Source organism: Oryctolagus cuniculus, chromosome 19, assembly GCF_964237555.1.
Source record: "Oryctolagus cuniculus chromosome 19, mOryCun1.1, whole genome shotgun sequence".
Lineage (NCBI taxonomy): Eukaryota > Metazoa > Chordata > Mammalia > Lagomorpha > Leporidae > Oryctolagus > Oryctolagus cuniculus.
Genome location: NC_091450.1, coordinates 44,650,094 through 44,770,530, shown reverse-complemented (window position 1 = coordinate 44,770,530; position 120,437 = coordinate 44,650,094). Strand labels below are relative to the sequence as shown.

At 61.0% G+C, this 120,437-nt stretch overlaps 1 protein-coding gene across 3 annotated transcripts; it reads right to left on the bottom strand.

Annotated features, from left to right (window-relative positions):
* Positions 1-50,154: 50,154 nt before the first annotated feature.
* Positions 50,155-120,226, bottom strand: LOC138846857 (serine/threonine-protein kinase MARK2-like). Of its 3 annotated transcripts, XR_011384369.1 has the most exons (3): positions 118,277-120,226; positions 117,351-117,417; positions 50,155-50,344 (listed from the first exon to the last, which is right to left on the bottom strand). XR_011384369.1 is itself a non-coding variant. In XM_070063778.1 (2 exons), exons 1-2 carry the CDS (start codon positions 119,514-119,516, stop codon positions 117,407-117,409), a joined length of 1,251 nt encoding a protein of 416 aa, XP_069919879.1. In that variant the 5' UTR covers positions 119,517-120,226; the 3' UTR covers positions 116,564-117,406. The 3 variants fall into 3 exon arrangements, 1 of the variants encoding a protein (XP_069919879.1); XR_011384368.1 differs by having other exon boundaries at positions 50,156-50,344; positions 117,351-120,226; XM_070063778.1 differs by lacking the exon at positions 50,155-50,344 and having other exon boundaries at positions 116,564-117,417.
* Between the last annotated feature and the right edge of the window lie 211 nt (positions 120,227-120,437).

Genomic DNA, 120,437 nt, shown 5'->3' with positions numbered 1-120,437 from the left:
CAGGACACAGGACACAGGAAAAGGCTGCATGGCATAGTCCACAGGCTACAGGAGCCGGGCTACAGGACACAGGATACACAACATAGGACAGAGGGCACAGATTACAGGACACTGGTTGAAGGATATAGACTACAGGCTAAAGGACACAGGCTACAGGACACAGCACACTCGACACAGGACACAAGCTACATGACACAGGCTGAAGGAAAGAGGGAACAAGACACAGGACACCAGCTATAGGACAGAGGCCACAGGAAACAGGACAAAGGCTGCAGGGTAAAGGCCACAGGCTACAGGATATAGACCACAGGACAGTGGCCATAGATTACAGGACACAGGCTACAGGACATAGGACAAATGTCACAGGATACAGGCTACAGGACCTAGGCCCCAGAGCTCAGAGAACAGGTTACAGGACACAGGACACAGACTACGGGACATTGTCCACAGGCTACAAGAAACGGGCTTCAGGACACAGGACACAGAGTACAGCAAAGAGGACACCACACTAGGACAAAAACTACAGGCCACAGGCTCAGGACACAGGCTAGGGGACATAGGACACCAGCTAGAGGACAGAGGCCACAAGATTCAGGATGTGTACATAGGCCAAAGGGTACAAGACACAGGACACAGGCTACACAACACAGGACACAGGACACAGGACAGAGGCTCCAGGACAGAGGCTGTGGGACACAGGACATAACTACAGAACAAAGGATACAGGCCACAAGCTACAGGACACTGACACAGGCTACACGACACAGGCTGATGGAAAGAGCGAACAAGACAGCGGACACTGGGTATAGGATAGAGTGTCCTGTAGCCTGTGTCCTGTAGCCACTGTCCTGTGGCCTGTGGCCTGTGTCCTAGATTGTGTAGCCTGTGCTCTGTCTCCTGTAGCCTCTGTCCTGTGTCCTGTAGCTTGTTGGCTTTGTCCTGTGTCCTGCAACCTCTGTCCTGTAGCCTGTGTCCTCTAGGCTGTGTCCTGGGTTCCATATTCTGTGTCCTATATCCTGTGTCCTGTGTCGTCTGGGCTATGTCCTGTGTCCTGTAGCCTGTGTCCTCTGTCCTGTAGCCTGTGGCCTCTGTCCTGTGACTTATGTCACAGACTACCGGACACAATACACAGGCTACAGGTTCCAGAAACAAGACCTAAGACAGAGTTAATAGGACTTAAGACACAGGATATAGGCCACAGGACACAGGCTACAGCACAAGTGCCACACGCTACAGGACACAGGACATAGCCCAGACGACACAGGACACAGGATATAGGACACAGAATACAGAACCAAAAACACAGGGTAGTACACAGGCTACGGGACGTAGGTTACACGCTACAGGCCACAGGATATAGAACACAGGATTCAAGACATAGGACACAGGACACAGGATGCAGGACAGGGGCTACAGGACACAGGACACAGAATACTCAATGCATACATAGGCTGCAGACTACAACACAGAGGATGCAGACTACATGACACAGGTTGCAGGACACAGGAAAGATGACACAGGACACAGGCTATAGGACAGAGGCCACAGGACACAGGATGCAGGACAGAGGCTACAGGACACAAGACGTAGTACATAGGCGAAAGGACATAGTCTATAGGACAAAGGACAAAGGCCAGTGCGTGCTCTCCTCCTCACCCACCACTGGTTGAATTGACACTTTCTTGTTGAGAAAAATAAAGCAGAGGAAAAGAGATAATATTGCGGGGAACCGAACCTTTTATTCTGTAACAGGGTTAGTTTTAGAAAGGTCTCTGGACCGTGGACCTACAGCACACAAGACATAGGACATACGCGAAAGGACACAGTCTATAGGACAAAGGACAAAGGCCACTTCATGCTACATCCTCACTCTTGAGACCTCACCAAGCCATGAGAAATGTTTCCAAATCAAAGCAGAGATTATCCAAGGTCCAGAGACCTTTCTGGACCTAACCCTGTTACAGAATAAAAGGTTCGGTTCCCTGCAATATTGTCTGTTTTCCTCTGCTTTATTTTTCTCAACAAGAAAGTGCCAGGTCAACCCTGGAGGGTGAGGAGGAGAGAAGGCACTGGGCTTGGAGGGCAAGGAGGGGAATGGGGCCACGGCCCTGGAGGGTGAGGAGGGGTGTGGGGTCCGGCCCTGGAGGGCGTTGAGGGGAGTGGGGCTGGACCATGGATGGCAGTGTGGGGAGTGGAATCCAATCCCTGGAGGTCTAGGAGTGGAGCAGGATCCAGCCCTGGAGGGCCTTGAGGGCAGTGGGGTCCAGCCCCGGAAGGCCAGGAGGGGAAGCAGTGTCTAGTCCTGGAGGGCAGCAAGCAGAGCATGCCCAGGCCCTGGAGGGCAAGGAGGGAGGCAGTGTCTGGCCCTGGGGGGCCTTGAGGATAGTGGGGCCCAGCCCTGGAGAGCCATGTTGGGGGCAGGGCCCAGGCCCTGAATGGTCATGAGGGGAGCGGGGTCTGAACTTGGATTGCGTTTCAGGAGCAGGACCGAGCCCTGGATAGAGAGAATTGGAGTGGGGCCCAGCCCTGGAGGGAGAGGATTGGAGTGGGGCCCATGTCCTGGAGGGTGAGGAGGGAGTGGGGCCTAGGCCCTGAAGAGTGAGTATTGGAGTGGGGCCCAGGCCCTGTAGGTCTAGGAGGGGAGCAGGGTCTGGCCCAATAGGGTGTTGAGGGCAGTAGGGCCCGAAAATGGGGGTTGCAATGGGAGGGGCCCCAGGACATGAAGGGTGAGGAGAGAGTGGGGCCCAGGCCCTGGAGGGTGAGGAGGGGAGCAGGGTTCATCCCTGGAGGGCTTTGGGAGTATTGGGCCCAGCCCTGGAGGGCAGTGTGGGGTGTGAGGTATGGCCCTGGTGTGCAGCGTGGGGAGTTGAGCCCAGGCCCTGGAGGATGAGGATTGGAGTCGGGTACAGGCCCTGGAGAGTGAGGATTGGAGTGGGGACCAGGCCCTGGAGGGGTGCAGGTTGAGCAGAGCCCAGTCCCTGGAGGTCTAGGAGGGGAGCAGGGTCTGGCCCTATAGGGTGTTGAGGGCAGTGGGGCCTGGCCCTGGAGGGCAGTGTGGGGTGTGAGGTATGGCCCTGGAGGGCAAGGAGGGAGTTGGGCCCAGGCCCTGGAGGGCTAGGAGGGAGTTGGGCCCAGGCCCTGGAGGACGAGGAGGGGTGTGGGATACAGGCCCTGGAGAGTGAGGATTGGAGCAGAGCCCAGGCCCTGGAGGTCTAGGAGGGGAGCAGGGTCTGGCCCTATAGGTGTTGAGGGCAGTGGGATCCGGGCCTGGAGGGATATGATGGGAGGGGGCCCGGCCCTGGAGGGATGTGATGGGAGGGGGCCCAGGCCCTGGAGGGCGAGGAGGCCGTGGGGCTCAGACCCTGGAGGGTGAGGAGGAGATTGGCGTCCAGCTCTGGAGGGCTTTGAGAAGAGCAGGGCCTGGCCCTGGAGGGATAAAATGGGGAGCAGGGCTAGGCCCAGGAGGATGAGGAGTGGTACAGGGTCCGGCCCTATACAGATGGCACTGAGGGTAGTGGGGCCCAGCCCTGGAGGGCTGGGATGGGAGGGGAGCCCATGCCCTGGAAGGGGAGGAGGGGAGTGTGGCCCAGGTCCCAGATGAGGGCCAGGATGCCCGGGTCCTGGTGAGCCCGCTGTGTCACAACCCCATCCTGGTGAGAAGTGGCAGAGGCAGACGTGGTGGTGGGTGAGCCCAGGAACGGGGACTGCAGACGCCACCCTGGGAAGAGTCGGGAGCAGGTGCAGGGCTGCACCCCTGGTTCCCTGGGGAGGGGGGGGCGGCTGGTTTCCTGAGAGCGAGCCCAGCAGGTGCCACATGGAACCCTGATGCCACACGGAGTGTCCTGTGTGTGTGTGATCGCAGGGGGTTGGTTTCATTTTTTTAGCTTTCTTTTTATTTATTGGAAAGAGTGAAAGAGATAGCTCCGTTCACTGGCTCACTCCCGAACACCCACAACAGCTGGGAGCCGGGAGCTGCACCTGGTCTGGGGTGGGAGGCAGGGACATGAGGACTTGAGCCCCCACCTCGGGCCCTGCTGTGACTCAGCAAACATTGCCTTCCACCCCGCTCTGAGCTGGCTGCCTGGGAGGTGCGTGTGGATCTGCCTTCGGTTGGTTGTCTGCCCAGGCCTTAAGGAAGGCCCCGTGGTCCCTGTCTGGGCTTCTCTTAGGGCTAGTCGGGTTCCCAGAGGTGTTCTACCCCCTGCCTGGGGGGCTGGCCCCCGGGAGCTCAGTGCAGAGCTGGCAGTGATCTCAGCGGCCGTGGTGAGCTGTCCCCTGCACTGCGCTCTGAGGACACCACAGCCCCGAGCTCACCACTGCCCCCGCACTGTGCTCCACCACGGCCCCCAGCTCACCACTGCCCCCGCACTGTGCTCCACCACGGCCCCCAGCTCACCACTGCCCCCACACTGTGCTCTACACAGCCCCCAGCTCACCACTGCCCACACACTGTGCTCCATTACAGCCTCCAGCTCATCACGGTCCTGCACTGTGCTCCACCACGGCCCCCTGCACTGTGCTCCACCACAGCCCCTAGCTCACCACGGCCCCCAGCACTGTACTACACCATGTCCCCCAGCTCACCATGGCCCCAGCACTGTGCTCCACCATGGCCCCCAGCTCACCACGGTCCCCAGCGCTGTGCTCCACCATGGCCCCCAGCTCACCACGGCTCCAGCTCACCACGGCCCTCAGCACTGTGCTCTCACGACACCACGGCCCCTGAGCCCCAAGCTCACCACTGCCCCCTGCACTCGTCTGTTACGCCCTTTCTGCTGCCTGCAGGAAGTCTTCTGGCACTGGAGAGACGCCTGGTCTGTTTCCTTTTTCTTTTAAGATTTATCGTGGGCTGGCGCCGCGGCTCACTAGGCTAATCCTCCAGTTAAAGAGAGAGAGAGAAGTCTTCATCCGCTGGTTCACTCCCTGGTTGGCCACAATAGCTGGAGCTGGGCTGATCTGAGGCCAGGGGCCGGGGGCTTCCTCCAGGTCTCCCGTGTGGGTGCAGGGGCCCAAGGACTTGGGCCATCTTCCGCTGCTTTCCCGGGCTGTAGCCAGGAGCCGGATCATAGGTGGGGTGGCCGGGACTCAAGCTCGTGCCCAGAGGGGATGCTGGGACTGTAGGCGGCGGATTGGCCCACTATGCCACCTGGTGCTGGCCCCAGGAGCGGTTACTTAGACTTGAGACCTGTTGGGGCAACTCCCCTGCCTGGAGCTTCCACAGTGACCTCCATTGCCTTCCTGCCCCTCACAGCCTGACCTTGACCTGCCGTGGGTGGACACTGGGATGCTGTGTCCCCCAGCTCAGGTGTGGGTGGTGCCATGGGCTGGACACTGGGATGCTGTGTCCCTCAGCTCAGGTGTGGGTGGTGCCGTGGGTGGACACTGGGATGCTGTGTCCCCCAGCTCAGGTGTGGGTGGTGCTGTGTGTGGACACTGGGACGCTCTGTTCTCCAGCTCAGGTGTGGGCGGTGGTTTGGGTGGATGTTGGGATGTCCTCTGTCCAGCTCAGGTGTGGGTGGTGGTGTGGGTGGACACTGGGATGCTGTGTCCCCCAGCCTAGGTGTGGGTGATATTGTGGGTGGACGCTGGGATGCTGTGTCCCCCAGCTCAGGTGTGGGTGTTGGCATGGGCTGGACACTGGGATGCTCTGTTCTCCAGCTCAGGTGTGGGTGGTGCCGTGGGGTGGACGCTGGCATGTTCTCTGTGTGTTGGAGACTCGTGCTGGGTGCTCTGTGAGGAAGTCACAGTTTGCACCAGAGGTCCAGGAGTTTGCAGAGGGGCCCGGTGCTGTGGTGCAGTGGGTGAAGCCGCCCGTGGCCCCGGCATCCCGCGTGGGTGCTGGATCGAGGACGGCTGCCCCACTTCTGATCCCGCTCCCTGCTGGTGGCCTGGGGGAAGCCCTGGAAGACGGCCCAGTGTGTTCTGTCCCTGCACCCATGTGGGGGGCCCGGAGGGAGCTCCTGGCTCCTGCTCCTGCCCAGCCCTTTGCAGCCATTTTGGGACTGAAGCAGCGGACACGAGCCGTCTCTCCGCCTCCCTCTAATCTGGCTTTCAAGTAAAGGAAATAAACATAAATCTTTTTGATAAAGAAGCAGTTCACATACCTGCTTATTTTTGCCAGGGGAAACTCAGGATGGTGGGAACTCATGGGATTGCTCACGTGGTGGTGTGGACAGGCAGGAGTGAAGTCATGGCGGGGAACCACGGCTCTGCCAAGCCTTCCTGTGCTTCGCTTACCTGAGCCAGACTGGGGGCGCGTACAGGCTTGGCTGGCTCTGGCGTGAGCACCGGAACCGCATCCAGGGGCAGAGGGGATGGGCGGGAGGTTTTTCTAGAGTGAGCCACCCGCTGTGTGGGGTTCACAGTCGCCACAGGGAGGACTCAGCTGCTGGGTGCCTTCCGGCTCCTGGACCTCCACTCCCACCAGGAGGAGCATGAGCCCACTGGGACCCCAGCCCCTCAGTCCTGGCCGCACCGCTCTGCCTCCTGCCGCGGACGTTTCGCGGGAGAGGAGCCTGCTGCCTTCTGTGCCAGGCTTCCTTCACTGATCCTGTCGTGTCTGTCCATGTGGCCACGCGTGTCTGTCCACGGTGGGGTCGTGTAGCACTGTGTGGAGGCAGAGCCTGGGGGCCGTCGCTGCCTTTCAGTTCCTGTGGGTGGGGCTGGCAGAGGCAGGGAGATGCAGGGCCGGGGGCTGGGGGAGGCTGGGTGCGGGGCTGGGAGAGGCAGGGACGGGGACTGCCACCCCACAAAGGAGGTCCCAGCTAGGACCCAAGGTCTTGAAGCGCAGAGCCTGGGTGGTGCAGCAGGGTCAGGGGTGCAGTGGATGAGTGACCCCAGCAGGCAGAGGCCGCAGTGACGTCCATGGGAGGATACCATTCCCGGGATGGGAGTGGGAGGGCCACCCGCAGGGCATGGCTCATCTGGAGTAACCGACACAGGAGCTGTCACACAGAGGCCAACACCGGAGAAAGTCCCGGGCCCTGGGGAGCTTGCCACTGAGCTGGCCTTGGGCTGCGCCCATCCACTGCGATGGAGGTTGGGGCTCTTGGGGACGGATCCTGCGTGCCTCAGCGAGCCCAGAAACAACACCCCAATCGCAGTAGGTGTGCACGCGGGAGCAGGTGGCCCCCAGGCTGACTGTGGCTGGCTTGTTGGCAGGGCCTTGCCACGTGTGCCTGGCACTGGTCAACCATGGCCATCCCCCAGGAGGAAGGGCCCAGGCCACATCAGGCCACACAGACAGCAGCAGGTCCTCTGCCCTCTGGTTTCCTGCAGCCGGACCACCCAGCCACCCAATCCGGCCCCCTACTCTGTAGAAGCCTTCATACACCAGGACTGGGTCGGGGCCCTGCACCATACCTGCACCACCGACCCTTTAGCTGCTAGTGTGACAGAGGGTTCGGAGGTCAGCACACGTGTGGGGAGGCCATGGCAGGTGGGCAGCAGTCCCAGCCCCCCCGGTCTCCGTGCTGCCATGGGAGGCCCTGCTCCTGTGTCTGGCCTAAGCCCGGCACCCTCCTTGCTCCCTCAGAGGCTCTGGGGTGTAGTTGTGAGTGCCAGTGCCGGCACGTGTCGAGTGGGAGCCCTGAGTCCTGGAGTAGGACAACTGGGCTGTCCCTGCACGAGAGAACTGGAGCCGGGTGCTCCCTGGGAGGCCAGCAGTTCCCCTTGTCCTGCCCAGGGCCTGTGCTCACTCCTGCCCGCACCACGCTGGAAGGGACAGTGTCTCCGAGGACATCCCAGTGACCCCGTGTTGACCTCACACTAGTCAGGCCTGCTACGAGACTGACAGGGTGTGAGGTCTCCCCACCCCTGCCAGGAGTCAGCTACAGGAGGGAGGGTTCCAGGCATCCCATGGCCTGGGCCAAGCCACGCCCCCTGCTGCGGAGTGTGACATGCAATGGCAGGAGGCTCAGTGAGCGGTGGCTGGAGGCGCCGTGGTGGCCCATGAAGCTGCCACATGGGGCAGGTGTGAGCCACGGCTCTGCCACGAGGCGGGCATGCTGTCCTCTGCTATCCCCTGTCCTGCAGGGGTGCAGTGTGTGAGCCACAGCTCTGCCACGTGGTGGGCGTGCTGTCCTCTGCTATCCTCTGGCCTGCAGGGGCGCAGCGTGTGAGTGGCGGCTCTGTCCCAGGAGCTCCAAATCTAGAACAGGTTTCCCTTCTCAGCTGCACCAGCAGGTCCTGTGAGGGGCTTGGATGTGAGTTCGGAGACTGCGGTGGCCTGGTCTAGTCCCCGGGGGGGTGGTCTACAGGTCTAGACCTTGGGAGGCCTGGTCTACACCCAGGAGGGCTAGTCTATAAGTCAACACCCGGGACACCTGGCCTACACCCGGGAGGCCTGGTTTACATCCGGGAGGGCTTCATCTACACCCTGGGAGGCCTGGTCTACAGGTCTACACCCTTGGAGGCATGGTCTACACCCCGGGAGGCCTGATCTACTTCCCAGAGGGCTTGGTCTACACCTGGGAAGCCTGGTCTATATCTGGGAGGGCTGGTCTACACTCGGGAGGGCTGGTCTACACCCCGGAGACCTGGTCCACATCCCAGAGGCCTGGTCTACATCCCAGAGGGCTTGGTCTATACCCGGGAGGCCTGGTCTGCAGGCTGTGTTTGATCCTACAGGGCAGCCTTGAGGAAGGGCTCTACTACCCCTGAACCCTGTGTGGTGCTGGGCCCTCCACTGCTCTGGGGGGCTCCCTGCACCCTGCCAGCCCCCCTCGGGTTCCCTATACCCTGCACTGCTCTGGGGGGCTCCCTGTTGCCCCCCTCGGGCCTCCAGCTCTGTTGGCCCCGTAGCACCTCCCTGCTCACCTGCCTGCTGATGCCACGGCACAGAAGCAGAGCAATGGAGCTTCCGTGCGATGGTGCCCTCCCCGGATGTGTGCGGGGCTGGGCCAGGCTGGAGCCAGGGGCTTGTCTGAGACTCCTGCGTGACCATGCCAGGGAGCACCCCAGGTGCATTAGCAGGAAGCTGCCTCGGAGCCGAGCAGCCGGGACTCAGGCCGGGCACGTGGGTGAAGGCATCCTAGAGGCAGCCTCACCTCCTCTGCCGCGGTGCCTGCCCAGTTCCTTTCCTGCCAACCGCTGTATGGGACTGACCCGTTTGCATGGTTTTCTCAGTTGGTAACCATGGGACAGTGGAAGGACCTGGAGAGAAGTCAGGCCGTGGTGGAGTGGGCGGAGCCTCTGCCTGGAGTCCTGGCTGCTCCTCCCCCATCTGGCCTGGGAAAGCAGTGAGGAAGCGCCTGGCTCCTGGCTCTGGATCCACCCAGTTCTGGCCACCGTGGCCGTCTGGGGAGTGAACCAGTGGATGGAAGATCTCTGTGTGTGTGTCTCTAACTCTGCCTCTCAATTGTAAATAAGTAAAATCTTGGAGCTGGCATACGGGGGTGGGTCTCCGCCTGTGGAGCTGGCATCCCATGAGGACGCGAGTTCGACTTCTGGCTGCTCCACTTCCGATCCGGCTCTCTGCTGTGGCCCGGGAGGGCAGTGGAAGCAACCACGTGGGGCACCGGGAGGGAGCTCCTGGCTCCTGATCAGCGTGGCTCTGGCCATTGCAGCCATCTGGGGGGTGAACCAGTGGATGGAAGGCCTCTCTGTCTGTCTTTCCCTCTCACTTCTGTAACGCTACCTCTCAAATAAATAAAATATTTAAAAATAAATAAATAAATATTAACAAAAGCTAAAAAATGTAATTAATCTATTTGAAAGACATACTTTCAGCAGGGAGAAATGGAGGGAAGGGGAGAGAAGGGGATGGAGAGAGCAAGAGTGAGAACAACACCACTTTCATTGTGAAGATCTCATAAACACGTTTCACAGTCTGCATTGCAAGAACTCAGGAGCCTGGAGGAGCGACAATAGGTCCCTTACCTTCCCCAGGAATCCTCCCTCAGGAGGAAGACAGGGGCTGAGTGAGGCTGAGGCTGTAACCTGCTGTTCTATGGGGAAGGAAGCCTGGCTTGTTTGTGCAGCGTTTCCAGTAACATTGTTTCTATTCTCTCCGTGTGCTCTGAGTGTTTCACCTTCAGAAGACAAACAGAGCAGCAGGCTGATGGTGGGCAGCACCACCAGAACTCAGTTTGCAAATGCTCAATTCCTCTAAAGGGACACCTTCATGCCTCTGTTTTTGTTTTTGAACATACAAGTACATATGTGTGTGATGAACGTAGACATGAGTGAGGGAGCCACCATCTGTTCAAGCCATGGCAGAGCTTGGAAATCTTTTGGGACAATGAGCTGAGCCTGCCTGGGCCAAGACGAGCAGTTGACTCCTCTTACTGGACGTCTTTAATGGACAGGAACCAAGAGGAAATGAAAAAGGGGGTGGGAATGGGGGTGGAAATAGAGACTGGGAGGATCAGTGCATCTATACGTGTATGGAAACAATAGAAAAAGCCTGAAGAGGACTGTGCTAATTTATCAAATCCTAAATACCGATCTCCACCACCAACTTAAGCCAAAAGCTTTTGGGGTCCTTTCTCTTTAACCAAGTAGAAAGTTTCTTGAGAAAACCAGCCTGGTGTGTCCCCAGCTGTGATTGGTCTAGAGCCTCCTCTGCCCTCAGGGGGGCCATTGTGATGTCATTCCAACTGCCTTAGCAGTTCCCTGCTTGGGCTCGGTTCTGGTCAGTTGGCCCAGGAAGCTCTGTGGAGACTGCCTGAAGGATTGGACGACATCACTGGTTTTCCCTTGTCCTGTCATTTGTGGTGTTGTTTTGTCTCGTCTATTAGTTCTCCTTACCGTAGTGGTCCTTTTAGTTTTTCTTCTTCTTTTTTTTTTTTTGCTGTTTTTTCAATTTCTCTCCCCTTGCCATTTTTACATTGTGTGATTGTGTGTTTATTTTCTTTAAATATTTATTTATTTATTTATTGTTTTTTCTTTCACAGGCTAAATGTACTTGATGCTGTGTTCATTGTGATTCCTCGTTTTCTGACTGTTTTCTCATTTTTTGATCCTTTGATTTAGATAAGACTGTTATAAGACTTATTGATTAGCATTGTTACCATAGTTACCATAGTTGGTGTCGCTTTACATCACCATTTTTAGTATTCTGTGTGTTTTATAACTTTTAATTCTTAATTTTCATATAGTGTTAGTGATTAGTATACCATAGTTCATAGAGTTAGCATTATCTATTAGAAATATTAACATATTGAGTTGTTAATTTTGGTTTCCACTTTGCTTGTTTGATTTCTATTTGTTTCCCAGTTTTTGTTGTTACTTTAGGTGACTAGTAAGTGTTCCCAGTGTCAGAGTGCAGGGTGGGGGGTGGGGTGGGGATCCCACCATGGAAGGCCTCACCGCCTTCAGCAGTGAGGAGGAGGTCCTGGATGGGTACCAGGTCCTCAGGGTCCTCGGCCAGGGCGGTTTTGGGCTGGTGGTCCTGGCCTATCATTGGGAAAGCAGGACCCAGGTGGCTGTGAAGGTTGTGGAGAATGGTGGCCAGCACTCCTGCAGCTTCCAGCAGTTGTGCACAGAAGCAGAAATAATGAAGGGGCTGCATCACCCTCACATCATTCAACTACTGCAGGTCAGGCACACCACAGAGAGGGGCTACATTTTCATGGAATACGCAGTCAGGGGGGACCTTAGATGTTACATGGTAGAACGAGGGTACCTGCTGGATGGAGAGATTCATCAGCTATTGAAACAAATTCTATCCGCTGTGCATTACTGCCATTCGCAGCACGTGGTGCACAGGGATTTAAAGTTAGAAAACCTGCTTCTCGACGCCCACCTAAACATTAAGTTGAGCGATTTCGGTCTCAGCTGCAAACTGGCTGGTGGAGAGCGCCTGAAGAGTCTGTGCGGGACCTTTGCCTACTGTGCGCCCGAGGAATTCTTAGGTGAGGAGTTCTGCGGGTACAAGGCTGATGCCTGGAGTGTGGGCGTGATCCTGTACGCCATGGTGGCAGGCTCACTGCCTTTTGTTGGAGAGGATTGTGTGGAGCTGCGGGCAGCCATCCTGTCTGGATACTACAGAATCCCCCACTATGGAAACCCAGAGCTGTGTAACCTGGTGGACAGCTTACTGACCCGGGACCCTGAGGCCAGGCCCACAGTGGCAGACATCATGGGCCACCCATGGCTCCATGCAGGACATGGAGCACCTGGAACCAGTGACGAGTTTCTGTTTCTTCCCCAGGAACAGGAAGTCTGGGAATTCCCATGGGGCCTCTGCCCTCCACTGTGGCTTCATGAATGGGATGACCCCTTGCCCCCTGTGCCACGCTGGGGGATCTCCCAACAGCAGGGCTTCAGCATCCCAGAAATACATGGGCGGAGCCAAGTGGAGCCTGCAGTACCTCCTCAGGGTCCTGAAGCTCTAAGCTCCCTTGAGGACCTGGGATTCCAGCTGGGCCATCAAGCAGGCTCCCTGCCACCCAGGCTCCCAGCCAGTGCCTTGTGCCCAGGACTTCAGCAGGATCACAGCAAAGGGAAGCCCACGCCTCAGGCCATCCCTGGTGCTCAGAGCTGTCCCGCTCTCCAGTGCCTCCAGGGACACTCAGGCTGCAACAGCAGAGCCCGTGAGTGTGCCGCTCTCAGCTCCCAACCACTGGTGCTTGCAGGAGACCAGTCGGGGCAGACTCCTTGCCGCCATGGGACTCCCAGTGTGAGCAGCAGTGAGTCCTGCAGGACAGACAGTCCCCAACGGGCCGTGTGGACAAGGAGCCCCGCTGCCTGTGCAGTCCTCAGCCAGGATGCTCTGACCTCTCTCTCCACCACACTGAGCACCAACAGCAGTGAGGCTGATGGAGAAGTCAGGAGCTGCTCCCCGGGTGCCTCAGAGGAGCAGAGCATCCCAGGAATGCAGCAGCAGGAGGAGGAGCAGGAGGCAGGGACCTCAGACAGGCAGGCCAGAAAGGGCAAGGGGCACCTGGGGATTGGCAGGAGGATCATCCAATGCTTCAGCTGGATGTGTTGTGTCCTGCCAGCCCCAGAGGAAAGCCCTTGAGTGCAGAGAGGAAAGTGGCCTCTCAGTAGCCTCTTGGGAAATGCCCCCGAGGAGGGGCCCTTCCCTGAGGAGTGTAGCAATGAAGGGTAGTCAGGGACTCCTGTCTGGGAGGAGGGCAGGTGAGGAGGCAGTAAGAGAAATTGCAGGCAGAGAGAGAATATAGTGTTGCATATTTCAGATGGCCAGTAAGGAAACATGTTTTCATGGTTAGGGGTCATGACCTTTTTCTAACACAGAACATGGTGCTGGATTTTGTTTAGAATATTAATCCATGAACATCACTCCCTAGTTAAACTTCCTATACCCAGGCCTTATTGGGCCCCTCCCTTAGTCTCCCTTCTGGCTTGCAAGAGTATGATTTTCTCACGAAAACCTATTTTGCTTTTTCTCCCTCACCCTCATGATCCGTGTTGGGATTATGTGAGAGAAAGAATGGACTTGAACTTCCTGCAGCATCGTTGGTGCCGTGACGTGGATGGACTCAGCTCCATGGGAAAGGTGAGTAAGGCAGACTGCTCCTCTGGTGTTTGGAGAACCCCTGATCTTCTACATGGTCATTTATCTTTTAGATTCCCCAGGTCTCCGAGCCAGTTCAAAGCGATTGGTGTGGGATGCTGGTTGTAAGATACAGGGCCCACGTTGGATGACACTCTTTGTCCTCCTCCCACTTTATTCTGTCTTTGATTATTGCCTGCACTCTGTGCTCAGGCGGCTCTCTGCCCTGGGAAGTCTTCTCACCCTGAGTTTCCTTCTCCAAGCCTGTGGGGAGCAATCCGGACTAGACTAAGTTACTCGAATTAGGACTTATTCTATGCATCTGCTCTCCCACAATATGGCGCTGGGAGAGGAGAAAACAGCTTCTACCCAGCTGCCTCCAGTTCAACCAATAAACAGCAGGACCTGCTCCTGATTGGAGGAGAGCAGCGTACTCGGCGTGTGGGCAGCCGAGTTGGGATTGGCAGAGGAGGACTATAAAGGAGGAGAGAGACGGCATGCACCGGGAACATCTATGGGGAACATCTAAGGGAACCCGTGCAGCCCCCGAGAGAACCGGCCGGCGGAGTGCCGCTCCCCTGCGGAAGTGGGGAATGCGGCCAGGGGGAACTGCCCTTCCACGGAGGTGGAAGGGATAGTAGCCAACCCGGGAAGAACCAGCAGCAAACCCGGGGAAGGCCGAGCAGACGAAAGAACAGCGCAGGGTCCTGTGTTGTTCCTCCACGAAGAGGGGGAGCGACATAATGGTGCCGTGACTCGGATAGGAAACCTAGGACGGACAGGAAACTTAGGAGGGAAGAAACGGGAAGAAGCAGGAAAATACCGGAGAGAGAGACTAGCGAAGAGCCTAGGGGAAAGCCGGACGAGAAAGGTGCCGGAAGAAGCTATTGAAAGCCTAGGCATAGACTTGGATATGGACTGTGGGAAAGAAGTTAGGATTGAAAGCGAAAGTGAAAGCTTTCATGGACTCGGATACGGACTGTGGGGAGAAGCCAGGAGAAATGAGAGGAATATTGTTGGAAGAAAACTTAAGGAGACATACCGGGTAGAGAAAAATGTTAGGGAAATTGAAGCCGCGGGGGGCAGGCCAAGGCGGACACGAAAGCCACTTTGGGATTCTCAAGTTAGCCCGGGAATAGGGGGCGAAAAGTTGAAACTAGAAGCTGAGACGCAAGCCAGGTTGGGATCCGTCTGATTAGCCCGGGGAGCAAAGGACGGGAAGCCAAATCGTGGGGCGGAGACGTACGCTGGGTTGAATTCGCCAGGCTAGCCCGGGGAACTTAGATTGAATCCTAGTGGCGGAGACGCAAGCTACGCTGTGTTACTCGCGGAAGCCGCCGCGTGCAGAGAGAGCACGGGGCGTGAATAGATAGGGAACGCTGGCGTAGGCCGTGGTTTAGACGCGAAAGGGTTAAGCGTGGAGACCGCGGAGCGCGCGAAGCCGAGCCGCGCAAAGCCGGGAAGCTGCGCAGATGAGAGAGGCGCGCGGGCTGAAGCGGCGCAGAGCCGGGAACCCGCCGGCGGGGCGAGGTGCCGGAAAGCTGCGGGGATAAGAGAAACAGAAGTTTGGAAGTGAAGTAAAAGAGAAATGGGAATGCTGGAAGATAGAAGTGAAATGGGAGAGGTAGGAATGCCCGGAGATAGAGAAATAGAGAAAAATAAGGCCTCCCCTCAACATGCCAATTAGAAGGCTTGGATTCGGTCTGCCCGATTAGTGAGGCGATGAGCACCTGGGCGGCTAGCCGCAGGTCACCGAAGACAGGCACGAATTAACATCAGTAAAGCTTCCCCACAATGCAACAATTAGGAGGCTTGGATTCGGTCTGCCTGATTTAAGGCGGTAAGCGCCAGCAAAGCTCGACCAGAGTATGAGCTGCAGGTCACCGAAGATAGGCACGAACCAACACTAATAAGTCTCCCCCACAATAAGGCAATGAGAAGGCTTGGATTCGGTTTGCCTGATAGGTTTTGTAAGCCCCTGCAGGCAGAGCAGAGCATGCGCTGCAGGGCACCGAACACAGGCACGCTTCAGCGCCTAAAAACCTCCTCACAACATGGCGAAGAGAGGACCCGGATTCGGTTTGCCTGATAGGACTTGTAAGAGCCTGTGAGCAACTCTAGCAAGTAGAACAGAGTGTGTGCCGCGGGACACCGAAGACAGGCGCGTATCAACGCTAAAAAATAAAAAGAAAGGGGGATCTGTGGGGAGCAATCCGGACTAGACTAAGTTACTCGAATTAGGACTTATTCTATGCATCTGCTCTCCCACAATATGGCGCTGGGAGAGGAGAAAACAGCTTCTACCCAGCTGCCTCCAGTTCAACCAATAAACAGCAGGACCTGCTCCTGATTGGAGGAGAGCAGCGTACTCGGCGTGTGGGCAGCCGAGTTGGGATTGGCAGAGGAGGACTATAAAGGAGGAGAGAGACGGCATGCACCGGGAACATCTATGGGGAACATCTAAGGGAACCCGTGCAGCCCCCGAGAGAACCGGCCGGCGGAGTGCCGCTCCCCTGCGGAAGTGGGGAATGCGGCCAGGGGGAACTGCCCTTCCACGGAGGTGGAAGGGATAGTAGCCAACCCGGGAAGAACCAGCAGCAAACCCGGGGAAGGCCGAGCAGACGAAAGAACAGCGCAGGGTCCTGTGTTGTTCCTCCACGAAGAGGGGGAGCGACAAAGCCCAAGTTCCCAGGTCCCTGGATGAGACACTCCTGCGACACTTAGACCTCCTAGATCTGCACTGAGGAGCCTGCATTGCAGACCGAGGTGGCCTCTCCCATTGAGCTGCCTTCTTGTGTGCCCCAAAGAACTCAGGACCCACATGTCTGGGAAGAAGTCACCTGGCACCTTAACTCGTGCCCATGCTTTCCGTTTTCCTGCCCAGGTTTTTCTTTGGCAAACAACATGTTGGAAGTCATTCCTTCCCAGAGCCATGCTCCTGAAGGTGACTCCCAGGGAAAATTTCTATCCTCAGGCCACACCCACGTTCCCCCTCTGCACATTCAACAGTCCTGCAGCAAGGACCACTTGCCCACCCTCCTCACTTGGGCAACAAGAGAGTTAGTTGAGACCCCCTTTGTAGAGCCTCATTTCCAAGTTCAGACATGATGCAGGGACAGCAGGAGTGCCAGAGGACAGAGGCAACGACTGCTAGGGGCAGCGCGAACCTCAAAGACTCAGCGACTTCTGGGAGAATGGGGGGGTCCTAAAACTCAGCTGCTGTGGGAGGGTGAGGAAGGAGGAGGCAGCTTCTGGGGTCCACGTGGTGACCTAGTGATTCAGTGGCAGTGGGAGTGCCCAGGGAAGGAGCTGGTGGGGCCTGGGGGCCGTGTGGTGGGGCCTGGGAGTTACAAGAGGGCCCAGATAACCACAGGGGAGCCCAAGAAGAAGTAGGAAGAATCCTCGGGCAATCACAGGGAGGCTGCTGGGGCCCGTGCTGGGGGCCCCATGACGGGTGGCTCCTGGTGGCTGCACTGGGGCATAAAGATGTGGCCTCACTCGGTGTGCCTGAGGAAGCAGAAGGAGGCAGCCAAGGCAGGCCATGAAGTGGCAGGTGCTGGGGAACCGTGCGGGATGCCCAATGCTGCAGTGACAGCAGGGGCGCACAAAGATGGAGGCAGTGGCTGCTAGGGACCACCGAGTGACACCAGTGACTTAGTGGCAGCAATGGGAGCCGGGCCCAGCCGCTTAAGGTAAGAGGTGAGCAGGGTAAGGCCCTGGAGGGTGAGGAGGGCAGCTGGGCCAGGTCGTGGAGGACAAGGAGGGGAGCAGGATTTGGCCCTGATGGTGTTGAGGTTAGTGGGGCCTGGCCCAAGAGAGCAGCGTGCTGAGAGGGGCCCAGCCCTGGAGGGGGAAGAGGAGAGAGGTGCCCAGCTCTGGAGGGCGAGGAGGAGAGTAGGGTCTGGCCCTGGAGGGTGAGGAGGGGAACAGGGTCCAGCCTTGGAGGGCAGTGAGTGGAGCTGGGCCCAGGCTCTGTTTTCAAGGTGGGGAGCAGGGTCCAGTCCTGGAAGGTGGCGAGCAGAGTGGGCCCAACCTTGGAGGGCGAGGAGGCAAGCAGGGCCCGGCCATGGAGGGTGTTGAGGGTAGTGTGGCCTGTCCCTGTAGGGAAGCCCTGAAGTGGGGCCCAGGCTCTGGAGTGTGAAGGTTGGAGTGGGTGCCAGGTTCTGCAGGGCAAGGAGAGGTGCGGGACCCAGGCGCTGGAAGGCCAGGAGCGGAGCAGGGGCTGGCCCTGAAGGTGTGGAGGGAAGCGGGGTCTGGCTCTGGAGGGAGGACAGGGATGAGCCTGTGGGGAGAAGGGCCTGGCTGTGGATGGGGAGGAGGGGAGCAGAGCCAGACCAAGAGTGCGAGGAGGAGATTGGTGCCTGTGGGGAGCAACTCGGACTATACTGTTACTGGAATTAATACTTATTCTATACATCTGCTCTCCACAATATGGCGCTGGGAGAGGAGCAAACAGCTTCTACCCAGCTGCCTCTCACCAACTTGATTGACTGAGCTGCAGGAGCTGATCTTGCTCCTGATTGGAGGAGAGCAGTGTACTCGGCATGTGGGTAGCAGAGTTGGGATTGTTGGAAGAGGACTATAAAGGAGGAGAGAGACAACATGCACCAGGAACATCTAAGGGGAACATCTATCTGAAGGAACACCTGTGCAGCCCCCGAGAGAGCCGGCCGGCGGTGTGCCGCTCCCCCGCGGAAGTGGGGAACGTGGCAGGGGGAACCGCCCTTCCACGGAGGTGGAAGGGTCGGTAGCCAACCCGGGAAGAACCAGCAGCAAACCCAGGGAGGGCCGAGCAGACAAAAGAACAGCGCAGGGTCCTGTGTCGTTCCTCCATGAAGACGGGGAGCGACAGTGCCAGCCCTGGAGCATGAGGAGGGGAACACTGGCCCTGGAGGTGAGGAGGGGAGCAGAGTTTGGCCCTGGAGGGAGGCCAGGGCCGGGCCTGAGGGGAGAAGGGCCCGACCCTGCAGGCTGAGGAGGGGATTGGGGCCCAGCTCTGGAATGTGGTGAGGGGAGCAGGGCCTGGCCCTGAAGGACAGCAATGGGAGCTGGGCCCAGGCCCTGGTGGGCAACTAGGGGAGTGGGGCCCAGGCCCTGGAAGACAAGGAAAGTGGGGCAGCCCTGCTGGGTGTCTAGTGCCACGCCTGAAGGGAGCAGGGCCTGGCTCTGTAGGGCATGGAGAGGAGAAGGAGCCCAGCCCTAGAGGGTGGCCAGGGCCCTGCCTGAGGGGATCATGGCCCTGGAGGGCAAGGAGGAGAGAGGGGCATGTCACTGGAGCGTGGCCAGGGCCCTGCCTGTGCTCTGGAGCCTATGTCCTGTGGCCTGTGACCTGTGTCCTGAAATCTGTCCTGTGTCCTGTAGCCTGAGTCCTTTCGCCTGTGTTCTGTGTTGTGTAGCCTGTATCTTGTAGCCTGTGTGTTGTGTTGTAGGCGTGTGTCCTGTGGCCTGTATCCTGTGTCCTATGTTCTACAGCCTGTGTCCTGTAGCCTGTGTCCTGTGTCCTGTTTTGTGGCTAGTGTGTGTGTCCTGTGGCTTCTGTCTTCTTTCCTATAACTTGTGACCTATAGCTTGTCCTATAGAGTGTAGCTTGTGTGCTGTAGCCTGTGTCCTCTATCCTGTGTCCTATGTCCATTAGCCTTTTCATGTGGCCTGTGTCCTTGTCCTGTAGCCAGTGTCCCATTGCCTGTGTCCTATAGCATGTGTCCTATAGCCTGTGTCCTTTGTCCTGTGTCCTGTGTCCACTGGCCTGTTTCTTTCTGCATGTGTCCTGTGGCCTATGTCCTGTGTCCAGTGTAGTGTTGCCTCTGTCCTATAGCTGGTGTCCTGTGTCTTGTTCCCTCTGTCCTTTAGCCTGTGTCATGTTGCCTGTGTCTTGTGTCCTGTAGCTTATATCCTGTGGCCCATATCCTGTGTCTTGTGTCCTGTAGCCTGTGTCTTATGTCCTGTGTTCAGTGTCCTGTAGCCTTTGTATTATGTCTGATAGTCTGTTCCTTTGTCCTTTGTCCTATAGGCTATATCCTATCCCCTGTGTCCCATGTCTTGTATCCTGTGATCTGTGTCCTGTAGCTGTGTCATGTGTTCCATATTCTGTGTCCTGTAGCCTCAGTCCTGTGTCCCATGTCCTATGTTGTGTAGCCTGTGTCCAGTGTCTTGTAGCCTGTGGCCTATGTATGCAACCTGTGTCCTGTGGTCTCTGTCCTCTAGCTGGTGTCCTATGTCCCCTAGCCTGTGTCCCGTGTATTGAGCCTGTGTCGAGTGTCCTGAGCCTGTGTCCTGAGCCTGTGTCCTGTGTCCTATAGCCTGTGGCCTGTAGTCTTTGTCCGAAAGCTGGTGTCTCTTTGTAGTAGCCTGTGTCCTGTGTCCTGAGCCTGTGTCGAGTGTCCTGTAGTCTGTGTCCTGTGTCCTGAGCCTGTGTCCTGTGTCCTATAGCCTGTGTCCTGTAGTCTTTGTCCTAAAGCTGGTGTCTCTTTATAGTAGCTTATATCCTGTGTACTGAAGCTGGTTTCTTGTAGCCTGTGGACAATGTCCTGTAGTCTGTGTCCTGTGTCCTGTAGCCTGTGCCCTGTGCTCTGGATCCTATGTCCTGTGGCCTGTGGCCTGTGACCTGTGGCCTCTGTCTTGTGTTGTGTAGCCTGTGTCCTGTATTCCGTGGCCTGTGTCCTGTAGCTGTGGCCTTTGTCCTGTGGCCGGTGTGCTGTATGCTGTGGTGCAGGATATTGGATATGGCTACAGAACACAGGTTACAGGACACAGGACAGAGGCCACAGGTCACAGGCCACAGGCTACAGGATTCAGGGCATAGGCCAGAGGAAACAGGACACAGGATAGAGGACACAGAATACAGAACCAAGGACAAGGGTAGAAATCAGGCTATGGGACACAGGACACAGGCTACATGACACAGAACACAGGACATAAGATAGAGTCTATGGGACACAAGACACAGGACATAGGCCACAGGACACAGGCTACAGCACAGAGGCCACAGGCTACAGGACACAGGACATAGCCCAGATAACACAGGACAAGGGATATAAGACACAGAATACCGAACACAGGACACACGATACAGGACACAGGTTACAGGCTCAGGACATGGGCCAAAGGCTACAGGACACAGGTTACAGGCTACAGGAGACAGGACAAAGGCTAAAAAACATAGGACACAGGACACAGGCTACAGGACATAGGGACAGGCTACAGGACTCAGGACACAGGCTATATACATAGGACACAGGTCACAGGACAGAGGCTCAGGACAGAGGCTATGGGACACAGGACAGAGCTACAGATCAAAGGATACAGGCCACAGGCTACATGACACAGGAATCAGGCTACACGACACAGGCTGAAGGAAAGAGGGAACAAGACACCGGACACTGGTTATAGGATAGAGTGTCCTGTAGCCTGTGTCCCATAGCCATTGTCCTGTGGCCTGTGGCCTGTGTCCTAGATTGTGTAGCCTGTGTCCTGTGTCCTGTAGCCTCTGTCCTGTGTCCTGTAGCTTGTCGCCTATGTCTTGTGTCCTGCATCCTGTGTCCCGTAGCCTGTGTCCTCTAGGCTGTGTCCTAGTTCCATATTCTGTGTCCTATATCCTGTGTCTTGTGTCATCTGGGCTATGTCCTTTGTCCTGTAGCCTGTGTCCTCTGTCCTGTAGCCTTGGTCCTGTGTCCTGTAGCCTGTGGCCTCTGTCCTGTGACATCACAGACTACTGGACACAATACACAGGTTACAGGACCCAGAACACAGGACATAAGACACAGGCTATAGGACTCAAGACACAGGACATAGGCCAAAGGACACAGGCTACAGCACAGAGACCACAGGCTACAGGACACAGGATAGCCCAGATGACACAGGACACAGGATATAGGACACAGAATACCGAACACAGGACACAGGCTATGGGACACAGGTTACATGATACAGGATATAGTCCACAATACACAGGAATTAGGCCACAGGCTACAGACCACAGGACATAGCCCAGATGACACAGGACACAGGATATAGGACACAGAATTTTGAACACAGGACACAGGCTATGGGATTCAGGTTACAGGCTCCAGGATATAGTCCACAGGCTACAGGACACAGGTTACAGGCTACAGGAGACAGGACAAAGGCTAAACAATATAGGACACAGGACACAGGCTATAGGACACAGGGACAGGATACAGGGCTCAGGATACAGGACACAGGACACAGGCTACAGGACACAGGACAAAGGCTAAAGGACGAGGACACTGGCTACAGGTCACAGGACTGAGCCTCAGTGTACAGCACACTGGCCACAGGACAAAGGCCACAGCTATAGAATATAGGACACAGACTACAGAACACAGGACACAGGGTAGAGGACATGGACACAGGCTGCAGCACACAGGCTACAGGATACAGGCTACACAAGATAGAACACAAGCTACAGCTTTCAGGGCCTAGGCCAGAGGGATACAGGACACAGGATACAGGACACAGAACACAGAACCCTGGACACAGGCTAGAACACAGGCTAAGGGACATAGGTTACACACTATAGGCCATAGGGTTTAGAACACAGGATACAAGACATAGGACACAGGACACAGGACAGAGGCTACAGGACAGGACACAGGATACTCAATGGATACATAGGCCATAGGCTACAACACAGAGGATGCAGGCTGCATGACACAGGCTGCAGGACACAGGAAACAAGACACAGGACCAGACTATAGGACAGAGGTCACAGGACACAGGAAAAGGCTGCATGGCATAGTCCACAGGCTACAGGAGATGGGCTACAGGAAAGAGGATACACAACATAGGACACAGGGCACAGATTACAGGACACTGGTTAAAGGATACAGACTACAGGAAACAGGGCACATGACACAGGCTGCAGGACACATTACACAGGACACAGGTACGGGACACAGGCTATGGGACACAGGACACACGACATAGAATACACGACACAGGACACAGGCTACACGACACAGAATGAAGGAAAGAGGGAACAAGACACAGCCCACTGGCTATAGGATAGAGGCCACAGGACACAGGCCAAAGGCTGCAGGGCAAAGGCCACTGCCTACAGGACATAGGACAAAGAATTGAGGACAAAGAACACATGCTACAGGGTATAGGCCACAGGACATAGGCCACAGACTACAGGACACAGGCTGCACGACATAGGACAAAGGCCAAGGTCACAGGCCACCGGCCACAGGACCTAGGCCCCAGAGCTCAGAGAACAGGCTACAGGACACAGGATACACACTACAGGACATTGTCCACAGGCTACAAGAAACGGGCTTCAGGACACAGGACACAGACTACAGCAAAGAGGACACCAGAACTAGGACAAAAACTACAGGCCACAGGCTCAGGACACAGGACACAGGCTAGGGGACACAGGACACCAGCTAGAGGACAGAAGCCACAGGACTCAGGATGCGTACATAGGCCAAAGGGTACAAGACACAGGATACAGGCTACACAAATAGGACACAGGACACAGGATAGGGGGTCTAGGACAGTGGCTATGAAACACAGGACAGAGCTACAGAACAAAGGATACAGTCCGCAGGCTACACGACACTGGACACAGGCTACACGACACAGGCTGAAGGAGAGAGGGAACAAGACACCGGACACTGGCTATAGGATAGAGTGTCCTGTAGCCTGTGTCCTGTAGCCACTGTCCTGTGGCCTGTGTCCTGTCTCCTGTAGGCTCTGTCCTGTATCCTGTAGCTTGTTGCCTATGTCCTATGTCCTGCAACCTGTGTCCCGTAGCCTGTGTCCTCTAGGCTGTGTCCTGGGTTCCATATTCTGTGTCCTATATCCTGTGTCCTGTGTCATCTGGGCTATGTCCTGTGTCCTGTGTCCTGTGGCCTCTGTCCTGTAGCCTGTGTCCCTTGTCCTATAGACTGTGTCCTGTGTCCTGTAGCCTGTGGCCTCTGTGCTGTAGCCTGTGTCCTGCGACATCACCGACTACTGGACACAATACACAGGCTACAGGACCCAGAACAAGGGCATAAGATACAGGCTACAGGACTCAAGACACAGGACAGAGGCCACAGGACACAGGCTACAGCACATAGGCCACAGGCTACAGGACACAGGGCATAGCCCAGATGACACAGGACACAGGACATAGGACACAGAATACCGAACACAGGACACAGGCTACTGAACACAGGTTACAGGCTACAGGACACGAGCCAAAGGCTACAGGACACAGGTTACAGGCTACAGGAGCCAGGACAAAGGCTAAACAATATAGGACACAGGACACAGGCTACAGCACATAGGCCACAGGCTACAGGACACAGGACATAGCCCAGACAACACAGGACACAGGACATAGGACACAGAATACCGAACACAGGACACAGGCTACTGGAGACAGGTTACAGGCTACAGGACATGAGCCAAAAGCTACAGGACAGAGGTTACAGGCTACAGGAGCCAGGACTCATGTTAAACAACATAGGACACAGGACACAGGCTACAAGACACAGGGACAGGCTAAGGGCTCAGGATACAGGATAATGGATCAGGGTACATGAGCAGGCTAAAGGACAAGGACACTGGCTACAGGACAAAGCACAGAGGCCAAAGTGTAAAGTACACTGGCCACAGGACAAAGGCCACAGCTACAGGATATAGCACAGACTACAGAACACAGGACACAGGGTTGAGGACATGAACACAGGCTACAGCACACAGGCTACAGGACACAGGCTACACAAGATAGAACACAAGCTACAGCATTCAGGGCATAGGCCAGAAGATACAGGACACAGGATACAGGACACAGAACACAGAACCCAGGACACAGGCTAGAACACAGGCTATGGGACATAGGTTACATCTAGAGGCCACAGGATTTAGAACACAGGATACAAGACATAGGACACAGGACACAGGACGCACGACAGAGGCTACAGGACACAGGACACAGGATCCTCAATGCATACATAGGCCATAGGCTACAAGACAGAGGACGCAGGCTACATGACACAGGATGAAGGACACAGGAAATAAGACACAGGACACAGGTTATATGACAAAGGCCACAGGCCACAGGACAAAGGCTGCATGGCATAGTCCACAGGCTATAGGAGCCAGGCTACAGGACACAGGATACACAACAAAGGACACAGGACACAGAATACAGGACACTGGTTAAGGAATACAGACTACAAGCTACAGGACACAGGTTACAGGACACAGCATACTCGATACAGGACACAAGCTACACGACACAGGCTGAAGGAACGAGGAAACAAGACACAGGACACCAGCTATAGGACAGAGGCCACAGGACACAGGACAAAGCCTGCATGGAAAAGGCCAAAGGCTACAGGCTATAGGCCACAGGACATAGGCCATAGATTACAGGACACAGGCTACACAACATATGACAAACATCACAGGATACAGGCTACAGGACCTAGGCCCCAGAGCTCAGAGAACAGGCTACAGGACACAGGACACACACTACAGGACATTGTCCACAGGCTACAAGAAATGGGCTTCAGGACACAGGACACAGACTACAGCAAAGAGGACACCACACTAGGACAAAAACTACAGGCCACAGGCTCAGGACACAGGACACAGGCTAGGGGACAGAGGTCACAGGCTACAGGACAGAGGCCACAAGATTCAGGATGCGTACATAGGCCACAGGGTACAAGATTCAGGACACAGGCTACACAACATAGGACACAGGACACATGACAGAGGATCCAGGACAGAGGCTATGGGACACAGGACAGACCACAGAACAAAGGATACAGGCTGCAGGCTACACGACACAGGATACAGGCTACACGACACAGGCTGAAAGAGAGAGGGAACAAGACACCGGACACTGGCTATAGGATAGTGTCCTGTGTCTTGTGGCCTGTGTCCTAGATTGTGTAGCCTGTGTCCTGTAGCCTCTGTCCTGTGTCCTGTAGCTTGTCGCCCATGTCCTGTGTCCTGCAACCTGTGTCCCGTAGCCTGTGTCCTATAGGCCGTGTCCTGGGTTCCATATTCTGTGTCCTATATCCTGTGTCCTGTGTCGTCTGGGCTATGCCCTGTGTCCTGTAACCTGTGTCCTGTGTCCTCTGTCCTATCTCCTGTAGCCTGTGTCCTGTGTACTGTAGCCTTTGGCCTATGTCCTGTAGCCTGTGGCCTCCATCCTGTAGCATGTGTCCTGTGACTTATGTCACAAAGGACAAAGTCCAGTGCCTGCTCTCCTCCTCACCCACCACTGGTTGAATTGACACTTTCTTGTTGAGAAAAATAAAGTAGAGGAAAAGAGATAATATTGCGGGGAACCGAACCTTTTATTCTGTAACAGGGTTAGATCCAGAAAGGTCTCTGGACCTTGGACCTACAGGACACAAGACATAGGACATACGCGAAAGGACACAGTCTATAGGACAAAGGACAAAGGCCACTTCATGCTCACAGCCTCACTGTTGAGACCTCACCAAGCCATGAGAAATGTTTCCAAATCAAAACAGAGATTGTCCAAGGTCCAGAGACCTTTCTGGACCTAACCCTGTTACAGAATAAAAGGTTCGGTTCCCTGCAATATTGTCTGTTTTCCTCTGCTTTATTTTTCTCAACAAGAAAGTGTCAGGTCAACCCTGGAGGGTGAGGAGGAGAGCTGGCACTGGCGTTGGAGGGCAAGGAGGGGAATGGGGCCAAGGCCCTGGAGGGTGAGGAGGGGTGTGGGGTCCAGCCATGGAGGGCATTGAGGGGAGTGGGGCTGGGCCATGGATGGCAGCGTAGGGAGTAGAGCCCAATCCCTGGAGGTTTAGGAGTGGAGCAGGATCCAGCCCTGGAGGGCCTTGAGGGCAGTGGTGTCAGGCCCTGGAAGGCAAGGAGGGGAAGCAGGGTCCAGCCCTGGAGGGCAGCGAGCAGAGCGTGCCCAGGCCCTGGAGGGCGAGGAGGGGGGCAGTGTCTGGTCCTGGGGTGCCTTGAGGGGAGTGGGGCCCAGCCCTGGAGAGCAGTGTGGGGGGCAGGGCCCAGGTCCTGAAGTGTGAGGAGGAGAGTGGGGTCTGACCTTGGATTGCAAGGTTGGGAGCAGGGCTGAGCCCTGGAGGGAGAGAATTGGAGTGGGGCCCATGTCCTGGAGGGTGAGGGGAATGGGGCGCAGGCCATGGAGGGTGAGGAGGGGTGTGTGACCCAGGCCCTGGAGGGTGAGAATTGGAGTGGAGCCCAGGCCCTGGAGGTCTAGGAGGGGAGCATGGTCTGGCCCTATAGGGTGTTGAGGATATTGTGGCCCTTCCCTGTTGGGATGCACTGGGAAGGGTCCCGGCCTTGGCGAGGTGCAATTGGTGGGGGCCCAGGCCCTGGAGGGCGAGGAGGGAGTGAGGCCCAGGTCCTGAAGGGTGAGGAGAAGATTGGCGTCCAGCTCTGGAGGGCTTTGAGAAGAGCAGGGCCCGGCCCTGGAGGGCAAAAAGGGGAGCAGGGTTAGGCCCAGTAGGACGAGTAGTGGCACAGGGTCTGGCCCTATTGGGCACTGAGGGTAGTGGGGCCCGGCCTGGAGGGCTGGGAAGGGAGGGGTACCCATGCCCTGGAATGGGAGGAGGGGAGTGTGGCCCAGGCTCCCAGATGAGGGCCAGGATGCCCGGGTCCTGGTGAGCCCGCTGTGTCACAACCCCATCCTGGTGAGAAGGGGCAGAGGCAGATGTGGTGGTGGGTGAGCCCATGAGTGGGGACTGCAGACGCCACCCTGGGAAGAGTCGGGAGCAGGTGCAGGGCTGCACCCCTGGTTTCCTGGGGAGGGGGGGATGGCCGGTTTCCTGAGAGCGAGCCCAGCAGGTGCCACATGGAACCCTGATGCCACATGGAGTGTCCTGTGTGTGTGTGTGATGGCAGGGTTTGGTTTCGTTTTTTTAGCTTTCTTTTTATTTATTGGAAAGAGTGAAAGGATAGCTCCGTTCACTGGCTCACTCCCAAACACCCACAACAACTGGGAGCCGGGAGCTCCACCTGGTCTGGGGTGGGAGCAGGGACATGAGGACTTGAGCCCCCGCCTCGGGCCCTGCTGTGACTCAGCAAACATCGCCTTCCACCCCGCTCTGAGCTGGCTGCCCGGGAGGTGCGTGTGGATCTGCCTTTGGTGGGTCATCTGCCCAGGCCTTAATGAGGCCCCGCGGCCCCTGTTTAGGCTTCTCTTAGGGCTAGTCGTGTTCTCCAGAGGTGTTCTACCCCCTACCTGGGGGTCTGGCCCCTGGGAGCTCAGTGCAGAGGTGGCAGTGATCTCAGCGGCCGCGGTGAGCTGTCCCCTGCACTGCGCTCTCAGGACACCACGGCCCCGAGCTCACCACTTCCCCCGCACTGTGCTCCACCACAGCCCCCAGCTCACCATGGCCTCCAGGTCACCACCGCCTTCTGCTCTGTGCTCCACCATGTCCCCCAGCTCACCACTGCCCCCGCACTGTGCTCCCCCATGGCCCCCAGCTCACCACTTCCCCCGCACTGTGCTCCACCACAGCCCCCAGCTCACCACGGCCCCCAGCACTGTGCTCTCAGGACTCCATGGCCCCCAGCTCACCATTGTCCCCGCACTCTGCTCCACCACAGCCCCCAGCTCACCACGGCCCCGAGCTCACCACTGCCCCCAGCATTGTGCTCCACTACAGCCCCCAGCTCACCACGGCCATCAGCACTGTGCTCTCAGAACTCCATGGCCCCCAGCTCACCATGGCCCCCAGTACTGTGCTCTCAGGACTCCATGGCCCCCAGCTCACCACGGTCCCCAGCACTGTGCTCCACCATGGCCCCCAGCTCACCACGGCCCCCAGAACTGTGCTCTCAGGACACCATGGCCCCCAGCTCACCATTGTCCCCGCACTCTGCTCCACCACAGCCCCCAGCTCACCATGGCCCCCAGCACTGTACTCCTTCACGGCCCCCAGCACTGTGCTCCATCATGGCCCCAGCACTGTGCTCCACCATGGCCCCAGCACTGTGCTCCACCATAGCCCCTAGCTCACCACAGCCCCCAGCACTGTGCTCCACCACGGCCCCCAGCTCACCACTGCCCCCAGCACTGTACTCCACCACGGCCCCTAGCACTGTGCTCCAACACGGCCCCCAGCTCACCACGGCCCCCAGCACTGTGCTCTCACGACACCACCGCCTCCGTGCCCCAAGCTCACCACTGCCCCCTGCACTCGTCTGTTACGCCCTCTCCTGATGCCTGCAGGAAGTCTTATGGCACTGGAGAGACTCGTGGTCTGTTTCCTTTTTTCTTTTAAGATTTATCGTGGGCCGGCGCCGTGGCTCACTAGGCTAAACCTCCACCTGTGGCGCCGGCACCCTGGGTTCTAGTCCCAGTTAGGGCGCCGGATTCTGTCCCGGTTGTCCCTCTTCCAGGCCAGCTCTCTGCTGTGTCCCAGGAGTGCAGTGGAGGATGGCCCAGGTGCTTGGGCCCTGCACCCACATGGGAGACCAGGAGAGGCACCTGACTCCTGGCTTCGGATCGGCACAGGGAGCCTTTGGTAGCAGCCATTTGGGGGGTGAACCAATAGAAAAGGAAGACCTTTCTCTCTGTCTCTCTCTCTGTCTCTGCCTAACTCTGTCTGAAAAAAAAGATTTATTGTGTTATTTGGAAGCGTTTCAGAGAGGGAGAGACAAACAGAGAGAGCTTCCATCCATTGGTTCACTCCCTAGATGGCCCCGGCAGCTGGGGCTGGGCCAGGCCAAAGCCAGGAGTTTCATTCAGCTCTCCATGTGGGTGCAGGGGCCCCAGCTCTTGGGCATCTTCCGGTGCTTTCCTGGGCCATCAGCAGGGAGCTGGAGCAGAGGTGGAGTAGCCGGGACCTGAACCAGTGTCCCACAGGATTAAGGACGCACAGGTGGCAGCCTCACTGCTGTGCCCAACACTGGCCCATGGAGCTATTTATCTATTTTTTTGTTGTTGGAAGAGTTAAAGAGAGAGAGAGAGAAGTCTTCATCCGCTGGTACACTCCCTGGTTGGCCACAATAGCTGGAGCTGGGCTGATCTGAGGCCAGGGGCCGGGGGCTTCCTCCGGGTCTCCTGTGCGGGTGCAGGGGCCCAAGGACTTGGGCCATCTTCCGCTGCTTTCCCGGGCTGTAGCCAGGAGCCGGATCGTAGGTGGGGCGGCCGGGACTCGAGCTCGTGCCCAGATGGGGTGCTGGGACTGTAGGTGGCGGATTTGCCCACTATGCCACCTGGTGCTGGCCCCAGGAGCGGTTACTTAGACTTGAGACCTGTTGGGGCAGCTTCTCTGTCTGGAGCTTCCACAGTGACCTCTGTGGCCTTCCTGCCCCTCACAGCCTGACCTTGACCTGCCGTTGGTGGACACTGGGGTGCTGTGTGCCCCAGCTCAGGTGTGGGTGGTGCCATGGGCTGGACACTGGGATGCTGTGTCCCTCAGCTCAGGTGTGGGTGGTTGTGTGGGTGGACACTGGGATGCTGTGTCCCCCAGCCTAGGTGTAGGTGGTACTGTGGATGGACACTGGCATGCTCTGTTCTCCAGATCAGGTGTGGGTGGTTGTGTGGGTGGACGCTGGGATTTCCTGTGTCCAGATCAGGTGAGGGTGGTGATGTGGGTGGACACTGGGAGGCTGTGTCCCCCAGCTCAGGTGTGGGTGGTGTCATGGGTGGACACTGGGAGGCTGTGTCCCCCAGCTCAGGTTGGGTGGGGCTGTGTGCTGGATACTGGGATGCTGTGTCCACCAGTTCAGGTGTGGGTGGTACTGTGGGTGGACACTGGGATGCTGTGTACCCCAGCTCAGGTGTGGGTGGTACTGTGGGTGGACACTGGGATGCTGTGTCCCCCAGCTCAGGTGTGGGTGGTACTGTGGGTGGACACTGGGATGCTGTGTCCCCCAGCTCATGTGTGGGTGGTACTGTGGGTGGACACTGGGATGCTGTGTCCCCCAGCTCAGGTGTGGGTGGTTGTGTGGGTGGACACTACGATGCTGTGTCCCTCAGCTCAGTTGTGGGTGGTACTGTGGGTGGACGTTGGGATGCTGTGTGATCCCCAACTCAGGTGTGGGTGGTGCCGTGGGGTGGACACTGGGATGCTCTTTTCTCCAGCTCAGGTGTGGGTGGTACTGTGGGTGGACGCTGGGATGCTGTGTGATCCCCAGCTCAGGTGTGGGTGGTGCCGTGGGGTGGACGCTGGCATGTTCTCTGTGTGTTGGAGACTCGTGCTGGGTGCTCTGTGAGGAAATCACAGGTTGCACCAGAGGTCCAGGAGTTTGCAGAGGGGCCCGGCGCTGTGGTGCAGTGGGTGAAGCCGCCCGTGGCCCCGGCATCCCGCGTGGGTGCTGGATCGAGGACGGCTGCCCCACTTCTGTTCCCGCTGCCTGCTGGTGGCCGGGGGAAGCCCTGGAAGACAGGCCAGGGGGTCCATCCCTGCACCCACGTGGGGGGCCCGGAGGGAGCTCCTGGCTCCTGCTCCTGCCCAGCCCATTGCGGCCATTTTGGGACTGAAGCAGCGGACACGAGCCGTCTCTCCACCTCCCTCTAATCTGGCTTTCAAGTAAAGGAAATAAACATAAATCTTTTTGATAAAGAAGTAGTTCACATACCTGCTTATTTTTGCCAGGGGAAACTCAGGATGGTGGGAACTCATGGGATTGCTCACGTGGTGGTGTGGACAGGCAGGAGTGAAGTCATGGGGGGGAACCACGGCTCTGCCATGCCTTCCTGTGCTTCGCTTACCAGAGCTGGACTGGGGGTGTGTACAGGCATGGCTGGCTCCGGCGTGACCACCAGAACCGCATCCGAGGGCAGAGGGATGGGCGGGAGGTTTTTCTAGATTGAGCCGCCCGGTGTGCAGGGTTCACAGTCGCCACAGGGACGACTCAGCTGCTGGGTGCCTTCCGGCTCCTGGACCTCTACTCCCACCAGGAGGAGCCCTGAGCCCACTGGGACCCCAGCCCCTCAGTCCTGGCCGCACCGCTCTGCCTCCTGCCACGGACGTTTCGTGGGAGAGGAGCCTGCTGGCTTCTGTGCCAGGCTTCCTTCACTGATCCTGTCGTGTCTGTCCATGTGGCCACGCGTGTCTGTCCATGGTGGGGTCATGTAGTGCTGTGTGGAGGCAGAGCCTGGGGGCCGTCGCTGCCTTTCAGTTCCTGTGGGTGGGGCTGTAGGAGGCAGGGCCTGGGCTGGGAGATGCAAGGTGGGGGGTTGGGGAGGGAGGGTTGGGGCTGGGGGAGGCAGGGTGGGGGCTGTAGGAGGTAGGGCCGGGGGTGTGGGAGATGCAGGGTGGGGGGCTGCGAGAGGCTGGGTGCGGAGCTGGAGAAGGCAGGGCCAGAGGCTGGGGGAGGCAGGGTAGGGGGCTGGGAGAGGCTGGGTGCAGGGCTGGGGGAGGCTGGGCCGGGGGCTGCCACCCCACAAAGGAGCTCCCAGCTAGGACCCAAGGTCTTGAAGTGCAGAGCCTGGGTGGAGCAGCAGGGTCAGGGGCACAGTGGATGAGTGACCCCAGCAGGCAGAGGCCGCAGTGACGTCCATGGGAGGATACCATTCCCGGGATGGGGGTAGGAGGGCCACCCGCAGGGCATGGCTCATCTGGCGTAACTGACACAGTCAGGAGCTGTCGCACCGAGGCCGCCCTTGGCCAACACTGGAGAAAGTCCCGGGCCATGGGGAGGTTGCCACTGAGCTGGCCTTGGGCTGCGCCCATCCACTGCGATGGAGCCTGGGGCTCTTGGGGACGGATCCTGCGTGCCTCAGCGAGCCCAGAAACAACACCCCTGGCGCAGTGGGTGTGCACGCAGGAGCAGGTGGCCCCCAGGCTGACTGTGGCTGGCTGGTAGGCAGGGCCTGGCCACGTGTGCCTGGCACTGGTCAACCATGGCCATCCCCCAGGAGGAAGGGCCCAGGCCATGTCAGGCAGCACAGACAGCAGCAGGTCCTCTGCCCTCTGGGGTTTTCCTTATGCAGCCAGGACCACCTGGCCACCCAATCCGGCCACCCACTCTGTAGAAGCCTTCGTACACCAGGACTGGGTTGGGGCCCTGCCCCATCCCTGCACCACTGACCCATTAGCTGCTAGTGTGACAGAGGGTTCGGAGGTCAGCACACGTGTGGGGAGGCCACCGCAGGTGGGCAGCAGTCCCAGCCACCCCGGTCTCCGTGCCGCCATGGGAGGCCCTGCTCCTGTGTCCGGCCTCAGCCTGGTGGCCCTCCTTGCTCCCTCAGAGGCTCTGTGGTGCAGCTGTGAGTGCCAGTGCCGGCACGTGTCAAGTGGGAGCCCTGAGTCCTGGGGTAGGACAACTGGGCTGTCCCCGCATGAGAGAACTGGAACCGGGTGCTCCCTGGGAGGCCAGCAGTTCCCCTTGTCCTGCCCAGGGCCTGTGCTCACTCCTGCCCGCACCACGCCGAAATGGACAGTGTCTCCGAGGACATCCCAGTGACCCCGTGTTGACCTCACACTAGTCAGGCCTGCTACGAGACTGACGGGGTGTGAGGTCTCCCCACCCTGCCAGGGGTCAGCTACAGGAGGAAGGGTTCCAGACATCCCATGGCCGGGGCCAAGCCACGCCCCCTGCTGCAGAGTGTGCCATGCAATGTCAGGAGGCTCAGTGAGCGGTTGCTGGAGGTGCCGTGGTGGCCCATGAAGCTGCCACATGGGGGAGGTATGAGCCACAGCTCTGCCACGAGGTGGGCATGCTGTCCTCTGCTGTCCTCTGGCCTGCAGGGGTGTAGTGTGTGAGCGGCGTCTCTGCCACATGGTGGGTGTGCTGTCCTCTGCTTCCCTCTGGCCTGTAGGGGTGCAGTGTGTGAGCCACAGCTCTGCCACGTGGTGGGCATGCTGTCCTCTGCTATCCTCTGGCCTGCAGGGGTGTAGTGTGTGAGCGGCGTCTCTGCCACGTGGTGGGCGTGCTGTCCTCTGCTATCCTCTGGCCTGCAGGGGTGCAGCGTGTGTTGCGGCGGCTCTGTCCCAGGAGCTCCTCATCTAGAATAGGTTTCCCTTTTCTTCTCAGCTGCACCAGCAGGTCCTGGAGGGGCTTGGATGTGAGTTCAGAGACTGCGGTGGCCTGGTCTAGATCCCGGGGGGGCACTGGTCTACAGGTCTAGACCTTGGGAGGCCTGGTCTGCACCCAGGAGGGCTAGTCTACAAGTCAACACCCGGGACACCTTGCCTACACCCGGGAGGCCTGGTCTACATCTGGGAGGGCTTCATCTGCACACTGGGAGGCCTGGTCTACAGGTCTACACCCTGGGAGGCTTGGTCTAGACCCCGGGAGGGCTGGTCTACATCCCAGAGGGCTTGGTCTACACCCGGGAGTCATGGTCTACATCCGGGAGGCCTGGTCTACATCTGGGAGGGCTGGTCTACATCCCAGAGGGCTTGGTCTACACCTGGGAGGCCTTGTCTACACCTGGAGGCCTGGTCTACACCCGGGAGGCCTGGTCTACATCTGGGAGGTCTGGTCTACATCCCAGAGGGCTTGTTCTACACCTGGGAGGCCTGGTCTACACCTGGGAGTCCTGGCCTACACCCGGGAGGCCTGGTCTACACCTGGGAGGCCTGGTCTACACCTGGGAGGGCTGTTCTACATCCCAGAGGGATTGGTCTACACCAGGGAGGCCTGGTCTGCAGGCTGTTTTTGATCCTATAGGGCAACTTGAGGAAGTCTCTGCTGCCCCTGAACCCTGTGTGGTGCTGGGCCCTCCATTGCTCTGGGGGGCCCTGCACCCTGCACTGCTCTGGGGGGCTCCATTTTGCCCTTCTTCGTGCTCCCCGCTCTGTTGGCCCCGTAGCACCTCCCTGCTCCACCAGCCCGCTGACGCTGCAGCACAGAAGGAGAGCAACGGACCTTCCATCCGCTGGTGCCCTCCCCGGATGTGTGTGGGGCTGGGCCAGGCTGGAGCCAGGGCCTCGTCTGAGTCTCCTGCATGACCATGCCAGGGAGCACCCCAGGTGCATTAGCAGGAAGCTGCCTCGGAGCCGAGCAGCCGGGACTCACGCAGGGCACGTGGGTGAGGGCATCCGAAGGCACCCATGGGGGGGACCGGGAGGGAGCTCCTGGCTCCTGATCAGCGCGGCTCTGGCCATTGCAGCCATCTGGGGGGTGAACCAGTGGATGGAAGGCCTCTCTGTCTGTCTTTCCCTCTCACTAACTGTAACGCTACCTCTCAAATAAATAAAATCTTTAAAAATAAATAAATAATTAAATATTAACAAAAGCTTAAAAATGTAATTAATCTATTTGAAAGACATACTTTCTGCGGGGAGGAACGGAGGGAAGGGGAGAGAAGGGGATGGAGAGAGCAAGAGTGAGAACAACACCACTTTCATTGTGAAGATCTCATAAACACGTTTCACAGTCTGCATTGCAAGAACTCAGGAGCCTGGAGGAGCGACAATAGGTCCCTTACCTTCCCCAGGAATCCTCCCTCAGGAGGAAGACAGGGGCTGAGTGAGGCTGAGGCTGTAACCTGCTGTTCTATGGGGAAGGAAGCCTGGCTTGTTTGTGCAGCGTTTCCAGTAACATTGTTTCTATTCTCTCCGTGTGCTCTGAGTGTTTCACCTTCAGAAGACAAACAGAGCAGCAGGCTGATGGTGGGCAGCACCACCAGAACTCAGTTTGCAAATGCTCAATTCCTCTAAAGGGACACCTTCATGCCTCTGTTTTTGTTTTTGAACATACAAGTACATATGTGTGTGATGAACGTAGACATGAGTGAGGGAGCCACCATCTGTTCAAGCCATGGCAGAGCTTGGAAATCTTTTGGGACAATGAGATGACCCGGCCTGGGCCAAGATGAGCAGTTGACTCCTCTTACTGGACGTCTTTAATGGACAGGAACCAAGAGGAAATGAAAAAGGGGGTGGGAATGGGGGTGGAAATAGAGACTGGGAGGATCAGTGCTTCTATACGTGTATGGAAACAATAGAAAAAGCCTGAAGAGGACTGTGCTAATTTATCAAATCCTAAATACCGATCTCCACCACCAACTTAAGCCAAAAGCTTTTGGGGTCCTTTCTCTTTAACCAAGTAGAAAGTTTCTTGAGAAAACCAGCCTGGGGTGTCCCCAGCTGTGATTGGTCTAGAGCCTCCTCTGCCCTCAGGGGGGCCATTGTGATGTCATTCCAACTGCCTTAACAGTTCCCTGCTTGGGCTCGGTTCTGGTCAGTTGGCCCAGGAAGCTCTGTGGAGACTGCCTGAAGGATTGGACGACATCACTGGTTTTCCCTTGTCCTGTCATTTGTGGTGTTGTTTTGTCTCGTCTATTAGTTCTCCTTACCGTAGTGGTTCTTTTAGTTTTTCTTCTATTTTTTTTTTTTTGCTATTTTGTCAATTTCTCTCCCCCTCCCATTTTTACATTGTGTGCTTGTGTATTTTCTGTAAATATTTATTTATTTTTTGTTTTTTCTTTCACAGGCTAAATGTACTTGATGCTGTGTTGATTTTGTCCTCCTTGTGTTTCCTCGTTTTCTGACTGTTTTCTCATTTTTCGATTCTTTGATTTAGATAAGACTGTTATAAGACTTATTGATTAGCATTGTTACCATAGTTACCATAGTTGGTGTCGCTTTACATCACCATTTTTAGTATTCTGTGTGTTTTATAACTTTTAATTCTTAATTTTGATACAGTGTTAGTGATTAGTATACCATAGTTCATAGAGTTAGCATTATCTAGTAGAAATATTAACATATTGAGTTGTTAATTTTGGTTTCCACTTTGCTTGTTTGATTTCTATTTGTTTCCCAGTTTTTGTTGTTACTTTAAGGGACTTGTAAGAGTTCCCAGTGTCAGAGTGCAGGGTGGGGGGTGGGGTGGGGATCCCACCATGGAAGGCCTCACCGCCTTCAGCAGTGAGGAGGAGGTCCTGGATGGGTACCAGGTCCTCAGGGTCCTCGGCCAGGGCGGTTTTGGGCTGGTGGTCCTGGCCTATCATTGGGAAAGCAGGACCCAGGTGGCTGTGAAGGTTGTGGAGAATGGTGGCCAGCACTCCTGCAGCTTCCAGCAGTTGTGCACAGAAGCAGAAATAATGAAGGGGCTGCATCACCCTCACATCATTCAACTACTGCAGGCCAGGCACACCACAGAGAGGGGCTACCTTTTCATGGAATACGCAGTCAGGGGGGACCTTAGATGTTACATGGTAGAACGAGGGTACCTGCTGGATGGAGAGATTTGTCAGCTATTGAAACAAATTCTATCCGCTGTGCATTACTGCCATTCGCAGCACGTGGTGCACAGGGATTTAAAGTTAGAAAACCTGCTTCTCGACGCCCACCTAAACATTAAGTTGAGCGATTTCGGTCTCAGCTGCAAACTGGCTGGTGGAGAGCGCCTGAAGAGTCTGTGCGGGACCTTTGCCTACTGTGCGCCCGAGGAATTCTTAGGTGAGGAGTTCTGCGGGTACAAGGCTGATGCCTGGAGTGTGGGCGTGATCCTGTACGCCATGGTGGCAGGCTCACTGCCTTTCGTTGGAGAGGATTGTGTGGAGCTGCGGGCAGCCATCCTGTCTGGATACTACAGAATCCCCCACTATGGAAACCCAGAGCTGTGTAACCTGGTGGACAGCTTACTGACCCGGGACCCTGAGGCCAGGCCCACAGTGGCAGACATCATGGGCCACCCCTGGCTTCATGCAGGACATGGAGCACCTGGAACCAGTGACGAGTTTCTGTTTCTTCCCCAGGAGCAGGAAGTCTGGGAATTCCCATGGGGCCTCTGCCCTCCACTGTGGCTTCATGAATGGGATGACCCCTGGCCCCCTGTGCCACGCTGGGGGATCTCCCAACAGCAGGGCTTCAGCATCCCAGAAATACATAGACAGAGCCAAGTGGAGCCTGCAGTACCTCCTCAGGGTCCTGAAGCTCTAAGCTCCCTTGAGGACCTGGGATTCCAGCTGGGCCATCAAGCAGGCTCCCTGCCACCCAGACTCCCAGCCAGTGCCTTGTGCCCAGGACTTCAGCAGGATCACAGCAAAGGGAAGCCCACGCCTCAGGCCATCCCTGGTGCTCAGAGCTGTCCCGCTCTCCAGTGCCTCCAGGGACACTCAGGCTGCAACAGCAGAGCCCGTGAGTGTCCCGCTCTTGAATCCCAACCACTGGTGCTTGCAGGAGACCAGTCGGGGCAGACTCCTTGCCGCCATGGGACTCCCAGTGTGAGCAGCAGTGAGTCCTGCAGGACAGACAGTCCCCAACGGGCCGTGTGCACAAGGAGCCCCGCTGCCTGTGCAGTCCTCAGCCAGGATGCTCTGACCTCTCTCTCCACCACACTGAGCACCAACAGCAGTGAGGCTGATGGAGAAGTCAGGAGCTGCTCCCCGGGTGCCTCAGAGGAGCAGAGCATCCCAGGAATGCAGCAGCAGGAGGAGGAGCAGGAGGCAGGGACCTCAGACAGGCAGGTCAGAAAGCGCAAGGGGCGCCTGGGGATTGGCAGGAGGATCATCCAATGCTTCAGCTGGATGTGTTGTGTCCTGCCAGCCCCAGAGGAAAGCCCTTGAGTGCAGAGAGGAAAGTGGCCTCTCAGTAGCCTCTTGGGAAATGCCCCCGAGGAGGGGCCCTTCCCTGAGGAGTGTAGCAATGAAGGGTAGTCAGGGACTCCTGTCTGGGAGGAGGGCAGGTGAGGAGGCAGTAAGAGAAACTGCAGGCAGAGAGGGAATATATAGTGTTACATTTTTCAGAAGGCCATCAGGAAACATGTTTTCATGGTTAGGGGTCATGACCTTTTCATAAGATAGAGGAACATGGAGTTGGATTTTGTTTAGAATTGATCCATGAATATCACTCCCTAGTTAAACTTCCTATACCCAGGCCTTATTGGGCCCCTCCCTTAGTCCCCCTTCTGGCTTGCAAGAGTATGATTTTCTCACGAAAACCTATTTTGCTTTTTCTCCCTCACCCTCATGATCCGTGTTGGGATTATGTGAGAGAGAGAATGGACCTGAACAACCTGCAGCATCGTTGGTGCCGTGACGTGGAGGGACTCAGCTCCATGGGAAAGGTGAGTAAGGCAGACTGCTCCTCTGGTGTTTGGAGAACCCCTGATCTTCTACATGGTCATTTATCTTTTAGATTCCCCAGGTCTCCGAGCAAGTTCAAAGCGATTGGTGTGGGATGCTGGTTGTAAGATACAGGGCCCACGTTGGATGACACTCTTTGTCCTCCTCCCACTTTCTTCTGTCTTTGATTATTGCCTGCACTCTGTGCTCAGGTGGCTCTCTGCCCTGGGAAGTCTTCTCACCCTGATTTCCTTCTCCAAGCCCAAGTTCCCAGGTCCCTGGATGAGACACTCCTGCGACAACTTAGAGCTCCTAGATCAGAACTGAGGAGCCTGCATTGCAGACCGAGGTGGCCTCTCCCATTGAGCTGCCTTCTTGTGTGCCCCAAAGAACTCAGGACCCACATGTCTGGGAAGAAGTCACCTGGCACCTTAACTCGTGCCCATGCTTTCCGTTTTCCTGCCCAGGTTTTTCTTTGCCAAAGAACATGTTGGAAGTCATTCCTTCCCAGAGCCATGCTCCTGAAGGTGACTCCCAGGGAAAATTTCTATCCTCAGGCCACAGCCACGTTCCCCCTCTGCACATTCAACAGTTCTGCACTTGCCCACCCTCAAACTTTGGCCACAAGAGAGTTAGTTGAGACCCCCTTTGTAGAGCCTCATTTCCAAGTTCAGACATGATGCAGGGACAGCAGGAGTGCCAGAGGACAGAGGCAATGACTGCTAGGGGCAGCACGAACCTCAAAGACTCAGCGACTCCTGGGAGAATGGGGGGTCCTAAAACTCAGCTGCTGTGGGGGGGCGAGGAAGGAGGAGGCAGCTTCTGGGGTCCACGTGGTGACCTAGTGATTCAGTGGCAGTGGGAGTGCCCAGGGAAGGAGCTGGTGGGGCCTGGGGGCCGTGTGGTGGGGCCTGGGAGTTACAAGAGGGCCCAGATAACCACAGGGGAGCCCAAGAAGAAGTAGGAAGAATCCTCGGGCAATCATAGGGAGGCTGCTGGGGCCCGTGCTGGGGGCCCCATGACGGGTGGCTCCTGGTGGCTGCACTGGGGCATAAAGATGTGGCCTCACTCGGTGTGCCTGAGGAAGCAGAAGGAGGCAGCCAAGGCAGGCCATGAAGTGGCAGGTGCTGGGGAACCGTGTGGGCTGCCCAATGCTGCAGTGACAGCAGGGGCGCACAAAGATGGAGGCTGTGGCTGCTAGGGACCACCGAGTGACACCAGTGACTTATTGGCAGCAATGGGAGCCGGGCCCAGCCGCTTAAGGTAAGAGGCGAGCAGGGTAAGGCCCTGGAGGGTGAGGAGGGCAGCTGGGCCAGGTCGTGGAGGACAAGGAGGGGAGCAGGGTTTGGCCCTGATGGTGTTGAGGTTAGTGGGGCCTGGCCCAAGAGAGCAGCGTGCTGAGAGGGGCCCAGCCCTGGAGGGGGAAGAGGAGAGCGGTACCCAGCCCTGGAGGGCGAGGAGGAGAGTAGGGTCTGGCCCTGGAGGGTGAGGAGGGGAACAGGGTCCAGCCTTGGAGGGCAGTGAGTGGAGCTGGGCCCAGGCTCTGTTTTCAAGGTGGGGAGCAGGGTCCAGCCCTGGAAGGTGGCGAGCAGAGTGGGCCCAGGCCTTGGAGGGCGAGGAGGCAAGCAGGGCCCAGCCATGGAGGGTGTTGAGGGTAATGTGGCCTGTCCCTGTAGGGAAGCCCTGAAGTGGGGCCCAGGCTCTGGAGTGTGAAGGTTGGAGTGGGTGCCAGGTTCTGCAGGGCAAGGAGAGGTACGGGACCCAGGCCCTGGAAGGCCAGGAGCGGAGCAGGGGCTGGCCCTGAAGGTGTGGAGGGAAGCGGGGTCTGGCTCTGGAGGGAGGACAGGGATGGGCCTGTGGGGAGAAGGGCCTGGCTGTGGATGGGGAGGAGGGGAGCAGAGCCAGACCAAGAGTGCGAGGAGGAGATTGGTGCCTGTGGGGAGCAACTCGGACTATACTGTTACTGGAATTAATACTTATTCTATACATCTGCTCTCCCACAATATGGCGCTGGGAGAGGAGCAAACAGCTTCTACCCAGCTGCCTCTCACCAACTTGATTGACTGAGCTGCAGGAGCTGATCTTGCTCCTGATTGGAGGAGAGCAGCGTACTCGGCATGTGGGTAGCAGAGTTGGGATTGGTGGAAGAGGACTATAAAGAAGGAGAGACAACATGCACCAGGAACATCTAAGGGGAACATCTATCTGAAGGAACACCTGTGCAGCCCCCGAGAGAGCCGGCCGGCGGTGTGCCGCTCCCCCGCGGAAGTGGGGAATGTGGCAGGGGGAACCGCCCTTCCACGGAGGTGGAAGGGACGGTAGCCAACCCAGGAAGAACCAGCAGCAAACCCGGGGAGGGCCGAGCAGACGAAAGAACAGCGCAGGGTCCTGTGTCGTTCCTCCATGAAGACGGGGAGCGACAGTGCCAGCCCTGGAGCATGAGGAGGGGAACACTGGCCCTGGAGGTGAGGAGGGGAGCAGAGTTTGGCCCTGGAGGGAGGCCAGGGCTGGGCCTGAGGGGAGAAGGGCCCGACCCTGCAGGCTGAGGAGGGGATTGGGGCCCAGCTCTGGAATGTGGTGAGGGGAGCAGGGCCTGGCCCTGAAGGACAGCAATGGGAGCTGGGCCCAGGCCCTGGTGGGCAACTAGGGGAGTGGGGCCCAGGCCCTGGAGGACAAGGAAAGTGGGGCAGCCCTGCTGGGTGTCTCGTGCCACAACTGAAGGGAGTAGGGCCTGGCTCTGTAGGGCATGGAGAGGAGAAGGAGCCCAGCCCTAGAGGGTTGCCAGGGCCCTGCCGGAGGGGATCATGGCCCTGGAGGGCAAGGAGGAGTGAGGGGCATGTCACTGGAGCGTGGCCAGGGCCCTGCCTGTGCTCTGGAGCCTATGTCCTGTGGCCTGTGACCTGTGTCCTGAAATCTGTCCTGTGTCCTGTAGCCTGAGTCCTTTCGCCTGTGTTCTATGTTGTGTAGCCTGTATCTTGTAGCCTGTGTGTTGTGTTGTAGGTGTGTGTCCTGTGGCCTCTGCCCTGCGTCCTGTATCCTGTGTCCTATGTTCTGTAGCCTGTGTCCTGTGTCCTGTTTTGTGGCTGGTGTGTGTGTCCTGTGGCATCTGTCTTTTTTCTTATAGCCTGTGACCTATAGTTTGTCCTATAGAGTGTAGCCTGTGTGCTGTGGCCTGTGTCCTCTATCCTGTGTCCTGTGTCCATTAGCCTTTTCATGTGGCCTGTGTCCTTGTCCTGTAGCCAGTGTCCCATTGCCTGTGTCCTATAGCATGTATCATATAGCCTGTGTCCTTTGTCCTGTAGCCTGTGTCCTGTGTCCTCTGGCCTGTTTCTTTTTGCATGTGTCCTGTGGCCTATGTCCTGTGTCCAGTGTAGTGTTGCCTCTGTCCTATAGCTGGTGTCCTGTGTCTTGTTCCCTCTGTCCTTTAGCCTGTGTCCTGTAGCCTGTGTCTTGTGTCCTATACTTGTTTCCTGTGGCCTATGTCCTGTGTCTTGTGTCCTGTAGCCTGTGTCTTATGTCTGATAGTCTGTTTCCTTTGTCCTTTGTCCTATAGGCTATGTCCTATCCTCTGTGTCCTATCTCTTATATCCTGTGTTCTGTGTCCTGTAGCTGTGTCATGTGTTCCATATTCTGCATCCTGTAGCCTCGGGCCTGTGTCCCGTGTCCTATGTTGTGTAGCCTGTGTCCAGTGTCTTGTAGCCTGTGGCCTATGTATGCAACCCATGTCCTGTGGTCTCTGTCCTCTAGCTGATGTCCTATGCCCCCTAGCCTGTGTCCTGTGTATTGAGCCTGTGTCCTGTGTCCTGAGCCTGTGCCGAGTGTCCTGTAGTCTGTGTCCTGTGTCCTGAGCCTGTGTCGTGTGTCCTATAGCCTGTGGCCTGTAGTCTTTGTCCTAGAGCTGGTGTCTCTTTGTAGTAGCCAGTGTCCTGTGTACTGAAGCCGGTTTCTTGTAGCCTGTGACAATGTCCTGTATTCTGTGTCCTGTAGCCTGTGCCCTGTTCTCTGGATCCTAGCTCCTGTGACCTGTGGCCTCTGTCTTGTGTTGTGTAGCCTGTGTCCTGTAGTCCGTGGCCTATGTCCTGCAGCTGTGGCCTTTGTCCTGTGTCCACTGTGCTGTATGCTGTGGTGCAGGATATTGGATGTAGGCTACAGAACACAGGTTACAGGACACAAGACAGAGGCCCAAAGCAAAGGCCACAGTCTACAGGATTCAGGGCATAGGGCAGTGGACACAGGACACAGGATAGAGGACACAGAATACAGAACCCATGACACAGGCTAGAACACAGGCTATGTGACATAGGTTGCACGCTACAGAACACAGGATCCAGGAGAAAGGACACAGGCTACAGAACACAGGCTACAGGACATAGGACACAGGCTACAGGGCACAGAAGAGAGGCTACAAGACACAGACTATGGGACACAGGACACAGGCTATGGGACACAGGACACAGGACATGATACAGGCTATGGGACACAAGACACAGTACAAGGCCACAGGACACAGAACACAGGACATAAGACACAGGCTATGGGACACAGGACACAGGCTACAGGACACAGAGCACAGGACATTAGACACAGGCTATGGGACACAGGACACAGGCTACAGGACACAGAACACAGCACATAAGACACAGGCTTTGGGAAACAAGACACAGGACATAGGCCACAGGACACATACTACAGGACATTGTCCACAGGTACAAGACACCGGCTTCAGTATACAGTACACAGGCTACAGCAGAGAGGAAGTCAGCCCTAGGACAAAGAATACAGGCCACAGCTCAGGACACAGGACACTGGCTCAGGACACAGGACAACGGCTAGAGTACAGAGGCCACAGAACACAGGATGCATACATAGGCCTGAGGCTACAAGACATAGGACACAGGCTACACAACATAGAACACAGGATACAGGATACAGGATATAGACAAAAGGACACAGGCCACAGACTACAAGACAAAGATAAATGACACAGCACAGAGGCCACAGACTACACGACACAGGACACAGGCTAGACCACACAGTGTGAGGGAACCACTCAGGACACAGGTTAGAACACAGGCTACGGAACAAGGTTATAGCCTATAGATCACAGGATATAGAACACAGCATACAAGACATAGGACACAGGACACATACACAGGACAGAGGCTAAAGCACAGGACACAGCGACATCACACAGGATACAGGACATAGGCTATAGTAAAAAGGACAAAGGAAATAGACTATCAGACACAATACACTGGCTACAGGACCCCGAACACAGGACAGAAGACATAGGCTACAGGACTCAAGACACAGGACATAGACCACAGGACACAGGCTGCAGCACAGAGGCCACAGGCTACAGGACACAGGACATAGCCCAGATGATATGGGACACAGGATATAGGACACAGAATACCAAACACAGGACACAGGCTATGGGACACAGGTTACAGGCTACAGACAAGGACACAGGCTATGGGACACAGGGACAGGCTACAGGACTCAGGACACAGGCTATAAACATAGGACACAGGTCACAGGACAGAGGCTCCAGGACAGAGGCTATGGGACACAGGACAGAGCTACAGAACAAAGGATACAGGCCGTAAGCTACAGGACACTGACACATGCTACACAACACAGGCTGAAGGAAAGAGGGAACAAGACACCGGACACTGGCTGTAGGATAGAGTGTCCTGTAGCCTGTGTCCTGTAGCCACTGTCCTGTGGCCTGTGGCCTGTGGCCTAGATTGAGGAGCCTGTGTCCTGTGTCCTGTAGCCTCTGTCCTGTGTCCTGTAGCTTGTCACCTATGTCCTGTGTCCTGCAATCTGTGTCCCGTAGGCTGTGTCCTCTAGGCTGTGTCCTGGGTTCCATATCCTATGTCCTATATCCTGTGTCCTGTGTTGTCTGGGCTATGTCCTGTGTCCTGTAGCCTGTGTCCTCTGTCATGTAGACTGTGGCCTCTGTCCTGTAGCCTGTGTCTTGTATCCTCTGTCCTGTAGCCTGTGACCTGTGTCCTGTAGCCTGTGTCCTGTGACTTATCACAGACTACTGGACACAATACATAGCATACAGGACCCAGAACACAGGACATAAGACACAGGCTAAGGACTCAAGACACAGGACATAGGCCACAGGACACAGGCTACAGCACAGAGACCACAGGCTACAGGACACAGGACATAGCCCAGACAACACAGAACACAGGACATAGGACACAAAATACGGAACACAGGACACAGGCTACAGGATACAGGTTACAGGCTACAGGAGACAGGACAAAGGCTAAACAATATAGGACAATGGACACAGGATAAAAGACACAGGGACAGGCTACAGGACTCAGGACTCAGGACACAGGCTACAGGACACATGATAAAGGCTAAATGATGAGGACACTGGCTACAGGACAAAGCACAGAGGCCAAAATGTACAGCACACTGGCCACAGGATAACGGCCACAGCTACAGGATATCAGACACAGACTACAGAACACAGGACACAGGGTTGAGGACATGAACACACCTGCAGCACACAGGCTACAGGACACAGGCTACACAAGATAGAACACAAGCTACAGCATTCAGGGCATAGGCCAGAGGATAGAGGACACAGGATACAGGACACAGAACACAGAACACAGGACACAGGCTACGGGACATAGGTTACACGCTAGAGGCCACAGGATTTAGAACACAGGATACAAGACATAGGACACAGGACACAGGATGCAGGACAGAGGCTACAGGACACAGGACACAGAATACTCAATGCATACATAGGCCACAGGCTACAAGACAGAGGATGCAGGCCATACAGGCTGAAGGACACAGGAAACAAGTCACAGGACACAGGCTATAGGACAGAGGCCACAGGACACAGGACACAGGAAAAGGCTGCATGGCATAGTCCACAGGCTACAGGAGCCAGGCTACAGGACACAGGATACACAACATAGGACAGAGGGCACAGATTACAGGACACTGGTTGAAGGATATAGACTACAGGCTAAAGGACACAGGCTACAGGACACAGCACACTCGACACAGGACACAAGCTACACGACACAGGCTGAAGGAAAGAGGGAACAAGACACAGGACACCAGCTATAGGACAGAGGCCACAGGAAACAGGACAAAGGCTGCAGGGTAAAGGCCACAGGCTACAGGATATAGACCACAGGACAGTGGCCATAGATTACAGGACACAGGCTACAGGACATAGGACAAATGTCACAGGATACAGGCTACAGGACCTAGGCCCCAGAGCTCAGAGAACAGGCTACAGGACACAGGACACAGACTACGGGACATTGTCTACAGGCTACAAGAAATGGGCTTCAGGACACAGGACACAGAGTACAGCAAAGAGGACACCACACTAGGACAAAAACTACAGGCCACAGGCTCAGGACACAGGCTAGGGGACATAGGACACCAGCTAGAGGACAGAGGCCACAAGATTCAGGATGTGTACATAGGCCACAGGGTACAAGACACAAGACACAGGCTACACAACACAGGACACAGGACACAGGACAGAGGCTCCAGGACAGAGGCTGTGGGACACAGGACATAACTACAGAACAAAGGATACAGGCCACAAGCTACAGGACACTGACACAGGCTACACGACACAGGCTGATGGAAAGAGCGAACAAGACAGCGGACACTGGGTATAGGATAGAGTGTCCTGTAGCCACTGTCCTGTGGCCTGTGTCCTAGATTGTGTAGCCTATGCTCTGTCTCCTGTAGCCTCTGTCCTGTGTCCTGTAGCTTGTTGGCTTTGTCCTGTGTCCTGCAACCTGTGTCCTGTAGCCTGTGTCCTCTAGGCTGTGTCCTGGGTTCCATATTCTGTGTCCTATATCCTGTGTCCTGTGTCGTCTGGGCTATGTCCTGTGTCCTGTGTCCTGTAGCCTGTGGCCTCTGTCCTGTGACTTATGTCACAGACTACTGGACACAATACACAGGCTACAGGTTCCAGAAACAAGACCTAAGACAGAGTTAATAGGACTTAAGACACAGGATATAGGCCACAGGCTACAGCACAAGGGCCACACGCTACAGGACACAGGACATAGCCCAGACGACACAGGACACAGGATATAGGACACAGAATACAGAACCAAAAACACAGGGTAGTACACAGGCTACGGGACGTAGGTTACACGCTACAGGCCACAGGATATAGAACACAGGATTCAAGACATAGGACACAGGACACAGGATGCAGGACAGAGGCCACAGGACACAGGATACTGAATGCATACATAGGCCGCAGACTACAACACAGAGGATGCAGACTACATGACACAGGTTGCAGGACACAGGAAAGATGACACAGGACACAGGCTATAGGACAGAGGCCACAGGACACAGGACACAGGATGCAGGACAGAGGCTACAGGACACAAGACGTAGTACATAGGCGAAAGGACATAGTCTATAGGACAAAGGACAAAGGCCAGTGCGTGCTCTCCTCCTCACCCACCACTGGTTGAATTGACACTTTCTTGTTGAGAAAAATAAAGCAGAGGAAAAGAGATAATATTGCGGGGAACCGAACCTTTTATTCTGTAACAGGGTTAGTTTTAGAAAGGTCTCTGGACCGTGGACCTACAGGACACAAGACATAGGACATACGCGAAAGGACACAGTCTATAGGACAAAGGACAAAGGCCACTTCATGCTACATCCTCACTCTTGAGACCTCATCAAGCCATGAGAAATGTTTCCAAATCAAAGCAGAGATTGTCCAAGGTCCAGAGACCTTTCTGGACCTAACCCTGTTACAGAATAAAAGGTTCGGTTCCCTGCAATATTGTCTGTTTTCCTCTGCTTTATTTTTCTCAACAAGAAAGTGTCAGGTCAACCCTGGAGTGTGAGGAGGAGAGAAGGCACTGGGCTTGGAGGGCAAGGAGGGGAATGGGGCCACGGCCCTGGAGGGTGAGGAGGGGTGTGGGGTCCGGCCCTGGATGGCGTTGAGGGGAGTGGGGCTGGACCCTGGATGGCAGTGTGGGGAGTGGAATCCAATCCCTGGAGGTCTAGGAGTGGAGCAGGATCCAGCCCTGGAGGGCCTTGAGGGCAGTGGGGTCCAGCCCCGGAAGGCCAGGAGGGGAAGCAGTGTCTAGCCCTGGAGGGCAGCGAGCAGAGCATGCCCAGGCCCTGGAGGGCAAGGAGGGAGGCAGTGTCTGGCCCTGGGGGGCCTTGAGGATAGTGGGGCCCAGCCCTGGAGAGCCATGTTGGGGGCAGGGCCCAGGCCCTGAATGGTCATGAGGGGAGCGGGGTCTGACCTTGGATTGCATTTCAGGAGCAGGACCGAGCCCTGGATAGAGAGAATTGGAGTGGGGCCCAGCCCTGGAGGGAGAGGATTGGAGTGGGGCCCATGTCCTGGAGGGTGAGGAGGGAGTGGGGCCTAGGCCCTGAAGAGTGAGTATTGGAGTGGGGCCCAGGCCCTGTAGGTCTAGGAGGGGAGCAGGGTCTGGCCCAATAGGGTGTTGAGGGCAGTAGGGCCCGAAAATGGGGGTTGCAATGGGAGGGGCCCCAGGACATGAAGGGTGAGGAGAGAGTGGGGCCCAGGCCCTGGAGGGTGAGGAGGGGAGCAGGGTTCATCCCTGGAGGGCTTTGGGAGTATTGGGCCCAGCCCTGGAGGGCAGTGTGGGGTGTGAGGTATGGCCCTGGTGTGCAGCGTGGGGAGTTGAGCCCAGGCCCTGGAGGATGAGGATTGGAGTCGGGTACAGGCCCTGGAGAGTGAGGATTGGAGTGGGGACCAGGCCCTGGAGGGGTGCAGGTTGAGCAGAGCCCAGGCCCTGGAGGTCTAGGAGGGGAGCAGGGTCTGGCCCTATAGGGTGTTGAGGGCAGTGGGGCCTGGCCCTGGAGGGCAGTGTGGGGTGTGAGGTATGGCCCTGGAGGGCAAGGAGGGAGTTGGGCCCAGGCCCTGGAGGGCTAGGAGGGAGTTGGGCCCAGGCCCTGGAGGACGAGGAGGGGTGTGGGATACAGGCCCTGGAGAGTGAGGATTGGAGCAGAGCCCAGGCCCTGGAGGTCTAGGAGGGGAGCAGGGTCTGGCTCTATAGGGTGTTGAGGGCAGTGGGGCCCGGCCCTGGAGGGATATGATGGGAGGGGGCCCGGCCCTGGAGGGATGTGATGGGAGGGGGCCCAGGCCCTGGAGGGCGAGGAGGCCGTGGGGCTCAGACCCTGGAGGGTGAGGAGGAGATTGGCGTCCAGCTCTGGAGGGCTTTGAGAAGTTTGGTCTCCTGTAGCCTCTGTCCTGTGTCCTGTAGCTTGTCACCTATGTCCTGTGTCCTGCAACCTGTGTCCCGTAGCCTGTGTTCTCTAGGCTGTATCCTGGGTTCCATATTCTGTGTCCAATAGCCTGTGTCCTGTGTCGTCTGGGCTATGTCCTGTGTCCTGTAGCCTGTGTCCTGTGTCCTGTGTCCTTCAGCCTGCGTCCTTGTCCTGTGACCTGTAGCCTGTGGCCTCTGTCCTGAACATGTGTCCTGTGACTTATGTCATAGACTACCAGGCACAATATACAGGCTACAGGACCCAGAACACAGGACATAAGACACAGGCTACAGGACTCAAGACACAGGACATAGGCCACAGGACACAGGCTACAGCACAGAGGCCACAGGCTACAGGACACAGGACATAGCCCAGATGACACAGGACACAGGGCATAGGACACAGAATACCGAACACAGGACATAGGCTACGGGGCACAGGTTACAGGCTACAGGATATAGTCCACAGGCCACAGGACACAGGAGACAGGACGAAGGCTAAACAACATATGACACAAGCTACAGGACACAGGACAAGGGTAAAGGACACAGGCTACATGCTATATGAACAGGTTAAAGGACGAGGACACTGGCTACAGGACACAGGAAGTCGGCACAGCATACAGCACACTAGCCACAGGACAAAGGCCACAGCTACTGGACATAGGACACAGACTACAGAACACAGGGTACAGGACATAGGACACAGGCTACAGGACGCAGGATACAGGACATAGGACACGGGCTACAGGACATAGGTTATAGGACAAAGGCCAGTTCATGCTCACAGCCTCACTGTTCAGACCTTACTGAGCCATGAGCAATGTTTCAAAATCAAAGCAGAGATTGTCCAAGGTGCAGAGACCTTTCTGGAACTAACCCTGTTACAGAATAAAAGGCTCAATTCCCCGCAATATTATCTCTTTTCCTCTGCTTTATTTTTCTCAACAAGAAAGTGTCAGCTGAGCCAGGGGTTTGGGGCCAGAGACTCCCAGCACCATGTGTGCTGCCACCCTCTCCGCGAGTGTCCCATATGGGCGCTGGGTTCTAGTCCCGGTTGCTTGGCTTCCAGTCCAGCTCTCTGCTGTGGCCCAGGAAGGCAGTGCAAGTGTTTGGGCTGCTGCACCCACATGGGAGACCAGGAAGAAGCACCTGGTTCCTGGCTTCAGATTGGTTCAGCACCGGCAATAGCAGCCATTTGGGGAGTGAACCAATGAAAGGAAGACCTTTCTCTCTCTCTCTCTCTCTCTCTCTCTCTCTCTCTCTCTCTCTCTCTCTTCTCTCTTTCTCTCTTTCTCTCTTTCTCTCTTTCTCTCTTTCTCTCTCATTGTCTATATCTCTACCTGTCAAATAAAAGAAAAATACAAGGCACAATACATGAAGAAGACAGCAGGAGGGAGCTTGTCACAGCCACAGGAGGGTCCACCTTGCCACCCAGTAGGTTCCCTGGGGCAGTGACTTACACGGAGACCCCCAGAGATACGTTGGAGTCGTCCAGATGATTGGGACAAGGAATATGGAGGACCATGGAGGCTGTAGGCAGAGGGCACAGGAGGGAGGGTGAACCAGAGGTGGGGGGAGGAGAAGGTTGTCCCTAACAAGGCAGAGAGGTAGTAGGAGCCAGGTTGCACAGAGAAAGACGATCCAGTGATGACAGGGCTCCTGGTGGGATGAAATGAGATCATAAATGCAAATCAGTTAGTGCCGTGCACGTACACAGGACAGGTTTGAACAATAGGAGGGACTTGCAAGTGCAAACCACATGGAGGACCATCTGTACTCCCAGGGACAGGAGCTACCGAGCATGGGAGAATGAGGCAATCGGGAAGAGGAGGAAGGGGCTGCAGGGGTGAACCTGAGGTCGCCACTTGAAGACACGGTGAAGGATGCAGGAGAGGGCAGGCAAGTGCCTGCATGAGGAGAGCAGTGCCCAGGCCTCAGTACTCCCCGGCTCTGCTTGGTCTGCGGTGGGTTTCTGGAGCTTAAAGACATCCCCATGTACGTAATCAACAGCTGGCGAAGAGCTCTGGGCTGGGAGTAAAGCAGCTGCTCTGTCACTCATCAGCTGTGCGGACCAGCGGGCATCTCTGCTCCCTGTGCCGTCTCTCTGCCAGCTGGCCGGGCTGCCTACGGTGGCAGGACTTCTTACCAGGAGGTTCGAAGTTCTAGCCTAAGTAGTGTTTTGTGATGTGGCCTGGGGAGTCACGTAGCGGAACGTACACCATATTCTATTTATTTATTTCCTGATAAGGTCAGTCTGAGGTCCTGGGTGGACATGAGTAAGGGGTGAGGGAGGGATTCTATTCAACCCAGCACAGAGCTTATTTTTAAGATTTATATCTTTATTTGAAAGGCAGAGTCTCTCTCACACACACACAGAGCAAGAGGGAGAGAAACATTGTATTGTCAAGCACTCCTAAGGTGGGCCTAAATTCAAAGGGGAGGGGACACAGACCCACAGCCCTCAGTGGGAGTCATGACAAAAAAAAATCTGCAGTCATTCTTTCAAATTCCCACAAAGTTCTTCTGGGCCCTTCTCCCCTCTGGCCTGGCACTAGTCACCCACCAGGGCTGGGCCCCACTCCCCTCCTTGCCCTCTAGGGTCGGGCCCTTCTCCCCACAGGCATGGCCCTGGCCTCCCTCCAGGTCCAGACCCCGTTCCTCTCCTTACCTTCCAGGACCTTACCCTGCTCCTCACCTGCCCTACATGGCCTGCGCCTGGCTACCATTGCTGCCCGCCAGGGCCAGGCCCCGCTCCCCTCCACACCCTTCAGGGCCTGGGCCCTGCTCCCCACACTGCTCTCCAGGGCCAGGCCCCGCTCCCCTCCTCGCCCTCCAGGGCCTGGGCACGCTCTGCTCGCTGCCCTCCAGGGCTGGACCCTGCTTTCCCTCCTTGCCTTCCAGGGCCGGACCCCACCGCCCTCAAGGCCCTCCAGGGCTGGATCCTGCTCCACTCCTAGACCTCCAGGGACTGGACTCCACTCCCCATGCTGCCATCCATGGCCCAGCCCCATTCCCCTCAAGGCCCTCCAGGCCCGGACACTGCTCCCCTCCTCACCCTCCAGGGCCTGGACCCACTCACCTCACCCCCCTCCAGGGTCAGACCCTGCTCCCCTCCTGGCCGTCCAGGGTCTGGTCCCTGTACCCCTCCTCGCCATCCAGGGCCTGGGCCCTGATCTTTTCAATGCCCTCCAGGTCCAGACCCCAGTGCCCTCAACACCCTATAGGGCCACACATGATCCCTTCCTGGCCCTTCAGGGCCTGAGCCCCGCTCCACCCGCTGCCCTCCAAGGCTGGACCCCACTCCCCTCAATGCCCTCCAAAGCTGGACCCCGCTCTCCTCCTCACCCTCCAGGGCTTGGGCTCCTATCTGCACACGGCCCTCTAGGGCCGGGCCCCACTGCCCTCAACACCACCCAGAGCAGGATCCCACTCCAATGATCACCCTCCTGGGCCAGTGTCTGCTGCACTCCTTGGCCTCCAGGGCTGGGCCCAGCTCCCCTCAGGCATGGCCTTCGCCAACCTCCAGGGCTGCGGCTCTCTCCCATACGTGCCCTGCAGGGTCAGGCCCTGCTCCCCTGAGGTATTACCATGGCCACACTCCAGCGCCAGTCCCCACTCCCCACGCTGCCCTCCAGGGCCAGACCCCACTGCCCTCAACGCCCTCCATGGCCTGGGGCCTGCTCCACTCCTCACCCTCCTGGGCTGGACCCAGCTCCACTCCTTGCCTACCAGGGCTGAGCCCTCTCCTCCTCGTCCTCAATGCTCTGAGACCTGCTCCACTTCTTGCCCTCCAAGCCTGGTCCCCGCTCCCATCCCAGCACTCCGTGGTCGACCCACTGCCATCAACACCCTATAGGGCCAGACTCTGCTGCACTCCTTGACCTCCAGGGATTGGACTCCACTCCCCATGCTGCCCTGGAGAGCCAGGCCATACTCCTCTCAACACCCTCCAGGGCCAGACCCCGCTCCCCTCCTCACTCTCTAGGGCCAGGCCACACTCCCCTCCTCACCACCCTCCAGGGCTGGGCCTCGCACCCCTCCTTGCCCTCCTGGGTTCAGCCCTGCTCCCCTCAGGCTTGGCCATGGCCACCTATTCGGGCTCAGCCCCCCTCCCCTCCTTGCCCTGCAGGATCGGGCCCTGATCCCCTCAAGCAGTTGCTGGCCTATTCCAGGGCGAGGCCCCACTCCAATCCTGGCCCTCCAGGCCTGGGATCCCTCCCCTCCTCATCCTCCAGGCCCAGGCCCATCTCCTCATGCTGCCCTCCAGGGCCAAGTCCTACTCCCCACACTGCACTCCAGGGCCAGGCCCCGCTCCCCTCACCACACTCCAAGGCTGGGCCCTGCTCCCGACCTCGCAATCCAAGGTCAAACCTCGCTCCCCTCAACACCCTTCAGGGCCTGGGCCCTGCCCCCCACACTGCTCTCCAGGGCCGGGGCCATTCCCCTCCCTGTCCTAAAGGGCCTGGGCACGCTCTGCTCACTGCCCCCAGGGCCGGACCCCAAACCCCTCCTCACCCTCCAGGGTCTTACCCTATTCCCCTCCTAGCCCCCAGGGCCAGTGCCTCTTCTCCTCTTCACCCTCCAAGGTCAGGTTCTGCTCCCCTCCTTGCCCTCCAGGGCCTGGCCCCACAACCCCTCAACACCCTCCAGGGCCAGGACCAGCTCCCGTCCTCACCCTACAGGGCCTGGGCTCCACTGCCCACGCTGCTCTCCAGGGCCAAACCCACTCCACACACTGACCTCCAGGGCCGTGACCCACTGCCCTCAATGCCCTCCAGGGTTGGATCCCGCTCCACTCTTCGCCCTCCAGGGCCAGGCCCGGCTCCCCACTTTACCTTCCAGGGCCTGCCCCGCACTGCTCAAAGCCGTCCAGAGCAGGACCCCACTCACCACCTCATCCACCATGGCCTGGGCCATGCTCCCCTCCTCACCCTCCAGGTCTGGGCCCCACTCCCATGGCAGCCCTCCAGGGTTATGCCCCACTTCCCTCAACACCCTATACAGCCGGACCCTGCTCCCCTCCTGAAGCTCCAGGGCCAGGCCCCACTCTCCACACTGCCCTCCAGGCCCAGGCCCCAATACCCTCAGTGCCCTCTAGGGCTGGTCCCTGTTCCCCTTCTCGCCCCCAAGGGCCAGGCCCTGCTCCCCTCCTGGCCCTCCAGGGCCTGGTTCCCACACCCACACCCCTGCTCACCCTCGTGGACAAGGGCCGTACTCCCACCCTCACCCTCCAGGGCCTGGGCTCTGCCATCCCACGCTGCTCTCCAGGGCTGGGCCCCACTACCCTCAAGGCCCTCCAGGGCCGGACACTGCTCCCCTCCTCGCTCTCCAGGGCCTGGACCCTCTCACCTCACTACCTCCAGGGCCACACCCTGCTACCCTCCTGGCTGTCCAGACCCTGGACCCTGCTCTGTTCAATGCCCTCCAGTTCCTGATCCCATTGCCCTCAATGCCCTATAGGGGCACACCCTGATCCCTTCCTGGCCCTTCAGGGCCTGAGCCCTGCTCCCCATACTGCCTTCCAAGGCTGGACCCCACTCCCCTCAGTGCCCTCCAGTGCAGGACCCTGCTGTCTTCCTCGCCCTCCAGGGCTTGGGCTCCGATCTGCATATCCCTCTAGGTCCTGGCCGCACTGCCCTCAATACCATCCAGGGCTGGACCCCAGTCCACTGCTCGACCTCCTGGGCCGGGCTCTGCTGCACTCCTTGGCCTCCAAGGCTGGGCCCAACTCCACACGTTGCCCTCCATGGCCTGGGGCCTGCTCCACTCCTCACCCTCCTGGGCCGGACCCAACTCCCCTCCTTGCCCTTCAGGGCTGAGCCCTGTCCTGCTCAAAGCCCTCCAGAGCTGACTCCTCTCTCCTCCTCGTCCTCCCGGCTCTGGGACCTGCTCTACTCCTTGCCCTCCAAGCCTGCTCCCTGTTCCCATCACAGCCCTCCACAGTCGGGCCCACTGCATCAGCACCCTATAGGGCCAGAACCTGCTGCACTCCTAGACCTCCAGGGATTGGACTCCACTACCCATGCTGCCCTGGAGGGCCAGGCCACACTCCTCTCAACACTCTCCAGGGCCAGACCCCGCTCCCCTCCTCACTCTCTAGGGCCAGACCCCACTCCCCTCCTCACCACCCAGGGCCAGGGCCTGCTCTCCTCCTCACACTCCAGGGCTGGGCCTCGCACCATCCTTGCCCTCCTGGGTTCAGCCCTGCTCCCCTCAAGCATGGCCATGGCCACCTATTCGGGCTCAGCTCCCCTCCCCTCCTTGCCCTGCAGGATCGGGCCCTGCTCCTCTCAAGCAGTTGCTGGCCTATTCCAGGGCGAGGCCCCACTCCAATCCTGGCCCTCCAGGCCTGGGTCCCCCTCCCCTCCTCACCCTCCAGGCCTGGGCTAATCTCCACATGCTGGTCTCCAGGGCCAAGTCCTACTCCCTACACTGCCCTCCAGGGCTGGGCCCCCATCCCCTCCTCGTCCTCATGCCCTGGGCATGCTCTGCTCATTGCCCTCCAGGGCCGGACCCCAAACCCCTCCTCACTCTCCAGGGCCTTGACCCCATTCCCCTCCTAGCCCCCAGGGCCAGTGTGTCTTCACTGCCTCACCCTCCAAGGTCAGGTTCTGCTCCCCTAATGCCCTCCAGGGCCTGGCCTCACTCCCCACGCTGCCCTGCAGGGTTGGGCCCCACTGCCTTTAACACCCTCCAGGGCCAAGCCCTGTACCCCTCCTCACCCTACAGGACTTGGGCCCAGCCCCTCACACTGCCCTCCAGGGCTGGGCCCCACTACCCTCAACACCCTCCAGGACCAGACCCTGCTCCACTCCTCGAGCTCCAGGGCAAGACACCGCTCGCCTCCTCGCCCTGCAGGGCCGGGCCTGCTCCCCTCCCCGCCCCCCAGAGCCAGGTCCTGCTCCCGTCAGTTGTGTCCCTGGTCTCCATCCAGGGCCAGACCCGCTCCCTACTTGCCTGTCATGGCCTGGCCCTGGCTCCCATTGCTGCCCACTAGGGCCAGGCCCCGCTCCCCTCCTCACCCTCCATGGCCAGGCCTCGCTCCCTCCTTGCCTTCCAGTGCCAATGCCTGCTCCCCTCCTCGCCCTCCAGGGCCTGGCCCCCTCCCATCGCAGCCCTCCATGGCCGTCCCTCTGCCCTCAACGCCCTCTAGAGCCAGACCCTTCACCACTCCTTGTCCTCCTGGGACTGGGCGCTTCTCCCCGTGCTGCTCTCCAGGGCCGGGCCCCAATGCCCTCCTCGCCCCCCAGGGCCAGTGCCTGCTCTCCTCCTTGCCCCACAGGGCCTCAGCCTACTCTCCACATTGCCCACCAAAGCCAAGACCCACTGCCCTCAGCACCTTGTAGGACTGGACCTGCTCCACTCCTAGATCTCCAGGGATTGCACTCCACTCCCCACGCTGCCCTCCAGGGCCCGACCCCACTCCCCTCAACACCCTCCAGGGCAGGACCAGCTCCCCTCCTCACCCTCCAGGGCCTGGGCTCCGCTCCCCACGCTGCCCTCCAGGGCCCAAATCCACTCCACACACTGACCTCCAGGGCCGAGCCCCACTGCCCTCAACATTCTCCAGGATTGGACCCCGCTCCACACTTCGCCCTCCAGGGCCGGACCCAGCTCCCCACCTTACCTTCTAGGGCCTGCCTTGCGCTGCTCAAGCCGTCCAGAGCAGGACCCCACTCACCACCTCATCCTCCATGGCCTGGGCCACGCTCCCCTCCTCACCCTCCAAGTCTGGGCCCCACTCCCATGGCAGCCCTCCAGGGTCGTGCCCCACTTCCCTCAGCACCCTATAGGGCTGGACCCTGCTCCCCTCCTCGAGCTCCAGGGCCTGGCCCCACTCCCCACACTGCCCTCCAGGGCCAGGCCCCAATACCCACAACGCCCTCCACACTGGTTCCTGTTCCCCTTCTCGCCCCCCAGGGCCAGGCCCTGCTCCCCTCCTGGCCCTCCAGGGCCTGGTTCCCACACCCACACCCCTGCTCACCCTCGTGGACAAAGGCTCCACTCCAATCCTCACCTTCCAAGGCCGGGCTCTGCTCCCCTCCTCACCCTCCAGGGCCTGGGCCCTGCCCACCATGCTACTCTCCAATGCCGGGCGCGTTACCCTCAAGGCCCTCCAGGCCCAGACACTGCTCCCCTCCTTGCCCTCCAGCGCCTGGACCCACTCACCTCACCCCCCTCCAGGGCCGGACCCTGCTCCCCTCCTGGCCATCCAGGGCCTGGTCGCCCTACCCCTCCTCACCCTCCAGGGCCTGGGCCCTGCTCTGTTCAATGCCCTTCAGGTCCAGACCCCAGTGCCCTCAACGCCCTATAGGGCCACACCCTGATCCCTTCCTGGTCCTTCGGGGCCTGAGCCCCAATCCCCCCGCTGCCCTCCAAGGCTGGAACCCACTCCCCTCAATGCCCTCCAAAGCTGGACCCCGCTCTCCTCCTAACCCTCCAGGGCTTGGGCTCCTATTTGCACACGACCTCTAGGGCCTGGCCCCAATGCCCTCAACACCACCCAGGGCCAGACCCTACTCCACTCCTTGAGCTCTAGGGCAAGGCAACTCTTGCCTCCTCGGCCTGCAGGGCCAGGCCTGCTCCCCTCTTCGCCCCCCAGAGCCAGGTCCTGCTCCCTTCAGGTGCGTCCCTGGTCTCCATCCAGGGCCAGACCTGCTCCCTACTTGCCTGTCAAGGCCTGGGCCCAACTCCCACTGCTGCCCTCTAGTGCCGGGCCCCACTAACCTCATCACCCTCCTGGGTCGGGTCTGTTCCCCTCCTCGCCCTCCTGGGTGGGGTCCTGCTTTCCACCTCGCCCCCCAGTGCCAATGCCTGCTCCCCTCCTCGTCCTCCAGGTCCTGGGCCTGCTCCACTGCTTCTCCTCCTTGGTTGGGTCCTGCTCCCCTACTCGCCTTCCAGGGCCTGGGCCCCCTCCCATCGCAGCCCTCCATGGCTGGGCCCACTGCCCTCAACGCCCTCTAGAGCCAGACCCTGCTCCACTCCTCGCCCTCCAGGGCCTGGGCTCTTCTCCCCACGCTGCTCTCCAGGGCCAAACCCACTGCCCTCAATGCCCTCCAGGGTTGGATCCTGCTCCACTCTTCGCCCTCCAGCTCCAGGCCCAGCTTCCCAGCTTACCTTCCAGGGCCTGCCCCGCACTGTTCAAAGCCGTCCAGAGCAGGACCCCACTCACCACCTCATCCACCATGGCCTGGGCCACGCTCCCCTGCTCACCCTCCAGGTCTGGGACCCACTCACATGGCAGCCCTCCAGGGTTGTGCCCCGCTTCCCTCAGCACCCTATCGGGCTGGACCCTGCTCCCCTCCCCTCCTCGAGGTCCAGGGCCAGGCCCCACTCCCCACACTGCCCTCCAGGCCCAGGCCCCAAACTGTCAACGCCCTCCAGGGCTGGTCCCTGTTCCCCTTCTCGCCCCCCAGGGCCAGGCCCTGCTCCCCTCCTGGCCCTCCAGGGCCTGGTTCCCACACCCACAGCCCTGCTCACCCTCGTGGTCAAGGGCCCCTCTCCAATCCTCACCCTCCAAGGCCGGGCTCTGCTCCCCTCCTCACCCTCCAGGGCCTGGCCCCTGCCACCCCTCGCTACTCTCCAGGGCCAGGCCCCACTACCCTCAAGGCCCTCCAGGGCCTGGACCCACTCACCTCACCCCCCTCCAGGGCCAGACCCTGCTCCCCTTAGATTGTTCCTGGCCTCCTTCCAGGGCCACACCCTGCTCCCCACTTGCCTTTCACAGCCTGGGCCCGACTCCCACTGCTGCCCTCTAGTGCCGGGCCCCACTGCCCTCATCGCCCTCCTGCGATGGGCCCCGCTCCACTCCTCCCCCTTTTGGGTCGTATCCTGCTCCCCTCCACGCCTTTCAGAGCCTGGGCCCTGCTTTTCTGCTTGTGCTCCTGGGTCGGGTCCTGCTCCGCTCCTCGCCCTCCAGGGCCTGGGGCCCCTCCCATCGCAGCACTCCAAGGCCGGGCCCACTGCCCTCAATGCCCTCTAGAGCCAGACCCTGCTCCACTCCTCGCCATCCTGGGCCTGGGCTCTTCTCCCCACACTGCTATCCAGGGCCAGGCCCCAATGCCCTCTTCGCCCCCCAGGGCCAGTGCCTGCTCTCCTCCTTGCCCCACAGGGCCTCCGCCTAATTCAAACGCTGCCCACCAAGGCCAAGACCCACTGCCCTCAGCACCTTGCAGGACTGGACCTGCTCCACTCCTAGGTCTCCAGGGATTGCACTCCACTCCCCACGCTGCCCTCCAGGGCCCGGTCCCATTCCCCTCAACACTCTCCAGGGCCAGGACCAGCTCCCCTCCTCACCCTCCTGGGCCTGGGCTCTGCTCCCCACACTGCCCTCCAGGGCCAAAACCCACTCTACACACTGACCTCCAGGGCCGGGCTCCGCTGCGCTCAACACCCTCCAGGGTTGGATCCCGCTCCACTCTTCACCCTCCAGGGCTGGGCCCAGCTACTCACCTTAACTTCCAGGGCCTGCCCCAAACTGCTCAAAGCCGTCCAGAGCAGGACCCCACTCACCACCTCATCCCCCATGCCTGGGCCACGCTACCCTCCTCACCCTCCAGGTCTGGGCCCCACTCCCATAGCAACCATCCAGGGTCGTGCCCCACTTCCCTCAACACCCTATAGTGCCGGGCCCTGCTCCCCTCCTCGAGGTCCAGGGCCAGGCCACACTCCCCACACTGCCCTCCAGGCCCAGGCCCCAATACCCTCAATGCCCTCCAGGGCTGGACCCTGTTTCCCTTCTCGCCCCCCAGGGCCAGGCCCTGCTCCCCTCCTGGCCCTTCAGGGCCTGGTTCCCACACCCACACCCCTGCTCACCCTCATGGACAAGGGTCCCACTCCAATCCTCACCCTCCAAGGCCGGGCTCTGCTCCCCTCCTCACCCTCCAGGGCCTGGCCCCTGCCCCACCACGCTACTCTCCAAGGCTGGGCCCAACTACGCTCAAGGCCCTCCAGGGCCGGACACAGCTCCCCTCCTCACCCTCCAGCGCCTGGACCCACTCACCTCACCCCCCTCCAAGGCCAGACCCTGCTCCCCTCCTAGCTGTCCAGGGCCTGGTCCCCCCACCCCTCCTTACCCTCCAGGGCCATGGCCTGCTCTGTTCAATGCCCTCCAGGTCCAGACCCCAGTGCCCTCAACGCCCTATAAGGCCACACCCTGATCCCTTCCTGGCCCTTCAGAGCCTGAGCCCCGCTCCCCACACTGCCCTCCAAGGCTGGAACCCACTCCCCTCAATGCCCTCCAAAGCTGGACCATGCTGTCTTCCTCTCCCTCCAGGGCTTGGGCTCCGATCTGCACATCCCTCTATGTGCTTGCCCCACTGCCCACAACACCATCCAAGGTCGAACCCCACTCCACTGCTCGCCCTCCTGGGCCGGGCTCTGCTGCACTCCTTGGCCTCCAGGGCTGGGCCCAACTCCACACGCTACCCTCCATGGCCTGGGGCCTGCTCCACTCCTCACCCTCCTGGGCCAAACCCAGCTCCCCTCCTTGCCCTTCAGGGTTGACCCCTGCCCTGCTCAAAGCCCTCCAGAGCTGACCCCTCTCTCCGCCTCGTCCTCCCGGCTCTGGGACCTGCTCTACTCCTTGCCCTCCAAGCCTGCTCCCTGCTCCAATCCCAGCCCTCCACGGATGGGCCCCCTGCCATCAACACCCTATAGGGCCAGACCCTGCTGCACTCCTAGACCTCCAGGGATTGGACTCCATCCCCATGCTGCCCTGGAGGGCCAGGCCACACTCCTCTCAATACACTCCAGGGCCAGAACCCACTCCCCTCCTCACCACCCAGGGCCAGGGCCTGCTCTCCTCCTCACACTCCAGGACTGGGCCTCGCACCTCTCCTTGCCCTCCTGGGTTCAGCCCTGCTCCGCTCAGGCTTGGCCATGGCCACCTTCCCGGGCTCAGCCCCCCTCCCTTCCTTGCCTGTAGGATCGGGCCCTGCTCCCCTCAAGCAGTTGCTGGCTTATTCCAGGGCGAGGCCCCACTCCAATCCTGGCCCTCCAGGCCTGGAACCCCTCCCCTCCTCACCCTCCAGACCTGGGCCCATCTCCTCATGCTGCCCTCCAGGGCCAAGTCCGACTCCCCACACTGCCCTCCAGGGCCAGGTCCCGCTCCCCTCACCACACTCCAAGGCTGGGCCCTGCTCCCGACCTTGCAATCCAAGGTCATACCACTCCTCACCCTCCAGGGCCTGGGCCCTGCTCCGCACACTGCTCTCCAGGGCCGGGCCCAACTCCCCTCCTCGTCCTCAAGGGCCTGGGCTGCTGTGCTCGCTGCCCTCCAGGGCCAGATTCCAAACCCCTCCTCACAACCAGGGCCTTGACCCATTCCCCTCCTAGCCCCCAGGGCCAGTGCCTCTTCTCCTCCTCACCCTCCAAGGTCAGGTTCTGCTCCCCTCCTTGCCCTCCAGGGCCGGGCCCCACTGCCTTTAACAGCCTCAGAGCCAAGCCCTGTACCCCTCCTCACCGTCCAGGGCTTGGGCCCAGCTACTCACGCTGCCTCCAGGGCTGGGCCCCACTACCCTCAACACCCTCCAGGACCAGACCCTGCTCCCCTCCTCGCCCCCCAGAGCCAGGTCCTGCTCCCGTCAGGTGCGTCCATGGTCTCCATCAAGGGCCATACCCGCTCCCTGCTTGCCTGTCATGGCCTGGGCCCGGCTCCCATTGCTGCCAACCAGGGCCAGGCCCCACTCCCCTCCTCACCCTCCATGGCCAGGCCTTGCTCCCCTCCTTGCCTTCAAGTGCCAATGCCTGCTCCCCTCCTTGCCCTCCAGAGCCAGGCCCTGCTCCCCTTAGATTGTTCCTGGCCTCCTTCCAGGGCCACACCCTGCTTCCCACTTGCCTTTTATGGCCTGGGCCCGACTCCCACTGCTGCCCTCTAGGGCTTGGCCCCGCTGCCATCCTCGCCCTCCAGTGCTCGACCCCGCTCCACTCCTTGCCCTCTTGGTTAGGGTCCTGTTCCCCTCCTCACCCTCCTGGGTCGGGTCCTGCTCTCCTCACCCACCAGTGCCAATGCCTGCTCCCCTCCTTGCCCTCTAGGACCTGGGCCCCACTCCACTGCTTGTGCTCCTGGGTCGGGTCCTGCTCTGCTCCTCGCCCTCCAGGGCCTGGGCCCCCTCCCATCGCAGCCCTCCATGGCCGTCCCTCTGCCCTCAACGCCCTCTAGAGCCAGACCCTTCTCCACTCCTTGTCCTCCTGGGACTGGGCGCTTCTCCCCGTGCTGCTCTCCAGGGCCAGCCCCCAATGCCCTCCTCGCCGCCCAGGGCCAGTGCCTGCTCTCCTCCTTGCCCCCCAGGGCCTCTGCCTACTCCCCACGCTGCCTACCAAGGCCAAGAACCACTGCCCTCAACACCCTCCAGGGCCAGGACCAGCTCCCCACCTCACCCTCCAGGGCCTGGGCTGTGCTCCCCATGATGCCCTCCAGGGCCAAAACCCACTCCACACACTGACCTCCAGGGCCGGGCTCCACTGTCCTCAACGCCCTTCAGGGTTGGACCCTGCTCCACTCTTCACCCTCCAGCGTCGGGCCCAGTTCCCCACCTTACCTTCCAGGGCCTGCCCTGCACTGCTCAAAGCCGTCCAGAGCAGGACCCCACTCACCACCTCATCCACCATGGCCTGGGCCACACTCCCCTCCTCACTCTCCAGGTCTGGGCCCATTCCCATGGCAGCCCTCCAGGGTTGTGCCCCACTTCCCTCAACACCCTATAGGGCCGGACTCTGCTCCCCTCCTCGAGCTCCAGGGCCAGGCCCCACTCTCCACACTGCCCTCCAGGGCCAGGCCCCAATACTGCCTACGCCCTCCAGGGCTGGTCCCTGTTCCCCTTCTCGCCCTCCAGGGCCAGGCCCTGCTCCCCTCCTGGCCCTCCAGGGCCTGGGCCCCACACCCACACCCATGTTCACCCTCGTGGACGAGGGCCCCACTCCAATCCTCACCCTCCAAGGCCGGGCCCTGCTCCCCTGCTCGCATTCCAAGGTCAGACTCTGTTCCCTGCTCACCATTCAGGGCCTGGGCCCTGCCCCCCATGCTGTTCTCCAGGGTCGGACACCATTACCCTCAAGGCCCTCCGGTGCCGGACACTGCTCCCCTCCTCACCCTCCAGGGCCTAGAGCCACTCACCTCACCCACCTCCAGGGCCAGACCCTGCTCCCCTCCTGGCCGTCCAGGACCTGGTCCGCTCACTCCTCCTCGCCCTCCAGGGCATGGGCCCTGCTCTGTTCAATGCCCTCCAGGTCCAGACCCCAGTGCCCTCAACACCCTATAAGGCCACACCCTGATCCCTTCCTGGCCCTTCAGGGCCTGAGCCCCGCTCCCCCCACTGCCCTCCAAGGCTGGAACACACTCCCCTCAATGCCCTCCAATGCTGGACCCCGCTCTCCTCCTCACCCCCCAGGGCTTGGGCTCCTATCTGCACATGGCCCACTAGGGCCTGGCCCCACTGCCCTCAACACCACCCAGAGCAGGATCCCACTCCAATGCTTGCCCTCCTGGGCCGGGCTCTGCTGCACTCCTTGGCCTCCAGGGCTGGGCCCAGCTCCCCTCAGGCATGGCCTTGGCCAACCTCCAGGGCTGGGGCTCACTCCCATACTTGCCCTGCAGGTCAGGCCCTGCTCTCCTGAGGTATGACCATGGCCACACTCCAGCGCCAGTCCCCACTCTCCACGCTGCCCTCCAGGGCCAGACCCCACTGCCCTCAATGCCCTCCATGGCCTGGAACCTACTCCACTCCTCACCCTCCTGGGCCAGACCCAGCTCCCCTCCTTGCCCTTCATTGCTGAGCCCTGTCCTGCTCAAAGCCCTCCAGAGCTGACCCCTCTCTCCTCCTCGTCCTCCCAGCTCTGGGACCTGCTCCACTCCTTGCTCTCCAAGCCTGCTCCCGGCTACCATCCCAGCCCTCCACGGTCGGGCCCACTGCCATCAACACCCTATAGGGCCAGACCCTGCTGCACTCCTAGACCTCCAGGGATTGGACTCCAATCCCCATGCTGCCCTGGAGGGCCAGGCCCAAACCTCTCAACACCCTCCAGGACCAGACCCGCTCCCTTCCTCACTCTCTAAGACTGGACTCACTCCCCTCCTCACCACCCAGGGCCAGGGCCTGCTCCCCTCCTCACACTCCAGGGCTGGGCCTCGCACCCCTCCTTGCCCTCCTGGGTTCAGCCCTGCTCCCCTCAAGCATGGTCATGGCCACCATCGCGGGCTCAGCCCCCCTCCCCTCCTTGCCCTGCAGGATCGGGCCTGCTCCCCTCAAGCAGTTGCTGGCCTATTCCAGGGCAAGTCCCACTCCAATCCTGGCCCTCCAGGCCTGGTCCCCCCTCCCTTCCTCACCTTCCAGGCCCAGGCCCATCTCCTCATGCTGCTCTCCAGGGCCAAGTCCGACTCCCCACACTGCCCTCCAGGGCCAGGCCCTGCTCCCCTCACCACACTCCAAGGCTGGGCCCTGCTCCCGACCTCGCAATCCAAGGTCAGACCTCGGTCCTCTCCTCACCCTTCAGGGTCAGGTTCTGCTCCCCTCCTTGCCCTCCAGGGCCTGGCCACACTCCCCACGCTGCCCAGCAGGGCCGGGCCCCACTGCCTTTAACACCCACCAGGGCCAAGCCCTGTACCCTCCTCACCCTCCACGACTTGGGCCCAGCCCCTCACACTGCCCTCCTGGGCTGGGCCTCACTACCCTCAACACCCTCCAGGACCAGACCCTGCTCCACTCCTCCAGCTCCAGGGCAAGACACCACTCGCCTCCTCGCCCTGCACGGCCGGGCCTGCGCCCCTCCCCGCCCCCCAGAGCCAGGTCCTGCTCTCGTCAGGTGCATCCCTGGTCTCCATCCAGGGCCAGACCCGCTCCCTGCTTGCCTGTCATGGCCTGGGCCCGGCTCCCATTGCTGCCCACCAGGGCCAGGCCCCGCTCCCCTCCTCACCCTCCATGGCCAGGCCTCGCTCCCTCCTTGCCTTCCAGTGCCAATGCCTGCTCCCCTCCTCGCCCTCCAGAGCCAGGCCCTGCTCCCCTTAGCTTGTTCCTGGCCTCCTTCCAGGGCCACACCCTGCTCCCAACTTGCCTTTCATGGCCGTGGTGTGACTCCCACTGCTGCCCTCTAGTGCCGGGTCCTGCTGCCCTCATCGCGCTCCAGGGCTGCACCCTGCTCCACTAGTTGCCCTCCTGGGTGGGGTCCTGCTCCCCTCCTCGCCCTCCTGGGTCGGATCCTGCTTTCCTCCTCGCCCCCCACTGCCAATGCCTGCTCCCCTCCTCGTGCTCCAGGGCCTGGGCCCCCTCCCATCGCAGCCCTCCGTGGCCGGTCCCATTGCCCTCAATGCCCTCTAGAGCCAGACCCTGCTCCACTCATCGCCCTCAAGGGCCTGGGCTCTTCTCCCCACACTGCTCTCCAGGGCCGGGCCACAATGCCCTCCTCGCCCACCAGGGCCAGTGCCTGCTCTCATTCTTGTCCCCAGGGCCTCCGCCTACTCCCCCCGCTGCCCACCAAAGCCAAAACCCACTGCCCTCAGCACCTTGTAGGACTGGACCTGCTCCACTCCTAGGTCTCCAGGGATTGCACTCCACTCCCCACGCTGCCCTCCAGGGCCCGGCCCCTTCCCCTCAACACTCTCCAGGGCCAGGACCAGCACCCCTCCTCACCCTCCAGGGCCTGGGCTCCACTCCCCATGCTGCCCTCCAGGGCCAAAACCCACTCCCCACACTGCAATCCAGGCCCAGGCCACAATACTCTCAATGTCCTCGGATGGTCCCTGTTCCCCTTCTCGCCCTCCAGGGCCAGGCCCTGCTCCACGCCTAGCCCTCCAGGGCCTGGTTCCCACACCCACACCCCTGCTCACCCCCGTGGACAAGAGCCCCACTCCAATCCTCACCCTCCAAGGCCGGGCCCTGCTCCCCTGCTCGCATTCCAAGGCCAGGCCCTGCTCCCCTGCTCACCATTCAGGGCCTTGGCCCTGCCACCCCTCACTACTCTCCAGGGACGGGCCCCACTACCCTCAAGGCCCTCCAGGGCCGGACACTGCTCCCCTCCTCACCCTTCAGGGCCTGGACCCACTCACCTCACCCCCCTCCAGGGCCAGACCCTGCTACCCTCCTGGCTGTCCAGGGCCTGGTCCCCGCACCCCTCCTCGCCCTCCAGGGCCTGGGCCCTGCTCTTTTCAATGCCCTCCAGGTCCAGACCCCAGTGCCCTCAACTCCCTATAGGGCCACACCCTGATCCCTTACTGGCCCTTCAGGGCCTGAGCCCCGCTCCCCCCGTTGCCCTCCAAGGCTGGGCCCTGCTCCCGACCTCGCAATCCAAGGTCAGACCTCTGTCCTCTCCTCACCCTTCAGGGCCTGGGCCCTGCCCCCCACACTGCACTCCAGGGCCGGGCCCCGATCCTCTCCTCGTCCTCAAGGGCCTGGGCATGCTCTACATGCTGTCCCCAAGAGCGGGACTCCAAACCCCTCCTCACCCTCCAGGCACTTGGCCCTATTCGTCTCCTAGCCCCAAGGGACAGTGCCTCTTCTCCACCTCACCCTCCAAGCTCAGGTTCTGGCCCCACTACCCATGCTGCCCTGCAGGGCCGGGCCCACTGCCCTCAATGCCCTCCAGGGTTGGATCCCGCTCCACTCTTTGCCCTCCAGGGCTGGGCCCGGCTCCCCAGCTTACCTTCCAGGGCCTGACCCGCACTGCTCAAAGCCGTCCAGAGCAGGACCCCACTCACCACCCCATCCCCCGTGGCCTGGTCCACGCTCCCCTCCTCACTCTCAAGGGCCTGCCCCACTCCCATGGCAGCCCTCCAGGGTCGTGCCCCACTTCCCTCAGCACCCTATCGGGCTGGACCCTGCTCCCCTCCTCGAGCTCCAGGGCCAGGCCCCACTCCCCACACTGCCCTCCAGGGCCAGGCCCCACTCCCCACACTGCCCTCCAGGGCCAGGCCCCACTCCCCACACTGCCCTCCAGGGCCAGGCCCCAAACCCTCAACGCCCTCCAGGGCTGGTCCCTGTTCCCCTTCTCGCCCCCCAGGGCCAGGCCCTGCTCCCCTCCTGGCCCTCCAGGGCCTGGTTCCCACACCCACACCCCTGCTCACCCTCATGGAAAAAGGCCCCACTCCAATCCTCACCCTCCAAGGCCGGGCTTGCTCCCCTCCTCACCCTCCAGGGCCTGGGCCCCACACCCACACCCCTGCTCACCCTCGTGGACAAAGGCCCCACTCCAATCCTCACCCTCCAAGGCCGGGCGTTGCTCCCCTCCTCACCCTCCAGGGCCTGGGCCCTGCCACCCCTCACTACTCTCCAGGGCCGGGCCCCACTACCCTCCAGGCCCTCCAGGGCCGGACACTGCTCCCCTCCTCACCCTCCAGGGCCTGGACCCACTCACCTCACCCCCCTCTAGGGCCAGACCCTGCTCCCCTCCTAGCTGTCCAGGGCCTGGTCCCCCCACCCCTCCTCGCCCTCCAGGGCCTGGGCCCTGCTCTTCTCAATGCCCTCTAGGTCCAGACCCCAGTGCCCTCAAGGCACTATTGGGCCACACCCTGATCCCTTCCTGACACTTCAGGGCCTGAGCCACGCTCCCCTTGCTGCCCTCCAAGGCTGGACCCCACTCCCCTCTATGCCCTCCAGTGCAGGACCCTGCTGTCTTCCTCATCCTCCAGGGCTTGGGCTCCAATCTGCACACGGCCCTCTAGGGCCTGGCCCCACTGCCCTCAACACCACCCAGGGTCGGACCCCACTCCACTGCTCGCCCTCCTGGGCCGGGCTCTGCTGCACTCCTTGGCCTCCAAGGCTGGGCCCAACTCCACACGCTGCCCTCAATGGCCTGGGGCCTGCTCCACTCCTCACCCTCCTGGGCTAGATCCAGCTCCCCTCCTTGCCTATTAGGGCCGAGCCCTGCCCTGTTCAAAGCCCTCCAGAGCTGACCCCTCTCTCCTCCTCGTCCTCCCGGCTCTGGGACCTGCTCTACTCCTTGCCCTCCAAGCCTGCTCCCTGCTCCCATCCCAGCCCTCCACGGTCGGGCCCACTGCCATCAACACCCTATAGGGCCAGACCCTGCTGCACTCCTAGACCTCCAGGGATTGGACTCCACTCCCCATGCTGCCCTGGAGGGCCAGGCCACACTCCTCTCAACACCTTCCAGGGCCAGACCCCACTCCCTTCCTCACTCTCTAGGGCCAGGCCCCACTCTCCTCCTCACCACCCAGGGCCAGGGCCTGCTCTCCTCCTCACACTGCAGGACGGGGCCTCGCACCCCTCCTTGCCCTCCTGGGTTCAGCCCTGCTCTGCTCAGGCTTGGCCATGGCCACCTTCCCGGGCTCAGCCCCCCTCCCTTCCTTGCCTGTAGGATCGGGCCCTGCTCCCCTCAAGCAGTTGCTGGCCTATTCCAGGGCGAGGCCCCACTCCAATCCTGGCCCTCCAGGCCTGGACCCCCCTCCCCTCCTCACCCTCCAGACCTGGGCCCATCTCCTCATGCTGCCCTCCAGGGCCAAGTCCGACTCCCCACACTGCCCTCCAGGGCCAGGTCCCGCTCCCCTCACCACACTCCAAGGCTGGGCCCTGCTCCCGACCTTGCAATCCAAGGTCATACCACTCCTCACCCTCCAGGGCCTGGGCCCTGCTCCGCACACTGCTCTCCAGGGCCATGCCCCCCTCCCCTCCTCGTCCTCAAGGGCCTGGGCTGCTGTGCTCGCTGCCCTCCAGGGCCAGACTCCAAACCCCTCCTCACCCTCCAGGGCCTTGACCCATTCCCCTCCTAGCCCCCAGGGCCAGTGCCTCTTTTCCTCCTCACCCTCCAAGGTCAGGTTCTGCTTCCCTCCTTGCACTCCAGGGCCTGGGCCCACTCTCCACGCTGCCCTGCAGGGCCGGGCCCCTCTGCCTTTAACATTCTCCAGGGCCAAGCCCTGTACCCCTCCTCACCCTCCAAGGCTTGGGCCCAGCTCCTCACGCTGCCCTCCAGGGCTTGGCCCCACTACCCTCAACACCCTCCAGGACCAGACCCTGCTCCACTCCTCCAGCTCCAGGGCAAGACACCGCTCGCCTCCTCTACCTGCAGAGCCGGGCCTGCTCCCCTCCTCGCCCCCCGAGCCAGGTCCTGCTCCCATCAGGTGTGTCCCTGGTCTCTATCCAGGGCCAGACCTGCTCCCTGCTTGGCTGTCATGCCCTGGGCCTGGCTCCCATTGCTGCCCACTAGGGCCAGGCCCCACTCCCCTCCTCACCCTCCATGGCCAGGCCTTGCTCCCCTCCTTGCCTTCCAGTGCCAATGCCTGCTCCCCTCCTCGCCCTCCAGAGCCAGGCCCTGCTCCCCTTAGCTTGTTCCTGGCCTCCTTCCAGGGCTACACCCTGATCTCCACCGGCCTTTCATGGCCTGGGCCCGACCCCCACTGCTGCCCTCTAGGGCAGGGCCCCACTGCCCTCATCGCCCTCCAGGTCTGGTCCCCGCTCCACTCCTTGCCCTCTTGGTTAGGGTCCTGTTCCCCTCCTCACCCTCCTGGGTCGGGTCCTGCTCTCCTCCTCACCCACCAGTGCCAATGCCTGCTCCCCTCCTCGCCCTCCAGGGCCTGCACCCCCTCCAATCGGAGCCCTCCATGGCTGGGCTCACTGCTCTCAACGCCCTCTAGAGCCAGACCCTGCTCCACTCCTCGCCCTCCAGGGCCTGGGCTCTTCTCCCCATGCTGCTCACCAGGACCGGGCCCCAATGCCCTCCTCGCCGCCCAGGGCCAGTGCCTGCTCTCCTCCTTGCCCCACAGGGCCTGCGCCTACTCCCCACACTGCCCACCAAGGCCAAGAACCTCTGTCCTCAGCACCTTGTAGGACTGGACCTGCTCCACTCCTAGATCTCCAGGGATTGCACTCCACTCCCCACGCTGCCCACCAGGGCCCAGCCCCACTCCCCTCAACACCCTCCAGGGCCAGGACCAGCTCCCCTCCTTACCCTCCAGGGCCTGGGCTCCGTTCCCATGCTGCCCTCCAGGGCCAAAACCCACTCCACACACTGACCTCCAGGGCCGGGCCACACTGCCCTCAATGCCCTCCAGGGTTGGACTCTGCTCCACTCTTTGCCCTCCAGGGCCAGGCCCAGTTCCCCACCTTACCTTCCAGGGACTGCCCCGCACTGCCCAAAGCCGTCCAGAGGAGGACACCACTCACCACCTCATCCCCCATGGCCTGGGCCATGCTGCCCTCCTCACCCTCCAGGTCTGGGCCCCACTCCCATGCCAGCCCTCCAGGGTCGTGCCCCACTTCCCTCAAGACCCTATAGGGCTGGACCCTGCTCCCCTCCTCGAGCTCCAGGGCCAGGCCCCACTCCCCACACTGCCCTCCAGGCCCAGGCCCCAAACCCTCAATGGCTTCCAGGGCTTGTCCCTGTTCCCCTTCTTGCCCCCAGGGCCAGGCCCTGCTCCCCTCCTAGCCCTCCAGGGCCTGGTTCCCACCCCTACACCCCTGCTCACCCTCATGGACAAGGGCCCTACTCCCATCCTCGCCCTCCAAGGATGTGCCCTGCTCCCCTCCTCACCCTCCAGGGCCTGGGCCCTGTCACCCGACGCTGCTCTCCAGGGCTGGGCCCCACTACCCTCAAGGCCCTCCAGGCCCAGACACTGCTGCCCTCCTTGCCCTCCAGGGCCTGGACCCATTCACCTCACCCCCCTCCAGGGCCAGACCCTGCTCCCCTCCTGGCCGTCCAGGGCCTGGTCGCCCTACCCCTCCTCACCCTCCAGGGCCTGGGCCCTGCTCTTTTCAATGCCCTCCAGGGCTGGACCCCAGTGCCCTCAACGCCCTGTAGAGCCACACCCTGATCCCTTCCTGGCCCTTCAGGGCCAGAGCCCCACTACCTCCGCTGCCCTCCAAGGCTGGAACCAACTCCCCTCAATGCCCTCCAAAGCTGGACCTCACTCTCCTCCTCACCCCCCAGGGCTTGGGCTCCTATCTGCACACGGCCCTCTAGGGCCTGGCACCACTGCCCTCAACACCACCCAGAGCAGGATCCCACTCCACTGCTCGCCCTCCTGGGCCGGGCTCTGCTGCACACCTAGCCCTCAGGGCTGGGCCCAGCTCCCCTCAAGCATGGCCTTTGCCAACCTCCAGGGCTGTGGCTCTCTCCCATACTTGCCCTGCAGGGTCAGGCCCTGCTCCCCTGAGGTATGGCCATGGCCACACTCCAGCGCCAGTCCCCACTCCCCACGCTGCCCTCCAGGGCCAGACCCCACTGCCCTCAACGCCCTCCATGGCCTGGGGCCTGCTCCACTCCTCACCCTCCTGGGCTAGACCCAGCTCTCCTCCTTGCCCTTCAGGGCTGAGCCCTCTCCTCCTCGTCCTCAATGCTCTGAGACCTGCTCCACTTCTTGCCCTCCAAGCCTGGTCCACGCTCCCATCCCAGCCCTCCGTGGTTGACCCACTGCCATCAACACCCTATAAGGCCAGAACCTGCTGCACTCCTAGACCTCCAGGGATTGGACTCCACTCCCCATGCTGCCCTGGATAGCCAGGCCATACTCCTCTCAACACCCTCCAGGGCCAGACCCCGCTCCCCTCCTCACTCTCTAGGGCCAGACCCCACTCCCCTCCTCACCACCCTCCAGGGCTGGGCCTCGCACCCCTCCTTGCCCTCCTGGGTTCAGCCCTGCTCCCCTCAGGCTTGGCCATGGCCACCTATTCGGGCTCAGCTCCCCTCCCCTCCTTGCCCTGCAGGATCGGGCCCTGATCCCCTCAAGCAGTTGCTGGCCTATTCCAGGGCGAGGCCCCACTCCAATCCTGGCCCTCCAGGCCTGGGATCCCTCCCCTCCTCATCCTCCAGGCCCAGGCCCATCTCCTCATGCTGCCCTCCAGGGCCAAGTCCTACTCCCCACACTGCACTCCAGGGCCAGGCCCCGCTCCCCTCACCACACTCCAAGGCTGGGCCCTGCTCCCGACCTCGCAATCCAAGGTCAAACCTCGCTCCCCTCAACACCCTTCAGGGCCTGGGCCCTGCCCCCCACACTGCTCTCCAGGGCCGGGGCCATTCCCCTCCCTGTCCTAAAGGGCCTGGGCACGCTCTGCTCACTGCCCCCAGGGCCGGACCCCAAACCCCTCCTCACCCTCCAGGGTCTTACCCTATTCCCCTCCTAGCCCCCAGGGCCAGTGCCTCTTCTCCTCTTCACCCTCCAAGGTCAGGTTCTGCTCCCCTCCTTGCCCTCCAGGGCCTGGCCCCACAACCCCTCAACACCCTCCAGGGCCAGGACCAGCTCCCGTCCTCACCCTACAGGGCCTGGGCTCCACTCCCCACGCTGCTCTCCAGGGCCAAACCCACTCCACACACTGACCTCCAGGGCCATGACCCACTGCCCTCAACGCCCTCCGTGGTTGGACCCCGCTCCACTCTTCGCCCTCCAGGGCCAGGCCCAGCTCCCCACCTTACCTTCCAGGGCCTGCCCCGCACTGCTCAAAGCCGTCCAGAGTAGGACACCACTCACCACCTCATCCCCCATGGCCTGGGCCATGCTCCCCTCCTCACTCTCCAGGTCTGGGCCCCACTCCCATGGCAGCCCTCCAGGGTCATGCCCCACTTCCCTCAACACCCTATAGGGCTGGACCCTGCTCCCCTCCTCGAGCTCCAGGGCCAGGCCCCACTCTCCACACTGCCCTCCAGGCCCAGGCCCCAATACCCTCAATGCCCACCAGGGCTGGTCCCTGTTCCCCTTCTCGCCCTCCAGGGCCAGGCCCTGCTCCCCTCCTGGCCCTCCAGGGCCTGGTTCCCACACCCACACCCCTGCTCACCTTTGTGGACAAGGGCCCTACTCCCACCCTCACCCTCCAGGGCCTGGGCTCTGCCATCCCACGCTGCTCTCCAGGGACAGGACCCACTACCCTCAAGGCCCTCCAGGGCCAGACACTGCTCCCCTCCTCGCCCTCCAGGGCCTGGACCCACTCACCTCACCCCCCTCCAGGGCCAGACCCTGCTCCCCTCCTGGCCGTCCAGGGCCTGGTCCCTGCACCCCTCCTCGCCCTCCAGAGCCAGGACACTGCTCTGTTCAGTGCCCTCCAGTTCCTGATCCCAGTGCCCTCAATGCCCTATAGGGCCACACCCTGATCCCTTCCTGGCCCTTCAGGGCCTGAGCCCCGCTCCCCATACTGCCCTCCAAGGCTGGACCCCACTCCCCTCAGTGCCCTATAGTGCAGGACCCTGCTGTCTTCCTCTCCCTCCAGGGCTTGGGCTCCGATCTGCATTACCCTCTAGGTCCTGGCCGCACTGCCCTCAACACCATCCAGGGCTGGACCCCAGTGCACTGCTCGCCCTCCTGGGCAAGGCTCTGCTGTACTCCTTGGCCTCCAAGGCTGGGCCCAACTCCACACGCTGCCCTCCATGGCCTGGGGCCTGCTCCACTCCTCACCCTCCTGGGCCGGACCCAACTCCCCTCCTTGCCCTTCAGGGCTCAGCCCTGCCCTGCTCAAAGCCCTCCAAAGCTGACCCCTCTCTCCTCCTCGTCCTCCTGGCTCTGGGACCTGCTCTACTCCTTGCCCTCCAAGCCTGCTCCCTGTTCCCATCCCAGCCCTCCACAGTCGGGCCCACTGCCATCAACACCCTATAGGGCCAGACCCTGCTGCACTCCTAGACCTCCAGGGATTGGACTCCACTCCCCATGCTGCCCTGGAGGGCCAGGTCACACTCCTCTCAACACCCTCCAGGGCCAGACCCCGCTCCCCTCCTCACTCTCTAGGGCCAGACCCCACTCCCCTCCTCACCACCCAGGGCCAGGGCCTGCTCTCCTCCTCACACTCCAGGGCTGGGCCTCGCACCCCTCCTTGCCCTCCTGGGTTCAGCCCTGCTCCCCTCAACCATGGCCATGGCCACCTATTCGGGCTCAGCTCCCCTCCCCTCCTTGCCCTGCAGGATCGGGCCCTGCTCCTCTCAAGCAGTTGCTGGCCTGTTCCAGGGCGAGGCCCCACTCCAATCCTGGCCCTCCAGACCTGGGCCCCCCTCCCCTCCTCACCCTCCATGGCCAGGCCTCGCTCCCCTCCTCGCCCTCCAGAACCAGGCCCTCTCCCCTTAGCTTGTTCCTGGCCTCCTTCCAGGGCCACATCCTGATCCCCACTTGCCTTTTATGGCCTGGGTCCGACTCCCACTGCCGGGCCCCCCTGCACTCATCGCCCTCCAGGGCTGGGCCTCGCTCCCCTCCTCGCCCTCCTGGGTCAGGCCCTGCTCCCCTCCTCGCCCTCCTGGGTCGAGCCCTGCTCCCCTCCTCGCCCTCCTGGGTTTGGTACTTCTCTCCACCTCGCCCCCCAGTGCCAATGCCTGCTCCCCTCCTCACCCTCCAGGGCCTGGGCCCCCTCCCATCGCAGCCCTCCATGGCTGGGCTCACTGCTCTCAACGCCCTCTAGAGCCAGACCCTGCTCCACTCCTCGCCCTCCAGGGCCTGGGCTCTTCTCCCCACACTGCTCTCCAGGGCCGGGCCCCAATGCCCTCCTCGCCGCCCAGGGCCAGTGCCTGCTCTCCTCCTTGCCCCACAGGGCCTCCGCCTACTCCCGATGCTGCCCACCAAGGCCAAGACCCTCTGCCCTCAGTACCTTGTAGGACTGGACCTGCTCCACTCCTAGATCTCCAGGGATTGCACCCCACTCCCCACGCTGCCTCCAGGGCCCGGCCCACTCCCCTCAACTCCCTCCAGGGCCAGGACCATCTCCCCTCCTCACCCTCCTGGGCCTGGGCTCCGCTCCCCACGCTGCCCTCCAGGGCCAAAACCCACTCCACACACTGACCTCCAGGGCCAGGCTCCACTGCCCTCAACGCCCTCCGGGGTTCGATCCCACTCCACACTTCACCCTCCAGGGCTGGGCCCAGCTCGTCACCTTACCTTACAGGGCCTGCCCATTACTGCTCAAAGCCGTCCAGAGATGGACCCCACTCACCACCTCATCCCCCATGGCATGGGCCACGCTCCTCTCCTCACCCTCTAGGGCAGGTCCCCACTTACCTCAACACCCTATAGGACCCGACCCTGCTCCACTCCTCAAGCTCCAGGGCCAGGCCCCACTCCACACACTGCCCTCCAGGGCTGGGCCCAATACCCTCAACGCCCTCCAGGGCTGGACCCTGTTGCCCTCCTCGCCCTCCAGGGCAAGGCCTTGCTCCACGCCTAGCCCTCCAGAGCCTGGTTTCCACACCCACACCCCTGCTCACCCTCATGGACAAGGGCCCCACTCCAAACCTCACCCTCCAAGGCCGGGCCCTGAACCTCTCCTCACCCTCCAGGGCCTGGGCCCTGCCACCCCACGCTTCTCTCCAGGGCTGGCCCAACTGCCCTCAACACCACCCAGGGCCGGACCTCACTCCACGGCTCGCCCTCCTGGGCCAGGCTCTGCTGCACTCCTTGGCCTCCAGGGCTGGGCCCAGCTCCCCTCAGGCATGGCCTTGGGCAACCTCCAGGGCTGGGGCTCACTCCCATACTTGCCCTGCAGGGTCAGGCCCTGCTCCCCTGAGGTATGGCCATGGCCACACTCCAGCGCCAGTCCCCACTCCCCACGCTGCCCTCCAGGGCCAGACCCCACTGCCCTCAACGCCCTCCATGGCCTGGGGCCTGCTCCACTCCTCACCCTCCTGGGCCGGACCCAGCTCCCCTCCTTGCCCTTCAGGGCTGAGCCCTGCCCTGCTCAAAGCCCTCCAGAGCTGACCCCTCTCTCCTCCTCGTCCTCACGGCTCTGGGACCTGCTCCACTCCTTGCACTCCAAGCCTGGGCCCTACTCCCATTCTAACCCTCAAGGTCTGGCCCACTGCCATCCACACCCTATAGGGCCGGACCCTGCTGCACTCCTAGACCTCCAGGGATTGGACTCCACTCCCCATGCTGCCCTGGAGGGCCAGGCCACAACCTCTCAACACCTTCCAGGGCCAGACCCCGCTCTCCTCCTCTCTCGAGGACCAGACCCAACTCCCCTCCTCACCACCCAGGGCCAGGGCCTGCTCTCCTCCTTGGACTCCAGGACTGGGCCCCGCACCCTCCTTGCCCTCCAAGGTTCCGAACTACTCTCCTCAGTCATGGCCATGGCACCTTCCCGGGCTCAGCCCCCCTCCCCTCCTTGCCCTGCAGGTTCGGGCCTGCTCCCCTCAAGCAGTTGCTGGCCTATTCCAGGGCGAGGCCCCACTCCAATCCTGGCCCTCCAGACCTGGGCCCCCCTCCCCTCCTCACCTTCCAGGCCTGGGCCCATCTCCTCATGCTGGTCTCCAGGGCCAAGTCCTACTCCCCACACTGCCCTCCAGGGCCAGGCCCCGCTCCCCTCACCACACTCCAAGGCTGGGCCCTGCTCCCGACCTCGCAATCCAAGGTCAGACCTCGCTCCCCTCCTCACCCTTCAGGGTCAGATACTGCTCCCCTCCTTGCCCTCCAGGGCCTGGCCCCACCCCCCACGCTGCCCTGCAGGGTTGGGCCCCCTGCCTTTAACACCCTCCAGGGCCAAGCCCTGTACCCCTCCTCACCCTCCAGTACTTGGGCCCAGCTCCTCACACTGCCCTTCAGGGCTGGGCCCCACTACCCTCAACACCCTCCAGGACCAGACCCTGCTCCACTCCTCGAGCTCCAGGGCAAGACACCGCTCGCCTCCTCGCCCTGCAGGGCCGGGCCTGCTCCCCTCCCCGCCCCCCAGAGCCAGGTCCTGCTCTCGTCAGGTGCGTCCCTGGTCTCCATCCAGGGCCAGACCCGCTCCCTGCTTGCTTGTCATGGCCTGGGCCCGGCTCCCATTGCTGCCCACCAGGGCCAGGCCGCGCTCCCCTCCTCACCCTCCATGGCCAGGCCCAGCTCCCCTCCTCGCCCTGAAGGGCCGGGCCTGCTCCCCTCCTCGCCCTCCAGAGCCAGGTCCTGCTCCCGTTAGATTGTTCCTGGCCTCCTTCCAGGGCCACACCCTGTTCCCCACTTGCCTTTCACGGCCTAGGCCCAACTCACAATGCTGTCCTCTAGGGCTTGGCCCCGCTGCCTTCCTCGCCCTCCAGGGCTGGGCCCAACTCCCCTCCTCGCCCTCCTGGATCAGGTCCTGCTCCCCTCCTCCCTCTCCTGGATCAGGTCCTGCTCTCTTCCTCGCCCCCCTGTGCCAATGCCTGCTCCCTCCCTCGTCCTCTAGGGCCTGGCCCCTGCCTCACTGCTTGTCCTCCTGGCTTGGGTCCTGCTCCCCTCCTCGCCCTCCAGGGCCTGGCCCCCTCCCATCGCAGCCCTCCATGGCCGTCCCTCTGCCCTCAATGCCCTCTAGAGCCAGACCCTTCTCCACTCCTTGTCCTCCAGGGCCTGGGCGCTTCTCCCCGTGCTGCTCTCCAGGGCCAGGCCCCAATGCCCTCCTCGCCCCCCAGGGCCAGTGCCTGCTCTCCTCCTTGCCCCACAGGGCCTCGGCCTACTCTCCACGTTGCCCACCAAAGCCAAGAACCACTGCCCTCAGCACCTTGTAGGACTGGACCTGCTCCACTCCTAGGTCTCCAGGGATTGCACGCCACTCCCCACACTGCCCTCCAGGGCCCGACCCCACTCCCCTCAACACCCTCCAGGGCAGGACCAGCTCCCCTCCTCACCCTCCAGGGCCTGGGCTCCGCTCCCCACGCTGCCCTCCAGGGACAAAACCCACTCCACACACTGACCTCCAGGGCCGAGCCCCACTGCCCTCAACATTCTCCAGGATTGGACCCCGCTCCACACTTCGCCCTCCAGGGCTGGACCCAGCTCCTCACCATACCTTCTAGGGCCTGCCTTGCGCTGCTCAAGCCGTCCAGAGCAGGACCCCACTCACCACCTCATCTTCCATGGCCTGGGCCACGCTCCCCTCCTCACCCTCCAGGTCTGGGCCCCACTCCCATGGCAGCCCTCCAGGGTCATGTCCCACTTCCCTCAGCACCCTATCGGGCTGGACCCTGCTCCCCTCCTCGAGGTCCAGGGCCAGGCCCCACTCCCCACACTGCCCTCCAGGGCCAGGCCCCAATACCCACAACACCCTCCACACTGGTTCCTCTTCCCCTTCTCGCCCCCCAGGGCCAGGCCCTGCTCCCCTCCTGGCCCTCCAGGGCCTGGTTCCCACACCCACACCCATGTTCACCCTCGTGGACAAGGGCCCCTCTCCCATCCTCGCCCTCCAAGGATGTGCCCTGCTCCCCTCCTCACCCTCCAGGGCCTGGGCACTGCCCTCCATGCTGCTCTCCAATACCGGGCGCATTACCCTCAAGGCCCTCCAGGGCCAGACACTGCTCCCCTCCTTGCCCTCCAGGGCCTGGGCCCACTCACCTCACCCCGCTCCAGGGCCAGACCCTGCTCCCCTCCTGACCGTCCAGGGCCTGGTCGCCCTACCCCTTCTCACCCTCCAGGGCCTGGGCCCTGCTCTGTTCATGCCCTCCAGGTCCAGACCCCAGTGCCCTCAACGCCCTATAGGGCCACACCCTGATCCCTTCCTGGTCCTTCGGGGCCTGAGCCCCAATCCCCCCACTGCCCTCCAAGGATGGACCCCCTCCCCTCAATGCCCTCCAAAGCTGGACCCCGCTCTCCTCCTAACCCTCCAGGGCTTGGGCTCCTATTTGCACATGACCTCTAGGGCCTGGCCCCAATGCCCTCAACACCACCCAGGGCCAGACCCTACTCCACTCCTTGAGCTCTAGGGCAAGGCACCGCTCACCTCCTCGCCCTGCAGGGCCAGGCCTGCTCCCCTCCTCGCCCCCCAGAGCCAGGTCCTGCTCCCTTCAGGTGTGTCCCTGGTCTCCATCCAGGGCCAGATCCGCTCCCTACTTGCCTGTCACGGCCTGGGCCCGACTCCCACTGCTGCCCTCTAGTGCCGGGCCCCACTGCCCTCATCACCCTCCTGGGTCGGGTCTGTTCCCCTCCTCGCCCTCCTGGGTGGGGTCCTGCTTTCCTTCTCGCCCCCCAGTGCCAATGCCTGCTCCCCTCCTCGTGCTCCAGGTCCTGGGCCTGCTCCACTGCTTGTCCTCCTGGGTCGGGTCCTGCTCCCCTCCTTGCCCTCCAGGGCCTGGGCCCCCTCCCATCGCAGCCCTCCATGGCCGGGCCCACTGCCCTCAACGCCCTCTGGAGCCAGACCCTGCTCTACTCCTCGCCCTCCAGGGCCTGGGCGCTTCTCCCCACGCTGCTCTCCAGGGCCGGGCCCCAATGCCCTCCTCGCCCCCCAGGGCCAGTGCCTGCTCTCAACCTGCCCCCCTGGGCCTCGGCCTACTCCCCACGCTGCCCACCAAAGCCAAGACCCACTGCCCTCAGCACCTTGTAGGACTGGACCTGCTCCACTCCTAGATCTCTAGGGATTGCACTCCACTCCCCACGCTGCCCTGCAGGGCCCGGACCCACTCCCTTCAACACCCTCCTGGGCCAGAACCAGCTCCTCTCCTCACCCTCCAGGGCCTGGGCTCCGCTCCCCTCACTGCCCTCCAGGGCCAAAATCCACTCCACACACTGCCCTCCAGGGCCGGGCCCCACTGCCCTCAATGCCCTCCAGGGTTGGAGCCCGCTCCACTCTTTGCCCTCCAGGGCTGGGCCCGGCTCCCCACCTTACCTTCCAGGGCCTGCCCTTCACTGCTCAAAGCCGTCCAGAGCAGGACCCCACTCACCACCTCATCCCCCGTGGCTGGGGCCACGCTCCCCTCCTCACCCTCCAGGTCTGGACCCCACTCCCATGGCAGCCCTCCAGGGTCGTGCCCCACTTCCCTCATCACCCTATAGGGCCGGACCCTGTTCCCCTCCTCGAGCTCCAGGGCCAGGCCCCACTACCCACACTGCCCTCCAGGGCCAGGGCCCACTCCCCACACTGCCCTCCAGGGCTAGGCCCCAAACCGTCAACGCCCTCCAGGGCTGGTCCCTGTTCCCCTTCTCGCCCCCCAGGGCCAGGCCCTGCTCCCCTCCTGGCCCTCCAGGGCCTGGTTCTCACACCCACACCCCTGCTCACCCTCGTGGACAAAGGCCCCACTCCAATCCTCACCTTCCAAGGCCGGGCTCTGCTCCCCTCCTCACCCTCCAGGGCCTGGGCCCTGCCACCTCTCGCTACTCTCCAGGGCCGGGTCCCACTACCCTCAAGGCCCTCAGGGCCGGCGACTGCTCCCCTCCTCACCCTCCAGGGCCTGGACCCACTCACCTCACCCCCCTCCAGGGCCTGGTCCCTGCACCCCTCCTCACCCTCCAGAGCCTGGGCCCTGCTCTGTTCATGCCCTCCAGGTCCAGACCCCAGTGCCCTCAACGCCCTATAGGGCCACATCCTGATCCCTTCCTGACCCTTCAGGGCCTGAGACCTGCTCCCCCCACTGCCCTCCAAGGCTGGACCCCACTCCCCTCAGTGCCCTATAGTGCAGGACCCTGCTGTCTTCCTCGCCCTCCAGGGCTTGGGTTCTTATCTGCACACAGCCCGCTAGGTCCTGGCCCCACTGCCCTCAACACCACCCAGGACCAGACCCCTCTCCACTGCTCGCCCTCCTGGGCCGGTCTCTGCTGCACTCCTTGGCCTCCAAGGCTGGGCCCAACTCCACACGCTGCCCTCCATGGCCTGGGGCCTGCTCCACTCCTCACCCTCCTGGGCTGGATCCAGCTCCCCTCCTTGCCTATCAAGGCCGAGCCCTGCCCTGCTCAAAGCCCTCCAGAGCTGACCCCTCTCTCCGCCTCATCCTCACCGCTCTGGGACCTGCTCTACTCCTTGTACTCCAAGCCTGGTTCCTGCTCCCATCCCAGCCCTCCACGGTCGGGCCCACTGCCATCTACACCGTATAGGGCCAGACCCTACTGCACTCCTAGACCTCCAGGGATTGGACTCCACTCCCCAGGCTGCCCTGGAGGGCCAGGCCACACTCCTCTCAACACCTTCCAGGGCCAGACCCCACTCCCTTCCTCACTCTCTAGGGAGGGGCCCCACTCCCCTCCTCACCACCCAGGGCCAGGGCTTGCTCTCCTCCTTGGACTCCAGGACTGGGCCTCGCAACCTCCTTGCCCTCCTGGGTTCAGCCCTGCTCCACTCAGGCTTGGCCATGGCTACCTTCCCGGGCTCAGCCCCCCTCCCCTCCTTGCCCTGCAGGATCGGGCCCTGTTCCCCTCAAGCAGTTGCTGGCCTATTCCAGGGCGAGGCTCCACTCCACTCCTTGCCCTCCTGGGTCGGATCCTGCTCCCCTCTCGCCCTCCTGGGTCAGGTCCTGCTCCCCTCCTCACCATCCTGGGTCAGGTCCTGTTCTGCTCCTCGCACCCCAGTGCCAATGCCTGCTCCCCTCCTCGCCCTCCAGGGCCTGGGCCCTCCTCCACTGCTTGTCCTGCTGGGTCGGGTCCTGCTCCCCTCCTCACCCTCATGGGCCTGGGCCCCCTCCCATCGCAGCCCTCCATGGCCGGGCCCACTGCCCTCAACGCCCTCTGGAGCCAGACCCTGCTCCACTCCTCGCCACACTGGGTCTGGGCACTTCTCCCCACGCTGCTCTCCAAGGCAGGGCCCCAAAGCCCTCCTCGCCCCCCAGGGCCAGTGCCTGCTCTCCTCCTGCCCCCGAGGGCCTCGGCCTACTCCTCACGCTGCCCACCAAGGCCAAGAACCTCTGCCCTCAGCACCTTGTAGGACTGGACCTGCTCCACTCCTAGATCTCCAGGGATTGCACTCCACTCCCCACGCTGCCCTTCAGGGCCTGGTCCCATTCCCCTCAACACCCTCCAGGGCCAGGACCAGCTCCCCTCCTCACCCTCCAGGGCCTGGGCTCCGCTCCCATGCTGCCCTCCAGGGCCAAAACCCACTCCACTTACTGACCTCCAGGGCCGGGCTCCGCTGTGCTCAACACCCTCCAGGGTTGGATCCCGCTCCACACTTCACCCTCCAGGGCTGGGCCCCACTCCCATGGCAGCCCTCCAGGGTCGTGCCCCACTTCCCTCAACACCCTATAGGGCCGGACCCTGCTCCCCTCCTTGAACTTCAGGCCAGGCCCCACTCCCCTCACTGCCCTCCAGGCCCAGGCCCCAATACCCTCAATGCCCTCCAAGGCTGGTCCCTGTTCCCCTTCTTGCCCTCCAGGGCCAGGCCCTGCTCCCCTCCTGGCCGTCCAGACCTGGTCCCCGCACCCCTCCTCGCCCTCCAGAGCATGGGCCCTGCTCTGTTCAATGCCCTCCAGGTCCAGACCCCAGTGCCCTCAACGCCCTATAGGGCCACACCCTACACTAGATCTTAGCCAAAAGGCCGAGAAGCGATAGGGCCACACCCTGGTCCCTTCCTGGCCCTTCAGGGCCTAAGCCCTGCTCCCCTGACTGCCCTCCAAGGCTGGACCCCACTCCCCTCAATGCCCTCCAAAGCTGGACCCCGCTCTCCTCCTCACCCTCCAGGGCTTGGGTTCTTATCTGCACACGGCCCTCTAGGGCCTGGCCCCACTGCCCTCAACACCACCCAGGGCCTGATCCCACTCCTCTGCTCGCCTTCCTGGGCCGGGCTCTGCTGCACTCCTTGGCCTCCTGGGATGGGCCCAGCTCCCCTCAGGCATGGCCTTGGGCAACCTCCAGGGCTGGGGCTCACTCCCATACTTGCCCTGCAGGGTCGGCCCCTCCTCCCCTGAGGTATGGCCATGGCCACACTGCAGCGCCAGTCCCCACTCCCCACGCTGCCCTCCAGGGCCAGACCCTACTGCCCTCAACGCCCTCCATGGCCTGGAACCTACTCCACTCCTCACCCTCCTGGGCCGGACCCAGCTCCCCTCCTTGCCCTTCAGGGCTGAGCCCTGTCCTGCTCAAAGCCCTCCAGAGCTGACCCCTCTCTCCTCCTCGTCCTCACGGCTCTGGGACCTGCTCCACTCCTCGCCCTCCAAGCCTGGTCCCTGCTCCCATCCCAGCCCTCCACGGTCGGGCCCACTGCCATCAACACCCTATAGGGCCAGACCCTGCTCCACTCCTAGACCTCCAGGGATTGGACTCCACTCCCCATGCTGCCCTGGAGGGCCAGGCCACACTCCTCTCAGCACCCTCCAGGGCCAGAACCCACTCTCCTCCTTTCCACCCAGTGCCAGGGCCTGCTCTCCTCCTTGGACTCCAGGGCTGGGCCTCGCACCCCTCCTTGCCCTCCTGGGTTCAGCCCTGCTCCCCTCAGGCTTGGCCATGGCCACCTTCTCTGGCTCAGCCCCCCTCCCCTCCTTGCCCTGCAGGATCGGGCCCTGCTCCCCTCAAGCAGTTGCTGGCCTATTCCAGGGCAAGGCCCCACTCCAATCCTGGCCCTCCAGGCCTGGTCCCCCCTCCCCTCCTCACCCTCCAGGTCTGGGCCCATCTCCTCATGCTGCCCTCCAGGGCCAAGTCCTACTCCCCACACTGCCCTCCAGGGCCAGGCCCTGCTCCCCTCACCACACTCCAAGGCTGGGCCCTGCTCCCGACCTTGCAATCCAAGGTCAGACCCCTCCTCACCCTCCAGGGCCTGGGCCCTGCTCTCCACACTGCTCTCCCGGCCGGGCCCTGCTCCCCTCCTCGTCCTCAAGGGCCTGGGCTGCTGTGCTCGCTGCCCTCCAGGGCCAGACTCCAAACCCCTCCTCACCCTCCAGGGCCTTGACCCATTCCCCTCCTAGCCCCCAGGGCCAGTGCCTCTTCTCCTCCTCACCCTCCAAGGTCAGGTTCTGCTCCCCTCCTTGCCCTCCAGGGCCTGGCCCCACTCCCCACGCTGCCCTGCAGGGTTGGGCCCCTCTGCCTTTAACACCCTCCAGGGCCAAGCCCTGTACCCCTCCTCACCCTCCAGGGCTTGGACCCAGCCCCTCACGCGGCCCTCCAGGGTTTGGGCCCCACTACCCTCAAAACCCTCCAGGACCAGACCCTGCTCCACTCCTCGAGCTCCAGGGCAGGACACCGCTTGCCTCCTCGCCCTGCAGGGCTGGGCCTGCTCCCCTCCCCGGCCCCCAGAGCCAGGTCCTGCTCCCGTCAGTTGTGTCCCTGGTCTCCATCCAGGGCCAGACCCACTCCCTACTTGCCTGTCATGGCCTGGCCCTGGCTCCCATTGCTGCCCACTAGGGCCAGGCCGCGCTCCCCTCCTCACCCTCCATGGCCAGGCTCGCTCCCCTCCTTGCCTTCCAGTGCCAATGCCTGCTCCCCACCTCGGCCTCCAGAGCCAGGCCCTGCTCCCCTTAGATTGTTGCTGGCCTCCTTCCAGGGCCACACCATGCTCCCCACTTGCCTTTCACAGCCTCGGCGTGACTCCCACTGCTGCCCTCTAGTGCCGGGTCCCGCTGGCCTCATCGCCTTCCAGGGCTGGGCCCCGCTCCACTCCTTGCCCTCCTGGGTGGGGTCCATCTCCCCTCCTCGCCCTCCTGGGTCAGGTCTTGCTCTCCTCCTCGACCCCCAGTGCCAATGCCTGCTACCTTCCTCGTGCTCCAGGGCCTGGGCCCTGCTCCACTGCTTGTGCTCATTGGTCGGGTCCTGCTCCCCTCCTCGCCCTCCAGGGCCTGGGCCCCCTCCCATCGCAGCCCTCCATGGCTGGGCCCACTGCCCTCAACGCCCTCTAGAGCCAGACCCTGCTCCACTCATCGCCCTCCAGGGCCTGGGCTCTTCTCCCCACACTGCTCTCCAGGGCTGGGCCCCAATGCCCTCCTCGCCCCCCAGGGCCAGTGCCTGCTCTCCTCCTTGCCCCCCAGGGCCTCCGCCTACTCCCCCCGCTGCCCACCAAGGCCAAAACCCACTGCCCTCAGCACCTTGTAGGACTGGACCAGCTCCACTCCTAGATCTCCAGGGATTGCACTCCACTCCCCATGCTGCCCTCCAGGGCCCGGCCCCTTCCCCTCAACACCCTCCAGGGCCAGGACCAGCTCCCTCCTCACCCTCCAGGCCCTGGGCTCCGCTCCCCATGCTGCCCTCCAGGGCCAAAACCCACTCCCCACACTGACCTCCAGGACCAGGCCACAATACTCTCAATGCCCTCCTGGGATGGTCCCTGTTCCCCTTCTCGCCCTCCAGGGCCAGGCCCTGCTCCCCTGCTCGCATTCCAAGGCCAGGCCCTGCTCCCCTGCTCACCATTCAGGGCCTTGGCCCTGCCCCCCATGCTGCTCTCCAGGGACGGGCCCCACTACCCTCAAGGCCCTCCAGGGCCGGACACTGCTCCCCTCCTAACCCTCCAGGGCCTGGACCTACTCACCTCACCCCCCTCCAGGGCCAGACCCTGCACCCCTCCTGGCTGTCCAGGGCCTGGTCCCCGCACCCCTCCTCGCCCTCCAGGGCCTGGGCCCTGCTCTTTTCAATGCCCTCCAGGTCCAGACCCCAGTGCCCTCAACTCCCTATAGGGCCACACCCTGATCCCTTACTGGCCCTTCAGGGCCTGAGCCCCGCTCCCCCGTTGCCCTCCAAGGCTGGGCCCTGCTCCCGACCTCGCAATCCAAGGTCAGACCTCTGTCCTCTCCTCACCCTTCAGGGCCTGGGCCCTGCCCCCCACACTGCACTCCAGGGCCGGGCCCCGCTCCTCTCCTCATCCTCAAGGGCCTGGGCATGCTCTGCTCGCTGTCCCCAAGAGCAGGACTCCAAATCCCTCCTCACCCTCCAGGCACTTGGCCCTATTCGTCTCCTAGCCCCAAGGGACAGTGCCTCTTCTCTACCTTACCCTCAAGCTCAGGTTCTGCTTCCCTCCTTGCCCTTCAGGGCCTGGCCACACTCCCCATGCTGCCCTGCAGGGCCGGGCCCCACTGCCCTCAATGCCCTCCAGGGTTGGATCCCGCTCCACTCTTTGCCCTCCAGGGCTGGGCCCGGCTCCCCACCTTACCTTCCAGGGCCTTCCCCGCACTGCTCAAAGCCGTCCAGAGCAGGACCCCACTCACCACCCCATCCCCCGTGGCCTGGTCCACGCTCCCCTCCTCACCCTCCAGGTCTGGTCCCCACTCCCATGGCAGCCCTCCAGGGTCGTGCCCCACTTCCCTCAGCACCCTATCGGGCTGGACCCTGCTCCCCTCCTCGAGCTCCAGGGCCAGGCCCCACTCCCCACACTGCCCTCCAGGCCCAGGCCCCAAACCCTCAACGCCCTCCAGGGCTGGTCCCTGTTCCCCTTCTTGCCCTCCAGGGCCAGGCCCTGCTCCCCTCCTGGCCCTCCAGGGCCTGGTTCCCACACCTGCACCCCTGCTCACCCTCATGGACAAGGGCCCTACTCCCATCTTCGCCCTCCAAGGCTGGGCCTTGCTCCCCTCCTCACCCTCCAGGGCCTGAGCCCTGTCACCCCTCGCTGCTCTCCAGGGCCGGGCCCCACTACCCTCAAGGCCCTCCAGGCCCGGACACTGCTGCCCTCCTCGCCCTCCAGGGCCTGGACCCACTCACCTCACCCCCCTCCAGGGCCAGACCCTGCTCCCCTCCTGGCTGTCCAGGGCCTGGTCCCCGCACCCCTCCTTGCCCTCCAGGGCCTGGGGCCCGCTCTGTTCAATTCCCTCCAGGTCCAGACCCCAGTGCCCTCAACGCCCTATAGGGCCACACCCTGCTCCCTTCCTTGCCCTTCAGGGCCTGAGTCCTGCTCCCCATACTGCCCTCCAAGGCTGGACTCCACTGCCCTCCATGCCCTCCAGTGCTGGACCCTGCTGTCTTCCTTGCCTTCCATGGCTTGGGCTCCTACTGCACACAGCCCTTTAGGGCCTGGCCCCACTGCCCTCAATACCATCCAGGGCTGGACCTCACTCCACTGCTCACCATCCTTGGCCGGGCTCTGCTGCACTCCTTGGCCTCCAAGGTTTGGCCCAACTCCACACGCTGCCCTCCATGGACTGGGGCCTGCTCCACACCTCACTCTCTAGGGCCGGGCCCCACTCCCCTCCTCACCACTTAGGGCCAGGGCCTGCTCTCCTCCTTGCACTCCAGGGCTGGGCCTCGCACCCCTCCTTGCCCTCCTGGGTTCAGCCCTGCTCCCCTCAAGCATAGCCATGGCCACCTTCCCGGGCTCAGCTCCCTCCCCTCCTTGCCCTGCAGGATCGGGCCCAGCTCCCCTCAAGCAGTTGCTGGCCTATTCCAGGGCGAGGCCCCACTCCAATCCTGGCCCTCCAGGCCTGGGTCCCCCTCCCCTCCTCACCCTCCAGGTCTGGGCCCATCTCCTCATGCTGCCCTCCAGGGCCTAGTCCTACTCCCCACACTGCCCTACAGGGCAGGGCCCCAGTCCCCTCCTTGTCCTCAAGGGCCTGGGTACGCTCTGCTTGCCGCCCTCCAGGGCCGGACCCCAAACCCCTCCTCACCCTCCAGGGCCTTGACCCCATTCCCATCCTAGCCCCCAGGGACAGTGCCTCTTCTCCTCCTCACCCTCCAAGGTCAGGTTCTGCTCCCCTCCTTGCCCTGCAGGGCCTGGCCACACTCCCCACGCTGCCCTGCAGGGCCGGGCCCCACTGCCTTTAACACCCTCCAGGGCCAAGCCCTGTACCCCTCCTCACCGTCCAGGGCTTGGGCCCAGCTACTCACGCTGCCCTCCAGGGCTGGGCCTCACTACCCTCAACACCCTCCAGGACCAGACCCTGCTCCACTCCTCGAGCTCCAGGTCAAGGCACCGCTCACCTCCTCGCCCTGCAGGGCCGGGCCTGCTCCCCTCCTCGCCCCCCAGAGCCAGGTCCTGCACCCGTCAGGTGTGTCCCTGGTCTCCATCCAGGGCCTGACCCGCTCCCTACTTGCCTGTCATGGCCTGGGCCCGGCTCCCATTGCTGCCCACTAGGGCCAGGCCACGCTCCCCTCCTCACCCTCCATGGCCAGGCCTCGCTCCCTCCTTGCCTTCCAGTGCCAATGCCTGCTCCCCACCTCGCCCTCCAGAGCCAGGCCCTGCTCCCCTTAGCTTGTTCCTGGCCTCCTTTCAGGGCCACACCCTGATCTCCACTTGCCTTTTATGGCCTGGGCCCGACTCCCACTGCTGCCCTCTAGGGCCGGGCCCCACTGCCCTCATCGCCCTCCAGGCTGGGCCCCGCTCCACTCCTTGCCCTCCTGGGTCGGGTCCTGCTCCCCTCCTCGCACACCTGGGTCGGGTCCTGCTGTCCTCCTCGCTCCCTAGTGCCAATGCCTGCTCCCCTCCTCACCCTCCAGGGCCTGGGCCCCCTCCCATCGCAGCCCTCCATGGCTGGGCTCACTGCTCTCAACGCCCTCTAGAGCCAGACCCTGCTCCACTCCTCGCCCTCCAGGGCCTGGGCTCTTCTCCCCCACACTGCTCTCCAGGACCGGGCCCCAATGCCCTCCTCGCCCTTCAGGGCCAGTGCCTGCTCTCCTCCTTGCCCCACAGGGCTTCCGCCTACTCCCCACGCTGCCCACCAAAGCCAAGACACTCTGCCCTCAACACCTTGTAGGACTGGACCTGCTCCACTCCTAGATCTCCAGGGATTGCACTCCACTCCCCACGCTGCCCTCCAGGGCCCGACCCCACTCCCCTCAACACCCTCCAGGGCCAGGACCAGCTCCCCTTCTCACCCTCCTGGGCCTGGGCTCCGCTCCCCATGCTGCCCTCCAGGGCCAAAACCCACTCCACACACTGACCTCCAGGGCCAGGCTCCACTGCCCTCAACGCCCTCCGGGGTTCGATCCCACTCCACAATTCACCCTCCAGGGCTGGGCCCAGCTCGTCACCTTACCTTACAGGGCCTGCCCATTACTGCTCGAAGCCGTCCAGAGATGGACCCCACTCACCACCTCATCCCCCATGGCCTGGGCCACGCTCCTCTCCTCACCCTCTAGGGCAGGTCCCCACTTACCTCAACACCCTATAGGACCCGACCCTGCTCCCCTCCTCAAGCTCCAGGGCCAGGCCCCACTCCACACACTGCCCTCCAGGGCTGGGCCCAATACCCTCAATGCCCTCCAGGGCTGGACCCTGTTACCCTCCTTGCCCTCCAGGGCCAGGCCTTGCTCCACGCCTAGCCCTCCAGAGCCTGGTTTCCACACCCACACCCCTGCTCACCCTCATGGACAAGGGCCCCACTCCAAACCTCACCCTCCAAGGCCGGGCCCTGAACCTCTCCTCACCCTCCAGGGCCTGGGCCCTGCCACCCCACGCTTCTCTCCAGGGCTGGCCCAACTGCCCTCAACACCACCCAGGGCCGGACCTCACTCCACGGCTCGCCCTCCTGGGCCAGGCTCTGCTGCACTCCTTGGCCTCCAGGGCTGGGCCCAGCTCCCCTCAGGCATGGCCTTCGCCAACCTCCAGGGCTGGGGCTCACTCCCATACTTGCCCTGCAGGGTCAGGCCCTGCTCCCCTGAGGTATGGCCATGGCCACACTCCAGCGCCAGTCCCCACTCCCCACGCTGCCCTCCAGGGCCAGACCCCACTGCCCTCAACTCCCTCCATGGCCTGGGGCCTGCTCCACTCCTCACCCTCCTGGGCCGGACCCAACTCCTCTCCTTGCCCTTCAGGGCTGAGCCCTGCCCTGCTCAAAGCCCTCCAGAGCTGACCCCTCTCTCTTCCTCATCTTCCTGTCTCTGGGACCTGCTCCATTCCTTGCCCTCCAAGCCTGGGCCCTGCTCCCATCCCAGCCCTCCATGGTCGGGCCCACTGCCATCAACAGCCTATAGGGCCAGACCCTGCTCCACTCCTTGACCTCCAGGGATTGGACTCCACTCCCCATGCTGCCCTGGAGGGCCAGGCCACACTCCCCTCCTCACCACCCAGGGCCAGGGCCTGCTCTCCTCCTCACACTCCAGGGCTGGGTCTCGCACCCCTCCTTGCCTTCCAGTGCCAATGCCTGCTCCCCACCTCGCCCTCCAGAGCCAGGCCATGCTCCCCTTAGATTGTTCCTGGCCTCCGTCCAGGGCTACACCCTGTTCCCCACTTGCCTTTCACGGCCTGGGCCCGACTCCCACTGCTGCCCTCTAGGGCTTTCCCCGCTGCCCTCCTCGCCCTCCAGTGCTGGGCCCTGCTCCACTCCTTGCCCTCCTGGATCAGGTCCAGCTCCCCTCCTCGCCCTCCTTGATCGGGTCCTGCTCCCCTCCTCACCCTCCTGGGTCGGGTACAGCTCTCCTCCTCGCCCCCCTGTGCCAATGCCTGCTCCCCTCCTTGCCCTCTAGGGCCTTGGCCCCACTCCACTGCTTGTGCTCATTGGTCGGGTCCTGCTCCCCTCCTCGCCCTCCAGTGCCTGGGCCCCCTCCCATCGCAGTCCTCCATGGCCGTCCCACTGCCCTCAACGCCCTCTAGAGCCAGACCCTGCTCCACTCCTCGCCCATAAGGCCTGGGAGGTTCTCCCCATGCTGCTCTGCAGGGCCGGGCCCCAATGCCCTCCTCGTCCCCCAGGGCCAGTGCCTGCTCTCCTCCTTGCCCCACAGGGCCTCAGCCTACTCTCCACGTTGCCCACCAAAGCCAAGACACTCTGCCCTCAACACCTTGTAGGACTGGACCTGCTCCACTCCTAGATCTCCAGGGATTGCACTCCACTCCCCACGCTGCCCTCCAGGGCCCGACCCCACTCCCCTCAACACCCTCCAGGGCCAGGAATAGCTCCCCTTCTCACCCTCCAGGGCCTGGGCTCCGCTCCCCATGCTGCCCTCCAGGGACAAAACCCACTCCACACACTGACCTCCAGGGCCGAGCCCCACTGCCCTCAACATTCTCCAGGATTGGACCCCGCTCCACACTTCGCCCTCCAGGGCCGGACCCAGCTCCTAACCTTACCTTCTAGGGCCTGCCTCGCGCTGCTCAAAGCCGTCCAGAGCAGGACCCCACTCACCACCTCATCCCCCGTGGCTGGGGCCACGCTCCCCTCCTCACCCTCCAGGTCTGGACCCCACTCCCATGGCAGCCCTCCAGGGTCGTGCCCCACTTCCCTCATCACCCTATAGGGCCGGACCCTGTTCCCCTCCTCGAGCTCCAGGGCCAGGCCCCACTCCCCACACTGCCCTCCAGGTCCAGGCCCCACTCCCCACACTGCCCTCCAGGGCTAGGCCCCAAACCGTCAACGCCCTCCAGGGCTGGTCCCTGTTCCCCTTCTCGCCCCCCAGGGCCAGGCCCTGCTCCCCTCCTGGCCCTCCAGGGCCTGGATCCCACACCTACACCCCTGCTCACCCTCGTGGACAAAGGCTCCACTCCAATCCTCACCTTCCAAGGCCGGGCTCTGCTCCCCTCCTCACCCTCCAGGGCCTGGGTTCCACTCCCCATGCTGCCCTCCAGGGCCAAAACCCACTCCACACACTGACCTCCAGGGCCGGGCCCCACTGTCCTCAACGCCCTCCAGGGTTGGACCCCGCTCCACTCTTCGCCCTCCAGGGCCAGGCCGGGCTAAGCTCCTCAGCCTCCAGGGCCTGCCCCGCACTGCTCAAAGCCGTCCAGAGCAGGACCCCACTCACCACCTCATCCCCCATGGCCTGGGCCACGCGCCCTCCTCACCCTCCAGGTCTGGGCCCCACTCCCATGGCAGCCCTCCAGGGTCATGCTCAACTTCCCTCAACACCCTATAGGGCCAGACCCTGCTCCCCTCCTCGAGCTCCAGACTAGGCCCCACTCCCCACACTGCCCTCCATGGCCGGGCCCCAATACCCTCAATGCCCTCCAGGGCTGGTCCCTGTTCCCCTTCTCGCCCCCCAGGGCCAGGCCCTGCTCCCCTCCTGGCCGTCCAGACCTGGTCCCCGCACCCCTCCTCGCCCTCCAGAGCATGGGCCCTGCTCTGTTCAATGCCCTCCAGGTCCAGACCCCAGTGCCCTCAACGCCCTATAAGGCCACACCCTGATCCCTTCCTGGACCTTCAGGGCCTGAGTCCAATCCCCCCGCTGCCATCCAAGGCCTGACCCCACTCCCCTCAGTGCCCTCCAAAGCTGGATCCTGCTCTCATCCTCGCCCTCCAGGGCTTGGGTTCTTATCTGCACATGGCCCTCTAGGTCCTGGCCCCACTGCCCTCAACACAACCCAGGGCCGGACCCCTCTCCACTGCTCGCCTTCCTGGGCCGGGCTCTGCTGCACTCCTTGGCCTCCTGGGCTGGGCCCAGCTCCCCTCAGGCATGGCCTTGGGCAAACTCCAGGGCTGGGGCTCACTCCCATACTTGCCCTGCAGGGTCGGGCCCTGCTTCCCTGAGGTATGGCCATGGCCACACTCCATCGCCAGTCCCCACTCCCCACGCTGCCCTCCAGGGCCAGACCCCACTGCCCTCAACGCCCTCCATGTCCTGGGGCCTGCTCCACTCCTCACCCTCCTGGGCCGGACCCGGCTCCCTTCCTTGCCCTTCAGGGCTGAGCCCTGCCCTGCTCAAAGCCTTCCAGAGCTGACCCCTCTCTCCTCGTCCTCCCGGCTCTGGGACCTGCTCTACTCCTTGTTCTCCAAGCCTGGTCCCTGCTCCCATCCCAGCCCTCCACAGTTGGACCCACGGCCATCAACACCCTGTAGGGCCAGAGCCTGCTGCACTCCTAGACCTCCAGGATTGGACTCCACTCCCCATGCTGCCCTGGAGGGCCAGGCCACACTCCTCTAAACACCCTCCAGGACCAGACCCCGCTCCCCTCCTCACTCTCTAGGGCCGGGCCCCACTCCCCTCCTCACCACCCAGGGCCAGGGCCTGCTCTCCTCCTCACACTCCAGGGCTGGGCCTCGCACCCCTGCTTGCCCTCCTAGGTTCAGCCCTGAAGGGTTCAGCTCCCCTGAAGCATGGCCATGTCCACCTTCTCTGGCTCAGCACCCCTCCCCTCCTTGCCCTGTAGGATTGGGCCCTAATCCCCTCAAGCAGTTGCTGGCCTATTCCAGGGCGAGTCCCACTCCAATCCTGGCCCTCCAGGCCTGGGCCCCCCTCCCCTACTCACCCTCCAGGCCTGGGCCCATCTCCTCATGCTGCCCTCCAGGGACAAGTCCTACTCCCCACACTGCCCTCCAGGCCCAGGCCCCGCTCCTCTCACCACACTCCAAGGCTGGGCCCTGCTCCCGACCTCGCAATCCAAGAACAGACCCTTCCTCACCCTTCAGGGCCTGGGCCCTGCTCCGCACACTGCTCTCCAGGGCCGGGCCCCGCGCCCCTCCTCGTCCTCAAGGGCCTGGGCTGCTATGCTCGCTGCCCTCCAGGGCCAGACTCCAAACCCCTCCTCACCCTCCAGGGCCTTGACCCATTCCCCTCCTAGCCCCCAGGGCCAGTGCCTCTTTTCCTCCTCACCCTCCAAGGTCAGGTTCTGCTCCCCTAATGCCCTCCAGGGCCTGGCCCCACTCCCCACACTGCCCTGCAGGGCCGGGCCCCTCTGCCTTTAACACGCTCCAGGGCCAAGCCCTGTACCCCTCCTCACCCTACAGGACTTGGGCCCAGCTCCTGACGCTGCCCTCCAGGACTGGGCCCCACTACCCTGAACACCCTCCAGGACCAACCCTGCTCCACTCTTCGAGCTCCAGGGCAAGACACCGCTCGCCTCCTCGCCCTGCAGGGCTGGGCCTGCTCCCCTCCCCGCACCCCAGAGCCAGGTCCTGCTCCCATCAGGTGCGTCCCTGGTCTCCATCCAGGGCCAGACCCGCTCCCTTCTTGCCTGTCATGGCCTGGGCCCGGCTCCCATTGCTGCCCACCAGGGCCAGGCCGCGCTCCCCTCCTCACTCTCCATGGCCAGGCCTCGCTCCCTCCTTGCCTTCCAGTGCCAATGCCTGCTCCCCCCTACCCTCAAGAGCCAGGCCCTGCTCCCGTTAGATTGTTCCTGGCCTCCTTCCAGGGCCACACCCTGCTCCCCACTTGCCTTTCACAGCCTGGGCATGACGCTCATTCTGCCCTCTAGTGCCGGGTTCCGCTGCCCTCATCGCGCTTCAGGGCTGGGCCCCGCTCCACTCCTTGCCCTCCTGGGTCGGGTCCTTCTCCCCTCCTCGCCCCCCAATACCAATGCCAGCTCCCCTCCTCGTTCCAGGGCCTGGGCCCCCTCCCATCGCAGCACTCCATGGTTGTGCCCACTACCCTCAATGCCCTCTAGAGCCAGACCCTGCTCCACTCCTCGCCCTCCAGGGCCTGGGCTCTTCTCCCCACGCTGCTCTCCAGGGCCGGGCCACAATGCCCTCCTCGTCCCCCAGGGCCAGTGCCTGCTCTCCTCCTTGCCCCCGAGGGCCTCGGCCTACTCCCCACGCTGCCCACCAAGGCCAAAACCCACTGTCCTCAGCACCTTGTAGGACTGGACCTGCTCCACTCCTAGATCTCCAGGAATTGCACTCCACTCCCCACGCTGCCTTCCAGGGCCCGGCCCCACTCCCCTCAACACCCTCCAGGGCCCGGCCCCATTCCCTCAACACATTCAAGGGCCAGGACCAGCTCCCCTCCTCACCCTCCAGGGCCTGGGCTCCGTTCCCCACGCTAACCTCCAGGGCCAAAACCCACTCCACACACTGACCTCCAGGGCCGGTCTCCACTGCCCTCAACGCCTTCCGGGTTGGACCCTGCTCCACTCTTCACCCTCCAGGGCCGGGCTCGGCTCCCCACCTTACCTTCCAGGGCCTGCCCTGCACTGCTCAAAGCCGTCCAGAGCAGGACCCCACTCACCACCTCATCCCCCATGGCCTTGGCCACACTCCCCTCCTCACTCTCCAGGTCGGGCCCCACTCCCATGGCAGCCCTCCAGGGTCGTGTTCCACTTCACTCAACACCCTATAGGGCCGGACCCTGCTCCCCTCCTCAAGCTCCAGGGCCAGGTCCCACTCCGCACACTGCCCTCCAGGGCCGGGCCCCAATACCCTCAATGCCCTCCAGGGCTGGTCCCTGTTCCCTTCTCGCCCTCCAGGGCCAGGCCCTGCTCCCCTCCTGGTCCTCCAGGGCCTGGTTCCCATACCCACACCCCTGCTCACCCTCGTGGACAAGGGCCCCACTCCAATCCTCACCCTCCAAGGCTGGGCTCTGCTCCCCTGCTCACCCTCCAGGGCCTGGTTCCCACACCCACACCCCTGCTCACCCTCGTGGACAAGGGCCCCACTCCAATCCTCACCCTCCAAGACCGGGCCCTGCTTACCTGCTTGCATTCCAAGGTCAGGCTCTGCTCCCCTCCTCACCCTACAGGGCCTAGACCCACTCACCTCACCCCCCTCCAGGGCCAGACCCTGCTCCCCTCTTGGCCATCCAGGGCCTGCTCCCCCCACTCCTCCTCACCCTCCAGGGCCAGGCCCCGCTCCTCTCACCACACTCCAAGGCTGGGCCCTGCTCCCGACCTCGGAATCCAAGGTCAGACCTTGCTCCCCTCCTCACCACCCAGGGCCAGGGCCTGCTCTCCTCCTCACACTCCAGGGCTGGGCCTCGCACCCCTCCTTGCCCTCCTGGGTTCAGCCCTGCTCCCCTCAACCATGGCCATGGCCACCTTCCCGGGCTCAGCCCCCCTCCCCTCCTTGCCCTGCAGGATCGGGCCCTGCTCCTCTCAAGCCGTTGCTGGCCTATTCTAGGGCGAGGCCCCACTCCAATCCTGGCCCTCCAGGCCTGGCCTCCCTCCCCTCCTCACCCTCCAGGCCTGGGCCCATCTCCTCATGTTGCCCTCCAGGGACAAGTCCTACTCCCCACACTGCCCTCCAGGCCCAGGCCCCGCTCCCCTCACCACACTCCAAGGCTGGGCCCTGCTCCCGACCTCGCAATCCAAGGTCAGACCTCGCTCCCCTCCTCACCCTTCAGGGCCTGGGCCCTGCTCCACTGCTTGTCCCCCTGGGTCGGGTCCTGCTCCCCTCCTCGCTCTCCATGGCCTGGGCTCTTCTCCCCATGCTGCTGTCCAGGGCTGGGCCCCAATGCTCTCCTCGCCCCCCAGGGCCAGTGCCCGCTCTCCACCTTGTCCCACAGGGCCTCGGCCTACTCCCCATGCTGCCCACCAAGGCCAAGACACACTGCCCTCAGCACCTTGTAGGACTGGACCTGCTCCACTCCTAGATCTCCAGGGATTGCACTCCACTCCCCACGCTGCCTTCCAGGGCCCGGCGCCACTCCCCACAACACCATCCAGGGCCAAGACCAGCTCCCATGCTGCCCTCCAGTGCCAAAACCCACTCCACACACTGACCTCCAGGGCCGGGCTCCACTGCGCTCAACACCCTCCAGGGTTGGATCCCGCTCCACTCTTCACCCTCCAGGGCCGGGCCCAGCTCCCCACCTTACCTTCCAGGGCCTTCCCTGCACTGCTCAAAGCCATCCATAACAGGACCCCACTCACCACCTCATCCCCCGTGGCCTGGGCCATGCTCCCCTCCTCACCCTCCAGGGTCGTGCCCCACTTCCCTCAACACCCTATTGGGCTGGACCCTGCTGCCCTCCTCGAGCTCCAGGGCCAGGCCCCACTCCCCACACTGCCCTCCAGGCCCAGGCCCCAATACCCTCAACGCTCTCCAGGGCTGGTCCCTGTTCCCCTTCTCGCCCCCCAGGGCCAGGCCCTGCTCCCCTCCTGGCCCTCCAGTGCCTGGTTCCCACACCCACACCCCTGCTCACCCTCGTGGACAAGGGCCCTACTCCCACCCTCACCCTCCAGGGCCTGGCCCTGCCACACCACGCTGCTCTCCTGGGCCAGGCCCCACTACCCTCAAGGCCCTCCAGGCCCGGACACTGCTCCCCTCCTTACCCTCCAGGGCCTGGACCCACACACCTCACCCCCCTCCAGGGCCTGGTCCCTGCACCCCTCCTCACCCTCCAGAGCCTGGGCCCTGCTCTGTTCATGCCCTCCAGGTCCAGACCCCAGTGCCCTCAACGCCCTACAGGGCCACACCCTGATCCCTTCCTGCCCCTCAGGGCGTGAGCCCTGTTCCCCCCGCTGCCCTCCAAGGCTGGACCCCACTCCCCTCAGTGCCCTCCAGTGCTGGACCCTGCTGTCTTCCTCACCATCCAGGGCTTGGGCTCCTATTTGCACACGGCCCTCTAGGTCCTGGCCCCACTGCCCTCAACTCCATCCAGGGTCGGACCCCACTCCACTGCTCGCCCTCCAGGGCCTTGACCCCATTCCCCTCCTAGCCCCCAGGGACAGTGCCTCTTCCCTCCTCACCCTCCAATGTCAGGTTCTGCTCCCCTCCTTGCCCTCCAGGGCCTGGCCCCACTCCCCATGCTGCCCTGCAGGGCCGGGCCCCTCTGCCTTTAACACCCTCCAGGGCCAAGCCCTGTACCCCTCCTCACCCTCCAGGGCTTGGGCCCAGCTCCTCACGGTGCCCTCCAGGGTTGGGCCCCACTACCCTCAACACCCTCCAGGACCAACCCTGCTCCACTCCTCGAGCTCCAGGGCAAGACACCGCTCGCCTCCTCGCCCTGCAGGGCTGGGCCTGCTCCCCTCCCCGCCCCCCAGAGCCAGGTCCTGCTCTCGTCAGGTGCGTCCCTGGTCTCCATCCAGGGCCTGACCCGCTCCCTACTTGCCTGTCATGGCCTGGGCCCGGCTCCCATTGCTGCCCACTAGGGTCAGGCCCCGCTCCCCTCCTCACCCTCCAAGGCCAGGCCTTGCTCCCCTCCTTGCCTTCCAGTGCCAATGCCTGCTCCCCCCTCGCCCTCCAGAGCCAGGCCCTGCTCCCCTTAGCTTGTTCCTGGCCTCCTTCCAGGGCCACACCCTGCTCCCCACTTTCCTTTCACGGCCTGGGCCAGACTCCCACTGCTGCCCTCCCGAGCTTAGCCCAGCTGCCCTCCTCGCCCTCCAGTGCTGGGCCCTGCTCCACTCCTTGCCCTCCTGGATAAGGTCCTGCTCCCCTCCTCGCCCTCCTGGGTCGGGTCCTGCTCACCTGCTGGCCCCCCAGTGCCAATGCCTGCTCCCCTCCTCGCCCTCTAGGGCCTGGGCCCCGCTCCACTGCTTGTCCTCCTGGGTTTGGTCCTGCTCCCCTCCTGCCCTCCAAGGCCTGGGCCCCCTCCCATCACAGCCCTCCATGGCTGTTCCTCTGCCCTCAACGCCCTCTAGAGCCAGACCTGCTCCACTCCTCGCCCTCCAGGGCCTGGGCTCTTCTCCCCATGCTGCTCTCCAGGGCCGGGCCCCAATGCTCTCCTCGCCCCCCAGGGCCAATGCCTGCTTTCCACCTTGTCCCCCAGGGCCTCGGCCTACTCCCCATGCTGCCCACCAAGGCCAAGACCCACTGCCCTCAGCACCTTGTAGGACTGGACCTGCTCCACTCCTAGATCTCCAGGAATTGCACTCCACTCCCCACGCTGCCCCCCAGGGCCCGGCCCCACTCCCCTCAACACCCTCCAGGGCCAGGACCAGCTCCCCTCCTCACCCTCCAGGGCCTGGGCTCTGTTCCCCACGCTGCCCTCCTGGGTCAAAATCCACTCCACACACTGCCCTCCAGGCCCAGGCCCCAATACCCTCAACGCCCTCCCGGATTGGTCCCTGTTCCCCTTCTTGCCCCCAAGGGCAAGGCCCTGCTCCCCTCCTGGCCCTCCAGGGCCTGGTTCCCACACCCACACCCCTGATCACCCTCGTGGACAAGGGCCCCACTCCAATCCTCACCCTCCAAGGCCGGGCTCTGCTCCGCTGCTCACCATTCAGAGCCTGGGCCCACTCACCTCACCCCCATCCAGGGCCAGACCCTGCTCCCATCCTGGCCGTCTAGGGCCTGGTCCCTGCACCCCTCCTCGCCCTCCATGGCATGGGCTCTGCTCTGTTCAATGCCCTCCAGGTCCAGACCCCAGTGCCCTCAACGCCCTATAGGTCCACACCCTGATCCCTTCCTGGCCCTTCGGGGCCTGAGCCCCACTCCCCCCACTGCCCTCCAAGGCTGGAACCCACTCCCCTCAATGCCCTGCAAAGCTGGACCCCACTCTCCTCCTCGCCCTCCAGGGCTTGGGCTCCTATCTGCACACGGCCCTCTAGATCCTGGCCCCACTGCCCTCAACACCACCCAGGGCCGGACCCCTCTCCACTGCTCGCCTTCCTAGGCCGGGCACCGCTGCACAACTTGGCCTCCAGGGATGGGCCCAGCTCCCCTCAGGCATGGCCTTGGACAACCTCTGGGGCTGGGGCTCTCTCCCATACTTGCCCTGCAGGGTCAGGCCCTGCTTCCCTGAGGTATGGCCATGGCCACACTCCAGCTCCAGTCCCCATGCCCCACGCTGCCCTCCAGGGCCAGACCCCACTGCCCTCAACGCCCTCCATGTCCTGGGGCCTGCTCCACTCCTCACCCTCCTGGGCCGGACCCAGCTCCCCTCCTTGCCTATCAGGCCGAGCCCTGCCCTGCTCAAAGCCCTCCAGAGCTGACCCCTCTCTCCTCCTCGTCCTCCCGGCTCTGGGACCTGCTCCACTCCTTGCCCACCAAGACTGGTCCCTGCTCCCATCCCAGCCCTCCACAGTCACCCACTGCCATCAACACCCTATAGGGCCGGACCCTGCTGCACTCCAAACCTCCAGGGCTTAGACTCCACTCCCCAGGCTGCCCTGGAGGGCCAGGCCATACTCCTCTCAACACCCTCCAGGGCCAGACCCCACTCCCCCTCCTCACTCTCTAGGCCCGGGCTCCACTCCCCTCCTCACCACCCAGGGCCAGGGCCTACTCTCCTCCTCACCTTCCTGGGTCTGGTCCTGCTCCCATCCTCACCCTCCTGGGTCAGGTCCTGCTCCCATCCTCACCCTCCTGGGTCGGGTCCTGCTCGCCTCTCGCCCCCCAGTGCCAATGCCTGCTTCCCTCCTCGCCCTCCAGGGCCTGGGCACCACTCCACTGCTTGTCCTCCTGGGTCAGGTCCTGCTCCCTTCCTCGCCCTCCTGGGCCCCCTCCCATCGCAGCCCTCCATGGCCGTGCCCACTGCCCACAATGCCCTCCAGAGCGTGACCCTGCTGTACTCATCGCCCTAAGTGCCAGTGTCTGAACTCCTCCTTGCCCCCCAGGGTCTCAGCCTACTCCCCACGCTGCCCACCAAGGCCAAGACCACTGCCCTCAGCACCTTGTAGGACTGGACCTGCTCCAATCCTAGATCTCCAGGGATTGGACTCCAATCCCCATGCTGCCCTGGAGGGCCAGGCCACACTCCTCTAAACACGCTCCAGGACCAGACCCCGCTCCCCTCCTCACTCTCTAGGGCCAGACCCCGCTCCCCTCCTCACCACCCAGGGCCAGGGCCTGCTCTTCTCCTCATACTCCAGGGCTGGGCTTCGCTCCCCTCCTTGCCCTCCTGGGTTCAGCCCTGCTCCCCTCAACCATGGCCATGGCCACCTTCCAGGGCTCAGCCCCGCCCCCTCCTTGCCCTGCAGGATCGGGCCCTGCTCCCCTCAAGTAGTTGCTGGCCTATTCCAGGGCGAGTCCCCACTCCAATCCAGGCCCTCCAGGCCTGGGTCCCCCTCCCCTCCTCACCCTCCAGGTCTGGGCCCATCTCCTCATGCTGCCCTCCAGGGCCAAGTCCTACTCCCCACACTGCCCTCCAGGGCCAGGCCCCGCTCCCCTCACCACACTCCAAGGCTGGGCCCTGCTCCCGACCTCGCAATCCAAGGTGAGACCTGGCTCTCCTCCTCAACCTTCAGGGTCAGGTTCTGCTCCCCTCCTTGCCCTCCAGGGCCTGGCCCCACTCCCCACGCTGCCCTGCAGGGTTGGGCCCCACTGCCTTTAACACCCTCCAGGGCCAAGCCCTGTACCCCTCCTCACCCTCCAGGGCTTGGGCCCAGCTCCTCACACTGCCCTCCAGGGCTGGGCCCCACTACCCTCAACACCCTCCAGGACCAGTCCCTGCTCCACTCCTCGAGCTCCAGGGAAGACACCGCTCACCTCCTCGCCCTGCAGGGCCGGGCCTGCTCCTCTCCCCGCCCCCCATAGCCAGGTCCTGCTCTCGTCAGGTATGTCCCTGGTCTCCATCTAGGGCCAGACCCGCTCCCTACTTGCCTGTCATGGCCTGGCCCTGGCTCCCATTGCTGCCCACTAGGGCCAGGCCCCGCTCCCCTCCTCACCCTCCATGGCCAGGCCTCACTCCCTCCTTGCCTTCCAGTGCCAATGCCTGCTCCCCACCTCACCCTCCAGAGCCAGGCCCTGCTCCCCTTAGATTGTTCCTGGCCTCCTTCCAGGGCCACACCCTGATCTCCACTTGCCTTTTATGGCCTGGGCCCAACTCTCACTGCTGCCCTCTAGTGTCGGGCCCCACTGCCCTCATCGCCCTCCAGGCTGGGCCCTGCTCCACTCCTCGCCCTCCTCTCTCGGGTCCTGCTCTCTTCCTCGATCCCCAGTGCCAATGCCTGCTCCCCTCCTCGCCCTCCAGTGCCTGGGCCCCCTCCCATCGCAGCCCTCCATGGCTGGGCTCACTGCCCTCAACGCCCTCTAGAGCCAGACCCTGCTCCACTCCTCGCCCTCCAGGGCCTGGGCTCTTCTCCCCACGCTGCTCTCCAGGGCCGGGCCACAATGCCCTCCTCGCCCCCCAGGGCCAGTGCCTGCTCTCCTCCTTGCCCCACAGGGCCTCGGCCTACTCCCCACGCTGCCCACCAAGGCCAAGAACCACTGCCCTCAGCACCTTGTAGGACTGGACCTGCTCCACTCCTAGATCTCCAGGGATTGCACTCCACTCCCCACGCTGCCCTCCAGGGCCCGGCCCCACTCCCCTCAACACCCTCCAGGGCCAGGACCAGCTCCCCTCCTCACCCTCCAGGGCCTGGGCTCCGCTCCCCATGCTGCCCTCCAGGGCCAAAACCCACTCCACACACTGACCTCCAGGGCCGGGCCCCACTGCCCTCAATGCCCTCCAGGGTTGGACCCTGCTCCATCTTTGCCCTCCAGGGCCGGGCTCGGCTCCCCACCTTACCTTCCAGGGACTGCCTCGCACTGATCAAAGCCATCCAAAGCAGGACCCCACTCACCACCTCATCTCCCATGGCCTGGGCCACACTCCACACCTCACCCTCCAGGGCCTGCCCCGCACTACTCAAAGCCTTCCAGAGCAGGACCCCACTCACCAACTCATCCCCCATGGCCTGGGCCACACTCCCCACCTCACCCTCCAGGGCCTGCCCGCACTGCTCAATTCGTCCAGAGGAGGACCCCACTCACCAACTCATCCCCCATGGCCTGGGCCATGCTGCCCTCCTCACCCTCCAGGTCTGGGCCCCACTCCCATGCCAGCCCTCCAGGGTCGTGCCCCACTTCCCTCAAGACCCTATCGGGCTGGACCCTGCTCCCCTCCTCAAGCTCCAGGGCCAGGCCCCACTCCCCACACTGCCCTCAAGGCCCAGGCTCCAATACCCTCAATGGCCTCCAGGGCTGGTCCCTGTTCCCCTTCTTGCCCCCCAGGGCCAGGCCCTGCTCCCCTCCTAGCCCTCCAGGGCCTGGTTCCCACACCTACACCCCTGCTCACCCTCATGGACAAGGGCCCTACTCCCATCCTCACCCTCTAAGTCCGGGCCCTGCTCCCCTCCTCACCCTCCAGGGCCTGGGCCCTGTCACCCGACGCTGCTCTCCAGGGCTGGGCCCCACTACCCTCAAGGCCCTCCAGGCCCAGACACTGCTGCCCTCCTTGCCCTCCAGGGTTGGACCCACTCACCTCACCCCCCTCCAAGGCCAGACCCTGCTCCCCTCCTGGCCGTCCAGGGCCTGGTCCCCGCACCCCTCTCTCCCTCCAGGGCCTGGGCCCTGCTCTTTTCAATGCCCTCCAGGTCCAGACTCCAGTGCCCTCAGCTCCCTTAGGGCCATACCCTGATCCCTTACTGGCCCTTCAGGGCCTGAGCCCCACTACCTCCGCTGCCCTCAAAGGCTGGAACCAACTCCCCTCAATGCCCACCAAAGCTGGACCTCACTCTCCTCCTCACCCCCCAGGGCTTGGGCTCCTATCTGCACACGGCCCTCTAGGGCCTGGCCCCACTGCCCTCAACACCACCCAGGGCCGATCCCCACTCCAAGGCCTGCCCTCCTAGGCTGGGCTCTACTGCACTCCTTGGCCTCCTGGGATGGGCCCAGCTCCCCTCAGGCATGGCCTTGTCCAACCTCCAGGGCTGGGGCTCACTCCCATACTTGCCCTGCAGGGTCAGGCCCTGCTCTGCTGAGGTATGGCCATGGCCACACTCCAGCGACAGTCCCCACTCCCCACGCTGCCCTCCAGGGCCAGACCCCACTGCCCTCAACGCCCTCCATGGCCTGGGGCCTGCTCCACTCCTCACCCTCCTGGGCCAGACCCAGCTCCCCTCCTTGCCCTTCAGGGCTGAGCCCTGCCCTGCTCAAAGCCCTCCAGAGCTGACCCCCCTCTCCTCGTCCTCCCGGCTCTGGGACCTGCTCCACTCCTCGCCCTCTAAGCCTGGGCCCTGCTCCCATCCCAGCCCTTCATGGTCGGGCCCACTGCCATCAACACCCTATAGGGCCAGACCCTGCTGCACTCCTAGACCTCCAGGATTGGACTCCACTCCCCATGCTGCCTTGGAGGGCCAGGCCACACTCCTCTCAACACCCTCCAGGGCCAGACCCCGCTCCCCTCCTTACTCTCTAGGGCCGGGCCCCACTCCCCTCCTCACCACCCAGGGCCAGGGCCTGCTCTCCTCCTCACACTCCAGGGCAGGGCCCTGGCCACCTCCCAGCAATGGACCCTTCTCTCCATGCGATACTGAGCAGGGCCTGGCTCCCCTTGGGCGCTGAATTAGCCACCCATGAGTTCTGGGCCCCACTCCTCTCCTTGCCCACCCGGGCCTGCGCCCAGCACCCATTGCTGCCCTCCAGGGCCACACCCCACTCCCCTCACCAACCTCCAGGGCTGGACCCCGCTCCCCTCTTTGCCTTCCAGGGCCTGGGTTCAGCTCCCCACACTGCCCTCCAGGGCCGGTACCCACTCCTCTCCCTGACTGCCTCATTCTCCCATGCTCGGTAGCTGCCTGTCCCGGGGAGTACAGGCTGGTCCTCCATGTGGTTTGAACGTGCAAGTCCCTCCTGTTCTTCAAACCTGTCCTGTGTATGTGCACGGCACTAACTGATTTGCATTTATGATCTCATTTCATCCCACCAGGAGCCCTGTCATCACTGGATCGTCTTTCTCTGTGCAACCTGGCTCCTACTACCTCTCTGCCTTGTTAGGGACAACCTTCTCCTCCCCCGCCTCTGGTTCACTCTCCCTCCTGTGCCCTCTGTCCCGAGCCTCCATGGTCCTCCATATTCCTTGTGCCAATCATCTGGACGACTCCAACGTATCTCTGGGGTCTCCGTGTAAGTCACTGCCCCGGGGAACCTACTGGGTGGCAAGGTGGACCCTCCTGTGGCTGTGACAAGCTCCCTCCTGCTGTCTCCTTCATGTATTGTACCTTGTATTTTTCTTTTATTTGACAGGTAGAGATATAGACAATGAGAGAGAAAGAGAGAAAAAGAGAGAGAGAGAGAGAGAGAGAGAGAGAAAGGTCTTCCTTTCATTGGTTCACTCCCCAAATGGCTGCTATTGCCGGTGCTGAACCAATCTGAAGCCAGGAGCCAGGTGCTTCTTCCTGGTCTCCCATGTGGGTGCAGCAGCCCAAACACTTGCACTGCCTTCCTGGGCCACAGCAGAGAGCTGGACTGGAAGCCGAGCAACTGGGACTAGAACCCGGCGCCCATATGGGATGCCAGCACCACAGGCGGAGGATTAACCAAGTGAGCCACAGCGCCGGCCTGTACCTTGTGTCTTGTAATGACCCATTCTTCAGCTAGACGGTAAGGTCTAGAAGGTGTCATTTTTCTTTCTTTATACTCAGCTCCTCGTGTAGTCCCTCGTGTGTGGGAATGAGAGTCAGGCTCTAGCAGAAGCTCATGTCATATTAGTTAATGTATAATCAAGGCTACACCCAGGCCCCCAAGTTCTCACTCATGGGTCCTGTCTAGGCCCCACCCACTGATGCGGCCAGAGGCCACCTGGAAAGCAACACCTCGAAGAACACGACTGCCTGCTGGGAGCAGCTGTTACGCCCAGGTCCAGGGGAGAATCTTGCGGTTGTACTGGAAGCATCAGGATGCATCCATTTTACAGGCTCCTAGGAAGCAGGAAGAGGAGGTCCTTAGAGATGCCCCTTTCCACCCACTCCCAGCCTGCCCAGGAAGGAGCCACAGGAAGGCCACAGCAAGGCCACGTAAGTGCGGCAGCTCCAAAGTGGGCACTCAGGATGAAAGCCATCAGAACAGGAGGCACCGCTTGGAGGACCCACATGGTGCTGCGAACCAGGCCCCTCCGTAGACACCACTGCCTACCTCCTGACTCAGCCCTTGGATGAGGATGAACGGTCGCTGAAGACACTTCCAGAGAATTTTGTGGTTGAGAACTGAAACTGCTCTTTCGACCTGACAACAGAAGAACAACCCGATACCCAAGGGAAGGAGACTGGACGATGAGGGACACTCGCGGAGAGGGTGGCAGCACACATGGTGCTGAGAGTCTCTGGCCCCAAACCCCTGGCTCAGCTGACACTTTCTTGTTGAGAAAAATAAAGCAGAGGAAAAGAGATAATATTGCGGGGAACTGAACCTTTTATTCTGTAACAGGGTTAGTTCCAGAAAGGTCTCTGCACCTTGGACAATCTCTGCTTTGATTTTGAAACATTGCTCATGGCTCAGTAAGGTCTGAACAGTGAGGCTGTGAGCATGAACTGGCCTTTGTCCTTTGTCCTATAACCTATGTCCTGTAGCCCGTGTCCTATGTCCTGTATCCTGCATCCTGTAGCCTGTGTCCTATGTCCTGTGTCCTGTGTTCTGTAGTCTGTGTCCTATGTCCAGTAGCTGTGGCCTTTGTCCTGTGGCTAGTGTGCTGTATGCTGTGCCGACTTCCTGTGTCCTGTAGCCAGTGTCCTCGTCCTTTAACCTGTTCATATAGCATGTAGCCTGTGTCCTTTACCCTTGTCCTGTGTCCTGTAGCTTGTGTCATATGTTGTTTAGCCTTTGTCCTGTCTCCTGTGTCCTGTGGCCTGTGGACTATATCCTGTAGCCTGTAACCTGTGCCCCGTAGCCTATGTCCTGTGTTCGGTATTCTGTGTCCTATGCCCTGTGTCCTGTGTCATCTGGGCTATGTCCTGTGTCCTGTAGCCTGTGGCCTCTGTGCTGTAGCCTGTGTCCTGTGGCCTATGTCCTGTGTCTTGAGTCCTGTAGCCTGTGTCTTATGTCCTGTGTTCTGGGTCCTGTAGCCTGTGTATTGTGCCTGGTAGTCTATGACATAAGTCACAGGACACATGTTCAGGACAGAGGCCACAGGCTACAGGTCACAGGACAAGGACGCAGGCTGAAGGACACAGGACACAGGCTACAGGACACAGGACATAGCCCAGATGACACAGGACACAGGCTATTGGACACAGAATATGGAACCCAGGATACAGCCTAGAGAACACAGGCTACGGGACACAGGTTGCAGGACACAGGACATAGGCGACAAGCTACAGGACACAGGACAGAGACTACAGGAGACCAAACTGGGACTAGAACCCAGGGTGCTGCCGCTGCAGGTGGAGGATTACCCTAGTGAGCCACGGTGCCAGCCCACGATAAATTATAAAAGAAAAAGGAAACAGACCAGGAGTCTCACCAGTGCCAGAAGACTTCCTGCAGGCAGCAGGAGAGGGCGTAACAGATGAGTGCATGGGGCTGTGGTGAGCTCGGGGCTCGGGGGCCGTGCTGTCGTGAGAGCACAGCACAGGGACAGTGTGTCCCGAGAGCACAGTGCTGGGGGTCATGGTGAGCTGCGGGCCATGGTGGAGCAGTGCAGGGAGCCGTGGTGAGCTGGGGGCCATGGAGGAGCACAGTGCAGGGAGCCGTGGTGAGCTGGGGCCCATGGAGGAGCACAGTGCAGGGGACGTGGTGAGCTGGGGCCCATGGAGGAGCACAGTGCAGGGGACGTGGTGAGCTGGGGCCCATGGAGGAGCACAGTGCTGGGGCAGTGGTGAGCTCGGGCCTGTGGTGTCCTAAGAGCGCAGTGTAGGGGACAGCTCACCGCGGCCACAGAACTCACTGCCACCCTCTACAATGAGATCCTGCGGGCCAGACCCCAGGCAGGGGTAGAACACCTCTGGAGAACCCGACTAGCCCTAAGAGAAGCCCAGACAGGGACCACAGGGCCTTCCTTAAGGCCTGGGCAGACAACCAACCGAAGGCAGATCCACATGCACCTCCCGGACAGCCAGCTCAAACTGGGGTGGAAGGCGATGTTTGCTGAGTCACAGCAGGGCCCGAGGCGGGGGCTCAAGTCCTCATGTCCCTGCTGCCACCCCAGACCAGGTGGAGCTCCCGGCTCCCAGCTGTTGTGGGTATTCGGGAGTGAGCCAGTGAACGGAGCTATCTCTTTCACTCTTTCCAATAAAGAAAAATAAAGCTAAAAAAATGAAACCAACCCCCTGCGATCACACACACACAGGACACTCCGTGTGGCATCAGGGTTCCACGTTGCATCTGCTGGGTCGCTCTCAGGAAACCGGCCGTCCCCCCCTCCCCAGGGAACCAGGGGTGCAGCCCTGCACCTGCTCCCGACTCTTCCCAGGGTAGCGTCTGCAGTCCCCGTTCATGGGCTCACCCACCACCACGTCTGCCTCTGCCACTTCTCACCAGGATGGGGTTGTGACATAGCGGGCTCACCGGGACCCGGGCATCCTGGCCCTCATCTGGGAGCCTAGGCCACACTCCCCTCCTCCTCTTCCAGGGCATGGGCCCCCCTCCCATCCCAGCCCTCCAGGGCTGGGCCCCACTACCCTCAGTGCCATCTGTATAGGGCCGGACCCTGTACCACTCCTCATCCTCCTGGGCCTAGCCCTGCTCCCCATTTTGCCCTCCAGGGCCAGGCCCTGCTTTTCTCAAAGCCCTCCAGAGCTGGACGCCAATCTCCTCCTCACCCTCCAGGGTCTGAGCCCCACGGCCTCCTCGCCCTCCAGGGCCTGGGCCCCCTCCCATCACATCCCTCCAGGGCCGGGCCCCCTCCCATCATATCCCTCCAGGGCCGGGCCCCACTGTCCTCAACACCCTATAGGGCCAGACCCTGCTCCCCTCCTAGACCTCCAGGGCCTGGGCTCTGCTCCAATCCTCACTCTCCAGGGCCTGTATCCCACACCCCTCCTCGTCCTCCAGGGCCTGGGCCCAACTCCCTCCTAGCCCTCCAGGGCCTGGGCCCAACTCCCTCCTTGCCCTCCAGGGCCATACCTCACACCCCACACTGCCCTCCAGGGCCAGGCCCCACTGCCCTCAACACCCTATAGGGCCAGACCCTGCTCCCCTCCTAGACCTCCAGGGACTGGGCTCTGCTCAACCTGCACCCCTCCAGGGCCTGGTCCCCACTCCAATCCTCACTCTCCAGGGCCTGTACCCGACTCCAATCCTCATCCTCCAGGGCCTGGGCTCAACTCCCCACGCTGCACACCAGGGCCATACCTCACCCCCCACTGCCCTCCAGGGCTGGGCCCAATACTCCCAAAGCCCTCCAGGGATGAACCCTGCTCCCCTCCTCACCCTCCAGGGCCTGGGCCCCACTCTCTCCTCACCCTTCATGTCCTGGGGCCCCTCCCATTGCAACCCCCATTTTCGGGCCCTACTGCCCTCAACACCCTATTGGGCCAGACCCTGCTCCCCTCCTAGACCTACAGGGCCTGGGCCCCACTGCAATACTCACTCTCCAGGGCCTAGGCCCCACTCCCTCCTCACCCTCCAGGACATGGGCCCCACTCCAATCCTCTCCCTCCAGGGCTGGGCCCCACTCCAATTCTCTCTATCCAGGGCTTGGTCCTGCTCCTGAAACGCAATCCAAGGTCAGACCCCGCTCCCCTCATGACCATTCAGGGCCTGGGCCCTGCCCCCAACATGGCTCTCCAGGGCTGGGCCCCACTATCCTCAAGGCCCCCCAGGGCCAGACACTGCCTCCCTCCTTGCCCTCCAGGGCCTGGGCATGCTCTGCTCACTGCCCTCCAGGGCTAGACACTGCTTCCCCTCCTGGCCTTCCAGGGCTGGACCCCACTGCCCTCAAGGCCCTCCAGGGCTGGATCCTGCTCCACTCCTAGACCTCCAGGGATTGGATTCCACTCCCCACACTGCCATCCATGGTCCAGCCCCACTCCCCTCAACGCCATCCAGGGCTGGATCCCACACCCCTCCTCACCCTCCAGGGCCTTGGCCCCATTCCCCTCCTTGCCCTCCAACGCCAGTGCCTGCTCTCCTCCTCACACTCCAGGGTTGACCTGACACTTTCTTGTTGAGAAAAATAAAGCAGAGGAAAACAGACAATATTGCAGGGAACCGAACCTTTTATTCTGTAACAGGGTTAGATCCAGAAAGGTCTCTGGACCTTGGACAATCTCTGCTTTGATTTGGAAACATTTCTCATGGCTTGGTGAGGTCTCAAGAATGAGGATGTAGCATGAAGTGGCCTTTGTCCTTTGTCCTATAGACTGTGTCCTTTCGTGTATGTCCTATGTCTTGTGTCCTGTAGGTCCACGGTCCAGAGACCTTTCTGGATCTAACCCTGTTACAGAATAAAAGGTTCGGTTCCCCGCAATATTATCTCTTTTCCTCTGCTTTATTTTTCTCAACAAGAAAGTGTCAATTCAACCAGTGGTGGGTGAGGAGGAGAGCACGCACTGGCCTTTGTCCTTTGTCCTATAGACTATGTCCTTTCGCCTATGTACTACGTCTTGTGTCCTGTAGCCTCTGTCCTGCATCCTGTGTCCTGTGTCCTGTGGCCTCTGTCCTATAGCCTGTGTCCTGTGTCATCTTTCCTGTGTCCTGCAACCTGTGTCATGTAGTCTGCATCCTCTGTGTTGTAGTCTGCGGCCTATGTATGCATTGAGTATCCTGTGTCCTGTGTCCTGTAGCCTCTGTCCTGCATCCTGTGTCCTGTGTCCTATGTCTTGAATCCTGTGTTCTATATCCTGTGGCCTGTAGCGTGTAACCTACGTCCCGTAGCCTGTGTACTACCCTGTGTTTTTGGTTCTGTATTCTGTGTCCTATATCCTGTGTCCTGTGTCGTCTGGGCTATGTCCTGTGTCCTGTAGCCTGTGGCCCTTGTGCTGTAGCCTGTGGCCTATATCCAGTGTTTTAAGTCCTATTAACTCTGTCTTAATCTTGTTTCTGGAACCTGTAGCCTGTGTATTGTGTCCGGTAGTCTGTGACATAAGTCAGAGGACAGAGGCCACAGGCTACAGGACAGAGGCCACAGGCTACAGGCTACAGGACACAGGACATAGCCCAGACGACACAGGACACAGGATATAGGACACAGAATATGGAACCCAGGACACAGCCTAGAGGACACAGGCTACAGGACACAGGATGCAGGACACAGGACAAAGCCAACAAGCTACAGAACACAGGACAGAGGCTACAGGAGACAGAGCATAGGCTACACAATCTAGGACACAGGCCACAGGACAGTGGCTACAGGACACAGGCTACAGGACACTCTATCCTATAGCCAGTGTCTGGTGTCTTGTTCGCTCTTTCCATCAGCCTGTGTCGTGTAGCCTGTGTCAGTGTCCTGTAGCTTGTGGCCTGTATCCTTTGTTCTGTAGTTATGTCCTGTGTCCCACAGCCTCTGTCCTGGAGCCTCTGTCCTGTGTCCCGTGTCCTGTGTTGTGTAGCCTGTGTCCTGTGTCTTGTACCCTTTGGCCTATGTACACATCCTGAATCTTGTGGCCTCTGTCCTCTAGCTGGTGTCCTATGTCCCCTAGCCTGTGTCCTGAGCCTGTGGCCTGTAGTTTTTGTCCTAGTGTGGTGTCCTCTTTGCTGTACTCTGTGTCCTGTGTCCTTAAGCCCGTTTCTTGTAGCCTGTAGACAATGTCCCGTAGTCTGTGTCCTGTGTCCTGTAGCCTGTTCTCTGAGCTCTGGGGCCTAGGTCCTGTAGCCTGTATCCTGTGACATTTGTCCTATGTCCTGTAGCCTGTGTCCTGTAATCTATGGCCACTGTCCTGTGGTCTATATCCTGTAGCCTGTGGCCTTTACCCTGCAGCCTTTGTCCTGTTTCCTGTGGCCTCTGTCCTATAGCTGGTGTCCTGTGTCTTGTTCCCTCTTTCCTTCAGCCTGTGTCATGTAGCTTGTGTCCTGTGTCGAGTGTGCTGTGTCCTGTAGCCTGTGTCCTTTAGCCTGTAGTCTATATCCTTCAACCAGTGTCCTGTAATCTGTGCCCTCTGTCCTATGTTGTGTATCCTGTGTCCTGTAGCCTGGCTCCTGTAGCCTGTGGACTATGCCATGCAGCCTTTTCCTGTGTCCTCTGTCCTGTGTCCTCTGTCCTATAGCCTGTGTCCTGTGTCTTGTTTCCTGTGTCCTTCAGCCTGTATGGCCTGCATCCTCTGTCTTGTAGCCTGTGGCCTATGTATGCATTGAGTATTCTGTGTCCTGTGTCCTGTAGCCTCTGTCGTGCGTCCTGTGTCCTGTGTCCTATGTCTTGTATCCTGTGTTCTAAATCCTGTGGCCTCTAGTGTGTAACCTATGTCCCGTAGCCTGTGTTCTAGCCTGTGTCCTGTGTTCTGTGTCCTGTATCCTGTGTCCTCTATCCTCTGGCCTATGCCCTGAATGCTGTAGCTTGTGTTCTATCTTGTGTAGCCTGTGTCCTGTAGCCTGTGTGCTGCAGGTGCGTTCATGTCCTCAACCCTGTGTCCTGTGTTCTGTAGTCTGTGTGTGATATACTGTAGCTGTGGCCGTTGTCCTGTGGCCAGTGTGCTGTACATTTTGGCCTCTGTGCTTTGTCCTGTAGCCAGTGTCCTCGTCATTTAGCCTTTATCATGTGTCCTGTAGCCTGTGTCCTGTGTCCTGAGTCCTGTAGCCTGTCCCTGTGTCTTTTATCCTGTGTCCTGTGTCCTATATTGTTTAGCCTCTGTCCTGTCTCCTGTAGCCTGTAACCTGTGTCCCGTAGCCTGTGTCCTGTGTTCCGTATTTTGTGTCCTATGTCCTGTGTTCTGTGTTGTCTGGGCTATGTCCTGTGTCCTGTAGCCTGTGGTCTCTGTGCTGTAGCCTGTGTCCTGTGGCCTATGTCCTGTGTCTTGAGTCCTGTAGCCTGTGTCTTATGTCCTGTGTTCTGGGTCCTGTATCCTATGTATTGTGTCCAGTAGTCTGTGATAAGTCACAGGACACAGGCTACAGGACACAGGTCACAGGCTACAGGACAGAGGATACAAGACACAGGCTACAGGACAGAGGCCACAGTCTACATGACAGAGGACACAGGCTACAGGACACAGGACATAGCCCAGACGACACAGGACACAGGATATAGGACATAGGATATGGAACCCAGGACACAGCCTAGAGGACACAGCCTACGGGACACAGATTGCAGGACACAGGACATAGGCGACAAGCTACAGGACACAGGACAGAGGCTACAGGACACAGGACACAGGCTCCTCAATCTAGGCCACAGGCCACAGGACACTCTATCCTACAGCCAGTGTCTGGTGTCTTGTTCCCTCTTTCCTTCAGCCTGTGTTGTGTAGCATGTGTCAGTGTCCTGTAGCTTACGGCCTGTATCCTTTGTTCTGTAGCTCTGTCCTGTGTCCCATAGCCTCTGTCCTGGAGCCTCTGTCCTGTGACCTGTGTCCTATGTTGTATAGCCTGTGTCCTGAGTCCTGTAGCCTGTCCCTGTGTCCTGTAGCCTGTGTCCTTGTCTGTAGCCTGTAACCTGTGTCCCATAGCCTGTGTCCTGTGTTTGGTATTCTGTGTCCTATATCCTGTGTCCCATATCATCTGGGCTATGTCCTGTGTCCTGTGTCCTGTGGCCTCTGTGCTGCAGCCTGTGTCCTGTGGTCTATGTCCTGTGTCTTGAGTCCTGTAGCCTATGTCTTCTGTCCTGTGTTCGGGGTCCTGTAGCCAGTGTATTGTGTCTGATAGTCTATTTCCTTTGTCCTTTTTACTATAGCCTATGTCCTGTATCCTGTGTGATGTCGCTGTGTCCTGTGCTTTAGCCTCTGTCCTGTGTATGTGTCCTGTGTCCTATGTCTTGTATCCTGTGTTCTATATCCTGTGATCTATAGGCTATAACCTTGTTCCGTAGCCTGTGTTCTAGCCTGTGTCCTGAGTGGTTCCCTCACACTGTGTGGTCTAGCCTGTGTCCTGTGTCGTGTAGTCTGTGGCCTCTGTGCTGTGTCGTTTATCTTTGTCTTGTAGTCTGTGGCCTATGTCCTTTTGTCTATATCCTGTATCCTGTATCCTGTGTTCTATGTTGTGTAGCCTGTGTCCTATGTCTTGTAGCCTCAGGCCTATGTATCCAACCTGTGTTCTGTGGCCTCTGTCGTCTAGCTGGTGTCCTGTGTCCTGAGCCAGTGTCCTGTGTCCTGAGCTGTGGCCTGTATTCTTTGTCCTAGTGCTGACTTCCTCTCTGCTGTAGCCTGTGTACTGTATACTGAAGCCGGTGTCTTGTACCTGTGGACAATGTCCTGTAGTATGTGTCTTGTGTCCTATGTCCTGTGTCCTGTGGCCTATGTCCTGTGTCTTGTGTCCCATAGCCTGTGTCTTATGTCCTGTGTTCTGTGTCCTGTAGCCTGTGTCCTGTGTCCCATAGCCTGTGTCTAATGTCCTGTGCTCTGTGTCCTGTAGCCTGTGTCCTGTGTCCCATAGCCTGTGTCTTATGTCCTGTGTTCTATGTCCTGTGGCCTTGTCCTGTGTCTTGTGTCCCATAGCCTGTATCTTATGTCCTGTGTCCTGTGTCCCATAGCCTGTGTCCTGTGTCCCATAGTCTGTGTCTTGTAGCCTCTCTTCTGTGCCCTGTAGCCTGTGTCCTATGTCCTGTAGCCTGTGTTCTGTAGCCTGTGTCCTTTCTCCTGGATCCTGTGTTCTGTAGCGTGCAACCTATGTCACATAGCCTGTGTTCTAGCCTGTGTCATGGGTTCTGTATTCTGTGTCCTCTATCCTGTGTCCTGTGTCTACTGCCCTATGCCCTGAATCCTGTAGACTGTGGCCTTTGCTTTGGGCCTCTGTCTTGTGTCCTGTAACCTGTGTTCTGTAGCCTACATCCAATATCCTGCACAACAGCATACAGCACAGTGGACACAGGACAAAGGCCACAGCTACAGGACATAGGCCACGGACTACAGGACACAGGCTACACAAGACAAGACAGAGGCCACAGGCCACAGGAGCTAGGATCCAGAGCACAGGGCACAGGCTACAGGACACAGAATACAGGACATTGTCACAGGCTACAAGAAACCGGCTTCAGTACACAGGACACTGGCTACTACAAAGAGACACCAGCTCTAGGACAAAGACTACAGGCCACAGGCTATAGGACACACGACACAGGCTCAGGACACAGGACACAGACTACAGGACACTCGGCACAGGCTCAGGACACAGGACACAGGCTCAATACACAGGACACAGGCTAGGGGGCATAGGACATCAGCTAGAGGACAGAGACCACAGGACATGGGTTGCATACATAGGCCACAGGCTACAAGACACTGGACACAGGCTACACAACATAGGACACGGGACACAGGCCCGAGGCTACAGGATGCAGAATATGGAACACATGACACAGCTACAGGACACAGAACACAGGATATAAGAGATAGGACACAGAGGATAGGACATAGCCTATAGGACAAAGGACAACGGAAACAGATTATCAGACATAAGACACAGGCTACAGGACACAGGCTAAAGGACAGAGGGAACAAGACACAGGACACAAGACACAGGCTACAGGACACAGGCTAAAGGACAGAGGGAACAAGACACAGGACACCAGCTAGAGGACAGAGGCAACACTACACTGGACACAGGACATAGGCCACAGGACACATGCAAAAAGAAACAGGCCAGAGGACACAGGACACAGGCTACAGGACAAAGGACACAGGCTATAGGATACATGCTATAGGACACAGGCAATGGGACACTGGCTACAGGACAAGGACACAGGCCACATGAAAAGGCTAATGGACACAGGACACAGGATAGAGGACACAGGCTACAGCACACAGGCTACACTCTATAGGACAAGCTATAGGTCACAAGTTATAGGAAAGACGACAGAAGCCACAGGACACACACACCAGCCACAAAACAGGACACAGGACACAGGCTACAGGACACAGGCTGTAGAACATAGGACACAGGATACAGGCCACAGGACACACGCCTACAACACAACACACAGGCTACAAGATACAGGCTACACAACACAGAACACAGGCGAAAGGACTCAGGCTACAGGACACAGGACAGATTTCAGGACACAGGTCACAGGCCACAGGACATAGGCTCCAGAGCACAGGCAGGGCCCTGGCCACGCTCCAGTGACATGCCCCTCTCTCCTCCTTGCCCTCCAGGGCCATGATCCCCTCAGGCAGGGCCCTGGCCACCCTCTAGGGCTGGGCTCCTTCTCCTCTCCATGCCCTACAGAGCCAGGCCCTGCTCCCTTCAGTTGTGGCACTAGACACCCAGCAGGGCTGCCCCACTCTCCTTGTCCTCCAGGGCCTGGGCCCCACTCCCCTAGTTGCCCACCAGGGCCTGGGCCCAGCTCCCATTGCTGTCCTTCAGGGCCAGGCCCTGCTCCCCTCACCACATTCCAGAGCTGGGCCCCAATCCCCTCCTCAGCCTGCAGGGTCGGGCCCTTCTCCCCTCAGGCCCGGCCCTGGCCTCCCTCCAGGGCCAAACTCTGCTCCCCTCCTCACCTCCAGGGCCAGTGTTCCCCTCCTCATGCTCCAGGGCTGGCACTGTCGCTCCCCGTCTTCATGGAGGAACGACACAGGACCCTGCGCTGTTCTTTTGTCTGCTCGGCCCTCCCCGGGTTTGCTGCTGGTTCTTCCCGGGGTGGCTACCGACCCTTCCACCTCCGTGGAAGGGCGGTTCCCCCTGCCACATTCCCCACTTCCGCGGGGGAGCGGCACACCGCCGGCCGGCTCTCTCGGGGGCTGCACAGGTGTTCCTTCAGATAGATGTTCCCCTTAGATGTTCCTGGTGCATGTTGTCTCTCTCCTCCTTTATAGTCCTCTTCCACCAATCCCAACTCTGCTACCCACATGCCGAGTACGCTGCTCTCCTCCAATCAGGAGCAAGATCAGCTCCTGCAGCTCAGTCAATCAAGTTGGTGAGAGGCAGCTGGGTAGAAGCTGTTTGCTCCTCTCCCAGCACCATATTGTGGAGAGCAGATGTATAGAATAAGTATTAATTCCAGTAACAGTATAGTCCGAGTTGCTCCCCACAGGCACCAATCTCCTCCTCGCACTCTAGGTCTGGCTCTGCTCCCCTCCTCCCCATCCACAGCCAGGCCCTTCTCCCCACAGGGCCATCCCTGTCCTCCCTCCAGAGCCAGACCCTGCTCCCCTCCTCACCTTCAGGGCCAGCCCCTGCTCCGCTCCTGGCCTTCCAGGGCCTGGGTCCCGTACCTCTCCTTGCCCTGCAGAACCTGGCACCCACTCCAACCTTCACACTCCAGAGCCTGGGCCCCACTTCAGGGCTTCCCTACAGGGACAGGCCACACTACCCTCAACACCTTCCATGGCCGGGCCCTGCTTGCCTCCTCGCCCTCCAAGGCCTGGGCCCCCTCTGCTCGCCACCTTCCAGGGCTGGACCCTGCTCCCCACCTTGAAACCAGAGCCTGGGCCCAGCTCCACTCACTGCCCTCCAAGGCTGGACCCTGTTCCCCTCCTCACCCTCCAGGGCCAGACCCTACTCTCCTCCTCGCCCTCCAGGGCTGGGCACCGCTCTCCTCTTCCCCCTCCAGGGCTGGGCCCCTCTCAGCACGCTGCTCTCTTGGGCCAGGCCCCACTAACCTCAACACCATCAGGGCCAAACCCTGCTCCCCTCCTTGTCCTCCACGACCTGGCCCAGCTGCCCTCCTCACCCTCCAGGGCCTTACCCTGCTCACCTCTTACCTTAAGCGGCTGGGCCTGGCTCCCATTGCTGCCAATAAGTCACTGGTGTCACTCGGTGGTCCCTAGCAGCCACGGCCTCCATCTTTGTGCGCCCCTGCTGTCACTGCAGCATTGGGCAGCCTGCACGGTTCCCCAGCACCTGCCACTTCATGGCCTGCCTTGGCTGCCTCCTTCTGCTTCCTCAGGCACACCGAGTGAGGCCACATCTTTATGCCCCAGTGCAGCCACCAGGAGCCACCCGTCATGGGGCCCCCAGCACGGTCCCCAGCAGCCTCCCTATGATTGCCCGAGGATTCTTCCTACTTCTTCTTGGGCTCCCCTGTGGTTATCTGGGCCCTCTTGTAACTCCCAGGACCCACCACACGGCCCCCAGGCCCCACCAGCTCCTTCCCTGGGCACTCCCACTGCCACTGAAACACTAGGTCACCACGTGGACCCCAGAAGCTGCCTCCTCCTTCCTCGCCCCCTCACAGCAGCTGAGTTTTAGGACCCCCCCCCCCATTCTCCCAGAAGTCGCTGAGTCTTTGAGGTTCGCGCTGCCCCTAGCAGTCATTGCCTCTGTCCTCTGGCACTCCTGCTGTCCCTGCATCATGTCTGAACTTGGAAATGAGGCTCTACAAAGGGGGTCTCAACTAACTCTCTTGTGGCCAAAGTTTGAGGGTGGGCAAGTGCAGAACTGTTGAATGTGCAGAGGGGGAACGTGGGTGTGGCCTAAGGATAGAATTTTCCCTGGGAGTCACCTTCAGGAGCATGGCTCTGGGAAGGAATGACTTCCAACATGTTCTTTGGCAAAGAAAAACCTGAGCAGGAAAACGGAAAGCATGGGCACGAGTTAAGGTGCCAGGTGACTTCTTCCCAGACATGTGGGTCCTGAGTTCTTTGGGGCACACAAGAAGGCAGCTCAATGGGAGAGGCCACCTCGGTCTGCAATGCAGGCTCCTCAGTGCAGATCTAGGAGCTCTAAGTTGTCGCAGGAGTGTCTCATCCAGGGACCTGGGAACTTGGGCTTGGAGAAGGAAATCAGGGTGAGAAGACTTCCCAGGGCAGAGAGCCGCCTGAGCAGAGAGTGCAGGCAATAATCAAAGACAGAATAAAGTGGGAGGAGGACAAAGAGTGTCATCCAACGTGGGCCCTGTATCTTACAACCAGCATCCCACACCAATCGCTTTGAACTGGCTCGGAGACCTGGGGAATCTAAAAGATAAATGACCATGTAGAAGATCAGGGGTTCTCCAAACACCAGAGGAGCAGTCTGCCTTACTCACCTTTCCCATGGAGCTGAGTCCATCCACGTCACGGCACCAACGATGCTGCAGGAACTTCAAGTCCATTCTTTCTCTCACATAATCCCAACACGGATCATGAGGGTGAGGGAGAAAAAGCAAAATAGGTTTTCGTGAGAAAATCATACTCTTGCAAGCCAGAAGGGAGACTAAGGGAGGGGCCCAATAAGGCCTGGGTATAGGAAGTTTAACTAGGGAGTGATGTTCATGGATTAATATTCTAAACAAAATCCAGCACCATGTTCTGTGTTAGAAAAAGGTCATGACCCCTAACCATGAAAACATGTTTCCTTACTGGCCATCTGAAATATGCAACAATATATTCTCTCTCTGCCTGCAGTTTCTCTTACTGCCTCCTCACCTGCCCTCCTCCCAGACAGGAGTCCCTGACTACCCTTCATTGCTACACTCCTCAGGGAAGGGCCCCTCCTCGGGGGCATTTCCCAAGAGGCTACTGAGAGGGCACTTTCCTCTCTGCACTCAAGGGCTTTCCTCTGGGGCTGGCAGGACACAACACATCCAGCTGAAGCATTGGATGATCCTCCTGCCAATCCCCAGGCGCCCCTTGCGCTTTCTGGCCTGCGTGTCTGAGGTCTCTGCCTCCTGCTCCTCCTCCTGCTGCTGCATTCCTGGGATGCTCTGCTCCTCTGAGGCACCCGGGGAGCAGCTCCTGACTTCTCCATCAGCCCCACTGCTGTTGGTGCTCAGTGTGGTGGAGAGAGAGGTCAGAGCATCCTGGCTGAGGACTGCACAGACAGCGGGGCTCCTTGTCCACACGGCCCGTTGGGGACTGTCTGTCCTGCAGGACTCACTGATGCTCACACTGGGAGTCCCATGGCGGCAAGGAGTCTGCCCCGACTGGTCTCCTGCAAGCACCAGTGGTTGGGATTCAAGAGCGGGACACTCACGGGCTCTGCTGTTGCAGCCTGAGTGTCCCTGGAGGCACTGGAGAGCGGGACAGCTCTGAGCACCAGGGATGGCCTGAGGCGTGGGCTTCCCTTTGCTGTGATCCTGCTGAAGTCCTGGGCACAAGGCACTGGCTGGGAGCCTGGGTGGCAGGGAGCCTGCTTGATGGCCCAGCTGGAATCCCAGGTTCTCCAGGGAGCTTAGAGCTTCAGGACCCTGAGGAGGTGCTGCAGGCTCCACTTGGCTCCGCCCATGTATTTCTGGGATGCTGAAGCCCTGCTGTTGGGAGATCCCCCAGCGTGGCACAGGGGGCCAGGGGTCGTCCCATTCATGAAGCCACAGTGGAGGGCAGAGGCCCCATGGGAATTCCCAGACTTCCTGCTCCTGGGGAAGAAACAGAAACTCGTCACTGGTTCCAGGTGCTCCATGTCCTGCATGGAGCCATGGGTGGCCCATGATGTCTGCCACTGTGGGCCTGGCCTCAGGGTCCCGGGTCAGTAAGCTGTCCACCAGGTTACACAGCTCTGGGTTTCCATAGTGGGGGATTCTGTAGTATCCAGACAGGATGGCTGCCCGCAGCTCCACAAAATCCTCTCCAACGAAAGGCAGTGAGCCTGCCACCATGGCGTACAGGATCACGCCCACACTCCAGGCGTCAGCCTTGTACCCGCAGAACTCCTCACCTAAGAATTCCTCGGGCGCACAGTAGGCAAAGGTCCCGCACAGACTCTTCAGGCGCTCTCCACCAGCCAGTTTGCAGCTGAGACCGAAATCGCTCAACTTAATGTTTAGGTGGGCGTCGAGAAGCAGGTTTTCTAACTTTAAATCCCTGTGCACCACGTGCTGCGAATGGCAGTAATGCACAGCGGATAGAATTTGTTTCAATAGCTGACGAATCTCTCCATCCAGTAGGTACCCTCGTTCTACCATGTAACATCTAAGGTCCCCCCTGACTGCGTATTCCATGAAAATGTAGCCCCTCTCTGTGGTGTGCCTGGCCTGCAGTAGTTGAATGATGTGAGGGTGATGCAGCCCCTTCATTATTTCTGCTTCTGTGCACAACTGCTGGAAGCTGCAGGAGTGCTGGCCACCATTCTCCACAACCTTCACAGCCACCTGGGTCCTGCTTTCCCAATGATAGGCCAGCATCACCAGCCCAAAACCGCCCTGGCCGAGGACCCTGAGGACCTGGTACCCATCCAGGACCTCCTCCTCACTGCTGAAGGCGGTGAGGCCTTCCATGGTGGGATCCCCACCCCACCCCCCACCCTGCACTCTGACACTGGGAACTCTTACTAGTCCCCTAAAGTAACAACAAAAACTGGGAAACAAATAGAAATCAAACAAGCTAAATGGTAACCAAAATTAACAACTCAATATGCTAATATTTCTACTAGATAATGCTAACTCTATGAACTATGGTATTCTAATCACTAACACTGTATCAAAATTAAGAATTAAAAGTTTTAAAACACACAGAATACTAAAAATGGTGAAGGAAAGCAACACCAACTATGGTAACTATGGTAACAATGCTAATCAATAAGTCTTATAACAGTCTTATCTAAATCAAAGAATCAAAAATGAGAAAATAGAAAATGGAGGAAACACAAGGAGGACAAATCAACACAGCATCAAGTACATTTAGCCTGTGAAAGAAAAAACAAAAAATAAATAAATATTTACAGAAAAGACACAAGTACACAATGTAAAAATGGGAGGGGGAGAGAAATTGACAAAATAGCAAAAAAAAAAAAAAAAAAAGAAGAAGAAAAACTAAAAGAACCACTACGGTAAGGAGAACTAATAGACGAGACAAAACAACACCACAAATGACAAGACAAGGGAAAACCAGTGATGTCGTCCAATCCTTCAGGCAGTCTCCACAGAGCTTCCTGGGCCAACTGACCAGAACCGAGCCCAAGCAGGGAACTGTTAAGGCAGTTGGAATGACATCACAATGGCTCCCTTGAGGGCATAGGAGGCTCTAGACCAATCACAGCTGGGGGACACACCAGGCTGGTTTTCTCAAGAAACTTTCTACTTGGTTAAAGAGAAAGGACCCCAAAAGCTTTTGGCTTAAGTTGGTGGTGGAGATGGGTATTTAGGATTTGATAAATTAGCACAGTCCTCTTCAGGCTTTTTCTATTGTTTCCATACACG

Bases quoted from the DNA above. Each gene is read 5' to 3' on its own strand.
- LOC138846857 (XM_070063778.1), bottom strand. From the start codon at position 119,516: ATGGAAGGCCTCACCGCCTTCAGCAGTGAGGAGGAGGTCCTGGATGGG.